Genomic DNA, 144,179 nt, shown 5'->3' with positions numbered 1-144,179 from the left:
GCCCCTGGTTTAGGATAGAAGCACCATATAAAACCTTTACGAAGCATTTCTAGTGCTCAGAGCCCTCTCTTCCCGCCCACTCTTCTGTGCTAGCTCGGATGAACTCATGTCACCCACCTTCAGAGACTCCATCACCCATATTAGCATTCAAATCCCAGGAGGGGAAAATAAAACAATCCTGAGCTGCAGGAGAAAAAAGATGGTAAGGAGCTGAAGGCTATAACTGGCTGGTAATGAGACAAGTTCAATTGTAGCAGGCTCCTGGAAAGCTCATCAAGAACAATCTCTCACATGGTTTCAGAAAATATGCAACAGGAAATTACAGCCTGAAGGCACTGTGTTCACTAGCAATTCCCTACCAAGAAAGGGAGAGAGACAACAAACCAAAATAATTGAATAAGACTCTTTGAGCTTCATATGCAAGCTCTGCACTTGCCAAGGGAAGCAGGCAAGCAGCCAAAAGGGACACGATATATCACTAATTATAAAATATAGGAGAGAAATAGCCTGCTTGTTGGAGAAACAATTCATGTAAAGCTTTCTCTGTAACTTCTAGTGCAGATGCTGTTAACATTGGCAGCATTCAGTAAAAGCACATTTTCCACAATGTAACTCTGGAGTGAGGCATTTGGTAATGTACCTGTGACAGAAGGACAGGGGGAAAAAACCCCTCCCATTGTTCCTAAACTGGCACAGCTTTTGTATTGACACTTCTAAGAGACAGCCTGTGCACGAAGAATGCAAGATACTGTAAGCTATTTGTTTCTTGAAAAAAACATGTGGGATAGAGAGCTGTATGCAGTGATTTGCCACAGTCATGAGGCACATGAACCCCTTCTCGGCAACATCCCACTAATAGCCACCACACTATTGCAGGGGATTTCTTCTCTGCTTTGCAGAAAGCCTAAGTAAATGTGAAGGGATGAAGAAAAGTGGAGGCAGCAGGAGAGGGGAAGCCCTCTACATCCCTTGTGTGGCCAGGCAGGACATGACCTCTTCTTAGATGGCAGAAAGCACTACGGATCCAGAGGGCACATGGCCAAGCTCCTCTGAAGCAGACTTCCAGCCCCAGTTCCCCCTGGAACTGTGGCCACAGATCTCCTCTTCTGTCTTCTTCCACTCCCAACACCCTTACAGACACCAGTCAGTACAGTCACAGGCATCCAGCACCTTCTCTCTGTGACCAAGACCAGTGAGGATATTTAACTACTGTACTACGAAACAACATTCACAACTGTATCAGCCAGGACACTTTCATAAATGCAAGCTTTGCAGATCATAAAATTCCTCGTTATTGCTTTGTTTTCTAGAGCCGATGTTTAATATGAACTTTGGATGTATGTGTGGATAGAGCAGCAGCCCCAAAGCTGCAGAGTTCGAGGCAGCTCCTGGTGTAAACACTGGGCTTGCCAGAACAGAACAGCATAGAATATAAATCACAGAATCACAGAATGTTAGGGACTGGAAAGGACCATTAAAGATCATATAGTCCAATCCCCCTGCCGGAGCAGGAACACCTAGATGAGGTTACACAGGAAGGTGTCCAGGCGGGTTTGAAAGTCTCCAGAGAAGGAGACTCCACAACCTCCCTGGGCAGCCTGTTCCAGTGCTCTGGCACCCTCACTGAGAAGAAGTTTCATCTCATATTTAAATGTAACCTCCTGTGTTCCAGTTTATACCCATTGCCCCTTGTCCTATCATTGGTTGTCACCGAGAAGAGCCTGGCTCCATCCTCGTAAACACTCACCCTTTATATATTTATAAACATTAATGAGGTCACCCCTCAGTCTCCTCTTCTCCAAACTAAAGAGCCTCAGCTCTCTCAGCCTTTCCTCATAAGGGAGATGCTCCACTCCATCAGTCATCTTTGTTGCTCTGCACTGGACTCTCTCAAGCAGTTCTCTGTCCTTCTTGAACCACTCGTTCCCATCACTTTACCTCACTTTGTACAGGCTCAGCTAAAAACCTTCCAAATTACATTTGCAGATGAATTAATGCAGCAAAAAGAATGCAAACCCAGCCCGTGTTTATTCTGCTCACCTCTGGGATAATTTTTTTTAATACATTCAATAACCAAGCCGCGGGATTAAGGACATTTAAAATTACTCTTAGAGCCAAAGCTAAAGGGGCACAGACGTCAGGGCATGGCAGAGCCCGGGGGTCGGTGGGCGCACGGAGGTCGGTGCCGGCTGCGGGCGGGAAACGCGGAGCGACGCTGCCACCTGCCGCCCGCTGCCGCCGCTGGGCCCGGGCTGGCGGGCATCGGCGTCCCGGGGAACTGCCGGCCCTCCGCGGGGATTTCCAGGGCACCCTCGGGAAGGGCAAAGCCTGCGCAAGGTTGGCATTCAAGGCCAAAGGTTTTGGCAGGCGACCAGCAAATAAAGAAAAAAAAAAGAAAAACATGAAGCTGGGAGGAGTGGCTGACACGCCAGAAGGCTGTGCTGCCATCCAGTGAGACCTGGACAGGCTGGAGAGTTGGGTGGGGAAAAAATTAATGAAATAGAACCAGGGCAAGTGTAGAGTCTGACATCTGGGCAGGAACAACCCCAGGTTCCAGTACAAGTTGGGGAATGACCTGTTAGAGAGCAGTGTAGGGGAAAGGGACCTGGGGGTCCTGGTGGACAGCAGGATGACCATGAGCCAGCACTGTGCCCTTGTGGCCAGGAAGGCCAATGGCATCCTGGGGTGAATTAGAAGGGGGGTGGTTAGTAGGTCAAGAGAGGTTCTCCTTCCCCTCTACTCTGCCCTGGTGAGACCACATCTGGAATATTGTGTCCAGTTCTGGGCCACTCAGTTCACGAAGAGCAGGGAACTGCTGGAGAGAGTCCAGCGCAGAGCCATGAAGATGATTAAGGGAGTGGAGCATCTCCCTTATGAGGAAAGGCTGAGGGAGCTGGGGCTCTTTAGCTTGGAGAAGAGGAGACTGAGGGGTGACCGCATTAATGTTTATAAATATATAAAGGGTGAGTGTCACGAGGATGGAGCCAGGCTCTTCTCGGTGACAAACAATGATAAGACAAGGGGCAATGAGTATAAACGGGAACACAGGAGGTTCCATTTAAATATGAGATGAAACCTTCACAGTGAGGGTGCCAGAGCACTGGAACAGGCTGCCCAAGGATGTTGTGGAGTCTCCTTCCCTGGAGATATTCAAAACCCGCCTGGACGCCTTCCTGTGTAACCTCATCTAGGTGTTCCTGCTCTGGTGGGGGGATTGGACTAGATGATCTTTCATGGTCCCTTCCAATCCCTAACATGCTGTGATTCTGTGAAGTCTCTGATGAAACCTCTGGGATGAAGCAGAAGTGGCGGAAAGACCCCAAGGAAAACTTGTCAGAGACCCCGCGTGTGTGACAGCAGAACAATCACCACTGTTTCTTCTCCTTCTAGCGCACACCACATTAGCCATATTTTACAGCTGTGCCTGCCTTAAGGGAGAGAGGGGATATTTAATGTCTTGGCATTTGTTGTTTTGAGCCTGCAATATCCTGCCCCTGGGCTTTACAGGCTCCATGATCCTTGCAGCAGGAGTATCAGGTGTGGGACCAAAGACTGGGTTTCCCAAATGCTCCACCTCTCCCCGCAGCTACCCTGCTAACTTGGCACTGAAGTGTGAGGAAGAAAGGGGAGACCACGGCCCTACAGAGACAACTGAGGGCAAAGGGTTATTCATTATTATCTCCAAAACAATGGTCACCCAGCTAGACTTCCCTCCTGACACATCAGTGAGCACCCTAGGCTTGACGGATAGGGAAGAAGTTGTTCTGAAAGCTCACAGCCTTTTGCCCTATGAACCCTGATTATGAATTGTGATGACCTCTGAGCACAGCTTTGCCCAGGTAGGCTGACCCCAGCCATTGCAGATTAGCAGGCTCTGCATCCTGGCCATGTTTTAATGGACTCTTGCTCTCCACAGGCCTCTTTACAGCTTTTCCTAGGTTGCTGTCATAAATAAGGTCTCAGATTCTAGTCTATGTGTTGTCCATACAACCTGTGTCTGCCTTTTCTGTGTTATATCTCTTTACAGTTCACCTGATATAACTGAAAGCCAACTGTATTTCATTGCATCGGTGACAAGATTCTTGCAATCCTGTGTCTTGCTCAGTATCCTCCTGGAGAGGAGAGACACAGGGATTAATTTTTGAGCAAAAAGGGATAACTTAAAACTTCTTGTTCGAGGATGTGCAGAACCCTGACAGCACTGCTCACGAAAGTCAACCAGCTCAGAAAATGAACCTTGTCAGGTAGATTTACAGTGGCTGCTACCTTGTGCAAGAGTAAACTCATCTGGAAGACCCTACTCTCTGTGAAGGAGCAGAGGAGCTAGGGGGAGGAGTGCAGCAAAGAGGGGGTCACTCAGTCCCTAGACCACTGTTTTGGGCACACAGGAGCACAGGGATGGCTCTCCTTCCAGACAGGTGGCCAGGGCACCCATTGCCAGAGCATGTCTCCCGAAATGGGGAAGGGGAAGCTAAACCCAGGCACTGCTGGAGACTCTCAGGCCCTCCTTGGCTTTCAGCATTTATTCACAAAGGGCTTCCTTAGCAGCTTGAAGCAGCAGATTATTTTCTGGCTTGTAACTCGCTTCGTGCTGGTCGTATAGGAAAGCCCAAGCCTAGTGTAACTCCTCTTCTGTGTTCCTGCCACAATAAATGGCCACAGTCTGGTGTGCAGAGCTCAGGAGAGCAGCAATTAAGCCATGATATCCCCCAGAGTGCTAAAGAGAGAGCTGAAAAACACTAAAACTCAGTCCCACCATCTCCTTCTGCTATGGTTTGGGAAAGGTTGTACAAGGATGCAACAGCTCACTGTGAGCCAGAGGACAGGTTTTTTTGGTCTTTAGGTTAAAGTAGACAGAAATGATGATGTACTTTTCAAATTTTACTTTCCTACCATGTAATAACTGAAAGCAGCTTACCCCTGACTTTTTCCTGTCTTCTCTTTAGAAATGCAGTTTTCTGAGGCTTCTAGTGTCAGGTTCAAGGAGGGAGGTGGCTTTGGCTCACTGGATTTCTTTGTGCCATCTCAAGTCCCTTTTCCACCCTGCTTGGGGTCAAACAGCCTCCAGTTGCTGTCTTACACACAGTCCTTTCATCACAAAGCCTCTGGAGAAGATGTGGCACTGCCATGTACCACGACCACAAGGCCAGCAGCATTGGTGTTTGTAGTCAACAGATCAGGAGGGTCTGTGGCTTTGCTCACTTCACCTGTATTCTGGGCTTTCTTATATAGATCGAAACAACCATCACACACAGGGGCAAACTAAATGCCAGTGAGCACTTTGCTTTCTTAAGCTGTTACCTCAGTTGAAGTCATACCTGGCTGTTTTGCAGCTGGCTGCTTGGACATTACAGGAACTTAAGAAAACAGATGCTGAAAAAACAGCTCAAATTAGCATTAAAATGAGTCACGTGTTAAAGTGTCTTTAAATACTGAATTAGAGAGAGAAAAGAAAAAAAGACTATCAAAGTCAGAGATAAGCACAAAAGCTAAAAACATTATTAGGGCATGTGTGACACTGCAAAAGCTTGCATGTCAGCAGTCCACCAGCCTAACATGACTCCTCTGCAGGCCACCCAATCAAGTCAACCACTTCATTGGAGACAAATCCTCTAAGTTAAAGCAGGAGACAAATAGAGTGGCTGAGCTGCCCAGAAGCGAAGCATTTCCATGTACAGCTTGCAAGACTTCTTTGTCGCCCACGGATTTCTTCTTATTATTGTTCATATGATGTGGCTTTCTCTCTGATCTGTGGTTTTCTAACAGTTCTTCTACCAGTTCTCAATGTCATCTTCCACTTTTTGGAGGACTTATTGCCTAGGTTTTGTCCTTTGGGGAAGATGGAGCGAAGCTGGTAAATTAAAATCTGTTCATGCAGGTTTCCCTTTTTAGAACTTTTAAAAATTCTTCCCTAAATGCTTTGTTATTATTTAACCCAGAAGACTGGAAATGAAGCCTAAGACCAGCTAGAATTCCTCACCTTCCTCCTCCTGCAAAAAGACCTTAGAAACCATCTGCAGGCCTCTCAAGATTCTTCTCTGGTATCAGAGCTGTCAGATCAGCCTTTTCTTTATTACCAGGGCAAATGTGACTTCTTTGTATACAACCCTGGCTGAGAAAGCTCTTAAACATCTTGTTCTGCTCTAACATGACTCAAAATAACCTTTCTTTGCCACCTCCAAACTCCACAGCTCTCCAAGATGTGCTGGAGAGTGGAGCAATACACCTACACAGTCTTTTAATAAAGATGGTTGGTAAGTCAGGTTTCAGTGTACATTTCCCAAAAATCATATGGCTTCTGAGTCACATCAGCAGCATTTCCCTTCTCTTTGCATTTGGACTCCTACACACACTGTGGTTCACTACGCAGCCAGAGTTCATTTGCAGAAGGCATCAACATCATGATCTTGGGTCATGAAACATTAAATTAACAGGGTTTTTTTCATTGTTACAATCATACTTACCTGCATGGACTCTCTGTGGAGTGCCTGAAGTGTGCATTGGGTCTATCTGAGTGTCTTTGTACTTCTTCCACATCTCATTACTTCTAATGCTCCCTCAAAATGCTGTCTAAAAAGCTGTGGAAGTTCACTTTGCCACTATCATTTTAAACAAAGATAACCACTAGCATTTTTGTGTGTTCTCAGGTGTTTCTGAGATTAAGAAGAACTAAGTTGCAGCAGAGAAAAAAGTCTGACTTAACTCGAGTAGGATATATACAGTTTTACATCAAACACTCAACTTATTATAGGGCCAATAGCAGCAATGTCATAATGAAAAAATACGAGTATTTTAATACCATTGATTCATTTAACATCAGCTTTTACCTTTCTATTGGTTGCAGCAAGCCTGTGTTGCTTTTTATTTTTATTTTTATTTTAATTCTTGGGGATGATAATGCGCTGCACATGAAACATCAGCCTGTTTGGAGATGTAACATTTGCCAGCTGAGGGTTGAAGAGACAAAGGTCCTGAGGCTGCAGTTGCTGGAACACACACGTCTGAGTGCGGGTTGAGTGGATTGTCTTTACCAAGAACATGTCAACTGAGAGAGGGAGCAGCAGAAACAAAACGAGATACAAAGGAGTTCAACAGAAAAAGAGAAAACGCCTCTTCAGCTCCAGCTTTGAGTGTTACCTCAATCTTTATATAAAGGGATGATGTATGATCTGCTGTATGATTTATCATTTCTTCGAAGATCTTTCTTTCCTGGGCTAGAATGCTCCATGTTGCAAAAGTAATAACGTCATATGTTAACGCCCTGGAAATAAAATTTGAAGATTATTCTACAAAGACTCGGGTAACAGCAAAGGCTTGAGTAATTAATATTAAAAATATTTAATTTTCAGATGTTCATTATATGTGTTAAATTCTTGGTTGCAGCAAATAGATTGTAATGTACGGCATCACAGTGACATATAATCAAGCCATAACAGTGCAGTTTATTACAACTGTGTAAACAAAAGGAAGTATTTCTGTAATGGCACCCTTCATGAACCAAATTCTGGCATACAGAATCTCAGCAGAAGACAAAATAAACATTTACAAACAAAGAAAACCCCAAATTAAAGCACAGTATAGGAACTCGGCCAAAATGGCCCAATCCACATTTCATAAGAGAAAACAAGTGTCATCAGAATTTTTGCTTGCTTGCTTTTAAGGAAATTTAGTCAGAAATTTTCAGGGCATCAGTCCAGCATGTGAAGTATTTTTATTGTTATTGAATGATATGAACAAAGAGTAACCATCTCTGAATTATGACCATGTGAATAACTACCCCTGTGACATTATTAAGGGAGACAAAAGATTACTTGGGAATGTCATTGGCTGCATAATATAACACCTGCAGAAGAAATGAAAAAGGAAATGAAAAAGAGTTATTGAGAAGTAAAATCTAACGTGCTCCAACAAAGAAACCTTTTTCTTTTGCTTAAGTCTCTAAGAGAAAAAGTAGTTATCTTGCTTTCCTGTAACAGAAGTAAACATTTTGATTATGCAATAATGTACATAATGTAAACTGTAACATGGGTTTGAACTTGAAACAGCACTCGTCTCAAATAGCTTTTAAATATTAGCACCTAAACTGTAACAGTGGGATTTAAACAATTTTAGTAGCTCTTGGGTCATGCATTAGTTATGGCTTGCTTGACGGATACAATTTTGCCAGAAACGTTTTAGTGTTCCATGAGATGCTTTTAATAAAACCACATTAGGTCTGAATGCCACTACATTCTACATGTGCCCCTTTCATATGGGAAGTTTTGCATATGGTCCATATGGAGAGAGAAGGCCTCACAGTAGCAGGAGGTATAGATAGAGCATAGAAATCTACAGTTATTAAAAAATACTGGAAAACTGGCAGTACATGATATAATTACAAGCTGGTATCTTCAGTTTACAGAAAGCTATAAATTTGCTTGTCTAAAAATAGACATCCAACATGTGCTTACTCACATGCTGACACAGAGTTCATGCAAACTATAAAAAAAACACCTTATACATTTTACCCTTCAGAAATGCTGCATATGCTTCATCCTCAAATAAACTGAAACTCCCTCAGAAACAACAGGGACCTAATGTGCAGACCAACTCAAGCAACATGTAATTGCTCCGTCTATAATGACAAGTGAACCATAGCATCAAACAAGAAATTTCATTGAATCGTACTTCATTTCAAACACTGTTAAGTCCAAATCCAGGTTCACTTGTCATTAAACAATAAGACTACCTTTCGTAAAAAAAAAAAAAAGTTATTTTCTTGGAGGAAGGACATTTTCTTCATAATAGCCTGGATTTACTACATTTCCAGCTGGATCATATCTAGCCACCACAAACGTTGAGCCATCACTAGCAGATGCTTTTCCAACTCCCATCTTTTTTGTGTTCTTCCAAACCATTGCTGTGAAGTGACCTGAAGAGAGAGAAACGTACGCATTCATCTTAGGTACTAAACCTATGACATGCCCTTTAATATGTTGAGGGGCTGAAAGAAAACAATACAAAACTGCTTATTTCTACAACAGGTGAACAAGCTAAGGACATGAAAAGTAAACTACATCTGGCATTTTGTCTTGAAAAAGTCTTATCTGATCTGGTTCCACCCTACTATTCCTAGCTCCATGTCCTATATCCAGATAAGAATACCTACGAAGAGAATCAGGAAAGAAGTAGTTTTACGAATATCTGATATGAAATTTGACAAAGGAGTCATGCTCTTCACTCCCTCCAGTGTGAACAGCAGTTCTGACAGAGATGATTGTTCATTTGCTTTGACCATCTCATACTCCCCCATGCGCCTGCATATACAACTATTCAAAATAACACTGTGGCTTCTTCTGCCTAGTTGCAATAGTCACCCCTGCACTGTGCTGCTCCATCAGTTGTGCTCTCTATGCACAGACAGACCCCAGGGGAGAAAAACATTATTTTCTTCATCTGAAACCAGTTTGGGTATATCTGTTGCTTGAGCACTATTCAAGGAATAATGTTCCTTCAACACCAGATTGTCAATATGCAGTCAATGGACTCTGATCTTCAAATTATATCTGAAGTGATCTCTGTGATTGGAGTGATATAACCTGGTAGAAGACCCATGTCAATGTAGACAACAATATAGTACATTTAGTAAGACACCTATATGATTCCAATGTAGTATTTTCTACAAATGAATTTCCCTTAAAAATAAGCCACCTTTTAAAAATTTTGGAGCCAGAAGAAAAATACAATACTAAAAAGCCCTCACAAATTTTACTTACTTCCTCATTTCTTAGTTTTCTTTTATCCTTTTGTGAGTTTTTTACATAAAACTTTGAGGAAATTCTGGTATTTTTTCTAATTTTTTTTTTAACAAATAAAGGTAGTTTTTTGAAAAATACCAAAATGAGTTGGCTAGCCAATTTCTTAAAATAAAAAGTTGTGTTACTGAAGAAACAGTGCCCAGTCTCAACTCACCTGTCCCAGAAGAAAACCCTGGGTTTTGAAAGCTGTAATTTTTTATTTCACTGTACCATCTGTCAGCTACATCCTTCCCTGAAAGACAAAAGAAAGCTGCTGTGGAATCATGACATAAACACAGAAGTGTAGGTCACTCACAGCCTGGCCAGCAAGCTCTTCTGTTAGCAGCTGACAAGGACTTCTAGGAACATGGAGAAACAGTCTCACCTGGAAGGACAGAGATGATGAAGAGCACTGTACTATCACCAACAGATCAAGAAACAGGACCATCCACCAATTCTTGTCTGCGGTTAAAACTTTACAAGGTTGAAGTTAGAAAAACCTTCGGACAAGAGAGATCTGTGTGGTGCAGCATTTGGATCAAGATGGGGCAGAAATCCCTTTAGTCCTCAAAGAAACCATCTGGCAATTTAACACGTGGAGTTTGTTCTATATTTTTTTTCTGCCCACCTTCTGTAACTTTCATCCTGGAAGGCAGTGAAGACACATCACCCTCATCTTGGATGACTGTGCCTGTCATTATGCTTCTACATATGGCTTTCACCAGCTCCTCCCCCTTGGAATGTGTTTGAAAAGACTTAGGTGAGCCTTGCCAGATTTTCTGAGGGCACAGGGACCTTTTCTACAGAGAGGCCTCTCACCTGTGGATGCAGGTGTGTGAAGATATCCCCTTACAGCTGCAAGCAAACCAAAGAAAAATGACACTTCCGACATCCTCTAGTTTTCTGTGTTCTCATCAGCATGTGGCACTTTACATTTCTGAGTGCATTTATTTTTAGTAGATCTTACTTAGCGCTTGAGCAATTGTCAATGTCCACTTAGAGGCACTCTAACTCAGGGTACTACAGTCAGACACCTCAAACATATGTGTCTTGGCCCTGCCTGTCCTTCCATCCAGCACCAGCTCATCTCAGCAAAGGCTTTCACTGACCACAGCTTTGTGAGGACGATGACCATGGCCAGTGCTGTTAGCACTACATGTCTGTGGGTCTCTAAGGCTGACGTTTGCCAAATACATATTTAATTGAACAATTAAGGAACCCCATAGAAAGGAGCAGATTCTGCAGTGGACCTGGTGGAGCAGACAGCACAGGGGGCAGGAGCTCAGATCAGAACTTGCAGATGCTATGCACTCAAAAGCCAAATGTTGCTTCTTTTCCACTAGTAGCTGTTCGGAAATTCTTGTGTCAAACATTGCTCGGGGCGGGGGGAAGAACGCAGATTTTTCCCTGAGCTAATCAATAATGAAATTTCTGCTTAGCATTCCAGGACGTATAACACAAGGCCAGTTGATTTCATAGCAAGCTGCCAGTGCTGCCAAGCCTACCGTCATGAAGAACGCTGGTCCCTGATGGAGTGCTGGCTGCAGAACAGAAATGACTCATGTTTTGCTGTTTTGCAGAAAAAAGTCTTGGACTCGCACTGTTTTAGAAGTCAGACACTGCACCGTTAGCTTCTTGAAACTTTGGTTGCTTATGAGTGCAGTCAGCTAAAAGGACAGTGGTGGTAGCCTGGCAAGCTGCCCTGTCAGAGTTGTCACTGAAAAGGAAATATTGAAGGAAATGCCATCTCTTGAGAGGCTGGTTAACTGAAAGTACTGTGAACTGATCTATGCCACACTGCTTGTTAGGAATGGTGCTCTCTTAGTAGAGTCAATTTACATTTTTTACATAAAACCACAGCAAAACCTCTCTTGCTTCCCAAAGTAAATGTTTCAGGAGTAACAATAGGTTCCTTCCTTCCCTGCTCTCCTCGTGCCAAACAACAAATCCTGTAGACCTGTTTTACCACTGAAGTGAAAAACTTCATTTGTTACTCACTCAAAAGCTAAAATGAAGACTGAAAAAAGTGCAAAGAGCAACCTTCATTCAATACAAGGGGAAAAGAAAAAGCACATAGTTTAAAAAAAAAAAGGAAAACCTAACCAGATCATCCCATCCTACCCTAGACTTCAATGCTATGAAGGATTTAGATGTGTTTGTGGCAAGCTGGGTAGAACAGAAATGCGGAATGTGACTGCAGACATGTCAGATATTACAAAGCACGTGTATTTTATGTGTCCAAGCGCTTAAGTAACCATACTGTGTAAGTAGCATTTTTACAGATGTAGGACTGCACTCCCACTGCTACCAGCACTTCATTCCCTCAATAAATCAGTGTGACATAGCATAAAGAGTAGCTCAAGACAATGTTAACCCCACTCAGCTTACCGTAGCTCTAAGAAGTGAACCTAGGCTCCATGTGACAAGAACTTAAAATCTCCATGGTGGAAACACTGCAAGGCACATGGAAGTTTTGACAAACACAGTATCTCTTGATATTTTTAAAATTTATTTGAAGAATATAATCATGTGAAAATTTGATAACTCTCTAACTCAAGGGAAATGGCAATGCTACCGGGTAAGAATGCTTCAGTCCTGTTCATGAAAGACAATGAGCAGAGCTGTGTAGCACAATCTGATGTGTTAATTCACAGCCTTCGTGGATGAGAGTTTGGAACTTATTGCAGCCAGGCAGTGAAAGCCTAGAAACTGATAGACAAGCTCTGTTTATTCATGTTCAGGATCGGGTTATCATTATATGGTATTGGTGTCATCCTCCTTGAATTAAAAGAGTCATTGCATCATAGGCTGCGAGAAATTAGTCACCTTCTCTTTTGCCAGGAACAAATCAGTGTTTAAAGGACTGGGCAACTTTTAGACACACTCTGTCTTAAAATCATGTTGAAGTGGCCTGGAAGTGAACAGAATGAATTGCATCTGTCAAATGCCACAGGAGTCAAGGGTGGTCCTATGTATGAGTCATTACCACATGAGAAGACAGGTAGGTACCTGGTGATCAAATGTGCTCTGTTTCCTCTGAAATACTTTTCTTCTGATTCCTTGCCCCTTGGAGAGCAGTAGACAATGCAGTGGTGGGACACAAACCCAACCAGTGTTGAAAGCGACAGCTGATACATGGGGGACTGAGGAAAATCCCTGTTCTGAGCCCACTGATCCCTAGGCCTGCAGAAAATGAACTGAGAACAGCACAGGGGTCATCAGAGCACCAAGGCAATGTGCTTCAGCAGCAACTTGCATCCTCAAACTTGCTGGTTCAGAGAACTGACCAGTTTTTTCCATGTAAAATAATTACAGAATAAGTGATGCAGTTATATTTAGTGTCTGTTTCCCTTGCATTTCTATGTTTAATTGAAAACAGCTCCCATGCCCCCCAAAGCCCCCAGAACAGGGTTTGCTTGCTGTTGAAAGTGTATTTCAGTCAGATAGAAAGAACACAGAAATCTCACTCCCACCCCTTATTCCCGACTATGGCAGAAATTACCATTTACTTCTATCAAAAAGCCTGCAGATCTGTCCTACAGTCAGGGTTGCAGCTTCTCTTCTGTAGTACACTAATTGGTTCTGCAAGTGGAGCTGTGTTTTTTTAAAAATATCCTTCCTGTTTGCATTGCTGTAAACCACATTCACGGTTTCAACACTTTCTCTATGGAAATAGTTTGACTCCACCCTTTTCCTAGTGATAGCTGACTGATGACCTGCTCGGTTAGACTTACTAGACGTTCATTTTGGAAGAGGCCGAACTTCACACTGAGTTTCGCCAGTACCACAACTCTCTGTACGCATCTACATTGCACAAAAACTTGATGCAACAATCCTTGAATTAGTGCCCAAGTATAGTTCTGCCCAAGACTAGGCTCAGAATCACCATAGTGATTTTATTTTATTTACCCAAGCTATGACCTAGTAGCATGGCCACAATTACTGTGCTTCAAGCTGCCTCATGTGGTCCAAGGATTGACCATAGGATGTCAGTCCAAACATAGGACTAACAGAGCTGGTGTGAAGTTCTTCTGCTGATACCACTCTCTGAAATGCAGAGATAAAAGGGGCTGCTGCATGTAAACTGGTGTCAGTACTTTTGTCTGACCATGCCCTGCATCTGATCAGCTGTCCTGTTGTCTTACTACATTTCATTTCTAATTGTTCTCCTGGGTGAGGAGCTCTATTCTGTATGGATGTGTGGGGGAGTTTAAGTGCCAACAACTGTGATCTAACCAAGGGCTGCAGGGACCTGGGTGCCTGCAGAGCCAACAACTGGAGCACTAGCACAGGTGCAAGTGTGTGAGCAACAGAATCATAAAACAGTTTAGGTTGGAAGGGACCTCCAAAGGTCATCTAGTCCAATCCCCTGCCATGAGCAGGGACATCTGCAACTAGATCAGGTTGCTCAGAGCCCCATCCAGCCCGGCCTTGAATGTTTCCAGACATGGGGCATCAACCACCTCTCTGGGCAACCTGTGCCAGTGTTTCATCACCCCCATTGTAAAAAATTTCTTCCTCATGTCTAGCCTGAACTTCTGCTCATTAGTTTAAAACCATTATCCCTTTTCCTGTTGTAACACACTCTTCTAAAAAGTGCAGGCTGGATTAGAAAGAGTCACTACAGGAATGTAGGGCTGACACAGGGAGAAGGAGGCATCCTGGCTGATGGCCAGAGAGCTGAGTGCACAAGAGACTCTGTACCAGCAACCGGAGTGCAAATGCAGCCTCAGGGGTTTGTATGTTCAGGTGCCAGCAGACACTGGGATCCACAGGCAGCTACTGGGCAGACTGAGTGTCTGAGCCCAGCTGCTGCAAGGATGCACACTGGAATTTTATTTCCATTACTGAAATACATATATATAAGTATATATATTTGATGTTATGAAAATATAAATTTTATACAGATATCTTAAAACCCTTTACTGGAAAAATATATTTTTCTATTATTTTATTCATATATATTCCACATTCCAATAATGGAATATATATGAATATTCACTTCATTGTGATCAGCTAGAAAGGGGAACAGGATAAGGGCACTGATGCTGTTCATGTGAATGCTGACTGCCTCGGCCTGGGCTGATCTGTGTGGCCACCTGCATATATATGCATGTACATGTTGTACATGTGTATTTGTGTGTGCACATCTGAGAATATACTCTCAGCCTCACTACTAGAAGGCACAAAGCTGTGGCCGCCCTATTACTGTATTCAGCTCCCTCTTCTAACACTTAATTTCTCTAGTCTTTGTCTTAGTGTTTCTCTTCGCACCAGAGAGTGCTTAAATCCTCAAGTAATCCCACTGAGTAAGTTGCTAAAAACATTCTAATAAAATCATACAGGACATATTCCTGTGCAAGGATGGATAGCATATCTACTTAAAAGCAAGGTACCCTAAACCTCAGAATTCTCCTCGAATGTTTTTCTAGCTTTTGTTATCACAGACTTCCTTCCAGCACTCTGAGGGGAAAAAAATGTAGAGGTAGGTTTAAATTTACCTCAGAAATAAATTAGCTACCTAGATTGAAGTAATACTAATGTTTTTATGAAATATCTACCTAGCCTGAAATAATACTAATAGTTTTAGGAAGTAATCCTCTACTTCCAGCATTCCTCATGCAGGTCATTATTTTATTTTACTTTATTTTGTTTAACAGTACTGTGTAAGCCTGATGTCAGACAGCAAGAGATGCATCAAGGCAAGCTCTCAGTCAGAGCATGGTCCTGCAGGGCTGGGGTAGAGGGTGTCTGTGCCGCTTTGCCTGCTAGTCCTGATCTATCTATACACAGACCCAGGTTCCCCTAATAACATATGACAACATACATGATAACGTACAGTGAGTTTCTCTTACGAACTCTCTAGAGTTCATTAGTTGCGGTGTTTTCACAGGTGACATGGCATGTTCTTCACAACCATACCAGTCATCCCAAACAGAATTTAGTCATCCAGTGCTTGCCTTCAGCCTCTTGAGAGATGAGGAATGAGACGAGGCATCCTGAGAAGCCTGACAAACTGCAGCTGCCAAGGCACGCTGCGGTCTCTCGCATTAGCAGCTCGCTTATTTGAACACAGACAAAGAGAAATCTGCCGTGGAGCAGTTCCTGCAGGACTGGAGGGAGGAAACAGCTGTCAACTATTTCTTGGATTACAGGGAGAAACGTATTTCCAGTGACAGCTTTAGGCTGTGTAACTCCAAAATGCTGAATACAATTCAAGGTATTCTTGTACCAGGAAAGGGGTCAAACTAGAAGGGTCTTATAGTTGAAAGCTTAAATCTTATCTGAAACAATAAATGCGTCTTCTGGCATTATTACAGAATTCAGTAAGAGCCAAAATAAACAACTCTATTCTCTCTAAGAAAGTGATGCTGAGTATGCTAGAGGTTTATTGAGTTTTGCTTTATCTAGGAAAGAAACCAGAAGACACTGTCTGCCTTTGTTAAGCCCTTGAATGGATGCCTTAATACAAATTTCAACCTGAATGAGCAGGGTACAAATTAACTAACTATATAAGAAAAAAAGAATGAACTAGCTCCACAGAGATAAAGACGAAGCCAAGACAAGAGAATAACTTTCTTTGAGGAACTAGTTTTCTCATTCTGGTACTTTGAATGATCCTGCTAAACAGCAAATGTAGAAGTGTTTTACAGAACAAAAGAGGATGTAGCTTAATTTTCTCAGCAAGACATTCAATCCTGTGCATAAGAAAATAGTAACAAAATTGCTCAAAACTGGCACGTTATGTATGGAAAGAGTGCATTGAAGAAAACAGATGGGATCCAGAAAAAGACAAGCATTATACAATTTATGGAAGGATCCGTGCGTTTTGTTTCCAGCCCTCTAAATGGGAATTCTATGACTTTAACCTCAGGGGAAGGAGCACAGGCTATTAACACAAGCAAGAAGGAAGAAATAAGCTCAGTCAGTGAGTCATAGCCACTACACAAACTTTGCCATACATCTGTGTTTTCCCATGCTGCTCTGAACTCTTGCCTCAGAGTCTTGCAATGGACAGAATGCCAAATATGAGTAGATCAAATTGTATTTTTCCACCCTAGGTTTCTTTTTCACCATGAAAAAGAACCCATTAGGGACTAGAGTTGGCACTTGCAGAGGAACTGAACAGTGTCTCTGGGTCTAAAACTCTCTTACTGAGAGGCCTCCAGCCTGCAGAAATGAGCTTCTGTCTCCCCAAGGCTGTGCTGGAAATTCCAGGGGTAGATGGGAATAAAGCAAGCAAGTGGTCACTTTTAATATATCCCACCTGCTGTGTGAGCAGGCTGAGGCATGAGCCCTGCTCACGGGAGGAGGCAGGAGGGAAGAGCCTGCTGAACATCGATCCAACTGAGGGCTCACCCCAGGCTGCCAGCTTGGCCAAAATTCAGGTCCTTGGGCATCCAAACCAAAGGCCGCCCATTACGTGTTACATTCATTATCAGAAAACATAGGAAGAGTATTTTTGTCTTCAGAAATGAAGGCATGGAAAAGGGCTCAAAGCCTGTTTTGCTGACAGAGCAGAAGAAACTAGATGTCTAACATAAGCTTCTGTCATGTTGGTTTCCCCTTGACTTTTTGCCTCCACAGTCAGGAACTGCTGTGTAGCATGCAATAGCTGTTTTTCCACCTTCCTCACCACAGCTGGCCTGTGGTCAGCCCCCTCCTTGGCTGGGACAAACTAAGGATAAAGGTGATGTAGAGGGCATGGACGGTTTCCCTCTTTCCTCTCCTGGACACCCAAGTAGCACTGAAGACATCTCCTCAGCTGGGACATATGGAGCAGCCAAGCTTCCCCTTCCTCCAAAGGCACATAACCCACAGTCCCTTACCCTCTCTGTACCTACATGTGCTCCATGCTCTCAGCACATGTAGGTGATGGCAAACAACCATCTTGTTCCCATGGAGCCTGTGGTGGACGCACTTTCAAAGCAGGGGAAATGCCAGTACTCTTGCAACCAGAGGCTCTGAGCCCAGAGTACACAAGAATGTACTTTATGTGGAGCACTGGGTGTAGTTCTGAGCGTCACAGTATAAAAATGATATAAAGCTACTAGAGACTGTCCAGAGGAAGACCACAAAGTTGGTGAAGTGTTTGGAGGGGAAGCCATATGAGGAGCAGCTAAAGTCCCTTGGTTTGTTCAGCCTGGAGAAGAGGAGACTGAGGGGAGACCTTATGGGGCTACAAGGGGAGGAGGAGGGGCAGGCGCTGAGCTCTTCCCTCTGGTGAACAACGACAGAACCCGAGGGAATATCAGGAAGATGTGCCAGGAGAGGTTTAGGTTGGACATTAGGAAAAGGTTCTTCCCCCAGAGGGTGGTGGAGCACTGGAACAGGCTCCCCAGGGAGGTGTCACGGCCCCAAGCCTGACAGTGTTCAAGAAGAGACTGGACAACACCCTCAGACACATGGTGTGAACTGTGGGGTCGTCACATGCAGGGACAGGAGTTGGACTCGATGATCCTTGTGGGTCCCTTCCAACTTGGGACATTCTAGGATTCTAAGACAAGCCACTTATCCAGTGTCTGTGAGACAAGAAGAGAATAAAACTTACCTGGTTGGTCGTAGGATGCCCACGCTAGGTTTTCTCCACATTTTCCATTAGCAGACTCAGAGCTGTGTTTGAGGACCCTTGTGGTAGCTAGTTCTTCTGCATACCTAGCAAAGGAATCCATACATCAAGTCACAGGCCACAGCAAGCAGAGAGGAGAAGGTGCAGGAGAAAGGAGGAGGAGATGCAAGCAAGGAATTGTGCTGGAAGATGACGGTTTAAGTAAAGTTCCTCAGCTGCAAAGCCCTGAAGCCAGGGATACTTCAAGCTTACATAAATCTAGGAGTTAGGTAAAGGGAAGGCCTAGAGGCCATTTTCTTTGTCTTTCACAAGCACCCGTGTCACTGTAGAGAAGGACCTAAACCAGGGCTGTCAAACTCATTTTCACCAGGGGCCACACCAGCATTGCAGTTGCCTTCAAACAGTCAAATGAAGAAGTAGTTACATTTACACAGTCCTAAAATTACATTCGGCCCTTTGAAGGCAACTGTGAGACTGATGTGGCCCCCACTGAAAATGAGTTTGACACACCTGGCCTAGAAGAAATCAAAGGGCAGATCTTTCCCCACTCTGTTCTGCCCAGCACCTGGACATCCACTGGCCATCCTCACCTGCAGCTGCTGGGGGAAAGGGAAGTACCCAGCAATTGCTACACGTGTCACCTCCCCACATTTCTAGGCCTCTCATGGAAGTAACTTAAATGTTCTTGATGAGATGGAAAAGAGACACAAGTGGGGATGGGATTAAAGCAAATGTAAAAAAACCCCCACATTTACAAATGAAACAAAGTCAAATCCAAAACAAGAGCAATGTGCCAGGTGACAGTAGAGAGGAGAAGGGGAACACACGGAGAATCTGAGGCAACAACTGTGTACACCAACAAAGGGATAAGCAGTTCTGTTTCTACAGAAGTTGACGGGTCTGAGAGCATGTGTTGTATTTTATCATCACAGGACAACAGGGTTAAGAAGAACATCATGTGTAAAAATAATTATTCCCTTTATTCAACATTGGAAAGGCTTCAGTACAGAGGCAATGAAACTGGAAAGACCATTTGTTATTTCTCACAGCACAAGAAATAAGAGGCAACACACGAAATCATCAGGCCACAGATTTAAAAGTCAAGTAAGACACCACTTTTTCCACACTGCAGCAGAAGTCATCACCAAAAGATGATGCAGACACCAAGACACATACAGGTTTGAAAAAGAGCTAGACAAATTTACTGGGCGGGCTGGGTGTGGGTAATCTTCAGGGTTTATTAAACAACAGCAACAAGAAAATGAGGATACAATCTACTGCTTAGGAAAAATATATTTTCCAGGAGAAATATGTAATTTTCAGAAGAAGACAATGGGGAAAAGAATCACCACATTTCTTTTGTCCTGCTACTCCTTCCACAATCATGAATTACTGGCATCTGCCAGAGACAGGAAATTTGTCCAGCTGAACATTTTGGCCCAAGCCAGTACTTCAGTCATGAGGTTCTCATTTCCTTCTATCATATTCCTCTCCCTCAAAAAAAAAAAAAAAAAAAAAAAGGGCAAAAACAAAACAAAAAACCCCAACCAACCAACCAAAAAACCAACAAAACAAAAAAAACCAACCAAACAAAACCTTGTCAGTTGTCAGTCTGCTAGATCCTCAACTAGAGGACTGACCTCATTAATGTTTATAAATATGTAAAGAGTGAGCATCACAAGGATGGAGCCAGGCTCTTCTCGGTGACAACCAATGGTAAGGCAAAGGGTAATGAGCTCAAACTGAAACACAAGAGGTTCCACTTACATTTGAGAAGAAACTTCTTCTCAGTGAGGGTGCCAGAGCACTGGAACAGGCTGCCCAGGGGGGTTGTGGAGTCTCCTTCTCTGGAGACATTCAAAACCCACCTGGACACATTCCTGTGTAACCTCATCTAGGTGTTCCTGCTCCGGCAGGGGGATTGGACTAGATGATCTTTTGAGGTCCCTTCCAATCCCTAACATTCTGTGATTCTGTGATCTGTAGTTGCTCCTTCATGCCCAATATCATTACAGTCCTCTAATTTTTCTCTTTGAGGATTCCCACAACCCAAGCAAGAGACAAGAATGGAACAAAGTACACATTGCACATGGACAAAGTTGTCAGGGATTTGAGACAAAGGGTGATTAATTCGCTCTAGCTCAGTCAGTTGAAAGCGGAGATTTGTGTCTGACATCATCACCCTATGCTTCATTACAGTCAGAGATAAACAGACACCTGCTGAGAGTGACTCATCTCATGCTAAGGCAGGGATCCAACAGTCAGTTCCTCTAACCTGTTGCAATTATTGGAACTGAAAAACAGTAGGAAACAGACCCTTTTCAACACAGATGTAGAAGCATGGAAAAGTACCCCGAGATACACCTGTCATACATCAACAAAGACCTCAGATATACCTAAAGAAAACGTGACGTTCTTTGAATTTAAGATTATGCAAAATCTGTCTTGTCAAATAAGAGATTTCTTATAATTCACATCTTTTATTCAGGTCAAACCATTTCTGGTTCTTGCTGTCAACCAGTTTCACCAGACTCTGAACATGTCTCTTAATTCTTACAAGTTAAGTTACAGACCACAACCAAAAAAAGGCTTCCTATTGTTATTCATCATAGTGGGGAAAGTCAGCTGAGACCAGAGAGGACTGTTAGGAATTCCAGAAGGACCTAAAAATACTCAGCAAGGGCTGAGTGATAAATGTGGAGCAATGCATATTTGACAGAATAATCTGAACTATTCATACAAGTTGACTTGTTCAAACCAGCTGTAGCACTTTGGAGACACAAGTGTTATAGACAAGTCAATGTAATTTCTTCCTCATTGTGAGGCACCATGTAACACAGAAACAAAACAAGCTTTTGAAGAACAGAAGGAAAACCCCAGAAGATTACAAAGGTATGTGGCTGAGTCACTGGCATTCCATCTCTCCATATCCAGTTACAATGATGTCTCAAGAAAAGAAAAAAAAAAGTTAAAATTAAATACAGAATCAGATTTTGCCTGATGCCAGAAGGCATGTCCACGCACCATGTGCATGGTGCATTGTACATCACAACATGCAGTGGAGATCTCTGGTCTGGGAGAGCAGGAGCTGAAGCATCCGTGTGGCAGCACAGCACCAAGCTGGGACAGTAAATCAGGTACTGGAAAGCCCACAGTCTTTCTGCCTCCCAGCCAGAGAGCACAGAGAAGTCCGCATGGTTATGGTAGAAAGCCTGACAGGAGATGAGATCTCACTTCTGCACTGATCAAACTGGCCACTATTTAGCTATTATGGAAAGACATTTATTTTCTGAACAGTTTAATCAGCATTTACTCCTTCGGGTATCTCGTCGTACTGTGAAGATCAGCCTGAAAAAAACTGAAGCTTTTCAAACCTACTTTGAAAAAGGTTGCTGTAAAGGGAAAGGAAATAATCTGCTTGTCATGTCTACAGCAAAGAGGACAAGCAGTAACAGACTCACATTTCTGTAGGGAAGACCTAAGTTAGACAGCAGGAAGATGGATCCACTGTACACTGAACATACAGCACTGGATAAGAGGTAAGATGTGTCCCTCCTGACAGACTAGAGAACGACACATACTGATTTTGCTTTTGAGCCAGGGAGATAGACAATTTGATCTGAAATTACTTCCCTCTGATGCCATAGATCTTAGACCACTCTTCAATTCCTACCATGAAAAAGGTTATTTTCTCCACTATTTCAGCAGCAGTGGATATTCTCCTGCAGATGAGAACCCATCACCTGACAGAGGTGGTAGTGAAGCATGTTTTAGACAACTACCCTCTGCATAGGATACACACCAGTGTAGACAGATACATCCCCTGTCTGGAAAAGGGCACAAGAAAGATTTACACAGTTGTGACCACAGAAGTGCCCATGTGAGCAGCTGGTGCTATGTGATGGAGAAAGACAGAATGACAAGAGTTGGGTAGGGAGACACAGAGTAGAGTCCCTCACTTTCCACCCAGTAAGTCTTCATTGAATATCAGCATGTCAAAAGGCAAATATTTTTTACAGTATGCACAGCCAAACCTAACAGAAAAAAGTGTCACAAATCTCTTCACAGAAAAGAAAGGACTGAACTCACTGTTGAGCTCCTCTGTTTAACTTCTTGCAGAGTTTTAGTGGGGGGACTCCGTGTTTCTTCCTGTAGTCATTGTGTGCTTTCAAAACTTCTTCAGCAAATTGTTTGGAAGCTGAAATCACATAAAAAAAATTGGAAAGGTCTGTCAAACACAGACATCAGTGAAGACAGAAAAAGCATATCCTGTAGTTAAGATGCTGGTGCAGGCTGGACAGAAGAACAGACACACACCACCCTCATGACCTGGGAGCAAGATGAAACAAACCATTAATGCTTTCTATCCAGGAACTAACTCTAAGAGGTACTCCCAGTGGGATGGTACAGACACACTAAAGGCTGTAGAAAAATGCAAACCGTATTCCCCATCCTCAACAGCAAGGTGATTTAAGGTTAATTTGGCTGCCTTTCATTTTAGGATTTCAGCATGTTGCATCACCATTGCAAAGTCTCAGAGTAAGCAACAAGAAGGACCTTTGAGGCAATGCACTAAAAATGCAAATTATTGTCTCCGTATGCAAGAATTTTCTGTAATTGTCAAGACACCCCCTGAAGAAAACAAAGATAGTAAAATGTTTAGAACTATGCAAATACTTTGAACCATGCACCATTCTTTTTATTCATTATATAGTACAAATTAATAGAAAAATAATTGTTAACAAACAGCAAGTGGTTAGGAAAGAAATGACTGCTGGGGATAATTCCTTCCCCTGTGCTAGAGTGTATTTGGTAAATATCTAAATTCCAAAGTTACTGCAAAGCTTTAAAAGAGCCCACGTTGTTACCCTGGTAAACTTCGTACTTTCAGCAGCGCAAGGCAGAGGACAAGCTACAAGTCACAGTGCAATTCACTTTGACAGCAATTTCATGTCACCTCCTTTTATGACTTTGCTGATTTTCGCCAAGCTTCAGAGGAAAAAAAAAAACCACAAACTTCTGTCATTGGTCACCCTGTGGAATTTGCTGCTATAAGAGAAATTTGGAGCCTGAAACAGGGTATTGGGACAGTTAGAGAGGTATGGATAGCATCTTCAAAACAGGACAGTTTTCACTTTATCTTCCTGAAGCTTTTGAAGAGGTTGAGACATCTTTGAGTATTTACCCTGCTTTCACTGTGACACAGGTTTCTACATTTATTAATGAGTCACCAGCTTCATTTCTGAATATCCTATTAGCACAACTATCACCATTTTCCTTGTAAGATACTTTGAAAGCCCAGATGTACCTCATGACTGGAAAGTGTTTCCTGTTATTACCTTAGATTTCTCAGCTTCCTCTCCCTACTTGATCCTAACAACTACAGTCAATCATTCTCTCCGTTATTAGTGCGTACACTATTCTGCTGTTTGCAATGATGCATTTTCCCACAGTACAGCTGTCAGTTTGCACACCTTGCTCTCATAATGACTTCCTAAGGTGACTACCCAACCCATGCTCACACTTTAGGCTGCTCTCAGAGTTCTCTCCAGTTTCCACAACAGCTCGAGGATAATATGGTAGCCTAAAGTAATCTCAATATCCAATGTAGACAGAAAGGCATTACTGTTTCTTGCAGTACCTTAAGCCTTTCAAACACAGTCCGAAGTTGGGCTGACCTTTTCCAGACTAAAGTGTCACTGTGGACATATATCTAATAAATTCTTCATCCACATGCTTTCAGCTTAGAGTTTTTGGTATCAAGTTGTTGGCATTAGACCATTAACAATTCAGCAACAGAAACCCTTTTTGGTGAAATGAGATCTGCCCACCACCATCCTCCTCCTTTTAGGTTTTCCTTCAGTTTTGTGTGTCACTGGTTGCACACCGTCAGACCAATAAGGCATTTCCATCTCTGGTGTTTAAGCAACACACACACTTTTGCCTGTCTCATCACTTATTACCATCACTCACAGCTCACCGATTCAATCAAGCCAGTGTCCTAAACCTCTCATCAGCTGCATGGCCTATTTGAAGGCATCTATCATAAGGTTACTGAGGAAAGCAGGGGTCTGTGCTTCAAGAATTTTAAGATAGCCTGCAGATCAAACAAAAGGAAATACTCAGCTTTGAAAGTTGCATCACATACTCCAGGCTGCACTTTTCTGCACAAGACCAGGTTGTGGCTGTTATCATCTAGACTTAGTATCTCATCCGCTTAGCATTAAATGGTAGATAAACAACCTGACTGGAAAGTGTGAAAGGGTCTATTCAAATAAATTGCCACCAATGACAATAGTAAACTAAAATTCTAAAAAAAGTTAAGTCAACTGAAATATAGGTTTTGTCAACTGTCAGTCTATCCATTATCAGAAGCACTGCATAATCCAGCTCTGTACTAACATTTTGCATTACAAAGACAAACAAGATGAGGACAAAACAGAGTTTCTTCTAGCCATGGCAGGCACTGTTCTGCTGTCCCTAGAGAACCTCCATCCTGCCTTTCCCTCAAAGGTGGCTGCTATAGAAACACTTATCTACTGTGACTCAAGCTCATGTGTCAACCTCCCTCTCTGCACAGCTTCCCCTGTGCATGCTGATGTGTGGAGAGGGACACCAAACTGCTAAATGTATTTCAGATTTGTTTTGGAGGATATGTTAAGTTTTTCCATTTTACCAATGTTCCATACACTAGGAAGCCAGAAGTGAGAGTTAACAGGACCTTTCAGGCTCCCACCCAAATGGGGAAAGCTTCCCAAACAGCTCTGGAGACGTACTTTTTTCCCTTCATGTACACTGCTTAAGCTACTAGGAAAAAGTATTTCCCGCTGCCAGGAAGTTAGGTTTGGTCATGAATCATTACACAGCTTAACAAGTAAAACAACTAAAGTTATTAGATACAGTTGCTTGCTTCTCATTATTCAATTATTTACCTCTGTTTTGGATTCTTCTGGAACATTGGCTAAGATAATTGCAGCACGAGACCATGAATTTCCAGGGTATGACGTGGTAAAGAAAACACCTTATAGGATTTTCCGTTTCACTGATCAACTTCGTGTGACCACACAAAACTAAGCAGAGGCATCTACATTGATTTTCCCCATCTTTTTCTGAGTACTCTGTTTCTCCATTCTCTTATTGTTTCTAAACAGTGCCAATCTACTCACTCCTTCTCAGGTGAAGAGCTCTTTATATATGAATCCTTCCCACTTCTTATCTGAACCCTGTCTTCTCCTGCTCTGTTCTTCCCTTAGTTTGGACATAAGAAGAGAAGCGAGTTATCTGAAGACATCTTCCACACCACTAGCTGCTCTGCACCACATTTGAAGCTGTCACTGGTCTTGCAGAGCTGCAAGATGATGTGGGGAAAAGGTAACAGTAAAATATTCCACGAAACACAAACATAAAACCTAACCACCCAATACCCACACAGGATAAATGCTGTGGGTAGCCCTCATGTCACCACTCGGGGTGCACAACATTATACCAGGCATGCGCTTGGCTAGCAAAAAAGGTATGCTTCTTTCTGGCTAAGTGAGTCACGAAAGAGCACAGCATCAATTTCTACAAGTACCATTGTCTTCTCAGTACTCTCTGTCCTACTGTTTATGGATTAATCTTCATTGGCAATTTAGTACTTTCTATACATGCTATTTTTTTCTGTTTAGCCTTTGGATAATTAACACATAATGCAGTCAACAACAAATGGACCTCATGGAGAATCTTACACAGAGAAGTGTACCATTATGTCTGTATCAATCCCTCTTTGAACACAGGCCTCAACTCTTCACCCAATGTGTACATTAGAGGTAAATGGAGATAATGACCCCACCTTTCTATTCTGCCTCAAAATAAAGAATTAGAAATGTCCTCATATAATATCTTGAGCAATGTATCTGAAGAAAGCTGCAAAATACACTTCAAAGGACCCACCCCTTTGGAAAGAGGTAAATGCAAAAGCCTGATACCAACAACCTTCACAATGTGACTCATATCACCCAGGATATTGCATGCTACTTTCACACTCTTTCCTCCCCAGAACACCGGGAGAAACATCAGTTATCCAGGCACAAAGTAGCCAAGTGCCAGAATACATGGAGAAGACACAAATGCAAAGTGGACAGAAAGCACATGAAAAGCTAACAATTTAAACACGAAGTATACCTCTGCTTTGATACTGAAATCCCTGCAGTCTCCCTTGACACTGCAGAATTACTCTATCCTACTGTGACAGCAACAATGGGGTATGGAATGAGAACAGAGCAAATACAACTTTTAATAAGCCCAACAGCTTAACAAAAAACGTCACTGGAGGCTTTAGGGGACTGCAAAGTAATTACATCTAAGCCCTTTGTTACTGTCCCAGACAGCTGAAGATGCCTCTACTTCCACAAACTCCTCCAAGTACATTAACAGACTGGAAACAAACAAAATTCCTGAGTACGAGCTATCTCAGCTTTTAATGATCACATTTTCATCTAGACTTTACTAAGAGACCTGACATATTTATTATTAATAATAATTAGTGATAATCTTTATTCTTACTTGAAATGTAATCATGTGGCAACTTGCCCTAGCTGAATCTTTTCCACTCTAAGAATAATGTTCCTTCAATGGAGAAGTGATAGATATTTAGTTGATGTCAGAAATATTAAGAGGACAATTATGCCTCTACTGCATTTTGTCTCAGGACTTTGGTTTAAAGTCACAAACACTCCAGGATGGTCTTATACTGGGTGGCCTCTGCAGTGCCACAAGGAGTGAATATTCCATGTTTCTTTCTCCATATATTTGACTACACTTTCTTTCTTCCCATTTGGGACAGTAACATCTTCAAAGACTGGCCCTTAATGCTATTCCCAAATATGTCCTTTGGAAGCATGGATCTGACACTCCAATTCATGCATCACTTCCAGCCATAAAATCTGACTTCCTTCAGTGCTAAACTCCCCTGTTCTCTCACAAAACTGGCTGATTGCTTGGAAACATACACAAGAAATGAAATCATCTATACATCCTGGAGGGAAGGAAAGAAAATTATACTATATTCAGAAAGCATTATATCCTGGGTGGAGTTTCTTAGATGTCTTTTACATCTCTCAACAAAGAGCTCAATATAGGGGCAACATCTCCATCTCATACAATAGGCATTTATGGGAGATATCATAATTGTTGGTAGACTATTTCCCTTCCAACCTGAATTATCCTATCACCCTACTAAAAGCTAGAAGAGAAAGTACAGCTTAAAGGCATGAAAGGAATTGGGGTTTATAATTAGACGTGAGTTTGAACGGGAATAGTTTCCTGGAACTTACTTGTGTTTATCGGACTGCTCAAAATAGTTTTCCTTTCAGCTCAGGAGATCCCTTTTCAGGGAAGACATTCTCTGATGTCCTTCAGCATTTAGTTTTGCCTGAACTGTTCTTACACACCTGCAAAAAGCTGGGATAAGCTTCAGGACAACAGTAAGATATCTGAGTTAATTGAATGTGATGGACAAACTCCACACTCGTTATCTGGGTCTCATCTACAGCAAACTGGCAACTTAATAACCTTGCATTACCTGTGCCATATGACGTAACTCACTATTTTTCCCCATTTGAGGCATATTGCCAGAGAATATGAAGCTGTCGGTGTAATAAAACGTTTCAATGACATTAGTCATGTCACTATTTGATTGCAAATCCTATTCTTGCTCTAATAGACAGTGCTGATTACTTCCTCACTTAAGGCCTTTTATAAACTGTTAGGCAATTGACTGCCCTGATTAAAAAGGAACACCTGGTAAACTGGAAACTGCACAGCTCTGAGAGGCAGCAGAGCCCTCTGTGATTTAAGCCTTTAAAAAATAAAAGCAACACTCATCAGCAGTCTTGAGCACTGACAGAAGCAAGTTCTCACTTTCATTGGAGGCAAGGGTTGGGGGAGAAGTCCTCTGCTTGCAGCCTCTCCTCCAAACATTCAGACCAACAAGCATGTCAATAAGGAGTCACTACCATGAAGTGGTCATCTGGCATAAGGCTGGAACGGATTGACCATCATATCTAGGGAAGTCAGTGTTGGCTTTGCACAAGAGACAATCAAAAGCATTCTTTTTATTACTATTCTGCCATGGAGAACAACTAAATATTGTAATCATGGCACACACCCACGCAGACAACCCTTGTAGGCAGTTACTGTGTAAGCTGTTAACCCTTTTAAAAAGGCTAAGGAGACCCTCTCATTAGTAAGGCCTTGTATTACTGAATCTAATTGCCACACAATATCCAGGGTAAATTCACTTCAAAATACAAAGCCACAAGTGAGCTGTGTGTGTCAGAACTGACCACACTATGTAGCAGGAGAAGATTAATCTTCTCCATTTCTTCTCCTCCTCCCTCCTCAACATATTTTCTTAGAGTTTCTAATTACAGTAATTTCTGAAGAAAATACAGTGCAATTGTATTCACTAAAGAATAAAACCAGAAATCACAACTTCCCTACTATCAAATCTAAGCTTCAGCCATTAGGTTGTGATTCCACCTTATAACGTCTGCAAGACAGCAGCATGATGCTACAATCTTCAGCAAGTACCCTGTTTCCCCAAAAATAAGACCTATCCTGAAAACAAGCCCCAGCATGACTTTTCAGGATTTTTGAGGATGCTTGAAATATAAGGCCTACTACAAAAATAAGCCCTAGTTACAGTTCATAAAAAGTCAATTTAAATAGTGTCCAGGCAACTATACGTGTAAAAAAGTAAAATTAATTGGCAATAGAATGCAGCAGGACAGATGTGACAAATGTGACAGAATGTGATGATACGACTATATTTGAATCAATGTTGATTTTTTTTTTTTTTTCAAGAATAAATGTAGATTGTTGTTCATGGAAAAATAAGACATCCCCTGAAAATAAGCCCTAACACATCTTTTGGAGCACAAATTCATATAAGACCCTGTCTTATTTTCAGAGAAACAGAATAATAACTCTTAAGTCTTCTGTGAGACACTTGCCTGTCTAACTTGAGCAATTTTTGCTGGTCACTTATTCATATTTTGGATCCTGCACATTCTTGTGCTCTGTGGATGGGCAGCAATAAAGACAACCTTGTTGGTAGCCGGTGCCAAGTTCATTTTGCATAGGACTGTTAGCTGTCTGGTGCCAACTTAAGTCTTTGCCAAGTGAAGAAATTTGCTAAGAAGAACCATCCCACTTCTCCTGGGATACTATCTGCCATTTGATACCTCTACCATTTATGTTCTATCATTGCTTGTGGTAACCATACCTGAACCAGTTTTTACCTCATTAGCTCAAACGCCCTCCCATCTTGATTTTCTGCCAAGGACATCCAGGCTAACTGGGGCAGTGATCAAAATATGTTTATTTATGCACTTCCCTGGGGCATGGAAATACAGCCATGCACATTTCTTCTGATCACTGAGGTGTAAACTCACCTATCCAGTACTTCAGACCAGGCAGGGAGACACAGGAAGCTTTCTTTGCCCATATTTATTATCAGTTACATAATCTCATTCTCATCCCCCTGCTAAACAGGTTAAACCTCAGTTTTCATACCTCAAAACTTTGATAAACATGGTCTTTATTTCATAGAATGGTTTGGGTTGGAAAGGACCTTCAAAGGTCATCTAGTCCAACCCCCTGCAATCAGCAGGGACATTTGCAACTAGATCAGGTTGCTCAGAGCCCCGTCTCCAGGGATGGGGCATCTACCACCTCCCTGGGCAACCTGGGCCAGTGTTTCATCACCCTCATAATAAAATATTTCTTCCTTATACCTCGTCTGAATTTAATATATTTAAAGAATCAAATAGGCATACTGCCCCCACGCTACCCCCTGGAAGGTAAAACTCCACCTAAACTACAAAATCTTTAAACCTCTTTATTTCAATGTTCTTTCTGCAGCTCCTGTTGGTTACTCACTGGCCCAGCGCTTGGGAGCCAAAGAATAAAAGAGACCGCAGTGTATACTTATACCTGGGGACTGCAGTTCCAAAGGGAAGCCCTTTGCATCTCTCCAGAAAGCCAGTGCCACACCTACAACATTGTCATGGACAACTCCTCCTGTGACCTGCCATAGGGGTAGTCCAGGGGAATATACTCCTCACAGTCATAAGTCCTCATATAGTGGAGCTGCAGAAGCTACAGGAGAACTATCAACGTATAAATATCAGGAAACACTTCCATTATTAGGGTGACCAACCACTGGCACAGGTTGCCCAGAGAGGTTGCGGAGTCTCTATCCTTGGAGATATTCCAAAGCCATCTGAACACAGTCCTGGGCAAACAGCTTAGGTGGCCCTGCTTAAGCAGAGGAGTTGGACCAATACTTCTGGAGGCCTCTTCCCACCTCAGCCTTTCTGTGATTCTAAGCTGAGAGATCTGTTTTAGTAATAGGTCTTCATAAGGGAAAATTCAACAACAGGTTACACCCTACCACAGTTCACCTCAAGTAACTTTTTGAGGATCACTTACTAAGTGCCCAACATGTTACAATGGCCCACAAAATTTACAAGTGTGACAAACAGGGCAAAATTAAGCACTTATTGAGTAACTTCTTCCTATCTCCCTGTCACAAACTATCATCAGAGCTGTCTCATGGAAAACAGTCACCCTGCCTCCCATATTTACATTTACAACAGGGTATGGAGACTTCAGCAACACATGCAACCCCATTTCAGCTTTGTGACACACAGGTGTCACAGAATCACAGAATGTTAGGGATTGGAAGGGACCTCCAAAGATCATGTAGTCCAATCCCCCTGCCAGAGCAGGAACACCTAGATGAGGCTACATAGGAATGTGTCCAGGCAGGTTTTGAATGTCTCCAGAGTAGGAGACTCCACAACCCCCCTGGGCAGCCTGTTCCAGTGTTCTGGAACCCTCACTGAGAAGAAGTTTCTTCTCATGTTTAAGTGGAACCTCTTGTGTTCCAGTTTCAACCCGTTACCCCTTGTCCTATCATTGGTTGTCACTGAAAAGAGCCTGGCTCCATCCTCGTGACACTCACCCTTTATGTATTTGTAAACATTAATGAGGTCACCCCTCAGTCTCCTCTTCTCCAAACTAAAGAGACCCAGCTCCCTCAGCCTTTCCTCATAAGGGAGATGCTCCACTCCCTTCATCATCTTTGTTGCCCTGTGCTGGACTCTCTCCAGCAGTTCCCTGTCCTTCTTGAACTGAGGCACAGCCTTTATGATCTGAGTTAGAAGATGGCTCCCAAACACCGCACCTGCAATGGTGGCATAGCAAGGCTCCAGAAGGACGGTTAACTTACCATTTCATGCAGCTCTGCAACAATCATGCTTAAAACTGAGACCAGGCGAAGCCCACATTACTTCTGTTCAAAGCCAAGATTTGCTCTGGTAACTCAGTTCAGTCAACTTTAAATTATACTAAAAATGTTTGTGCTGGCCTTAAATAGGCCCATATTGTCTTTCTCCACAACACCCCAGACTACTATGGTCTTCTCACACCCACTGGCCCAGGAGCCCAGTTCTGAACCCGAGCTGCTGGCCACTCATCTGGCCTCACCTCGCCCCCCCTCTGCAGGGCCACCCAGCCCAGCTCTGGCAGAGCTGCTGGTCAGACTTTCAAAGACTTTGCAGAACTTGCTCACATCTGCCTGTAAAAACATAACACAGATATGCTCCAGCTAATCTTTCGGAGAACAGCATGCCCTCAACCAAAATACTGATCTGAAATAGCCTTCCAGCCTGTTGAGATACGTGATGCACACAAAGCAGTTAGGATCAAGAGACTCATTTTCTCATACTTTTTGTTCTTGCACATAGTGCAGCATCTAAGGCAAATTCAAACCTAGACAAGATGGATACTATCACCTGCACTAATAGAAAACTAAGGGGTTTAATGTTTCCACTGAATTCCATTAAAAAGAGCTCTCTTCCTGCTTAATTTGGAGATTTGGTTTTTGTCTATTTTTTTGAGAAAGATTTCTTGGAAGGTTCAGAATGAAGAGCTGATGCTTTTTGATGTGCAGCTCTGCGTCATGGGAAACCTTAGTAGGTATCTCAGTTACTACAGACCACCACATTCCATCCTGTTCTTTGTGAACCCTGATACTTGTGTTGGCATTTATCTGCTTTGAGCATGAGACGCTAAGACTACTTATCTACTAATCAACAGGAGTAACTACTGTTGCACAGGATGGTCCCTGCATTCTATTCCTCTCTCCCACTGAAACCCCCATGGTTCAACAGACAGGTAAAAACTGGGCCCAGAACACTGCTTGCCAAAGACTGACGCCTTCCTGGCAGATTTTTCTCTATTTGCCATTTACTGAACTTGAACCAAGTAGTCAGTGCCTTCTGTAGGCAAAAACTGGAGAAGTGTGGAGGTTTTAACTGAATTAACTTGATTTTTGAAAGGCCCTTTTCCCACCACACCTCCATTTCAGTTCTGGTGTAAAGAGAAACAGCCAGAAACTTGTTTTAACAACAAGTTCTGCAAATACCCTGCTGTTACCAAACACGAATGCTCGGTTGCTAGCAGTTCAGACCCATTCATTTCCTCTCTCCCCACCGGTCCCGTAAAACCGGTCAACACGAAACACCTTGTCATTTTGGCAGCTTGTATCAGATTCCTCTAAAAGCAAACAGGTCACTTCTCCAGTATGCTTGTACTTTTTTGTTATGACCTGCTACAGCTGCCTCCTATCAAGATGCTAAAGTACAAGTTTGCACTTCAGATCAGCTGAAGCTGCAGTTCACTCTGTGAAAAACACACAACAGTCCTTCTAATTGTGCTGCAAAGGTGCATCACAAGGGTTAAAAACCAGCACATGCTTCTAAGGAAGATTAAAACCTGCATGGAAAACTGCACTGAGTTTAGTTCCTGTCTCTTTTCTTTTTGTCAAACCCCCTTCTCGGCCCTTATTTTTGTACTGACTCAACAAGCGGCACAGCGGGTAACTCCCAGCCTGTTTTCTGGAGTCCCACCCACATTTGCAGAAGGGGGGGGGGGAAAGGGGAAGAACATAAAAGAAAAGAAAAATAAAACCAAACGCTGTAAAAAGATAGCTGGTATTTACTGAGCATGCCCTTGTCTTTGTCTGATAGCGTCTGCACCCATCAGCCAGAAGAAACAAGGCGATTCCCTAGCCTGGCTTTTAGGGAGTGAGCGGGGCAAGCTCCCTTCCCCCGCCAGGCAGGGCTGGAGGAGAAGCGGAAGAAATGAAGACTTTTGGCAGTCTTTTTTCGCCCCTCATCCCAGCCTTTTTTGGAGACTCCCACACCGCAGCAGAACCACCTGCTCTCCAGAACGGAGAAGTGGAGGCAGCAGCCAGCTGCTTCCCCCAGCATCGCCCGCAGCTGCTGGCACGGAGGGAGGGAGGGAGAGATGGAGGGGGGGGATGGATATCCCCTCTGGGGCCAGGGCTGCCCGCAGGACCCCAGCTTCTGACCCGACACAGCTGTGAGGGGGTCAGGGACCACCCGACGGGGCAACCTGAGCAACAGCTCACCATCACCTCATTTCCTGCAGAAAATACTTACCCAGGTCTTCTAGCTTTGGGATCTGCAGGGAAGGGAGCCGGCACCACCTAATGCTAATCCTAATAATCCTAATGCTGCTCAAAAAGAGAAGACCAGGGGGAGGGAAGAAAGGGTCCCTGTGTTTGGCTTAGGTATTTGCAGGAGTTGTCACCATGGGAGGTGTTTGTCTGAACCTAATGAGGGAGTTTCAGTATGAATTTGGATTCAGCAGCCTGCAGTTTCCAAGGAAGAAAGCTGAGTCAGAGGTACCCGTGTCTTCCAATGCTCAGCTCTGTTTGACAAAGCAAAACCAATGCTCAGTCTCTAGCTCTGATACTTGCAAAGAACATCGCTTCAAATATAATCCAACAGCTAGTAACAACACATCATTAGAGAGCTTTTGTCAAAGAACTGAGATTTTCAACAGCAGGATTTCTTTGCCTGGGAATACTTGGGCCTCAAGATAGATTAACCAAAGATAGAAAGTTAAAGAAACTGAAGACATTTTTTCTAAAATAGTGGCCCCACTTTATATGAATTAGAGCATCCTTAAATTTATACTTGCATGTAATCTCCACCTTCATCTTTCTGATCCAGAACATGAGCAAGCGCTCTATTTGGAAGTCAGACAAATCCCAACCTGTTACATTTCCATACATCCTAGTACAGAGAAACCTGCCTCAAGAGTGTCCTCAAGAGTCCTACAGCAGGAACATGAGGTATTTTACACGAAACAGAGGAAGTGATACTCTTAAAAAATAGCTGCTCTCCCCTATTCAAAGGCAAACCACACTGAATGATCTCAGACAGGAATTTAAAGACTCCATTGCTCTGGAAAGGGCAGATGGGATTTAGTCAATAAACCAATTGTCAGGACAGGATCTCCATTTTATGATTCATCTAAAAATACCACACGCAGCTCAAAGACAGTAACTGGGATCCAGTTTACCATTGATTTGAAAAGCGTGACACAAGTGACAAAACATTTTTAACATGTACTTAGATCTCGAGCTCTATTTGTATAACTACTTAGGGATGCAAACAATACCCAAGCTTTGGCAAAAGCACTTTCTGGTCTGTCATTGCTCCTAAGAGTGGAACAACCAACTAATGTGCAGTAATAAATGTGCAGGAAATAACAAAGACGGTAATTGCCTTCTGGCTGTATTAGCAATTTGCAAACAGAGACAGTGCAGATAGTAAAACAAGAGGAGATTTTAATCCTTTTGGGGTTGGGAGGTGCACACTGGAATATCTCTACTGCTTTTTTCCAATTACCTTTGCTAATGTAATATACAGCCACTACACTTTTCTGGTATTTGTACTTTTTAATGCTATTAGCAAGGAAGTGCTGAATTTGATACTTTTAAGTGACTACAGTTATTTAAATTGTGGTAAGGTTATTTACTAAATCCCAGTCCACATGCAGCTTCCAGGACACAGGGCCAAAACCACACACTGGCAGCTATATGGTGCTTCTCCTGGACTGCGTTTCACACCAGTAAACCGTTTACAGTCACACTTGCAGACAGCTCTGATCTCATCTACAATGCTGACCTTTAAAAAATAAAAAGGCAAAAAGCTCAACACATCTGTGCTGAGGCCCCTTAAATCGTTGCCCACATGAGTATCTTCCTCAAGTTTCTCTGGAAGAGACCTATGGTTTTGAGTGAATTAAGTACCACGTTTTGCTGAGTCTGTCCCACACATGCTGTTTACCCACAGGACAAACAGACAATATGCTGCCAGGCTCTGATTTGTCACAGAAATAACATCCTAACCACAAGAACAAAAATAAACCATCCAGTTTTGCAGCCGTTTCAGCAGATCAGCACAGGTTTTCACTCAAACAGGACAAAGATGGACAGAGTCCCAGACATGAGCTCTCTCTTCATAAGGTCTCCAGTCCTTGGCAGCTTCGGAGGAGCCTCCTCCAGCCGAGACTGTCAGGGCAGGACACACAGACAGCTGGCAGCTGTGGGGAAAGGACCAACAACACAGCCAGCAGCAGGGAGAAGCTTCACAGATTTCTCCACAGCTGGGGAGAGGCTTAGGACCCCAGCAAGGCTGGCCTTGGTTAAACAGTAAACACATCTGAAATCTGAACCCTCCCAACAGGAAGGCTGAGGAAAGGCTTCCCCCCACTACCCTCTCAAAGCATCCTGCTGCCTATCTACAAGGCAGGTAAGTTTTGTCAGACAGCTAGACAAAAGATAATTTTAAAGCTATAAGGATTACAATTATTCCATACAGCAAAGCTACTGTAAGTTACAAAATGTAAGTTGTATATAAAATACAACTACTCGTGCCGGTTAGGGAGGGGGTACTGTTTTCATAGCTTTTTTAATCTAACCCTGTGTCAGGGAGAAAGCTCCTCCCAGGCTGTACCATGCACAAATGAAAGAAGCTTTCTCGGAGGAAACCCACTAACACTCCAGCAATGCTTTCCGAGCACAAAACCAGGCACGGACATTGTAAGAATACACAGCCAACTGCACGGAGGCATTTGCTCACCTGATTTTCCCATGATCAAGTGGTGGTGGTGTTTGTTTTATGTTGTTTTGGGGTTGTTTTTTTTTTCCAGATTTCACCTGATGCCTCCTCTTTTGATGCAGTTTCGCTGTTCAGTGCCGGAGACGAAGCGTTCGCAATTTCAGCCCAACTTCTTCAGTCGCCTGTGACCGCTGCTCGAGAAAACTCAGCAGCATGAACCCGTTACCGCCCCTTCTTCAGCGCTGGAGTCAGCCTGCCCACGCCTTATAAGGCATAGGGACACCGCGCTTTTTTTTCTTAAAAAGATCCCGTTTAGGGTCAGGAGCTATTTATCCACAGTAACCAAGCAGCTCCAAAACACCATATGGTTTTACATACCAATTAAGCTTAGTAATCGCGGCTGTTTTCTGATAAGAGGAGGCTGCGAAAATAAATTCTGCTGACAAATAATTCTGCTTCTGCAGCAGGCATGATCCGTGAGGTTAATTCATACAGCTAAAACTTGTTAAAGTTTTACCCAGTTACTGTATGTAAAGTTGAAACAGGCAAGTGATAAGACATATCAAAGTATAACTACATTTTATGTCTAAAATAAAAAACTTTCTGGATTGTTATGACATAATCTGTAGAAGTTCTTAGGAAAATGCAGTGTAAGATTTTGCAGGTTAAAGAGGAACTGTGCTGCTGGTGTATTTCTGTGAAACAAGCTGGATGGGCGTGTGCCTCGTTTAATCTGTACAGCCACACTGTACCACTGTTATCTTCACACTACATCAAAATACCTCAAGCTAATATGGCAAATATTAACTACTTCAACTACGCTGAACAAGGTGCTTTGATTTACCTTCAGAAGTGCTGCGTCTCTCCAAACAATAATTCAGTGACGTGCTTCCAACTTTCATCTTTTCATCATCACACAAAATCATCTGAGGTTAACGCTTCCCAATTTTTTTTTACAACGCCTTTCAAAATTTCGAGGTTCTGCTTGGTTTTGTGCCAAGACTGCTGGCTCAGCAGGTTTTAATGATTCTTTACCTACCGCTGGAGGCTGAGTTCCATTAAAATAACAGAAAACTCAGAAATAAAGTGGGTTTTTTTACTTTTCTTTTTCTTTTTAAACACGTAACAGCAGCAGATGGGGAAGACAACATCCCTTCACTGACACACTGCTCTTCCTGAGACTGCTTCACTGGCGAAGCTGAAACACCAGCCAGGGGGGTGTCACCATCTAATCATCGATGGGATCACTAAGAAGAGGGTCGGGGGAGATCGATCACCATCCGGCAGAGGAAACCGCAGGGTGTGAGATCACACTCACCCTCCCTTAGCTGGTCACAGGGCAGGCAGCAGAGCAGGAGGAAGAAGCCAAAGAAGGTGCGGAAGGAAATGCCCTCCTGCTCCCTCTGCCGTGAATGGCAGCAGTTAGCAGAGGATCAGGGTGGGGAGCTGGAGCTGGTACTATCAGAGCCCTTTATCTGGAGGCAAAAGCTGCTGTTTTGTTTGCTTGCAGGAGTGAACAAACCATGGGCCAGTCCTTGAACCCTCGCCTTTAAAAAATGCTCTGCTAAACTGGAAATACTGGGCTGTACTACTCCTAGGACACACATCAATGCTCAGCAGTACCCCGTGCCACCCTATGGCTGTGACAAGAAGGGAATTTACATTTGCGTGACTTGGACTCTCTAGTATTTGAAATGTTCATTTATATACTCACACGTGATTGTTGTATTTTGTACTGTTTGTGCTTTAGATCTTTATAACATCCAGCTGCATTACAAAATGACATCCCCTCAGGACTTGAACTGCTACTAAGAAAACAGCATCAAGATCTTCAAAAATGACCAGAGACACCTGCATGTGATTTTCACTGTGTAACTTGAGAAAGAGGTTTCTCTGATCTGGCAAAAGTCCAGTGTTACCTACAGGGGAAAAAAAATGGTGCTTTTTCTGATCAGAAAACAAGGAAATCAAAATTACTGCTCAGGCATGAAATGTGAAAAGTATCACTATGAAGTAAATGCAAGGACTCATCAGAGACTGGAAAGCAATGAAAGCTGAGATACACAAAAACAAAAAAGAAGGGGGGAGCTGGGCTTTTTTAGCATTTTATCATTACCTGCCAAAATTTCCACACTTATCAGATGGAAATTTGGAGGAAATATTTGCACTAATAATTAAGAATGTAATCAAGCCTTTGGAAATAATGAAAGCCATTAAATAGAAGCCAGTTTACAAACTGTAAATCATTAATATCTTTTAACCAGTTTCAGGTAGTATCAAACATGCTGACACCTGAGTGAAACAAATACAATTTCCCATTTGCCTGATCAGAGCACCCCCAAATGTGTGCTTGTTTAACTACTGCATGATTCCTTTACACAAAGAAAATACAAGGAGGACACTATTACCCAGGAGTAGGCACTGGAAACTATCTCATAGAGACAGAAACCCCCTGACACAATCAGATCTGAGTCCAGCATTCTGCCTCCTATATCAACAGCTACTAAACATTTATGGAAAAGATACAAAAATTATAATGTGGATTGACTCATGTTTAATTGTTCCATCTTTATGCTAAAATGGAAACAACAAAACCAGCTGGCTAGAAAAAGTAACGCTTAACTAGTAAAGACTGGTGTAATAAATATTATTTCTGGAAATCAGTTATTAGAGCACATAAGAAGGAAAAATGCAGTTTGAAAGGAAGCGCTTGAATTGGAACAATCAGGGAGTCAGAGATAATTCATCTGCAGCAGAGCTATTGCCTCTGCATTCTGAAAACCTGTGGCTAAAATTTTGGTGTCAAATTGGACACTAAGGGGTTTCTTTGCAAGTCAAACTACACATACAAAATGCTTGTGAGCAAAACTAAATATAACAAATCTGTTCTCTCCAGAGACTCTAAACAAGCAACCCTGAGGAGCAACAGCATTCATATGAATATTAATAAATCATATATGAATAACATCGTATATGTTGGCAAGAACCATGAGTGAACAATAAAATGATGCATCAGACTTTCAACAAAACTAGGAAACTGTATATCTGGTACAAGGAAATGGGGCCAAAATAAGGGTAGAGTATTTGAGAATAATACTTCTGTTTTGTTTTTGCCATGCTTTATTTGTGGTACCTCAACAGGTATTGCCATTTCACCCAAATTAATCAAAATTATACAGACTGTGTAGCAGGTCACAAAAAATTAACACAGTTGGAGATGTTAATTTTTTCTTGCAAGAGGAGATAGCCATAACTCAGAATCTGAAGAGAGTGAAAAGAACTGAACTGAAGACAGTAACAGTACAAAAGCAAAGCTATTCCTCTTTTGTCAGCACTGTACTGTTATCAGGTGGCCACATCCACAAAACCCTCACAGAAAACAGGAGACTGTCACCGTAGTCATTAACTTCTTCCTACACATTGCAAGATAAAAGTAGCATGTGATTAATCACCAACAACAGTCTCAAGGGCTGGATTCAAAGCAAAGGTTTTGGGGACACAAAGTGGGAATACTGTTGTCCAACAGAGAATGTGACATAGGCACTGCCTTTCTCTAGAGAGGTCCAGCATCCTCCCCGGCTGACATTCTTCAGGCTCAGTCCTTGACCATCTAAATGTCTCAGAGCACAAGCACACAAATCCCACCAGAGCAGGGCAGTGAAATACCCACCTCAGCCTCAACATTTTTCTCAAAATGGGCCAAACTACTGGGGTTCCATCTTCAGAAAAGACCCAGAGGAAAACCCTCAGCGTAGTTGTTCGCAAGGAGCTCCAAGTTGGAGCCTCCATAAGAAGTGTCACTTCCCACCTCTGCAGATGCTCAGGGTGCTTCCCCTGCACCCCGCCATGGAGAAAGACATGGAGCCTCTCTTGCTCCCTAAGAAACAAGTGCAAGCTCAGCCTCAGGGTACAGAGGATCTACTGTAAATGGGAGGAGGAGGGGGTACCCTGGAAGAACTTCTGGCACACAAAAATAAAGGATTTGAGGGTGTTCAGAAGGAAGAGGATTCCTGTCAGTGCTACCAAGTGTTACCTCTCTCCTCCAAGGCTGCAGTGGGCTGAACAGTACCTGGTGCATGGTATTGGGACATTTCACAGGCACTCTGCTTCAGCACAGTACCTCAGGCTGAGGTTAAGCACCATTTTTCCACGATCGCTGCTCTGTGACAATGACGAGAAAAGTCCATTGACAGCCCAGGTGAGCACAAATACAAAGAGGAGTCAGACGATCAGGCCAGCTGCTGACCTGGGGTTACATCCGTACATAAACACACGGACTCCGCAGCATCCGTGGTTTTGTGCATAACCCCACAATCTGCTACTTTTTATATCAGTTCCACATACGCAGTAACCTTTGTTTTAGCAAACCCATCATCCTACTAACTGGGAGCACCTCCTGCTTAACAGCCACATATTTAGCCATTACATTAAAATATCCTTGTATATGAACCACTTTATGAGTCAGAAGGTAAATTTGAGCAGTTACTCATGAATGAGATCACACAATTATGATAAGTCCTGAAAACATCAGTTTAAATATTCAGAAGAAGACATGAAAGCACATCTGATATTGGGAATAACTAGAGAAGAAACAAAGGCAGCAGCAGATGATGTGACTGTGGTACTGTTTAAACCTCTCTTTTGCTTGTGCCTTGAATTAAACAGGTAGTCCTGGTTTCTTGATCTCAAAAAAGATATAGCAGAAGAGGAAAAAGATCAGAGAAAGGCAACAAGGGTGTGGAAGCTTCGTACACAAGACAACAGGGCTTTGAGAAACCTGATCTAGTGAAAGGTGTCCCTGCCCATGGCAGGGGGGTTGGAACTGGATGATCTTTAAGGCGTCTTCCAACCCAAACCACTCTATGACTCTGTGATTCTTCAGCCAAGGGAAGAGATCATGGAAAGAGAAATTAGAGACGTTACTACAAGATGATGAGCAACCAGATGGCTAATGACTGTTGATTGTGTCCTCCAATACAAAAATTAGAGGATAGTAAAGGAAGCTTGCAGGAACAAGGTTAAAAAAAAAAAAAAAGGATGTGGGATGCAGCCGAGAAGGTTCTTTGGCAAGATTTTATTTTTGTGCACATTGCCTCTTGTCCTCCCAGCAGGTATTGCTGAGAAGCATCTCTCTCCATCTCCTTCACTCCCTCCCTTTAGGTATTTATTATGCACATTGATGAGATCCCCCCTGAGCCTGCTCTTCTCCAGGCTGAATAGTCCCAGCTCTCTCAGCCTCTCCTCAGTGGACAGATGCTCCAATTCTGTAATCACCCTTTTTGGCTCTGCACTGGGCTCACTCCAGTATGTTCCTATCTTTCTTCTCAGTAAAGTGAGATGCAAAAAGCATCAGTTACCTCAGCGTTTCTGTGTCCTGCATCACCAGGTCCCCACTGCATTCAGCCATGGGCCACATTTTCCCTGATCTTCCTTGTGCTGTTTAGATATTTGTAGAAGCCTTTCCTGTTGCCCTTCACATCCCTCACCAGATTCAAGTCCAGGTCAGCACTGGCTTTCCTAACCCTGTCCCTGCAAGATCAAACAGCAGCTCTATCATCCCGCTGGGTCACCTGCCCCTGCTTCCACCTCCTCTACACTTCTTTATTATGTCTGAGCTCAGTTAGAAGATCCATGGCTGTTCCTCAATATCACTCCTCCATCATCTCCTCTCTAGCAGCTTTCCTACCTGATCTTTACATCAGGCTTTTCCCTGCAAAATTCCCCTGAATGAAGTTCATTTCCATATTAGTGACTCATTCAATTCCTCAAATATGAACTCCAACACCATCACATCTGCGTTCATTACACAACTTTAGTTTGGTCTTCATACTCCTGAAGAGTGCTGTTCATCACCCTGGGGCTATGCCTGTCTTAGCAAGTAGTTCAGCACAGCAAGGGCAGATTTGTAAAGAGAAACCTGATGTTCATACTAAATGTTTCATTGAGTTTCATCTTAACCTAAGTCTAGCTCAAGGCCAGCAGCATGGAATGAATACCCAACAGCAGCTGTAGCATGTCAGCTGAACTCTCAGTGCAAGTCTCTGGCTAAAGTAGGTCAAAAAAAATCAATTTCACACTCAGACACAGTTCCACAGTGCAAACTAATGAGTGCCAGAATGCTAGCTGAGATGGGCACTGGGATATCACCTAGCCCTGCTTTCGCTGATCTCTTTCTATTGTTGATCCTGTGTCTTTCTCATATTTTCACCCAACTCATGTGGCAGAGTCTTGACTTATCTCACTGGTTCATGCAGTCAGTTTGCAAGAGCACTGCTCATCAACCTTGCTGGCTAACAACATCCTAAGGTTTTCCTTAGGCAAGATTTGTCTGGCATTACTGCTTTGTGTTTTCCTTCCTTTGACTACAGAAACAAGGAAAAGTCAAGTTAATAAATCCAGAAAACATGATTTTTGTTCAACGATATTGTTTAGTATTTTTCCCTCACTAAATAATTTTTCCCTTAACAGTCTTCCAATACACTGGATTTTAGATGCACCACTGCTGAAAACATTTCCAGCAATCACTGATACCAAGAACAAGACCACTGCTCATCCTTAGCAGTTGAACCATTGTGTTGGAGGTGATAAAACGTTGCTGGATGCAGGCATCTGAGCAGGACATGTAGCCCACAGACATCTCTGCAATGACAACGAGAAGGCTATTCCCAACACCTAATGTTTTGTTCTTCTTTCTCGCCACACTTCCAAACAAACTGCGAAGCCCACCCTATGGAGGAGAGGGCTAATCAAAGAAGTGTGAGCAAATAACACAATTGCATGTGTATATCAGGTCTATCGTGGATCTTCATTCATACCTCCCAGTTCAGGAATCTTGCCCTCATCTGTTCATACTGCTCAAAGCTCTGTCACCACAATTTTAGGCCTTAACATTTGCCCTGACTTATCTCCTGGCTATGCTATTTTCTGCCTCTTCCATTCCTGCACAAGGCTCTTGCCATTCCCTTTTTTTTTTTAAATGAATGAATCTGAACCAACTTTTCTGGCATTTTGTAGTTCTCTGCAAACCTTTTTTACTGACCCACGTTCAGAGAAACATTTCAGATGCTCCTGTCACACTTACTGCCAGCTCCCTGTTTTTAAGCCCTAGGATTGTGGGAATTTCAGCTATTGTTTTTGTTTGCTTGCTTGTTTTTAAAAGGTTGCTTTCTGGACCTCTTGCTTGTAAAGAAAATCCTGACAGTGTCACCTGTGAGAAACAGATGGCAACGTAGGCACCAAGCTATTCTAAAGAAACCTACAGTTTCTGAACAGTGGGAGATGATAACTCAGAGTGGAAACTCTTTTTTCGTTATTGATGCTCAGTGGGTTTTGTTGTTTTGTTTGTTTGTTTGGTGGTTTTTAATTATTTTTATTATTTTGGTTTTGTTTGTTTGTTTGTTTTTTCCTCTATGAATTCTGTCGCTTTGTCTCTTCCCTCAGAACCCTCTAACAGATTCCTTGCTAACATTCAGTTTGATTTCTTAGCTCTGTCGGCTCATTTATACACCTGTATTTTCAATATGCTTTTTTTAAAGACTAGTCAAGATCCTGTACAGATAGCACATTTGACTGAAAACATTATATGTTATGACTATTTATCTAATTTTAATGTCTTTTTTCTATTACTTAAAATAATAGTCCATCAAATAAGGTACATCCTATACTAAAGTTGACAAAAATGAAATGATGTTTTGAGTCTTTCATGTGGATTTTAGACAGGATAATTTGTTTTCTTCTCTTTCCCTTCTGTCTGATATAATTACAGAAGCATTATTTCAATTTTTCTTTTTCAAACTATGTATGTACAGGTGACTGCATTCTGTCTCACCAGTGTTGTTCAGTACTGCCCATGAGCAGCAGTACCTTATTTCCACTTTTTGTTCTTTCCAGGTTACTTAGCACTTCTAAGCCAGAACAGAACAGCATAGAATATAAATCACAGAATCCCATATTTACATTTACAACAGGGTATGGAGACTTCAGCAACACGTGCAACCCCATTTCAGCTTTGTCACACACAGGTGTCACAGAATCACAGAATGTCAGGAACTGGAAGGTACCTCAGAAGATCATATAGTCCAATCCCCCTGCTGGAGCAGGAACACCTAGATGAGGTTACACAGGAAGGCGTCCAGGAGGGTTTTGAATGTCTCCAGAGGAGACTCCACAACCTCCCTGGGCAGCCTGTTCCAGTGCCCTGGCACCCTCACTGAGAAGAAGTTTCTTTTCATATTTAAGTGGAACCTCTTATGTTCCAGTTTGTACCCATTACCCCTTGTCTTACTATTGGTTGTCACCGAGAAGAGCCTGGCTCCATCCTCGTGACACTCAACCTTTACATATTTGTAAACATTAATGCGGTCACCCCTTAGTCTCCTCTTCTCCAAACTAAAGAGCCCCAGCTCCCTCAGCCTTTCCTCATAAGCGAGGTGTTCCACTCCCTTAATCATCTTCGTTGCCCTGCACTGGACCCTCTCCAGCAGTTCCCTGTCCTTCTTGAACTGGGGGGCCCAGAACTGGACACAATATTCCAGATGTGGTCTCACCAGGGCAGAATAGAGGGACAGGAGAACCTCTCTTGACTTACTAACCACCCCCCTTCTAATACACCCCAGGATGCCATTGGCCTTCCTGGCCACAAGGGCACAGTGCTGGCTCATGGTCATCCTGCTGTCCACCAGGACCCCCAGGTCCCTTTCCCCTACACTGCTCTCTAACAGGTAATTCCCCAACTTATACTGGAACCTGGGGTTGTTCCTGCCCAGATGCAACCTCTACACTTGCCCTTGTTATATTTCATTAATTTTTTCCCTGCCCAACTCTCCAGCCTGTCCAGGTCTCACTGGATGGCAGCACAGCCTTCTGGCGTGTCAGCCACTCCTCCCAGCTTGGTGTCATCGGCAAACTTGCTGACAGTGCACTCTAGTCCCTCATCCAAATCATTGATGAATATATTGAATAGTACTGTTATCATCGCACATAACTTGAATATTACTTACACCGCTTTGCAAAATCATGAAAATTACCAGCAGTAAAAGTTTGTGAGTAGATAACTTCAAGCAACAAAGAAAATTCCCCAAGTCTCCGAGATCAGCCGGAGTCTGTGCCACCACTTTAGGCTGTACTACCACCCACCGGCTTAAAGCAGAACCAGCACAAGGGGTGGACAGGACAAAGCCTGACACAGTCACCCCGCCTCCTGCAAGGCTGTGGATCCCAACAGCTGAACACTCCTCACTCCTGAGGGATTTAGCTGCAGTGGCCAGAGAGATACAGATATTGCCAACCCCTGCTATGGAGACAGTGTCCTCTCTGACCATAGCTAAACCCAACAGGGATTTTGGCTTTTCAAGGCAGGGCTTCTGTGTGGGTATATGGGATTGTCTTGCTAGAGGGATTAAAATATTTTTTCTATGAAAACTGAGAGAGTTTTAAAGTGTCATCACTGAAAAATTTCCTTTTTTTTTTTCTTTTTTTTTGGTAAGGGAATCTGAAAATATTTACCATTTTCAAATGTAAAGTTCTCTTTGTTGATGTAGATGCAAGCTACCTTCCCCTTCCTTCTAATGCTGGAATGCACTCAGGATCACTCTCTACAGCTCAGGAACTTGGTATTTGGAAACAGTTCCTGTGCAGGACAGAATCCAAATGAAGCTTGCTACTAGTTTCTTAGTATTGCAGGTAAAACTACTTAACCTTGAAGGTTATTGTCTCTATAAATAATGAACTGCTGTGGATTTTGCAAACGTCAATTAATCCAGTGCATGTTTAAATCTTTAAACACAACTACTTATTTTATTTTGCCAGATAAATAATTTCGTCTGTTTCTTTTCATGCCGGTAATGCGCATCCTTCTGCAATATCCTCAGGCTTTATAGCACTTTCAGTAGTATTGCTCAAGAGCGGAACAAAATGTGTAGGTCCAAAAATAATGAAAAGCAAGCATCAGTCTTTACGTGCCCACTTCAGGCATAGTTTACCATATAACTAAATATTTAGGTAAGACAGATCACACGGATTTTTGTCCAGGAGCCCTGAAGAATGTGGACCTCTAACATTCAGACCATCCTGCATATTTTGTGAATAGAGCTTTTGTTATATGTATATACATACATCTTAGGTATCTTTTAGTAAGCTGCAGCATTAGTCTCAATTAGATACTTGACTAAAATGTATCATAACAATAAAAAACTTTTAGAATTAGCTCTGCTAGGATAACTTTAAAATTTTTACTTCATGTCATAGAAGAAAAGTCAGATTTGTGTGTAGACTCTTTTGTTGATATTCAGCATTGGCTTGTTTCATACACGTGATAATCTACTTTTAGAAGCTCAGCTCGTTAAACATAATATCTTGCTTTACATCAGTTCTATCTAAAGAGCTCTGTGTGTTAAAAGCAGGTAACTTAGCACTATTGTTACTGGTTTCATAGCTTGGAATCCAAGCAAGAGGAGAAAGAGAAACATCATACAGAGAAAAACAGAAGTACAGCTTGTTGGGCAGATGAATATCAGTATCAGTAGATTTTGACATTTAGATTTTATTTGCGGCTGGCAAAAATAACCATTAATATTGAACCTAATTCACAGTATTACTGGTTTTACACTAACATAAGGTAACAACAGCAGACAGGATAAAGGAATATTGTATGAGTCTTTACTGAGTATGAACACTTTTTATGCTGTTCCTGCTTGATGAGACTCACCATGGTCAAGGAGGCAACTGAGGCCATACAAATTCACCAAGAGCGCGTGTGGATCTTGTCAGTATTCTGAGAAAGCCTTTATTTTGTAACTTTTCTAGACTAGAGTTCACAGATAAACTCTGACATTGTTATTCTATATCATGTATTTTAAAAAGCCACAATTTATTGTCTGTACTTCTATAGCATTTCATTAATAAATCTTCCGTGTAATAAAAATATTTTGAAGCATTTACAACATAGAACTGTATTAGTTATAGGAATTCTATTATTTTTGTTTGTGATGTGCTTTGAAGACATATAACTTAAATTTTCCAGGCAGCTTTTCAACATAAATGCCCACACTTCAGAATACATTATTTTTTTTCTCTTATTAATATTTTATTATTTTTTAAAAATTATTTATTTATTATATTTTATTAATATGAAGAATAGTCAACTACGTAAGCTTGCTGAGATTATTATTAATATTTTAAATTATATAATCTGTTTAACAATAACTGCATTTCAGTCCCATTCAACAGAGGGCAAAGTTGCTATTTGAGCAGTTGATTCATTTAATTAGAGCGCTGTTCTGAAGTTACTTTAATATTGTTTTGTAATGTCAGTATTTGTGTGTTTAAGACCATTTGGCTGTAGACTTGTATTGTTATGCTAAATTATAGTTATGTCACTTCACTAGATTTCACTGAGGAGTGATAAGCCTTCAAGGATTATTTATGCAGAAACTGAAAGGCACCACAGTTTCACATTTTGCAAATGCAACAGTTGCTGCTGAGGAACATTTAATAGTGAAACATTTAGATACTGATGAAGACAAGGAGTGGGTGAGGGGGAGCCCTTCTTCAAAGTTAAATGCCTGTTCCTTTCTGCATGCTTGCATGCAATTATTTTTCCAGAATCTTTAGTTAAAATTCAGGTAAGTTTTACATTAGAACTGCTTCAGAAGCCTATTAATTTTGACTTTACAGTCTTCATTTTAATTTTTAGTAAATGTTGCTTCAGGTACTGTTCAGAAGCCAATCCCTGCTATTGTTAGGAGACAAGACCATATGGTTATCAAAGCTTTATCTATTACTGGCACATGTTGCCCAGAGAGGTGGTAGATGCCCCATCTCTGGAGACATTCCAGGCCAGGCTGGATGGGGCTCTGAGCAACCCGATCTAGTTGAAGATGTCCCTGCTGATTGCAGGGGGTTGGACTAGATGACCTTTGAAGGTCCTTCCAACCCAAACTATTCTATGATTCTGTGATCCTTGCTCTACAACCACATACCATTTTCTGTGCTTGCAATACAAAATCAGTAGACATGCTGTTGTTTCCCTAGCGCATTCCTCTGAAATCTGAATTTTGGATATTCATATTAAGTTGTATTAGCAATAAAACAGCAGTGGTAAAATTGTTGTTCAGAGGAATGCAACAAATCTGATGAATGCCCACTGGGTATTATATGAGGCTGTATGAAAAAAGATTCTCAGAAACGATGGTGCAGCTCAACACTGTCAGGTGAAAGCAAGACCACAACAGGGGTTGGATGGCCATTAGTTTATTGATAAAATACGCTGCAATCAGCACGGAGAGCACAGAGGCTTATGAGGGAAAAGTGGAGTTTAGTCAGGCATCTGACCGAGGCTCAGTCTAGGGACATCCCTGCCTCAACTTAGATGCTTTTTCTTTTTGACATCAGGTTTTATATATATATATATATATATATATATATATAATGCCACTTGGGTACACCTCAAACAGTACAATATTGCAATAATTAGAAGCTCAGGTCACTGTGACATGATGATCTTTGTTGTGACCTGGGACTAGATCAAGTGACTGAGCCATGTCCTTGACTCCGTGACAATCTCTCAAGTCCTCCCCTTGCAACTTGTACATCCAACGTGATGCGTTTCTCTGTACAAACTGCAGTGAGCGGGTTCCAAAACTCGGAGCAAATTATTTTATGCATAGTTTTTCTTTCACCTCAATCAGTACATTAGGAAAACAAACAAACAAAAAACCAAGACACCATCTTTGTGGTATAGCTATTTACATTGATATTCATGTGTTAAAATATTTATATATAAAAGTTCGCTTCCTATTATTGCCCTATTAAAAAAAAAATCTAAATGCAGAAGTATTTTTAAGTTCATTCCCCAATATAATCTGAAAATGTATACTGTGTTTTAGGAAGACCTTTGGAATAGTGTACACACACACAAAAAAAATTACCTGAAAATACTGCCTGAAGGAAGACAATGAGAATCACAATGGCAATATGCCATCAATAATGCTCAGAAATGCAGCTATTCTGAGGTTAGCATTTCTTTTGCTCACTTGGCTGTCTCTATTCTGGCTGATTCATATCAATCCCAAAGCAAAAATCATCAATAAGGTGCTTCATCAACACATGGAAAATAGTCTTCAGTCTTGAAGAGGACTGGAGGTTCATAGAGGGTCTGTTGTTGTCGTGAGGAAGACGATTTCTGCAAATTAGATAAGTTTATTTTTCACCTTCTTAAAAAAGCAAGTTTTAAAACAAAGCCTACAGAGCTAAAATGCATCATGAAAGTTTTAAAGGCATATCTCCTTAGTCAGGCGAACTTTTAATCACAGCTCAGATGGGTCTGGCATATTCTTAATGTTAGTGAAGAAAAGTAGCCTTCGACTTTTGCCATTCCAGCACCTGAACAGACACAGTCCTGGCAGGTGTATGACATGCCAACTTTGCAGAAGCCACACGGGTCATCTTCTCCAGCTGATGGTACTGTCATTGCAACCTTCATGCTTCCAAAGCCATGTACCTTCACCCTTCCTGCTCCAGCCTGCAGTCTCCCCAGCTGCTTCCTTTGAGTTAATCTCAGTCTATGTTCTCATTTGCTTAGTTTAAAAAGTCTTCATATGGAAACACACTCAGCAATGTTTATTTTGATAAGGAGCTTCTTAATCAAGGATATGCCAGAATATATGTACCATGACATGCTGTTAAAAATAATATGGTAGCAGACTGGAAAAGAGCTGTTAATGGTGTTTTTCAGGAAAAGTGTATGCACTTCTTTTAAATATTAACTGTGCACTGTTTTGCTGTACCAAATGGCTCATTTAAGGAGACAGCAACAAGGACCACAACTATCGTGTCAGCCTTCCTGCATGTAAATAACACTGCACTGCAACACAGGCTCAGTGTTTGTTTTCGATAGATGGTCTTAAACAGAAGGCTTGAACGTAAGATTTCATTCGTTCAAAATTCTTTTGGACTCATGAAATTATTTTGATGAACTACTTTGCAGAGTTCTTTAGGTATTTTTTTGCCTGTCTGGACTGAGGAAATTAAGTCTTCAAAAATAATAAAGTTAAAAGCATACCAAATATCATTACTATACTTGGAGTCCAGAATGCTTCTGCAGTACCAAAATGAGGCTATGATTAAGCGTACCTACAAAAAAGCTAAGTGGAGTTTTTCTAAAATTCAGTTGAGCTGTATACTTGTAATCCATATGAAATAAGTACATATTCTCCTGTTATATGCAAAAGTGCTGATTTATGATATTTAAATTATATTTGTCTTTACAATATTATTAATTTACCTGAAGTAAGTTTGTTTTGACATTCACATTGTAATGAAAAAAAATATAAACAAATATTAGATCCATAAATAGGGGATATTATCAATGTCCTCTGTATCAGGAATTTTGCCAAATGTAAAGTCAATCTTTGAAATCAACGTTCTGATTTTAAAAACTATTTCCTATTCTTCATTGCCCTATGAGAAAACACCTTGCAAGCAAGGGAAACTAAGGTCACAGGTATCCTGCAACTCATGACACTGATTTAAGAGGCACTATATCTGCCTATGCGCAAGAAGGGGATAATTTCAATCCGGTAAAGAAATCTGTAGGCAGACTCAGTACCCACAGTTGCCTAAGTACACATTTACAACTAGTTATTTTTGCAGCTGCTTAGCAGACATTTTTACCTTTTGAGAGAGTCTACATCCTTAGTGATAACAGAAGTCCTACAGTACAGTACTTTACCCTGCCTGGTATTCACAAGGGAAGAACTTGGGGCAAAATCTGAAAGTGAGATTACAAATACACAGCTTAAGAAATATGAAATATACCCTTTGTGTAAAGAAACACATCCATTTATACCGGAAGAACATTGAGAGGACTTGGCTAAAGTGAAATTGTAGCAGGAAAATGTGAACTACAACTATAGCAAAAATAATGATACCGATACAGCCTTCTTTTCTAAAGGGTTGATGTATCAAGTGAAATAATTAAGCATTAAGCACGAGGAGAAGTTTCTGCAGGCATTTTCATTCGGAAATGCTTGTGTTTAGTAGTGAAAATGGACATTTTACTATGCAATACCCAGTACCACTGCGGACCAGTGACCTGTGTTTTAGTTAATCAATTAATACCAGTAAGTTTTGAGGGTTGATTTTATTGCTATCCATACTCAAACCAAGGAACTACTGGACATACCAGGTTCAGCTTGCTGACGCTTTCCAAGACTTTCCACCTTATTAACTGTGGAAAAACTCCTAACCTGATAAAGTGTTTCATGCAACACTAAAAAAAAGCACTTTATTAGAACTTTCAACCTTTTCAATTGAAGGGTATAGTTCTGTGGTTGACAAATGTTTTTAGCAACAAAATGGAAAATACTGCTGAATATTCAAGACAACTTCTGCACTTGTTTGTTTTTGCAGTTGGCCCGTAAACAGCAGCTTTGTCATGTTTTTTGTGGTTTTTTTTTAAACAAAAAATGGCATCACTCTGAACTTCAACACCAAAGAAAATGACAGAATGAGAAGTTAACTGACTTAAAGAGTACACAGGAAATATTACAGCAACATAGAACAGGCTGCCTGAACTGAGGCTTACCAAGGCAATAAATATTCTTTTTTACAACTATTTTTCTCTGCTGCCCCATGTGTTTGCAATATGTAGAAACATGAATACTTCAACAGTCACGACCATCTTCCTCTCCCTCTCTGCAAACACACTTTACTTCAGCATTCTCACCAGTATGTAATACAGAAATGTTCACGATGAGTAAAGGAAAAAATAAAGAAATGAATCTGGCAGCAGACAAGATGAAGAATGAATGGTAAATGGTGAATTGGCAGGAGATGCCAAGAAGCATCAGGTGGTTCAGAAGACTCTCCTTTTTTTAACCAGAAGGTTATTTTTACAACTGGGGTATAGCACCAGTATTTCAGGCTAGGTATGGCAGCTCTTTGAAACATACTGGAGGGAGCACTTAAAGTCCTCTGTAATGAAACGGTCCACACGCAGGAATGAGGAAAGGCAGAGAAAACCGCACCTTTAGAAAGTTTAACAAGGTGCTTACAAGATTACTGAACTGCGTGGACTGTGTATAAATAGAACCTTTATTCTAAAAATGTCGTGCAGCGTTGCTTTCATTTCCTTTTTTTGGTAGCATTTCTGCTGTGATATTCTCAATGCAGCGTGATCCTTTAACACGCTTACTATTGTTTTAACCATCCTCTCTGGCAAGCAGAGGAACTGAGCTGGTCATATGATAACAGCAGCTTACTTACATTAAGGAAGGACGGTATGCTGATTGTGTGCAAGATTTTCTTGAATGTGTTTGGAAAAGCTCCAAGGTCTGTTTCTGCCTTTATGACCCGTTCTTCCAGTCCAGCTACGCTATTTCCAATCATCTTCACAAAAGCCTAGCGTGGAAAAAAAAAATAATCAACTTTTTCACTGACAAATTATTGCACATCAGTGGTGAAAGTTCCTACATGAGAAGGGGTCCAAAACTCCATGCTTTATTTTCCTTCCTCCTACAAGTCCATTTTATTGCTAAAAATTACTTGAGATACCTAAAAGGCTGAAAAAAACCCAGCTTAAATCTAATAAAATAATCAGCCTTCCTTTCCTATTTGCCTTCCAAATAACTCATGTAGACTTCTTAGAATTTAGACTTCTATCTGTCTTTCAACTAAAAGTGGGACTGAGGATCTGAATCACAGTTTTGAAGCTTTACCAGGGATCAATGGACCTCTCATTCCACTAGTCTCTGAATAGCTCCCAAGACAATAATTTTGAAAGATATTATAAAAAATAGTGGACTATTACTTCCCCAAAAAGATGGCTGCCTTGTTTTAGAGCAGTAAATTTAAAACTTTAAATATATATATATATATGTGTGTTTTAGAATGCCCATAGTCTCCAGAAATTCTGAATAAATTGTGTTATCTTCATTAACCATTAGGTATTGAACCCAGATTGGACACAGAGAGCAAAAACAGAAGGATTGCACTAGATGACCTTTAAAGGTCCCTTCCAACCCAAACTAATCTATAACTCTAGGAAAACAGACCTGAATCCACTCCATGTGCATGCACGTGCACAAGACATGCAATTACAGCATATCACCACTTCTTCCCCTTATTGAGAAACAGAATATATCTAGAAGATATCAAGTACATACCTCTAGTTTGTCAATCTTCCTGTATATATGTCTCATTTCTGTAGCTTTTGTGTAAATTTGAGGTAGACTTTCATTGACAACTTGGGAGGAATCAGTTCGAATCTAAAATGATTCAAAGAAATGATACAAAAGTCAATGAATAAAACAAAATGTTAAGCAGCAGATTCTACTCTGGAAACAAGAACTGTGCTCCAATTAATACATCAAAACTTATTTACTAGATTAGTAGTAGTATAAAAATACTAGACTAAAACTAATAAGCTAGACTTTTTGTACAGCTCAGTGATTTCAGGAAAACTTATTTTGCATAGACAAATATTTACCTCTACAGATATATTAAAAACAGGCTGCCTCAGCCTTATCAGAACTAAGAGATGGAACATTTCCCAAGACATGGTCAAGAATTGAATATATTAAACTAATATTAAACTTTTACTTAAATTTTACTATCTGTACATTACCTCAACCTTACCAAAAAAAAAAAGCCAGGCCACATTTTTTTTTGTAATCTGTTAAAAAAACATACAGTAAAGCTCCCCTTAGAATAGTGCAGGAGAACCACACATGTTATGCTTTCATAGTCGTATAACAGTGTCAGCTTTTAGAAACTTTCCATTCAGTTCCCATGTCTCTTCCCATGTGAGAGTGAAAACAAAACTGCCTTTCTAATGAAATGGTGAGAAACAGTCCCCTAAAGACAAATCTAGCTTTGGAGTTTTGGCAACTCTGATTAGATACTTTGATTATAAAACCTAGAGATTTTATTAAAACAGAAGCAAAATATTGTATTGTCCTTTTAAGTATCTAGCATTACGCCATTCGCAAAGTGATTTCATGTATGTAAAGGATAAATAATATACAAATGGGATCATGTAAATCTGCAGTTATATAGCTATACGGTCATATTTTGTTCCACCATGAAAGCTTAGTAGTTTTTATCCATGAGTTATCTAATTATCAAGTGTGTTTTCATGCTGGAACTTGTCTGCCTACACCAAAAGCCAATTCCCATCTCATGTTTTCAAATGAGACAGAGAATGTATTAAACAGCATTCCAACTTCAAAAAAACCCACACCTACGTGCAAGTTATACATACAATGTCCAGCATGCCCACGAATTCATCCACTCTGGTCAGCAAATCTTCTAGGTTCTTGTCTAAGCTTTCTATCTGCAAAACAGAAATAAAATCATAGAATCATTTCAGTTGGAAGAGACTCCCAGGATCATCGAGTCCAACCATAACCTAACTGCAGCACTAAACCATGTCCCTAAGAACCTCATCTAAACACCTTTTGAACACCTCCAGGGATGGTGACTCCACCACTCCCCTGGGCAGCCTGTTCCAATGCCTGACAACCCCTTCTCTGAAGAATTTTTTCCTAATATCCAATTTAAACCTCCCCTGGTGCAACTTCAGGCCATTTCCTCTTGTCCTATGACTTGATACTTGGGAGAAGTGACCAACCCCCTCCATGCTACAACCTCCTTTCAGGTAGTTGCAGACAGCGATCAGGTCTCCCCTCAGCCTCCTTTTCTCCAGGATAAACAGCCCCAGTTCCCCCAGCCGCTCCTCATCAGACTTGTGCTCCAGACCCTTCACCAGCTTCGTTGCCCTTCTCTGAACAATCTCCAGCACCTCAATGTCTTTCTTGCAGTGAGGGGCCCAAAACTGAACACAGGATTTGAGGTGCAGCCTCCCCAGTGCTGAGTACAGGACGATCACTTCTCTAGTCCTGCTGGCCACACTATTCCTGATACAAGCCAGGATGGTGTTGGCCTTTTTGGCCACCTGGGCACACTGCTGGCTCATGTTCAGTTGGCCGTCTCTTGAACACACACACACACACACACACACATATACATAAAACCTCTAAACAAACAAACACCCCCCTAGGCCCCGCCCCCTCCAAATAAAAACCAAAAAAAACCACCAAGCAAAACCCCCAAAACCAACAAAACCCACAGACTCTTCCAAACGAAGCTGAGCACAGACATCAGCCAGACTGACACCAGCCCAGCAGAAATCCCGCAGCTCTCCCACCTCCAGGCTGCGCTCAGACACACGGGTGCACCGGCACGAACCCGCAGCGCCGCCCGCCCCGACACCCCCTGCCCCGTCGCACCCGCCCCGCCGGGGCAGCCCCGCTCCCTGCGCCGCACACCCGCCGCCGGGGACGCGGACGGGGACGGGCCCGCCCTCGCTCCCTGTACCCGGGCAGCCCGGCAGGCGGAGGCCGCCCGTCCCCTCACCTCATCGCTGAAGAGGCTGCGGTCGGCGAGCAGGTAGGCGGAATAGGCGGCGGCGGTGGCGCTGAGCGACGCCTCCAAGGCGTCCTCATCCTCCGGCTCCCCGAGGCCGGAGGCGCTGCTGTGGCTGTGGGACACGTTCCCGCTGTCCGCGCCGCGACAGCCGCCCGGCAGGTCGGCCCCGCTCACCTCACCCGCGGCCGCCGCCATCCTGCCGCCGCCCCCCAGCGCAGCCGCACGGCAGCGGGGCGGGGCCGGCGCAGGCGCAGACTCCACAGCGGCGCGGGGAGCGGCCTGGCCCTGCGGCCGGTGCGGGCCCAGCGCACCGGGAGCGGGGAAGCGGCCGCGCCGGGAACGGCAGCACGAATCGGCGGTGTCCGTTCGAGCCTCAGGCTCCGCAGGAGCCGCTGCCTCTCACCGGCCCCCGAGCTGCCCCCATGGACGCGGCTCCCGCAGGGGGATTTATTCTCTACAGGGGGCTAATGGGCTCCCCCAGCCACCCGCGTTTAAAGCCCCGTTCGACAACTTAAATCTCAGACCCCAAAGGGCTCAGGCTCCTTTCTACACAGAGGTTTGGGCCGGTAATGGTCTGGATTGGTACAGGTGCAAGGTCTGCACTGGTATAGGTAAAAGCAATTACTGAAATGGTTATGTATTTGAGGAATCATCAAAACCAGGTATCTTGTTTCCACAAGGAAAGATGTGCTTGAGGACAGGGGGAAGGATATATAGCAGTAGAAGTAAGACAGTGCTCATCTTAAAAAGACAACTAGGATAAGATGACTTCAGTTATCAATATGGTGCATACAAAAATATAAGTTACTGTGTTTTGGTTTTCCTAGTTGATGCAAATGAGCACAAAATGTTTGCAAGCCTTATAAGTTCTTTTGCAAAACATCAGCTCTGAAGCTGATACATCAATACTTGGCTAATTCATCTTGGATACAATACTTGCACACCGGTGTGTGAGATGCAGCTTATGTTTCCTGCCTCCTGACATCTCAGGGGAGCTGGAAGAGTCTGTATATTTTGTATAGCACCCTTTATTTGGACAGTCACACGGAGCAGCCTCTGGGCACATGTGTGCACTAAGCCAGAGAACAGAACTGCCCCAAGGCCTCAAAGCCGTGAGGTTTGAAACAAACCATGCCATGAGGAACACAGCAAGGTTCTCAGTTCCCATGGGAATCCGTGTACCAGCACCCTGCAGCAAAAGCAGCACTGGGAAAAAACAACACGGAAAGAAACTTGGTATCACTAACAACCACCGGAGGAATCAAGGTCTGCACTGGTACAGGTAAAAGCAATTACTGAAATGGTTACGTATTTGAGGAATCATCAAAACCAGGTATCTTGTTTCCACGAGGAAAGATGTGCTTGAAGATAGGGGAAAGGATATATAGCAGTAGAAGTAAGACAGTGCACTTTTTATTGCAGACAGGTCACATTTTCATCAGTTAAATACGGTAAAGTGAGTAACTTCAGACAGACAAATCAATTGTTCATAAAAGTAGTCTTATTTAAGGTGTAACAAAGTTTTCCTGATAAGATGGTCTGATTGCCCGAAGCACCTCCAGCTATTAATTTTTTTACTGCACCAGTATTATATTTTTTTAAAAAAAGAAAACCTTTGGCAAAGTACAAACACAGTTTTAAGATGAACAAGATCAATGTTCTAGTCTTACTGTGCTGAGAAAGATAAGTACAGCTCTAACTGCTGTGATACCTAGAAGAGGTTTAATTAAAGTGAAAGAATTTTAAAACAAAACTTTAAAAGCAAATCTAAAAGAAATAAACTAAGTTCAATGTCCCAAATATATTTAACAATGAGCAGAAGACTGGTTGTTCCACAGGTATTCTAAATTAGTGACAATGAATTAGTCCAGGCATCCTTTGTCCAGCCATTACAGATTCCAAAATGGAATGTAAATTTTCCAAACCAAGACTTCTGAATTTTCATATCCATACAATATATTTAAGAAATGTCTATTCCACCATATAAAAAAATCTTTAATGTACTACAAAGTTAAAAACAAAAAGAAAATGACACAAGCTAAAAGTAGAAAAATACATTGTAAAACATTTATATTTTGTTCCTTACACTGATCCAGATGTAACAAAATACTTTAGATTAGACTGCTTTCATATATTCATGGCATTTTCAGAAGCAGACAGTTACAGACAGTTATCGACTCAGTCACTGGTTACCCACTAGTCAGCATCCAGTTAAGACGTCTGACCATGGCAAACATCCAGTTTACTTTAAAGTTTCTAGAAATCCTGTGCAGCCATTAAGCTTTATTACTAGAAGAGTCCAAAAATAACAGAACTATTCTAAGTTAGGTTTGACAGTCAGCATCCCTCCTCTGTACAGGAATCAGCCGATCTTTTGTGAGGGAAGACCTTGCAGATTTAGGTTGCCCCAAAGGTACAGCATGGACTTGTGTCAGCTCTGAGGTGAAGGGGACAGTCCTAGAACCCTCTTCCACTTTGGTTGCCTTCCTGCTTGCATCCCTAAAATTCACATGATCCATGATATTGAAAAAAACCAAATCAAAACAAAAAACAAACAAACAAAAAAACAAACCCCAGAGATGATAGGAAAAGACAATTTGAAAGAGAGGTATAATCTAATAAATATTTAAAAAGAATACATTTACACGTAATGGTGCTGAATGCAGTTTTAAGCCCTTATTGTTATGTTTTCTGTTCCTTGCTGCAGGCAGGCCTGTCTCTGACCAGGAGGTGGTGCTCATCTCACAGCAATAACAGCAACAGCCTCAAACAGCACCGCCTTGGGCTTTTAAAAATAGATATACACACAATTTAGAATCTGTATTGGGAGCATCTCCCTGACGTTGTTACCACCGGAGTAGGAAACCGCTACATTTATAGAGCTTGTCTGAATTAGACATAAGGTTGCAAATATGGTGTAAACAAGTTAGTGGAAGGTCTGTATGTAAGAGCAGAAGATCAGATGGCTATTAAGCAACACGCTCTTTAAACTGGTATTAGAAGAAAGCCAGATTCCACTTGAAATAGACGTGTCTGTTACTATTAAAACCTAATTCATATACGTGCATGTATAAATACATCCACCCATGCATTCAAACCCGAGTATGAAGCACTGCCATTGGTAGCCTATAAGACTGCTTAGATTTATACCAACTAAAACAAATCTGTATTCTCACTTTAGGGCTGGGACATAAACCAGGTTGTACACTCTGGCTTTCTCCTGACAAATTCTGCAGCGCGTTACAGTTTTATGTCTTAACTCCAGATGCCGTGTTTCCTAGAAAGCCAGGATTTTCTGCACCCGTGAGGTCTATGAGAATTTCAGCTCTCAGTTCTGTGCATAATATGTTGCAAGAGTCAATTGTCCCAATTGGCACTTAAGACTGAAAGGACAGTTGCAGGAATCACTACTAAAGTGTAATGACTGTCCCATCCTCCTCAATACCTCCTCTGGGGATAACCAGACTGTGTCGGGGATCAGTTTTTAAGGAACTGAGCAATTTGTGGATGTTGCCATTGCTTTCTCGGCCAGAGTTGTTGTTGAGCACCAGGTCCCTTTGCAGTCTGTGGCTGAGGCTGCTGCCATTGATTCGAGAGAGGCTACTGGAAGTAAGGCTGTGCAGTTTAGGAATGTGCTGTGGCTCCAGACCGCCCTCGATGACAATGTCAGCCTCTTCGTCACTCTCCATTTCATCAGGGTGGAAGTTCTGCAGCACATGAGAAGTAGGCAAGCTATGGTGACTAGCAGTGCTGTCTGTCGACTGGCCAGAGCTACCAGACATCCTACTGCTTCGAATAATATTGTTCCTCTGGTTTGCTGGCTTGACCGTGATAATAAGGTTATGGCTGTTGGCAATCATCATGTCTGTGACTTGGTCGAGAGTCTTTCCTGCTACTTCAATGCCATTAACTTCCAGAACTTCATCGTTCACAGCCAGCAAGCCTGTGCTCTCTGCTAAGCCTCCAGGAACCATACGAGAGATGAAGATACCAGGTACTTTCTCTAGTCCATGAGGAGTAACCCTTACGCTGGTGCCGTCACGAATGTAAAATCCTAAGGGTTTCTCACACCCATGTCGATACAGCCTCACTCTCCTGTGTGTTTCAGGAAGAATGTCCACATCGATTATGGAAGACACCGGCCTAAAATCATGAGGCATGCTGATGTTTATGTGAGGACGCCGGCGGAGGTTGTCATTGCGGAGTGTCACCAGGGCCTTCTTCTTCCTTGAGAGTGTGTTGGTCCCAAAATTACTGTAGTCCACTTCATCTGAAAGAGAAACAGTACCAGTGTATCAATAAACCAGAGAATAATTCCATCTACAGGTTATTTTCCTCTTAAATCTGGTTCAGTGAAGCCATGCTCCTAAAAATATGGAAAAAAATCAAATAGATTCTTCTGCTTACTCTAACCATTGTTCCATTTTATATCCATCAGCACCACATCCAGAATAAATTAGTTGTTTTCAATAATCACCCATATTTCTTCCGTATTTTGAGAGAAAAAGACTTCTGATTCTCAGCTCCTGTTATCTGTGCAGAATGCAATTACTTGAAGCTGCAGGACTAACATACAATCTTAGATATGAAACAGTATTTTCAGAGTTGAATTGTAATTTTACACATCTCAAGTGGGCAGACAGTATATACACATTCCTAACCCAAAAGTCTGAATCGGGAAGTATTTTAATATCCAATACGCAGCCTTAACTGATAGCAGACCTTAGGCACAAGCATGAAAGCAGGGTGTGAGAGAGTAGTTGGATATGTTTTCAGACTAGCCTTTTTCAGTAGGGAATCTGTGTTAATATGCATCTCTCACTACAGCACTTTTCTCTTTGGAGTATTTTACTTCATTTCAGCTGGATTGGACAGCAAAAGAAAGTGCGAAAAGCACCAAGTACCAAATAAGTTCTGTGTAAGCACACGGCCTGGTAGAAAGAGAAGCCAGGAGAAAGAAACAGCTCTGCTGCCTGAGTCCATGTGCTAAGGATCACAGAACAGACGTGGATTCAACGCACACAACTCCTGCCCTTGAAGGGAAGATCTATAGGGAATCAGCCTTTGTAGGGTCTACTGTTTAAGGAATTGTTTAACTATTTCTGTCTCTGTAGTGGTATTTCAAGGGCATGTGCAAAGTGATCAATTTTAAATCAGCCAAGTAATATGACAAGTTATTCCATATAAGCAGCTTATGGCCCTGGCTGGGAAATTATTTCACTGTGAGTTTAAGCATGCTCACACTTTTCAGATAAACGAACAGAGTTTCAGTTTATTCTACTGTAGAATACAAAACTACAATTATAGAACTGCCACTAAGAAACTTTTCACTTCGGCACGTTAAGCCTGCATAGCAATGTTTGAAAAAGTAAGACAATACCTCTACCTGATAAAGGCTGGGAAAAAAAAAAAAAAGTGTTAGTAAAAACAAGCTTATAATTACATTTTTATTTCTTGAAAGGTCTCATTTTCAAGTCAGCCTTCAAGGCACATTATTAGCAGACTTCAATTAAGTGACATTAAGTTACCAAACTCAATGGATGCTAAAAAAAGTGCTAAGCAGCAACTCGATCTAACTGAGCAGGGTGTTGGATTAGCTGGCCTCCAGAGGTCCCTTCCAGCCTAAATTATTCTGTGATCCTACATAGTCTGTTGGGCTAGAAAAAATAGTTTTAAGACTTCAAAAAGACTCCTGTAACCTAAGTACACTGGCTATAATAACACTGGGGATATCACAAGGCATCTAGAAGGCCATCCTGAAAAAAAAAGGTTCTGTGAAAGAAAGATATTTCTTGGACACGTAGGTGTCACACTCTCTTCTTGTCTCTCCTCCCAGGCTGCTCAGAGCTGTATCAACTGCAAGGCCCTAGTGTGTTACTTAGACTGGTGAGGCACAGGACTGGAAGTCCTTAAAAATCACCCAGACACAAGAAGCTCCCAGCTGGTTCCTGGGAATATATCCACAGTCAAGACAGTGTCTGTGTGGAGATGGCACCTTCTCAAGTCCACCTGGTGAGCAGAGTCAGTGCGGGGTCTACTCTTGAATGCGCAAACCATCTCCAGCAGCCAAAGCCAGGTGTTATTCCTTTTCTTTCATGAACAGGATCACCTTCATCTACATTCACCTAGACTAAGTTTTGACAGATGATTCTGAAGGCTGGCAACAAATAGTTTTCCTTGTAAAGACAAGAGATGTTTTTCATCACCACAGTCTCCAACACTGCACCTTACTCTCAAAATTGACTGATACATTTCCGTGACAGTGCTATGAAAACAACTTGAGAATTCAGATTTAGAATAGATCTTCTTTCTCAGTTGAAACATAAGCACTGTAGAATAGTAACACTGTTACTTAAAGTCCAAGGCTACCTCTAGCCCAAAATTTCAGTTTAAGATGGAAATTCAAATTAAGTGTGGGTTTGTGTGTTTAAAACTGTCTTTTAGTACTGGCAAACCAAACTCAGAATAAAAGCTGCATCCCTTTAAGACTCAGAAAATTAGACTAGTGAGTTCAGTTTATTGCACTGCATGTAGAGTGAACCACATGCCCTAGTTATCTGTCTGTTCCCTGATAGCACCCAGGTAACTGCACTCTCTCTCTGTGTCCTAGAATATTAATACTGAATGACTTTGTGGCAGACTTGCAAAAGCTTTACCAAATAGTTCACATGAGAAGATTTGTTGACAGCACTGTTTTGTTCCTGTTAAATTAACAACCACCCAGAGAGTGATATCTCACAACATTCAAGTTTGTGGTGATCAAGCAGTAATTTCACTGGTGATCAAGAGAAGTACAATGATCCTCCTGGCACACACAGGTGGGACATTTCTGAAGCATCTTCCGTTGGCTGAACCATCACCAGTGCAATGGCACAAAATAAGTGGTTGTTTTGTGCCTGTGACCTCCTCACCTGTGCTCAGCCCACTAATCTCTCTCCCCAGATGATTGCCAGCATTCCTAACCTCTGAGCAGCTTCAAAACAACCACCTCTTTCAATAATAGAAAGCCTAGCTTACCACAAAAATGCTATCTTTTCCCTCCAAACATGTACCAGACAGACACTGGGATTACAAGTTACATAGGCTACTTTCAGTGTTGGACTACTGACCATTTCTGGATTTAGTATTTCAGGGCTGGAACAGGTTAAAATGAAGTCCATGTCCTGATGATAACTGCATTTTTTTGTTTTTAGAACAGTGTCAGGCATTACTTTCCAACCCTGACCCTAAACAAGATTACACATGAGAAAGATGAATCCCAATTTTAACAGGTAAAACTGTTAAAACCTATTATAGGTTGGAGAAATGAGGGCTAATTTGGAGAGCTTCTACAAAAAATCAACTCTATTTTCTAGAAATTGTTGAAGTACAAAATACATGCTCCTTGACAATACAAGGATTATCACATAACTTGTATTCAAGATGACTGGCTCACTAGCAGTTACACTTGCTTGGGACTTCACCTTAAAAAAACCCCAACAAAATTAAAACCAAGCCCAGAATAAAATACATACACACACACACACACACACACACCCGCTATGCAGAGCCGCTACTCCTGCTGCAGGAATAAAGCAAAGTATCTCTACTGAAGTTTAACATCAGCTGTTGCTGTAGCAGCAAAAAGTCATAAATCCCCGGCATAATAATAATAAAAAATATTTTCCTTCCTCACAAAGGAACTGGGAGTAGTTGGCCAACATCACTCCCTTTTATCAACTATAGGGTGGCCAATCCCCATAGTGGTGTATTGCGTATTTCCAGTAATATACTGTTCAGTGGCACATGTCAGGACTCAAATGAAAACTGTATCATTGCATAATTTACAATGATACACTTTTCATGAAGGTCAGGAACTCATTCTTAGGTTTTGAGTTTCTTCACCATATAGGATTGCCAGCAGGAATGCCACTTTAGCTAATGGAACAGATACTGCTTGATTCCAGGTCTCAGTGAAAACCAGTATATACCATATGGAACCAGAGAGAGCTCGTTTTTCGTCTTTTTTTTTTTGCAATATCAAATTCTCCTTTTGCAGAACAAAAAGTCGACAGAACTCTGCATGCATATTGTCAGAAGTGTCATCAGGTGACATCTATTTTACAAGGTGTCATGCTTTTCTGTGTCTTGAATGAGGCTGAAGTGGTACGTTAACAGCTGGTGACAGGGAGAATTAGTCTCTTTAAGATGCTGAATGACCCCCATTTCTTAGAATGGGGCAGAATATGTGGAACATTTTCACGTACAAGATTCAGTGCTTTCGGACAAAGATGTATTATGAGCTGGATGGATAATCCTGGATAACCACTAAACTTTGGAAGACTTGGACCTGAATTTTACTTTTGCTCATAATTTGTTTTCTACTGAAAAGACTGGTCCTGTAAAAAGAGGTGACCAATAACATTTACCACAACCAAAGCTACAAAAAGAAAAAACACACCTCAAACCCCTCTGTAGGCACTGAATATTATTGAAATTCCTTTCCACAATAGCTTCAGTTTTCGATAGATTTTACAAAACATTTTGTTATCTGGAAATGTGTCACATAAAATCTTAAGTATTTCGCTGCATCCTTTCTGTTAATATGTGCTTTTTTTCTTTTTTATTTCTTTTTATTTTATTTTTTTTTTAAACAGTTGTCATTACCTACTTACTCATGAGGACCTTTCTTTTAGAGAAGATACATGCTACAGATCTCTTCATGCAGTGATATACCTGGGCTCACTTTCTTGACAACAGTGCTGCTGGTGATTCTTTTTTTTAACTGTTGGAACTACCTCCACTTGTCCAGCAACAGTAAAACCCATAAAAGGAGGTTTTCACTTCCAAGCATGGATATTTTACTATAATTTTTTAAAAAAGCCCACATATCTAGAAAGCTAGAGATTGTAACATCTTTGAGGTACTCTTCTAAAAACTGTGTAGTCTGTCTGTGACTTTATAAAATACATTATACCTTCCTGGTGGGCATCATGAATCCTGTCATTAAGTCACACAGTATGTAACAGCAGAGCACACTTAAAGGGCTATTTACAAGGGAAAGAAAACTGCTTAGAGCATCTGGTTGTAGCCAAAAGAGTATTGCATTTCTTTAATTTACATGAAACAAGAAATTATAGACCTTCTGAAAAAAAAACACCAGGAGCACCACTCCCACTGCTTGGACAGCTGCTTTTCATAGGAACTGCCTGCCAGATGAAATACCAAAGCTTAGCCAGATAAGATTGTATAAACAAGCTGAATTCCACAGAGAAGCAGACTGCCAGGCTCCTATAGAACAGTTCACTTCAGACTCTGCATTTTCAGTGTACATGCGCTCATGGCTTATTATTTCCTCTGGGAACTGTGGAACATTAGTTGACAGCTCTGGAAAGTACTTCAAAGACAAAATTACTTCCACTAGGGAGAGCAGCACTTCAGGCAGCTTGGGAAGGAGGCCAGTAAGTCATTAATAGTGAAGGGTAACCCCTCCATCCAATAGATCTCCATTACTGAGCATTCAAATTATCAGCAGTCATAAAAACTTTTCAAGGGAAAGTGTCATGTTGAACCCTTCTACCTTTCTGCGTCCCAGTTACAAAACACCTCCTCTGTTTGACACAAGTTGCATTCAGTGTCCGTTTCCTCAGAAAGATCAAAACCAGAAGCATTTGTGAAAGCAATCAGACAGCAAATAAGCTGGCAGTCTCTCATCTGTGACCTGTAAGACTGACGACATGCAAAGGGATTTAAGAGGAAACAGATACTAAGTGAACTATGGCTGGAGGGAGATCCAGTGCCAATATCACTCATCAAGGAGTATTTAATGGGGGGAAAAATAAGGTTATCAGAATGCTAACATTGCATTCTGCATGTTACAGGAATATTAAAAAAAAAAAAAAAAAAATGCAGCTATTGCTCCTGCCAGCAACCTCTGGGTGAACCAATCTGAAAAACACACAGTAGGCAAAGTAGATGTAGCTGTTATTCCATCGAAAGTCAAGTAATATATCCCACACATGCACAGACACACTCCTCTCTCCCTTCATATCACTGTGTCACAAGGAACTGGGCACAATATCATTTACATTTAGAAGACTACCTAAACATTATAGTTTATCTGTGGCCTTCGACGGGGCTTTTAAAGCACAAACAAGATCAAAAAGAACAAATTCAAATTAACGAGAGAGCACATTATCCTTGACATCCTTAATCTCGATCCTTTAGTTTCTAAAACAAAGCTTTCCAAACACTTGTTTGTAGACTGTAAAGTCAATAATGTATTTTGGGAAAAAAAGAAAAAAAAAATAAAAATCACCAAATAACTGCGCTAGAAAGAAAATTAAGAGCATCATCCTACTCTAGTCTAGCCCCTACTAAACTTCATAAACTGCAGTTTTGCAAAAGGCAAGAGTGATTGCCTTTCACTTCTATAGTGATTCAGTATTAAAAAATAAACTTACCTTCCTACTTAGGAAGTGTTCATTAGTAGATTAGGATTAAAACCCGAGGAACAGAAATGCGTCTGTCTACTCCCAACATGTTTATAAGCTTAAAATATCCTACCCTCTTTCAAGAAAGCGAACACTACTTAGTTCCTTGGTCTAGCGGGTCACAGCCAGCAAAACTGTAATTCCATTAGGCTCAAGCTCTCTTTATGGTGTCAGACATGCACAGGGAACATTTTCAGGCTGCTTGCCTTGAGGATGGGGAGAACCTCTTGAGGAATTCAGCCTGCGCTGCTGGTGTGGCCTCCTGCACTTCTCGCTGCTTGTCATTAGAGGCCACTGTTCCCTTACTGAACCTCTTCCCTTCTCAGCAGAAGGCCCTTTACTTTTGACTTGCTGCATGAAGCTGTTGCTCAGGCTGCAAGTTTGCCCCAAGAAACAAGTGAGGTCTTTGGAAGAGGGGTGCTACCAAATGCAAGCAAGCACCTAGGCCTGTACCTCTCAAAGCTACCCTCACCTTCGGAAACATCCAAACCCAGCTGCCCAAACAAGCCCAAAAGCCAGCTATAGCACTCCAGATTTTACAGGTGAAGTCATGGATCGTGTTTACTAGGACTGCATTGGACTGTCTTCCTGTAAGTTTAATGTGTGACTTCTACTCTAAAACATGACTCAAACAGCCCTTCTTCCCTTTGTTTCCTTGCACAAACCACATTATGCCAAGGTTACGTTATCACAGCATTAGAAATTGTCGGTTTTGAGCTTTGGCTTCGTTGGGTGATTATTTTTTTTTTTTTTAATGAGTTAATATTTCCCTTTTCCTGGAGGGGGTGGGAAGTTGGGGAAGTCATGTTTCTCTTGCATATCTCAGCCATCAACTATCATGTTCATCCTAATGTTTCAGGTACTGCTATGGAGGTTTTATTGGCGAGATGGTTTCCTAGGCTGACCACTGCTGAAGAGCAGACAACCAGCAGCAGTCATGGGTGGGTGATGCATACAGATAGTCATAGCATCACCTGTAAGCAGCTTTATTGCTGGCCAGAACCTGAGAAATGAAACCTCCTATCACCATGCCCCCAACAATTCGTAGCAGCCACCAAAAATTGTATTAACTCAGCTGATGGGGGGGCTATCAATCTTATTTAAAGATACCTAGGAAGGAAAAAATAAAATAAAATAAAATCTCCCTTCCCACCCCAATCCCAACAACCACCACTATCCAGCCTATAATTACCTGCAATCTCTTCAGCAAGTTATCATTATAAACTTCACAGTTTAAAGTTATTAAAAAGCAACCCTGTAATTATTTTATTTCACCCACTCCATTTTTGACCTGCAACACACACACAGTATCTCTTCTATTCACGCAAAACATCAGGCAATTGATGGGAGCACCTTCTGCTCCCCATACAGGTACTAAGGGAGTTCTCTTCTTTCCAAAAGAAAACGCGTACGTGCAATGCAAAGTGAAACAAAACAAAGCAAAATGAGAGATCTAACTATAAAACCTCTTACTATGCACTGCAGATACAGTAAAAATCTTATGAATGACAAAAAGGTGGTGGATTTTCTTGGGCATTCTGTATTAAATGCAACTCTTTCCCAGCTGGTAGTAGAAAAATAGTTACTTTTTTTGCACAAGGCTAAAGTTTGGAAGGTAAGAAAGATAAATATAGTGGACAGATTGAACCAAAGAGCAAATATGGGAAAACACCATTCAGTTTTTCACAGCTGCAGTATTTGAAAAAATCTCCACAAATAATGAAAAAACCCAGATGCACCTTAGGATCATTTTCATTCAGTATACAAATTTTATACTAAGAAACAAATTTTTTTAATTCATAGTTGTCTCAGAAGAAGCTGCAAAGAAAGCTTGGAAAGGCAGCACAAAGTAAAGCTAACTTATCTGTACTAGGCTATTCACATAGCCATACGTGAAAGGAGAAGGTTTTAAAGGACTGCAGTACTGAACCTGATCAGAACCATTATCCTATAGATCCCAATACTAAAACGAAGCCTTTTCCTCCTTTCAGAAGTAACTTCCTCAGCATCAAAGGCCATTTCAGGGCCCTGCTCAACAGCCAGCAGAGGTGAGCCACACCAGGAAGGCAGGACGTGTATTACCCAGCTAACACAGCCTGTAGCTCACCCAAGGGAAATTGAATCTAACCTTGTATTCATGCTCTCTCCTGATGCTTTCTGCTGCATAACCTCTGCTGGCTGCTCTTCTCCTCTCGAGTCCAGCGTGATCCTCCCTCCCCAGCCAAAAGCAAAACTGATCATAATCAAGAATTGTCTGTTGTCCCATGTTCAGGTAACTGCTAATCACATTTCTGTAGCATGCAAGTAGTTTTTCTACTTGGAAAACATATCCCAGAGCCGGGAGCACCAGGTATATGAGCATGAGGTATATCTGCAGACCTCCTTGATGACTGTGGCTGGGCTACCAAATTTGGTTGGCTTCATCCCCTGCATCTCCTTACGATTCTTTCCTACTTTCAAGAAAAATGCAGTGTTGCCAGGACATGCACGTTAAAAGACTGAGATTATCTCACAACCACAGCAGTGGCCACATTTGAATGTCGCAAGCATTAAATATGTGAGATACAAGGGTACTACCAAGACAGACTGTTTTTTGTTCTTAAGAAATTCTCCCATGCATTCTTTTGCTGAGTAACACCTTATTCATCCCAAACTAGTACAGACAGGCAAACTAGAAAGCACCTTTTCACTTGCATTTCTAAATTCCCAGTAAAAATAACTATAAAAAGAGAAATCCTCAAATTGTGAAGTTCATAGTTAATGAAGATTTACATCTTAAAGAAATAAATGGTAGTCTCTTCCACACTCTCTATTCTGGATTGTTCTAAAAGGTTGCTACCACAGCTTCTTAGAGAAAATTGTGTTTTACAAAGTTAAAATTCTTCTAGGATGCATTTTCTCTCTTCAAAAAAAGAGGATGCAATCATGTTTTTATAGCTTCACTGTTGTGGTGTGATAATACCACATACATCCTGGAATCGAGGGGGAGGGAGAGAAAAACATTTAGAGTGCTTTACAAAGCACTTTTCTGGTTCCCGCCTCCAAGCCAGCAGATTGTAAACAAAGTCCAGATTCTGCCTCTTATCACAGAATTTTAAAAGTTTCAAAACAAGTGTGGCATAAGAAACTAATTACAACACTTGTCTTTCAAGTCGCGATCTCTGGGAGTCTCCCAAATGTTGCTGGCTGGAGTCAGATGAGTCACCACAAGACAAAACGCCTCTCCTGGGCCAGCCCTGTGCAGGGCTCCCCACAGCTGCACCCTCTCTCCCCAGCCCCATGCAGCCACTGCCACAGACACCTTATGGCACTGGTGGGCTCTCCACTCCACCTGCATCCTCCTGGGTGCACCGGGATGCCCTCCCGGCTGGTGGGACAAGGGACCTGAAGGAGTCATAGGATCATAGAATCATTTTGGTGGGAAAAGACCCTCAAGATCACAGAGTCTAACTGCTAACCTAACACTGGTACTAAAGCATGTCCCTAACAACCTTGTCTATGTGTCTTTTAAACACCTCCAGGGATGGTGACTCAACCACTTCCCTGTGCAGCCTGCTCCAATGCCTGACAACCTTTTCCGTGAAGAATTTTTTCCTAATATCCAATGTGAACCTCCCCTGGTGCAACTTGAGGCCATTTCCTCTTGTCCTATCGCTTGCTACTTGGGAAAATAGACTGACACCCACCTCGCTACAACCTCCCTTCAGGTAGAATCCCACTCTGCATCCTGGTGGAACAGACACAGGCGGGACTGCTCCAGCGCAGATACATTCTCCAGTCCCCTGATCCTCAGGCTGCAGCAGGCCAGGGCAGGCAGGAGCAAGCCTGCAGCAGGGAGGAGAAGGAACAGCACCCAGTCATTGAAGAAGCGAGATGGAGCTGGTCATCCTCCACACCAAAAAGAGCATGGCCAGCACAGCCCTGTGCTTTAGGCCTGGGAATGACAGGATGGAAAAGGCGCGCTGAGAAGTAAAGCAAAAATGAGGGCCCCTTGGGTGGCAGAGGACAAGGGAGGACCAACTTCAAAGTGCTGCAGAAGAGTTTCAAACCCGTTTTATATAAATCTATTTAATGGTCTGGTTTTTAATGTGGAGGAGAAGCAAGGTCAAGATCCCAATCTAACTATTACAATTCAAAGAGCAACTTCCCCAAACTGCCCCTCTGGCACCCTTCAGAGGGCAAGGCTGCTCCTCTCACAAATGGAAATCAGTGCTCACTCTAGATTTAAAAAAAAAAGCCAGCCAGGCAGCCCTCTTTATTGATGAAGTTGTTTGCAGAGGGCAAAACAAAATTATTCCTGATTAAGCAAAATGACACAAGCAAATGCTACCTTTCTTGAGAAGTCAGTTGCTCCTGTGGAAGCCCAGCCCTCTGCCAGGCAGTGCAGAGGGGATCTACTCTCTGGAGAGGGGCTGGGAGGAATGCCCCGCTTGAGGAACAAAGTGCCAACCCCATCCCTAGTGCCAGGTACCCCCCAGCCCCTGGCTAAGGAATGTGTGGAAAAAAGGCACTCAGAGGGGATGCCTGTCTGGGATTTGCCCCATGCACATCCTCCCTGCAGAGCCAAGCACATGCCAGTCATCTCCACATCATAGGGAGAAGCTCCATAATATACCTTTTTCCCTTTTTTTTTTTTTTTTTATTCCCAGCATAACCGGACATTTAGAGAGTAAAACCGTATTGCACAAGTTCTCAACATGAAGTTTATCATTGTCCCTGTGGTCTTCACCCCTGCTGTGTGGCACGTTACCACGTGGTACCCATAATCTCTGCTGTGACAGCAGCATTTATCTGGGCTACAATGGCATGTTACCACCTCATTTCCTTAGCAGTCATAAAAGCATGAAGTAGGGTCAAAGCAATGTCCTCATCCCCTTTCCTCAAAACAGAAACGAAGCCTTGCCTAATGTACAACTATTACAGCTTATCCAGCTGAGAACAAAATAAATTTGTTACTTTTAATGTTAGACTAGAAATACCCTTTCCTGGCCATCACTAGAAAGCAAGAAGCACTTAACTCTCATCCCTCCTCAGTCGTTAAAAACTGCATGTTTTACTTAAAAGCAGCTTAAAGTATCATCACGATTCTGGCAGAAGGATCAACTGTTAGAATTATTGGCTAAGTGATTTCCCCAAAATTATTTTTATAATGTTGTATTTCTTTCTCCATCACTGGCAAAGGCTCTATGCCCAACTGAGTAGAAAAACTAATTAAAAGCTGCAGCCTGGGCAAACTTTGCATCTGAGGGGACTTTCCAACAGCTGCGGATATTATGCAGAACCTGTGTACTTGAGAGGTCCAGCCCTCAGATGACCACTAAGAGGACTGTGAAGCTTCTATTTTCCTAGACTATCAAGCACTGATCTGCAAGACTGAAAAAAACATGCAAGAAAAATGAACAGACAAACAAGTGAACGAAATAACACCAAACAACACCCCAAAATACACCACCAATGTTTACACTGCTTAAAAAAGCCCTCACTTCTTTCTTCAAACAATTTTTGACACACCGCATCATTATTTAAGTGTAGTAAACTAGCCGCTGGTGTACTTTTTCTTTAAAAAAGTGTTTCTTCATATGATCACATGATACAAACAAGGGAGTGGCAGACAGGAAGTGATTATTCAGAAATTAATGAATTAGATCAGGTTCCATGATATCAGAACAAAACATGACACATGGCAAGTGAAGCTGACATTTACTGGCTCAAATGTTAAGAAAACTCTATTTACTAAACACAATTCAGGGTTCATATAAGCATTTTGTCTCCTTAATGGACATCAGCGTTGGCAGCTGGGAGCATCGATATCCCTCCTGGGGAACACAAGTTACTCCACGTATTTCACCAGCAAAATTATAGCGAACATTGCAGTACAAACCTCCAGCTTCTACCCAAACAAGATTTTTGAATGGAAGCATAGCTCTGCCAGTAGCAGCAGCCAGTCTAAATGTGGACACTGCTCAAGTTCAGCCCTCATCTCTGCTACCAGTAATCTCCTGCCACTAGGAACAGAGCGGAGGTTCCTAGTGCCATGCTCAGGCATGCCCGGTATTCCTGCCACTGGGAATTCCCTTCATGATCTCAGTTTTCCTGTTACACAGCAGATAACACTGAGTCATCACCACACTTGCTTGTTAAGTGACATTGTTGTAGGGTAGGGGCAGACATATACCCAAAAGAACATAGAGTATTCACAGCCTGATCCCTGCTCTGAGTGAAGTTCTTGGACTACGCTGGGATGTGGCTTTTCCTGTGCCTGGGAAAACTAAGTTGTGGCCAAGCTACAGCTGTGCAACTCCTTAGTGTGCACTTACTGATTTACTACCATTATAAGTACCAGGAAAGTCACTTTAAAGAAACGCATCCCACACAAGACGGCTAATTACATAAAGCACTTTTCATCTGTGGATCCTGAAGTGCTAAAAATAAAAACCCACTATTCATGAGGGACTAAGCTCCCCTTAGAATGGTTAAGCTAAAAACCTGGAGAATACATCAGAGGTTATGCAAAGCCCAGCAGCTTTGAAGGAAGGAGGAGGGATTTGCGCGGTTCAAAGGCATGAAAGAATAGATGCAGCACGTTGGGACTTACTTTCATTACACAGCATAGCTTATTTCCAAGAAGGCTTTCAAGAGTGGCATCCTCCCAGTACAAAAGGCAAGCACTTGCTAAGCTGACTCGGACAAGCTTTGGAACAAGCTGCATCCCAGCCCAGAGACAGTGAACCGCTACCGGTAACCTCAGGTTATCACTTACTTTTTGCCTCTATTTGTGAGACCTTCGTCCACCTTCAGTCAGCCCCTCCTGGGCTACTACTATGAGCAGCCACTTCATGTCTTCACCCCCGTATGGAACAAGAATGAATTAAAAAAAACCCTCTGCTTTCTTTACACAAAAGCCCAGTGTTCCTTTTCCATGTCTTTCCTCACCTCACTCTTTAATTGCTAGACAGCATCAGGAATTGGCGAGATCTTTAATTAGAAGATCAGGCAGTATTACTAAATCTGTACTAAATTCCCACAACAGGAGCCAAATGATGACCAAGAATTTTTATTTGATGATGCATTCTATCTTCAGAAAAAAACTGTTCCCAGGACATGAAAAGTGAAGACTAGTAGTTATATGCAAGAAAAAGAGGTCAATGTGTTCAATGTGTCTTCTTGCTAAGATGCTCTTCAGGGAGATATGAACACTCAGCATTAAGCTGTGCTGTATTTTAATATGTACTCATTAACACAATAGCTAATGAAACAGCTTATTTAAAGTCTACTGTAAACTCCACACAGTTTTGCGGCTGCAATGTAGAGATCCACATTGAGAACCAATAAGTCTCAGGGTTAAAAAAAGAAGTTTGCATTGTGCTTATGTTAAGCCTGACAGACACGTTTAAAGGTGGCCAAGAACAGAAGCACAGAGCCTTTGTGTTGGATACAGCACTTGGAGGCATGGCATCAATATGGGCCACCTCCTGCAGAAACTGAAAAGATCCAAGCGCTTCCTCCCATGCTGAGGGACAGATAGAGCAGCAAGGAGACAGGTTATACAGGTTTCAAAGTTAATGACACCTGCCCTTGGCTTAGCAGCTAACACCACATTAATCCAGGGAGCTGCCGTGAGAAAAAAAAGATAAAATAGAGAGGCACAAAATTTTTTTATGTTCTCCTTTTCCTATCCAGATGGTATTTATCTACTCAGCTCCAGTTCCTCCTCTGGGTGGATGCAACTTAATATCCAGATCACTACGCTAAAACTCTACACAAGCCAGCTCATATTGCATTTGTCTGTACCAATTAATTTCACACAAGTCAAGCCTTTGGCCACTGCAAGTCAAATTACAGGTTAGTTGAAAGGTATCACCTCGAACTCTTAGTCTCCATCTTTTAATACACACATATAGTACTGAAAGTTTAAGAAAGAAAATGGGTAAAAAGAAAAAGGCTGTGTCTATGAATCACCTGCTTATCTGGACAACAGAGAAATCTGAAAAATCCTGATCCTAAGAGTACCTGAAGTATAGCAAAAGAGTAGTGAGGCATTCAAGACCAGACGGGCTTCACAGATACCGAAAAGCTAGTCAGTGGAAGGGAGAGTCGCATCTGTAACACCTGGAAAAGCACCACCGTCCTGTTTGGGTTTATGCCTCTCGTGTCAGATTAGTCAAAGGCCAACATAAAGTTAACATGCCAGATTTCGCATCACCTGCTTGCCCAAACAGCTGGGGAAACCATGTTAGCTGAGCTCTTCTCTTTTGCTTGCTTCAGATTTTGTGCTAATTAAGAAGTCTTGCTCTTGTGTTACGCAGCCCACAGGAAGCGAGGAGGAGATTCCCAGCTTCATAATCACGTTGGTCAATAGCTCCCAGCACTCTCACCACCTCTACACGCAGAGCCAGCGCTGCGCTGTCAGTGTGACAGGCTGTGGGAGGATGCTGCGTGGGAGACTCGTCACGTTGTGCAGAGTCAGCCCGGGTGCCTTCACAATAGGAGCTTTCTGCAGAAGCACAACTGAAAAACATCCCTAGAACTACAGGGCCGTCTGAGCAAACTTCCCAAACAGAGAGCCAGCCCCATAAAAATTCACTCAATAAACAAAATGCAGTTGCTAGCTTGCAAGTTTCTGGATATAGGATGCATCATCTTTCAGTTCACCCAACCCCTAACCTCACAAGTAAGTAAAAAATGTTACTATTGTCACCTCCAAGCTTAGACTTAAGAATTTCCATCTTGGAAGCACTACAAGAAGTGAGTCACTCTATATACCTTGGCAGTAATTTGCAAGCCAACAGGGAATATCCAGAAGGAAATAATGTCACCAATTGGTGAGGCAGCAGCTATGTTTACCAGCTTAAACAAGTTTGTGTCTCAGTACCTCTAGTTAAATACAGCCGAAAGGCAATCTCCAATTCACAATTTGTAAAACTTGCATTCCAGAGTCATTTACAACTTAATATGCCTGAAAATTAGAGATCTTTAAAAGTTATCCCAATTGCTGAAGAAAAACACTAGGTATTAGGATCACACAAAGTTCTGAGTTATTTTGAACACCGCTATTGCTCCTGCCTGATCTCTGCAAGGTCTCTAGCAGAGCAGCAGGTTTGGACACTGAAGATGCATTTGGCGGTGAGGCCAAAGCAGCTGCCCACTCCGGGCAGCAGGAGGAACGTGGGGAAGAGTTGGCCAAAGGGAACCGTCGCAAACAGGTGCCAGGCGCGGTGGCACAGGGCACCCATGGGGACAGTAACCAGAGACACTCAACACAGACAGGAACAGGGCAGGGAGCCGCCAGGCTGAGGCACTTCGACAGTCTGAGGAAGATTTAGCTGTCTGAAGCTAAGGCTGACTATCACCAAGAAAGTGCAAGGTGTGAACAAGCTAAAGTGAGTTAGAAGGAAAAGCAATCAAACACAAAATAATAATAGTTAAAATAAATAAAATAAAAATAAAAACAAAGAACAAAAAAACCCAAACCAAACCAAAAAACAACTAACAGAAACCTCACCCAAACCCATTCTGTACTGGTGAAACTAAGTTTTGAGGGAGATACCAATAAATGAGTCACTGAATAATTAAGAGGACTGCTTATGTGTCAAATTAAATGCTTGATACTGTACAAGATGACAATTACTCACTAGCTAAATCTGAGAATAAATGGAGGAATTAAGGGCTCTCAATACATCTGTTTACTACATAACCTCTAGCAATTTACATATTTGTTACATGTCTGATGAGCAGTGCTAAAAGTGCACAACAATGCAATTAAGGAACTCTTCCTTACTTCACTGCAAAGAGACTCCATGTGGCTCACTCACATTTTGAGCTAAAAGTTTACTTTTGAGGAGGATTAATGGAGATGCATCAGCTTCACCTTTGAAACCGATAATAAGGAGACCAGCACAGAGCCAGACTTATGGCATGGTAAAGCTAAGACAAATGTCAGACCTAAGGCTGCTGTAAGAATACCACAAAGCAGTCACTTGAGAGAAAGTATATTAATTGAGCAGGGTCCTTAAGCTGGTTTTCCTCTGTCTACTTCTAACAGCTCTATTATCCTCAGAGGATTTATTGTTTCCAGAGTATGCCAGCTGCCTTCATTACCAGAAGCACTGTATAAACAGTAAGAGCTTGGCATTTGCAAGGATCACAGACAACTGCATGTTTTTAAACAAGTGACTTGCAAAAAAAATGAGGATGCAAATCCCTTCCACTGTATTGATTCAGAAAGCAGGAGACATATCTTGTCACCTTCTTCCCATCTCAAGAAGTTCATCATCAGACAGTTTTTACACTGCACAAATATCCCTTCTAGCCTTTTTATTTGTGCATATTATTGCAAGTCTTTAAGATGCTTTCATTGAGGCCTCAAAGGAAGAAAGTACCTGTGAGCACATACTCTTCCCTTTTTGCCTCTGGAATTTATAGATGTCTTAAGTAGGCAACAAAATAAGGTAGAACAGTTTGATTAAGATGATTAATCATTAGATTTTATCTCCTTCACATGGAAGAGTCTTATGCCCTATCAGCTTCCAGTGGTTAAGAGGCAGAAGCAAAGGTGGCATGTTTTCAGCACAGCAACCCCAAAACCACAAAGTAAGTCTTGCAAGAGCCTCATTCTCTTTTAATAAAATACTAGGTCTCTGCTGCCCACTTGGTAGGGCACTTTAAACATCCTTACTTTCTAAGCAGACAGAAACTGTGTCTTTGCAAACACAAGGCATCATTAAGAGACCTGTGTTCATTTGTTCTCATGAGGAGACAGCTTTCTGAAATTTGCTTTAAAATTCCAATTTTTGAGGTATCAGTGCATAGGGCGGCACACAGAAAATGTCCCTAACTGGCATTTACAGTTATTGCAGATTTTACTAGTTGCTCATGCAGATATTACAGCTGTCAGCACACACATATCAACAACCACAATTATTTGCAGACTCTTCAAAAAAGCCTGCCCTTGTACAATAGTGTTCTCACTATACCCATTTCAAGATATCACTTGCATTACAATAGAGATAAATTAAGTGACCATCTTGCTAAAGCATTTACACTGGAACTAACTTGTAAAGCTTAAAAACCTTGTATAGGCAAAACATTTGCACAGTGAGTTCTCTTTAGATGATTAAGCTGCCACTGAAACCGGCTGAAACTCTGAACCACAATTCCTCTCACAGGGGGCTTTGCCAGCTTTGCTGCCTACTTCCCATTTTCACCAACTCAGCAGCAGCCACCACCACCTGATGAACCACTTCCAAATTCAACATCTGTATCAAACCTCACAGTTTAGGGGCAAAGTAAAGCAGCCAAACAGCAAGAAAGTTCACATTTCTTGCACAGTGGAGCACAATGATGTGGAATGAAGGAGATGTTCTTTTCTTTCTGTTAATTTACCCAAGATCAACACAGATAATTTCTCACAGGGAAGGACATGTTATTAAAAAAAAAATAAATTTTATATATATATATATATATATATATATATATATATATATATATATATATATATATAAAAGAAGAAAGAGCACTACCAAACTATCAGGCTTCTTTCCTCCTCCAACGTTTTTATATTCCCCTCTTCACATATCTAATGGAGCATGAAAGCTGTTGCCCTGTCCTATCCACTATGACTTTCTGTGCCAGCAGCAGCACAGCCAAGAGATTCTATCTCTAAAATTTACAGACTGTGTTATAATCTGTCAGCACCTCTGATGTCAAAAATATGCTGGATTGCACTCTTCAAAATAATTTCCACCAGAGGAAGTCATGCTGTCAGTGGGGTGGAGAAAATGAAGGAATTCCTGTTTACTGTTAGACTTGAAAACTTACTTGGGAGGGGTCTTTCAATGAAAAGCTAACACCTGAAATACCACACCAATTTGTGTCATTAACACATACGTTTATCCAGAAGACCAACCTAAAGTTTGTTCATGAAGAATCATTGCAGAAGGTGAGCAATGACTAATGTCAGAGGAATGGAACATGCAGGAAAACATTGCTCAATGCTTGTTTGGGATAGGAGGTGATAGCAGAGGAGAGACATGGTCCTGTCCTCTCAGAGGACACCTGTGCAGAAAGGTGTATGTTATGTCATGCTATTGCACTCCCAAATGCCACTGTCAGGGCTCAAACTGCTAAAAAGATTCTGATACCGAGCTGCCAGAAGCACATAGACTTCAGCTTACAAAAGCCACGAGCTGTCATTTTATTTTAGGGCATGCTTAATTTTGTGATGTTCTATGTTTTAGTCGTGCTGTATTAGTCTCACAGGTCCCCCGTCCTTCCAGTTAAATCATGAGCTGTTAGCTGGATGTTGGCTCACTCAGAGGTACCTTGGACTTGCAACGCAAACCTGACCACATACAAATGCAGGCAATGAGTCACTACAGTTTCCAAGTGTGAGAGTCAAATAACGTTGGCAAAGCTGGGACTGCCACTGCGAGGAGAACATACCTCACATCCTGCAGGATGCACGAGTGGCTTCCACATGCTCCAGCCAGTGCTGGAGCCAATTAATCTCTGTGGAGTGGGGAGAGGGGAAGCAGACACACTGTGGGTCCTCTCATGAGCACTCCCGCCCCCAAATAAAAGCCAGATTCCTACCCAATGTTGGGAGAGATGAACACACCTGCTCAGACCATCACCACGCCTCTCACAAGCAAGGGAAATGAGACCCTCGGAACAGTAACTGGCTCATTACAGAGCTGTTATACAAATACAGATTTCAATTCTGGTTATTCATGGATGGTAGACTCATACTGATAGCACAGCTCCGCCAAACCCACCCAACAGGCTCTGTTCAAACCCTCCAACACTGCCAGCTTCCCAGGGATATACCTGATCTTTGGTAACTAACTCCACCCTCCACTCCTGCAACCAGAGACTAGGTTGTCCAGGATGCTCCACACTGATAAGCAAACTCCTTTTGATTACTGCTGATTTTATTAATCCAAGCAGTACTTCAGCAGCTGGCTCCATGCAACACAGAAAGTTGAGGGGAAAAAAAAAAAAATAATGCACCAATAAAAACCAGGGCCATTGACAGGTGAACCACCTTGGAGAAGCAAATAATTTGCCACTTATTGGCCTAATTCACTCGGCTCCTGCAGCAACCCTTTCTATCTAGTCTCTCCTGACAGACATTTTCATAGTCTCCATTCACATTTTTGGTACATTGAGTCTTCATATTCTAAACACAAAACAGGTCGTTTTAAGCTTGTGGAAGAGAGAATACTTGCAGAGAAAGCACTGGTTTGTAAACAATCTTCCAAATTTTCCTATAAAAGAATGCATTATTTTTCATATATATATTATATATACATATTTTCATGTTCATATATACATATGAACATGCATTTCACAATATTCAGTCATGCCTTTTCATTTGCTTTGGCTCACTGCTGTCTGGAAGACAGCCACACTATATTGAACATCCCATAGTTTCCAAATCTAGGCAGAACATGCCTAAAGACAATCTGGACTTACTTCAAAAAGCCACTTTGCCTCGACTGAACTTTATTGGTGATTCTGCTTGCGAAGAGGCAACCTAAGAGAAGGGAAGGCCCACTTCAGCTTTATGTTCCACTTTGGTTGGCAAGAGCCTTTCAGCATGAAAGCTTTGCTTTTCTGTGCTTGATGGTGGAAAGGGAGCAGTATGGAAAACACACTTGAGAGGTAGTAGGAAAGCAGTACTGATACTGTCAAGTTCTGAAGAACGGCTAAAACCAGACATGTGAATTACGAGGTCACATCCAGCCTGTTGGTAGTTTTGCTGGAAGGACAGATTATACCCATGAGCAATTCCAGCATCCATCTCCATGCCTCCTGCTACAAGTTCAGATCTCCGACTGAAAACTTCAACTACCTGCTGTACTCAAGCTTGAATTTGGACAGACTTCTTGTCCATCCTTCCATCCAACTTTTGTGGCTACCTCAATCAGTCCCTGACTCTACCTTCCCATGCTGCAGCAGGCTGTGCCATGGCATGACCCTAGCTTGATCTCAGGATCGCTACAGCAAGCCAAACCCCCTGCAGTATCTTTCTCCAGTTAGGACAGTGGGTTTTGTGGCCAAGTAAAAGTGCCAAAAGTGCCTTGACAGCCTCTGAGCAATTGGGAAAAAGTCACTGCTGGTTCCTGCAGGTCACTGACCACAGCTTTTAGCCTCTTCCTGTGGGAGTCCAGAGGTCTGGGATTCATCAGGTTAGTGAAACAGCAGTAATGCTGCCCCACAGTTCCACAGAGCAATATTAACCAAACTTTTTTCATCTCAACCTCTTCTTGACTTTGGGATATCAAATGCATGAACTGGTTCTTCTTTTCAGTTTTCGTCGCTAAACAAGGAGAAGTTTCCAGGCCAAGTCAATTCAGCCAGCCCTCTCTCAAAATTACTGCCATAAAGTCCCCACCTCATTGTCTTTCTGCTCCCAAGATGGAAAAAAAAAAAAGTCATATAAGTATTCCAGGAGTATAGGATTATTTCATGCAGTTTATATGAAAGTTTGTAGCAGAAGGCTACCAATTCAGGATCAACAAGTCATAGCGCACATTGAAAATATTGGTCCTTAGAGGTAAATATTTCCTATATAGTCCTAGCTCAAAAGCCTGCTCCAAGTCTAATTTTGCCAACTTTGCTTTGGAAAGGATTCTTTTCAAATCAAGAGAGGCCTGTTAAATACATACAATAGCTCTATATCAACTATTTCTGTATGCCTTTACAGTAATCAGCAATATTATGGATGTTATCGCCTGACTATACAGACACCACCTCTAAAGCAGTTACTGAGGAAAGCAGGCAGGAAACAAAGTCATGTTTTTTGCTTTGGAGATAAGGGACTTAAGGATAAACACTTCAAGGATCATTAACAAAAATCCCAATGATAGTGAGCTAGTAATTGGCTGTCCATCTGTCCTGGCTTCAGAATACATCTTTGAAACTTCTCTACCAATCCCCAAGGAGACTCAGATCAAAAGGACAATGAAGAACCTCTGCCCTCATCAAGCTCCTCCTGGGAAAAGAACTGTACGTGTACACACACATGCTGGGGCACAGATAATGAAAAGCTCTGCAGAACACTCCCTGAAGCCAGGCCATGTGGCTAACATCAGAGGGATGGTAAACCCTGCATGAATATACCCGCACAGAAAAAGGACTTTAAAAGTGAAATTTCTGACCACTTGACATGTGCTGCTCCTACCACTACTGGCCAGCAACTTGCTCCAAAAGGATGACTGCTGTCTGTATGGCTGCTCAGAGACTCCTAGCATGAAAGGGAAGACAACCTGTGGATTTACCACTTGTGGATGTCATTCCCAAGTATCCAATTACCAGATACTGCACTAAATGGGGTAGATACTCCCAGTCCAATATGCAGAGAACTGACAGCAAGTTACTTCAGGAAGAGCAGAAGGGCCTGGAGAATGGACAGTGCCACAGCTTACTTTGACAATCTGATCAAATTTTTAAGTGACATCTTCTAAAGAGAAGAAAGGTTTGCATCTGACATCAAGTGAGATCTGGAGTGAGACCAGATAAAAGACAGGGTTGTTTGTCCTAGGAGGTTCTGACAGGAGCTTGAAGCAATGCTTATGTTCTGGCCAGCATCACTGATGGTGGCCAGCAGAGCCACAGTGATGTGCCAGCAGATGAAAGCAGTGTTAAGTGCTACTGTGGAGGGAGCAGAAAGCATCTGAGCATCTGCTGACCTCACTAAAACAGTGGCTACTGAAGTAAAAGAGAAGTGTTCCAAAAAAACAGAGGCAAGAACAGCTTGTTCTTCGGACTGTCAAGCTAACAGATATCCACTCAAAGAATCTGGATTTCACAGCAGCGGCGTACAAGGCAGTGGTCCAGTGTACACACAGAGAGCCAAAGGCTGTCATGGACACTCAGGCATAGAGATATTTAAAGCAGTATAGAGAGAAAAAAAAAAAAAAAAAAAAAAAAAGAGAAAGAATAAAAATGAGCAGGAACAGGAGAGAAAAAAAAGGGTTACTGCTGAGCTAGCTGATGACTATGTTATAAGGAGCACTGACTACCAAAAAGAAACATCACAGGAGAATAAAATCTGTATGGTCCTAGGAGGCTGGCCACAGGGGAGGACAAGAAAACAAGTGAGTCGGGCTTCAGATCATGAGTTAGAAAGAGCACTGTGGCCAGCACTAAAGGAAAGCTGAAATTCATTATTTGCTAGAGGAAGGAACTGAAACCATTGCTAAAAGCTGCAAGGACCTCAGTAAACAGAACTAAGTAAGTTTCCTCAGTCAGCTCACTTCAGTCTGAGATATGCTTTTCTTGATATAGACTCCAGGATGCAGATGAATAAAAAAGATCACAGTTCACATCATCTAGATCAGTGGTGTCAAATTCATTCTCACTGGGGCCACATCAGCCTTGTGGTTGCCTTCAAAGGGCCGAATGTAATTTTAGGACTGTATAAATTTAACTACTCCTACATTTATACAGTCCTAAAGTTACACTCGGCCCTTTGAAGGCAACCATGAGGCTGATGTGGCCCCCAGTGAAAATGAGTTTGACAACCCTGGTCGAGACACAAATTGCTCATGTATTTTTATCCTACTTTCTTTCACCCAAAGACAATATTTAGACAGAGAACCTCATTCAAACCTATTTGACAACAAAACCTTTTACTTTCTCCCCTAGAAAAAGGAAGATTTAGCTTTTATATTCAAATGATTTGTCAAGAACGCTAGTTTGCAAGGCATCTCTCTGTCTGCTGTGAGTAGAGTTATAGGATCACATCATCAGCTGCCACATATTGTTGTCACTCCACTGAAGCCAGTGAAGCTGCACCTTTATAAGCTTAATGGCTTAAACATCATAGTCTGATGTGCCATCAAGTTGCAGAAAAAATTATCTCTCAGAGATTTATCTATTGTCTATCAAGACAGCATACCCTGACTTTTGTTTGTTGTCGAGTCTTCAGTGTCTGAGCCCAGCCTTTTATGATCCTTTTGCTGCACTGTCATGCATCAAAGAAGTTGTAGGTCTTTCACTAAACCAAGTTTGAAATATAGCACTTGGATTCACCATGAAAATCCACTCATTTGGGCGCATGTCGTGAAGCTCAATGGATTTCACAATCCCAAGCCATCAGCTTCCTAAACAGCAGAGACAATTACTTCCAAGTAGCAGTTTCTTCAAGCTTCCCCACTCCATGAAGATAGTTTGCTTGAGGTAGCAAGGATGGCCAAAAATACTTCCCGCTTGAGACACTTTTCTTCTCACCTTTCAGCAAAGTAACTCAGCATCACAATGCTGCTGCTTGCAGCCGATCTGCAAGCCTTCAAAGGTAGCACCCACATCAACTGTTCAGAATTTAGCACCATCCACCCCTTGCAACCTTACAGTGTTTTACCCTTTGCAGAAGCAAGTGCTGAGATGTCCTCTCTGACCAATCTCCAGCACAATTTTGGCAGCAGTCCCGACAATAAAGATTTACTCCTGGCAACTCCCTGGGGTTCAGAGAACAGTGCTTTGTCAGCTCTTCAGCCTACAGGGATAGATCTACTGCATCATGTCTGGGTGACTTTTCCGTGAAGTCTAAGTATAACTTACAAAGGGGCAAGAGGTACACCAAGGTCAGTGCTGCTGAAAGATGCATTGCTTAAAACCAGCAAAAGACATGCCATCTCCAACCCAGAAACCCATTATGCAGAATAATTTTTGATCCTACACTAAAGCCATTTCATGTCTATTGCTCATGCTTCTCCTCTCACCCGCTTTAGTCATGGAGATGTACAGCTCCACTTCTACAGCAGAGCACAAAACCAGTATTAAAGGCAGAGGAGACAGAGGGTTGGACCAGCAGTCATGCTGCACCCAGCAGAGAATCCTTATTTCCTGCAAAGATGAGACCACAGGGAAAAATTTCTAAGGTGCACAGTAATGTTAGGTGTTGGGAGGAGTGTGGTGGGGGTGGTGGTAAAATATGATCTCATGCAGCTATCAAGAAAAACAGGAGGGAGAGGAAAGAAAGCACACCTGACAGACATGTTAAGAGATGTCTGAACAAGAACAGGGCTGGCCCAAACCACACTGCAGTCTTGGGAGCAGTGGAAGTAAAAGCAGTTCTGCAACTAAAGGCTTATCAATCGCTTGTGTGTGTGCTTTACTGAACACCTGAATAAAGTGATTTAAAAGACAGAAATCAAAGGATGACTCTAACAGACAGGAAGAGGAAAGCAGATATGGGCACAGGTGACAGCTTAGGGAGAGGTGTGAACACTATGATTGGGAAAAGCCAGGATGTACGAAATGCCCATATGCCAAACCACTGCCTGAAATTATTCTTATCTCCCTTTTGTTTAAATAACCAGTGCCACATTGCTGACTCGCTTCATATTCCCACTGACATCAGACTCTCCCAACCATCCTTCCTTCTTCAGGAGCGGCGAGTGCTAAGCTACAACCTATGAACCAAGCTGCTGCTGAAGGAAGGATACACTGAATCTTCGGTTGACTTACAAGTCATGCAACTCAGTCAAAAGAGAGTAATTCACAGGGCCATTCCGTGGACCAACAGAATGAGAAGCTGAACTATCACCATCAGTTTACTATACACGTTTGGTCTGCTTTGTCCACAACTCCAGCAATTCAGAAGAGGTGGTCAATGTCCTAGGGAAGAAAGTAAGCCAGCTAACACTAGGTTACAGACTTAATCCTGCGAAAAATGACACCGCCTTGCAAAAACATATTCTAGCCTAAGCTTGTTTAGGTAATTAAGACAGAAGATCTTCCACCCTACCTTTGCTATAAGGTATTCCAGTACAACTGTACCTGACGCTTAGCCTCAAAACATGCCCATTCAAGTCTGGATACTGGATTCAACCCACTTAAAAATTCTTCTGCATAATTTGAAAAACTGAGCATATAGTTCATTAACAGCTGGTTGATTAGCATTAATCAGCCATTTCACTCCTCTCCCACCATTCTTGTAGCCAGGGGCTGAAAGCATTCACTATAAAAGTCACTGAATATATAAAATTTTGTCACATGATAAACATGGTCATAACTCAAGATTCCCAACAGGCCTTTCCCAAATCAGCACTGCAAGACCAATACACCTCCTGCAGTGAGTGTCTGCCCAAGCCCACCCATGTTACTTCAAGAATACACACTCCAACTCTTCCATTTGGTAGAACTGCTCTATCCTCACCAGAGGAGGATTTCTGATGTGTTATAACTTCAACACCATGGCATAGAAGAACATATCGTTAAAAATGTAGCTATAACTGTATGTCAGTATTCAGTGCTGCAGAAGTTAAAGTATACAAGCTACTAAACTGATTTAGTCCTTGCTACAGTTAATTCCTGTTTGCATATATAACTCTCTAACAACTCTCCAGACAAGCACAGCACATCCAGAAGCAGCCTCTCTCCTACAGCTCCTCCCCAACTCAGAAGCAGCAGCACAAGTACGGCATAAGGCATTTGTAAGCTTTCAGGTTTGGAAGGAATTTCATTGAGTACACGTGTCCTGTCTCCCACTACCACACCCAATATCACAGGGTGGTCCCCTGAAACCAGTAAGATCCCTTTCTCTGGTTTGCATCCTAGGAGTCACCAACACTCCATTGATAGAGACCATCTGAACTGCAGCATGGGTATAGTTCAGGTCAGTTCATAGGAATTAATTCTTATGCCAAAACAAGCCTTCAGGTTGCTCACCTCCTTTCCCTTCCACAGTCTTACCCATTAGTGCTTCATATATTGTCATCTGCACAGCTCCTCTTTGCATGACTCTCTCATCAGAAGCAGTCACCTTTGGACTAGCACAGCCAGGCCTTTGCCATCTAACAAGCACCCAGTTTCTATCTTTCAGTCTCTGGGTGAGAACACCCTAAAGAACAGTTGATTTCAAGGCATCCGCCTGCCAGGGCTTGGACTGCAAAAAGATGCATTTCTGAGCTGCCACTCCATTATTTCACCTAGGACAAAGGCAGGAGTTTACAGGAACAGAATAAGAATGGGCATACTTGTTTTGACAAGTTGGGGCTTGAAAATATAAGTGGAGTGCAATGGCAATTAAAGAAAGTGTAATTCTCTGATTTTTACCAGCTCCATCCTCTCCCATCTTAGGCAATTTCAAATGTTGGGGGCAAGAGGAAGCAATATGCTCTTCTTTCTTCCACTCTCCTAAAAAACATTAATGTTTTCTGGCTACATTTAAAACTTCAAGCTTCACTTTCACAGAAGTTCACAGAAGACAATCAAGTCCTTTGTTTATTGCATTTGCTTATGTTGCCCTTTTCTTGGAGGGAGAAAACAAACAAACAAAAAACAACAAAAAACCAAAACAGGCTTTGGCATCTGTTCCTCTCCCCTTAGGTCCCCCAATATTCCCTGGCATACCAGACCAGATCATGAAAGATTCCAACAAACTCCTTGAGCAGTTTAAAGTATGTCAAATAAGCATCACCCAGTTTGCCCTCCCACACACCAAATAAAGCTATTCATTGTATAAGCACCACCTGCTGAAAAGAGTAGAGCTCACACAACTGACTTATTTTCATAAGACACCTCCAGCCATTCACTTTCCTGTGGATCTCCAGCAAGGATGGTCTTGCTGAGACTGCAGGCATGAGAAGAAGGAAAAAAAAAACCCAAACCAACAAAAAAAAACCCCACCAAACAAGCAAAAAAACCCTCAAAACAAACCAACAAAAAAACCACACACACAAACAAGTAACAGGCTTCACATCAGCAGGATGCACTGCTGCTTCTGCTACAGGTAGAAGGGAGAAGACATTTCACAACATCTCCCATTGACCTCCTCCACACCCCAACAACCACAGCCTTTCTAGTCTCAAGAAGCCCCTTACTTCACAGGACCAAAGGGACAAGAATTCAGCAGTTACACACAGTTGTGGTCCCGTGAGACTCCTGCAATGGTCAGTTTGAATCTTGCCAGCACAGACATATTTGTGAAGAAATTAAAACAGCTTGAGAAACCCACTGCGTGGCCACCTACGCATCTGTGGAAATCACAGCTTGGCTGAATGTGCCGAGGAAACCTACGTAAATGCTGGCAAGCAGGAACAGTGGCCAAAACCAGCAAACCAAAGTGGTATAAGCATCGGAGGGAAACCAGTGGTTAACACCTGCTGCTTCAAGTCCAAGCTGCAAGTGAATGAGGCTCCAGTGAACAGCTTTTCAAAGGCACATACAGGATTTAACCAAGGAAAGGAAACCATTTATTTTGTATGTTTCCAGCACAAAAACCTGTTCATTTCTGCTACACCAGACAGCAAAGGAGTTTCCAGTAAAGCCAGAAATAAGATAAAAACAACAAATTCTTCCCTCCTCATACATAGGACAGGGGAAAGTTGCTTTCCTAATTCAGCAGAGGCAGCTGCTGAAGGAAGGCAGAAGGAGCAGTATTGCCGAAATCAGCAACACAAACATCAGAACAGCTTCGGCATCTCATCCCCTGCCTGCTGGCAAAGCAGCTGCCCTTCTGCCAAGGCACAGGGGAAGGTGAGCCATCCTACAAGTAACTGAAGAGGTGAACACTGGGGATAGATTTCCTCGAAGAGTCTCATTAGCAGAGCAACTGAAGCCTAATCTCCTCCCTCTTTACTATAAAAACATACTCTTTATTAAACTCCACTTGTAAGTGATTTCAGAGAGACTGGGAGAAGGGCACACTTAATAACAGAACATGACTCAAAGGCTAGACCTGATTTTAAAAGACAATAAAGAGTGTGTTTTCATTTAAGAAACAAAACTTAGTCATGGTTTTAATAAAAATCCAACCCTTATTTATTTTGGAGGAGAAGGGAGATCAGTGTGCTGCTCCCCTTGCCTCCCCAATTTTGACTTCATCTCATTGCTCCTGGCAATGACAAAAAATTCAGCTCATCCCTAAGAGAGGTTTGCTCCTGAAGAGAGCGGGAAACCCAGGCACATGCTGGGTGTAGAGAGGAGATTCTTGCATTGATTCAAAGATTAATCTAACATTTTAATTTTAGACCAGAAGCAGCACAGCAAGATAGGGATTTTGTTTTTAAAGGGCAATTAGAGCCTTCCTCCTCCATGTGTTCTTTCTTTAGAAGAAATGTTTCTATTGTCTTGACATTTTGGAAAGGAAAAGCCCCACTGTGATTGTTTTACAGCAGTTATGAAATCCAGCAACCACACAATATGCAGCCCTAGGTTTGTGTTTTTGGTTCTCTTTTAGGTGCCCAGCCCTGGCTGTGCAGGCATGAAATCATTTGCCTGACAGTTCAGCTGCTGGTCAGTTATCTAAGAAGAAAATCACTGATGACTGCAAACCAAGATAAACACCCCTACATTCACAATGGCAGAACTTTGCAAAACAATATGCTCTTTAAAGAGAGCCCACACACTAATGACCCATTGCTTCTCCTCTACCTTAGTCACTGCCTCTACCATAGTCCTATCTTGGTAATCAGCCTATCAAAGCTCATTTTACTCCTGTGGAGAATATAAAAATATTTGGCTTAAAAGCACACACAGACTAAGAACAAGTTCCCTTGGAAAGCATGCTGCCAGATTTACAGTCTAAAAACACCAGGACAAACAATCATTACCCACTCTACTGAAATGGCGTTTGAAGAGCCATCTTTAAAGTGTTTTAACCTCATATTTTGAACACACTTGCCAGTACCAAATGAATCGCAGTCATGTTGTCTGCTAGCGAAGGTCAAGAGTTCTGCAACACATCGCTGAACGACTTTATCGGGCATGAGAAATGCAGAATTCTTCACATGTGCCAGCAGCCACCCCATAACACTTGCAGTGAAAACTGGCATATACCAAGTGAATAAACAAGGAAGATGAATTTTCTAGCCGTCGATGGCTCCCTGAGGATTTCTCAGATTCCTGAAAATCTTGCTGCTCATGAGGTGCTTGATTTTTATGCAGCAAGACTGCAACTTTATTTCAGAGTTTGAAGGAGAAAATTTTGGGCAGTCCCAGTCAAGACACACCAGGACAGAAGCCCACTGCACTTTTTAAGGCAGGATCCTTATTTATCCCATACAGCAGTCAGTAAAAACAAAACCAAGAATCCCCTGGATTTTACCCTCAGACTAGAAAAAAAAAAAATTAAGTATTTGATTCCAGATTTCCCACAGTGATTAACATGGTTTAAAAAAAGTTCCCTAGTCAGATGCAAGAGCTGTACTTATCCAATTGATTTCACACCATGACACAGACAGTAATACGCCTTCCTGCCAACAGCTGGCTCCTACTAATCCTTCCATTCAACCTGCTGAAACACGATTTTGCACCCAAGGCTACATGCAAAAGCATCTGGCTCAGGAGCAGAAAAAGAGATGCTGTTGAGCAGGACGAGCTCCACACCTTTCCTTCTGTCCCCACAAATGAACACAAACAATGTTCGATGCCAGATCCCACAAGCCCTGAGATGGAGGGGATAGCCAGGAAATGCTTCTTTATAAGTGGAGGTAGGAGCATTTGCTATAAATTAGGTACAGCCCAGTGCAGGTAGCCACAAGGTGGTAACGCAAAGCAGCCTTAATTTCAGATTAGATTAATTCTAAACCCAGAGATCCATAGTAAGTAAGCAGAAGAGAGCTCAGCAACAAAGTAGAAGAGACAACCATGTCCTGGGGTGCATCCAGCACAGCATTGCCAGCCAGGCGAGGGAGGTGATTGTCCTGCTCTGCTCTGCACTGGTGCAGCCTCACCTGGAGCACTGGGTGCAGTTCTGGTGCCACAGGATAAAAAGGATATAAAAGGATATAAAGCTACTAGAGAGTGTCCAGAGGAGGACCACGAAGTTGGTGAAGGGTTTGGAGAGGAAGCCGTATGAGGAGCAGCTAAAGTCACTGGGTTTGTTCAGCCTGGAGAAGAGAAGACTGAGGGGAGACCTCATGGGGCCACAGCTTCCTCACAAAGGGAGGAGAAGGGGCAGGCACTGAGCTCTTCTCTCTGGTGACCAATGACAGAACCAGAGGGAATAGCAGGAAGATGTGTCAGGAGAGGTTTAGGTTGGACATGAGGAAAAGGTTCTTCCCCCAGAGGGTGGTGGAGCACTGGAACAGGCTCCCCAGGGAGGTGTCACGGCCCCAAGCCTGACAGCGTTCAAGAAGAAACTGGACAATGCCCTCAGACACATGGTGTGAACTGTGGGGTTGTCACATGCAGGGACAGGAGTTGGACTCGATGATCCTTGTGGGTCCCTTCCAACCCAGAACATACCGTGATTCTATAAGTGAGAAGCACTAAGCAGTCAAGAGCCTGTTGTGAATTCCTTATACCTTATGACTGCTGACTTAGATATGAATATCAAGGAGGCGAACAGCAGCTTCCAACATAAGTGAACTCCAGCAGAGAGCATTTTAAGAAGTTAACAGAAACTGGGCTGGACAACAAAAAGTCTAAACCCAAGCAGGTTCAAGGCACTCCAGCCCTTTCCTGCTCTAACACGCCACGTTTAAATGGAATCAAGTTTTTATGCCTTGATCCAAGGAGGATTTCCTTTTCTAGGACAGAGTAGCATATTATTTCCTTCCCTCAAATAAAGGCAGCAGAAGTAGGTCTTCTGAACTTAACTTGATCAAGCAATGCCAGCATTGAGTGCTGGTCAAACAACAAGGGAGAAATAAAAAAAAAAGTACCATAATAGTTCACTCCAAGGCTACCTTTACGCTAAGACTCAGGAAATGGATGTCAGAAGTTTTATTATAACTAGAGGGGGAGCATTTTTCTTTAATAATCTGCACAACTAAAGTTACTCAGGTGTGTCTCCAGCAGACCTAGTCTCAGACACATTGCATAGTCAAAAGATGAAGTCATCATCAGGGCAAAAACCAGTCTAGCCACCAAAGACAGAGGCTTTTCTCCCACTCAGCTACTTCACAGCAAACATCTGATATCCCTGAACAAAGGAGAACATAGCCAACCACCACTGCAAGCAGCAGGCTCCTCAAGAAGAGGCGAGACAAGGACCACAAACTACATACACAGTAATGAAGATCCCTGCAAAAGACTGAGGTGCTGAGCTGTGTAACTGCATTACGTCACCGACACCTCCAAGGGTTTAAGGAACACTAACACAAGTCCGCCTCAGAGCTTCAAAACAGGACACGTTGCTCTCTCCTGTGTCAGAAGTGCATCCCAGCCACACAGACTCACAACAATTAATGGCTGGTTAATGGTCAGAATTGCTTCCCAAAACCAAATGCATAGCACAATGAGTTTACACGAGGCGTGTGCCATCGAGGACACGGCATCCGTAGTTCAGACTAGGTTTTACTTATTGACTATTCACCTCAGTCAATAATGCTCCATCCTCTCCCATCTTAGGCAACTTCAAATGTTTAGGGGAAGAGGAAGCCATATGTTGTTCTTTCTTCCATTCTCCTAAAAAAATGACTTGCAGCTTTGGGGTTTCAGTTTTAACAGTAAGCAGTAGTCATACAGATGGTGTCAGGAATTGCAGCGGTGAGATCGTAATCCAAGGACAACAGCATTGCACAAGTTTATTCACATTTTCCAGTCTGCCAGGCATTTGTTACTTGAGCCAAATGGTAGACTTGGACTTCAGAGGGTCAGAATAGCACACCTCTTTAGATCAAGCATGTTTGAAAGCAAAGTCACCAGACACATGGAGGGCAAAGGGTGAGGAGATCCACCTCCAAGAAAATAGCAGACCGCACCATGAGATCTCTATTATAGCAAATATCTAAACTGTGTTGTTTTGGAACAAAAATTACCAGTGGGATTTAGAAGATGACAGAGAAGCTAACGTGTTCTTCTCTCCATACACTTAGACACAGCTAAGAAATTTGCTCAGCCAGAAACTGGCTGCAGGTGAATTGTAGCACATACAGGACATACAACACCAATTCCTCCTGCACCTTGCCAACTTAACATAAGCAGCACCTACGAGGAAAGTGAGCACTTCACTTCTAGTGGGCCAAATCTTTCTCACCCTACCCTTTTATACCCTGTTCTAGAGAAAAGCACACCTCTTCTTCCCCCACTTTTTGTTTGAATTTCTCTTGTTCATCTTACTAACCATTTGAATCTGGGCAAAATACTCTAAAACTGAAAAAAACCAAACAAACAAAACATACACTTACGGCAAAAGTTACATGTACATTCCTAAATAGCTCTGTGGGAGCACACAGCAGCAGAGGAAGACTCCTACCATGTACCACTTGTACAGGAGTTTGATATGCAGGGGCTGGGAAAGCACCTCAAGAGACCATTTAACGCGATTCTCTACAGCAGGACAAAAATCAATTATCTTCCAGGAAGGGAGAGCCAGCAAGATGATGAGAAAAGGGCTCCTGGCAACTTTCAATGACAGTGTGAAAGGCTGTTATAAAAAATATCAATAAAACCCCCACCAAATCCACTGGAATGGAACACAGAAGCACCACCACACATCTCCACTGCCATGTGGGGGGTCTGCAGCCACAAAAGGATGAAATTCAGTGTGTCCTGCTATACCACCACACTAAAGCTAGCTCTGCATGACCAAGTAGTTTGGCCCACTTGAAGCAATACATAAGGCAATGATATAGAAGGTCCCAGACTAAAGGTTTACAAGGCTTCTACTTCAGACCAGGTATCCTGCCACAGACCAAACACCCAGAACATCATAAGTGGGGCAGGCTTTGGTAATGCAGCATCTGGTTTTGTTTTAGGTAGAAGGAACCCAGCTTGCACACCTTGACGCTGCTTTGCAATGCCAGCCACCACACAGGGCAGGAAGAGGGGCAGAAATTAGGAGGTTTACTTCAAAGTGCCCCCCTGATCCAAATCAAAACATGAAAAGCAGACATAGCTTTCTTCCAATGCCTTTAACCTACACCAGTGTCAGGCCTATTTTATCCTTCCTCAACTAATTTGTTTAATTTGGGGTGGGGGGGAACAGAAGGGAAGTTTCCTAAGCCTCTTTGCCTTCCCACTGCTCACACCTCTGGACCTTTCTTTACTGAGATGAAGGTTTAATGGCCAAAAAAGGACACAGCACATTAAATAGATGCTCTACCGGGGCCAAATTGCTTCTCAGGTGCCAGTTGTGCTAGTTCTATTGATGAATACACCTTGCTACATTTGTCATTGCAGCATGTTTTTCTGAGGTGTTTTCTAGTTTGCCATTGACCACACGGGACAAAACTATTGACTTAAAGAGCAGCTTTTACAGCTACATTTAAAGTGGCCTCCTCTACTTGCAGCATTGCTTATGAAGTGGCTCAGGGCTGGGAGTGGTGAGGGAGGAGGAAGATGCTGCAGGGAGATGTCCATGACTCAGGCTAGGTGCTGCTGGAACAGGATGGAATCAGTGGCTGGGAAGCAACAGCCAGGGCAAGGACACTGACACCGAGCGTCCAGATGAGATCCCTTACTCTGCCAACTCAGTTCCCCAGCTGAGGAACCTCCCCCCCAAAAAAGAGCACTACCACTGGCTTGCACCAGGCTTCTGGGATGCTGCTGTGCAGAGCTGTGGGACAAGAAAAGCTGCATGCTTTGCTAGGCTGCAGAGTCTGAAAGCACGATTTGGCCCTATACAATAAGCTCTCTTTAAAAGAGATTGTAACTTGTGGGAAGCTTTGGCAGAGAATATAAATTCCTCCCCCCCTTTTACATGCCTCTAAAAAGCTTCAAGCAATAGTCAAAACACTCCCAAGACTTTCAGTTGCTGTCTCAGCTTAATACAGGACCATATACTTTTTTCCCCTCCCACATGCATGTCCTCCTCAGTTTTCCAAAGATCCACCTTTGCCAGTACGAAGACAAGCATGGGTTACGCTTCTGGCAACTGAGGGAAAAGGCTGCACAAACCACACAGCGGATCTGCAGCAACTCCTCGCAGCACAAAAGAACGCTTGGGAAAGGAGAGAGGAAGGCACAAGGGGAACAGTGTGCTTTCCTCCACATTGAAGATACTGAGTGGGAGTGTTTTTGTTCATTTCAAGGGCAAAACCCAATAAATTCTTATTAGCATGCATACTATAATTCAAAGTCTTACAAGCCTCAGTGCAATAGCAATGTGAACAACATTGCCAAGCAAAGAACTGCTGTACTGTAGAAAACTAGGTATAAGTGGAAAAACGAATAAGTTTTCATCCTCTTCAGAAGCGGTTTTACCTCAACACACTGACATTTCATTTCCTTCATCGCCCCAGTCACTGATGCTCTTAAGGCTGATGGCAACTGCCTGTATCACTCTCCCCAGCTGCCTCAGGAAGCCATGGCCAGGGTAACCTGCTACGTGCAAAAGAGGGATTAAAATCAAGCTAGGAAAACACTGTGAATAACAAAGCCAAACCCCTGTGCTTTCAGGAGGGTTTGCTTGTCTGCCCTCAAACTGCAGCCTTCCTCAGTCCTGCTCCTCACAGAGCCACTCAGATTTCAGTGAGGCCACCTTTCCTTTTAGTCCCCATGGCTGTGAGTCACCATTGAAGGACTGAGGTTAGCCTCTGGAAACCACCGATTTTCTTCCTTCTGTAATGCTTGGTGATAGAGCCCATAGAAAGTTTCAAAGAAAAATCTGACCCCGGAGGGCATGCATTTGTTGGCTGTCTCCTAGCAACCCTTTTTGGTGCAGAGATACCTGTATTAACACTACTAAAAAACTGTTCACACTACATATCCTAGAAAAACTGAGGTGCAGTAGAGCAAGTACTTGCTTATAGTATAGTGAATACCTGGTGCTAGCCACACACTTTAATTCCCATCCTCCACTTCCTCTCCCTGAAAGAGGGAATAGCACAGGGGGAAAAAAAACAAAACAAAGGAAAACACACACCTAGTTCTGTTAGTTTACCCCAGTGCACCAAGGCCAAGGGCACTGCTCTCCTGTCAGTGGTGGACAGCTGCTCTTCCAGGCTGCTCTGGACACTGGGCATAGGAATCCAAGCTTGGCACTGTGCAAACCCAACTATGTGTCTTCTGGAGCAAAACCAGTTCATGTCCTGCCAACAGAGCACAGAGGCAGCCAAAACGCAACTGCCTGTACCAGTGTCCATGCAAGCCAGCCCTTAGATACTCAGTCTGCTTGTGTTTTCAGGTTGAAGTTTTTTTCCTGAGTAACTATGAAAACTAGACAACTTGCAGGAGCACCTCAGAAGTTGACCACAGGCTCTAGAAACCAGGGCTTTGTAAATAAAAATGTCCAGCATTGCCAAAGCTAAATAAAGCATCTGAAGTTTACCTAACCAGGAGTATGTTAACTACGACATACTTTTCTCAGAAATCACTGTTTTGTTCTTTGAAGTTACAAGCAACAGCATGCGCCACAGTGCTGTCTCCCCAGCCTGGATGAAAGATTTATCCTCTGCTACTTTAATTTTCTACTTCTTGAGTTTTTCCTTGAAAGTCTCCACCCCCAGTGCTGCATTCCCATCTATCCACCCCCAAGCACTTGGACTAAATTAAGGCAAAAATCAAAGCCAGCTGATTATTTATTAAACAAACAGGATACATTTTGCCTTTGGTAGAATCGAGCACTCCTGGTAGCTGTAGACTTTAAACTTTACTTTGGGGGGACTAGAGGGAAGGAAGGAAGGAAGCTGTGTTTCACTTTAGAAGAGCACACTGAGAAGCAGTTATTTTACTTAAAAGCCATCTGCCTGTAAAATGAAACTGTACACGCATCTAAGACTTAACAAGCTATAAACAAGCATCAATAGCAACACTCATATTTCAGTGATAATAGCCAGCTTTGATCACATTTCTTTAGACTACACTCCCCTTCAAACCATTTTCAACTCTCTCAACTCCTGTCAAACCCATCTCCCACATCTGCAAATTAAAGGAAGAACAGAAATTGCAATTAATGCAGGTGCAGGGAGGGAGGCTAGTCTGCTTTGTTTCTGTGCCAAAAGCTTTACCAGAATGCGGAGAAGTCCCTAGCAAACAGGGGACAGCAACACAGACAAATGAAAAAAAGCCTCAATTATGTACATGGAAAGGCATTCCTAAACTTTTCCAGAGAAATTCTGAATATTTTGTTTCCTGTGAGAAAATGAACATTTGCCTAGAAGTCTCCTAATCAGGAAACAGAGACATCAGGTATTTCTAGAATGCTAATGAATGTATAGAAAAGAGCAGGGATTATCTGCTGCCTGCCTCAGCTGACACTATTGACTCCCAGTATCTGAACTCCCTCTTGCTTTTATTCAAGTCACATTTTGCAGAAAAATCTTTTGCATGAAAACAAAACAATACATCAAGTCAGTTCCCAAATGGATACAGAGAGCAATATGTGGAGCTACAGGAAGACAAAGCTTAGAAGCCACTAGCATCAGGGATTGTTTTCTTCTTCTGGTTTGGGAAAAAAGAAAACATATCCAAGACAAGAATGTGCAATAAAATCAGATTAAGGAATGTTAGTCACTCCTGGCTTCCCCTCAAAACAGAAGTCAAAGACTTTCCGCCATTCATTCACAAGATGTCTAAACAATGAGTCCTGCTGAAAGAATAGAGAAAAAAAAATTAAAAGAGAGAAAAGTGAAAGGAGGCAAAGAAGGTTGCTCTTCTTAACCTATGAATCAGCTCCCAAAAGTTCTTTTCCTTCATTCGTGTGCTAGAAGCCAAAGCAATCCCTGCAGCATCAGCAGGCCCTGTGGTCAGGGCTGGGTCCCAGCCAGCCAAGAGTGCAAATACAGTATTAAATGCATTCATACTTTCCCACTGAGGCAAACCCTGAAAAGCCTAACCACCGCTCCATCCTCTGTGCTGCCTCTTTGCAGTTAAACCTCCTGATATTGCTCCTAAACAAAAATGTCTTGACTCTTCCATCCAGGTTTACATGAGGAAGAAGCTGAGGGTCACAGGCTGGAACAGCAGAGAAGAGCAGGCACATTGCTGCAAACGTGTCCACTCTTCTCATTTGGCTTCAGTACTCAGTGGCTTTGCCATTGCGATTTGGCATCCACTTACACAAACACCAGTGCGGTTCTCGGAGAAAGGATGGTTGTAATTGAAACCACCAAAAATAACCATTGGCATACAACACTTGTTATTTAGCACAGACCCCCTTCAGCAGTTTTCATGGTCACGATTCAGCACAGTGGCAACACTCCAAAATAAGGTCTCTTCCTCCATGTTCTGCAAAGGGACCATGGAACTGCACAGAGCAGTCTAAGAGAGGACCTCATGCCCCAGAAGCTTCACGAGTTTACCACCACACTGCATCCCAACCACAAGAGAAAATACAGACCAATGCAGCTGCAGACAGAATTTTGCTAAGACTTCACAAAGGCTCTCCAAGGGACCCCCTTCCCCAAAGCAAAATGGACCTGGGCTGCTATTCCCAGCAGCTGATGTGTCAAATAACTTCATTATGAAACACTTACTTAAGACTGGGGTTGTTATTTAAGAAGCCAGTATCTCACCTGCCTCACAAAGATAATGCAGGTACATGAGACAACACACCCAGAACATGTCTCATCTCTTCACTTACAGAAGTGATGTCCTCTGAAGCAGCTTTTCCGTGACTTTTTCACATGTCACACTAGTGAAGGAAATTTTACCCTACTTCTGCTGAGATAATAAAGCCAGACACATAACATCTCCCAGGAGCTGCAGAGGCTAGTGAATGTACAAAAGAAAAGCTGGGGTTTTTTTGTTCATTTGTTTTAATTAAGATAATTTCAACTGAAAATGCTTTATCTCAAAAAGGATCTGTCTGAAAAAGTTACTGAATGACTATATGAGCTGATGTTTCTCTCCAAATTTTGACATGCAGAGAACAGCATGGAGTAGCATATGCCCTAGACTTCTCATAAACATATCTCAATTTAAAAAGATTGTAAGCCACACCATTTCAAAATGGCTGAAATGAAAATCCCTTCCTTCCTATAAGTCTGTGCTTAAACTTCAGGTACAAGTTACCATATTTAGCATTTCTAGAGGGATGCAAACAGAGATGACCACGAGGAAGATGGCTGTGGTTGCAGACTTCCCTTTAAATACCTTCTTTTGAAACAGAAAAGCACATTATGCCTGAAGAAGTTGTTTACCAGGTGCCCATTTACACATCCATTGGGCAAGTGAGCTCCCACAGACATGAGGGTTTGTGTCCTGCACGGGTTGTGTCAGATCCTCTGAGTATCAGACACAACCACCCTCATATATGAGGACTCAATCTTCTAAACTCATTTGGAGGAACAATTCTGCTCCTTGGAGTCTTAATAGAGTTTGAATTGAATCTGGCACCTCAGCTTTGAATCTCATGGTCCTCCAAAGGTCCTGGGCTGCTGCCTTTTCAGACTGTTACTGGTCATTGCCCCCTTGGGAGGGCTAGGAAATCATGGTACAAATAATAAGCAGCAGAGCACAGCAGCTGTATCATGCTGGTGTATGGACAGATAATGAGAGAAAATGACAGAGAGGAAAGAACTTTTTTAAAAATGGTAGAACTATGCATCTGACAGTTTTTCTTTAATCAAAGTAAACCACTCAGAAATGTATATGTGTGTTCTGAGCAGACTGCTCATCATAACTATTTTAAAGCCATTAGCTGGCAACTATTTCCCAGCTGATTTAGGTGTCCAGTTGAAGGTGCACTAGACAACACACCCAAATTCTTTAGTTCTTTTCTCCCTCACTTTATAATTAAAAATAAGTGGCATGGGATCTAATTTTCTTAAAAACACTCGATGACTTTTTTCATCAAGAAAAGCTCATGAGGCCAGTGCAAAGGCTGTTCACCTAGCTCTTAGTGGGATCATAAAGAGCTATACATATAACTTGACCATCACAAAAGTAAAAAAATGAAAGCTTACCCACCTTCAACTGTTGAGAAAGCAGAATTATTGCAAAAGCTCACATGGCTTTATCATGGAAACAATTACATTATTCATGAGAGGCTAGCAGCAGTGACTGTGCCACCACACTGACAGATGCACACACACTTGTGTGAACTAGTAGCTTGGTAATCATCAACCTCCTGCTCTTGTTCTGAAAGAAACACCACTCAGAACAGTGAAAGGCTCTCCACAGAAGCAGTACAATGCAAGAAAATTCAGGGGCTGTGTTTCAGTAGCTCAGTTCTTCCACACCTTACAGCAGAACTTGTCTTATTGTACTGACATCCAAGCTGCCAAGAATTGATGTTGAGATTTAGATGAACATATCAAGTATAGATAAGTATTACATGCAGCTACTCTGTTTCTTCCAAGGGCCAATATTCTCAGTGCCATTGAGAGCTACTGTTTTTGCAAAGTGTTTTCAGGCCAACTGGCTGCAAACACTAAACGCTATAAATAGTTATATTGATTATTTGTTTTAAAATTATTTATGTTTTAACTACATTTTAAAAGTCTTGAGGCAAAAGATCTAGGAAGTGAGATTTTGCAGATAGAGTGTGTGAATTTGGAACCCAAGTCCTTTTTAAAATCAGTGAGATTTTGTCCTCTCCCTTCCCCCCGCCATTTCTTTCACCATCTTTCCTATAGATGTTTATGGTTTCCTGTGTGTTCTCTCTTCCTCTGCTTTTTGAATTGTACAAAAACTTTCTGTTTGTGAGTTGGTAAGTTCTGGAAGAAAACTCATCAATATGAAGATGGCAATCTCAGAACCATAAGATCCCCCTCTTGCAAGTTAGTGAAGCAGACAAGCGCACAGTTTCAAGTTGTGTGCCATGTGAGCCCAAAGAGGCACAGATTGCATCTGCACAGAGACAAGACTTCCCCTTCAATCCTGGCATCTGCGCTAGCGCTCTGCACCAAAGCACGCCGCTCCGGCTATTCACGCGTTGGATCGGCTTGCAAATCCCACCTGCATACACTGTAGCCAAGCACCACATTCAAGAGGAGAGGGATTCATCCACTGCATTGAATAACAAGCATTCCTGATTTATTTTAGGCTGCGTGAAAGCTAATAACATAAGCAAATATTATGTTTTCTTTGAAACAGTACAAACACTAAGAGTCAGGAACCACGTCTGAGCAAGACAGCAGGAAGCAAATCTGAGCAAGGGATTCCAGGGCTGCATGGCATGGAGCGCGAGCATGTCCTGCTCTGTAAGCCACGCCAGTCCACATGAGCTCACACAGTGCCATCACGTAAGAGAGATGTGAGGCTGTGCCAGAGTCTTTGTGCACCTCACAGGCACAGGACTGTAGCAAGCTGCCTTTACAAACCTTCGGACTTCAGCACAACCCCAGAAACACCTCTAGCAGAGCTCTCTCCTCAGCAAGGTTGCAACTTCTCCTTGTTATTTCTACATGCCAGCAAGTCTCCAGCCATACATGTTGCTGACACTGACTTGCCTTGTAGTGCCAGGAGGTCTTTAAGGCATAGAGAGCTGGTTTGCTGGAATTGCTCAGTTCATGCCAGTTGCAAAAGAGCCACCATGGGAGGGTACCATTTGGCAAGTGCTAGTAAGCAGCCTAGCTAACCAGCTTACACTAGCAGGGAAACAATTTCCTCTCATGGTTGCTGCTGATGCACATACAGAAGTTATCTTCTTCACGCCTCTCTCCTTCAGCTCTCTTGGGACATTCACATGAAACCAAAGTGTTCTGAGACAGAGACAATAACATTTCTGAAGACAGATGGAACTAGTGGATCTGATTTTCCAAGATAAGCACAACACACCCATAAACCAGACCAACAAGACTCAAGAGCATGCTACCCACACACTGTATGACACTCATCAGGGTAGAAAGGCATCCGCACCACAGTGCAGCTCCAATACTTCCTCGTGATGCAATATGGCTCTGGGAACTCAGGATGCAGCTGGTGAAAGGAAGGGTGTGGAACACAGCCACCTCTTACCAAATTAACTGGGACCAACTGAGGTACAGTGCTAGGAAAAAAAAAAAGAACAACAACAACAACAAAAAAAAAACCACCCAAAAAACAACAACAACAAAAACCAACCAAACAAAAAACAAAAAAAAAAAACCCAAAACAAAACAACAACAACAAACCCACAAAACAACAACAACCAAAAAACCCCACAAAAACAACAACAAAAAAATGCTTAGGGAAATATTCCTGTCCAGATTTACTCCAGGTATCCAGAGGTAAGACAAGTTAGTTCCAGGGATGCTCTCTACATGGTCTTGGGTCCAAGACTGGTGAAGCTCACTGTAAGACAGGCCTTTGTGTATATCTCCAACAACACCCTACCCTCTTGCTCGCCACCACTGTGCACTTCCCAGACCTGATGCAGATGACACGTACCCTCACTGAGGGTCATCTGAGCAGAGGAAGCCAAGTTTGTTGTAGCAAGCTGTTTCCTGTGATCTGCAACCCATGGGCTGGCTCCTGTGGCCAAGCTGCTTCTGGGAACGTTTCAGGGAGGGGAGATGGGTTTTGAGGTACTGCCAAGCCACTTCACCCACAGCAGCACATGTTAAATCACAGTGTATATCCAGTCTGCAGCTTCTCCCAGTGCTTCTTCTCTTGTCTCTGTCCCTTCTAGACGATATGGCATGCCTGAGATGAGCTTAAATACCTCCCCCTACCCCACCGTGCCCTGTAGTGCTCGTACAACAGAGACTGGCATACAGCAATGAATGATCTCCAACACAGAGCCTGTATTACAAATCCACAGGTACCACACTTCTTCATTAAGCTGTATGTCCCCTATAAGGGGACTGAAAAATTGTGCGTGTGGCAGGTGGAAGTGTGCTATGGTATGGTAGCCAAATACATCAAGGAGGGAGAAATTAAACCCTGCTTAAAGCAAAATACTTCACAGGCCAGTGCTCTTCCTGGGTGAAGGATGGGACCCTTCAGGGCAGCCTGCTGCTATTCAATCTCTCTCTTTCAGTGCAAGAAATGTTAACACACCAAACTCTAGACTGTGACAAGAGCTGCCAGGTAATGCTGTCACATAGCCTTTGAAGTCAGCCAAAAACACAGGGAGGGGGAAATTGCGCAACACTTTCACCAGCACCTTTGCATCCACAAGCAAAACGCAACAGACTCAAACAGAAGACTGAAGTTAAACAAAAAAGTTTCCTGTTTTTCATTGTCATTGCCCAGTGCAGGCACAGATACCTTGTAGAGGTCAGAAAGGCAGCAGTCACACAATTAACTGAAATCAACTAAAAAAAACCCCAAAAAACTAATCTGATCTGCCTCTGGGCTTGGCCTATTTACACAAGAAGAGGTGTTAGCTACATCTAGTGAAAATCATGACCAGAACTAGCATTTTCAGTCGCCCTCGCAAATGTAAAGCTCACTAGCAAATACAACAGTAGCACTGTCTGTCCCTCAATTATTGTCTGTCCAGAGGAAACCCTCGGGATACAACCTTTCAGGTACTAGAAGCTGATAAATGGAGACATCATGTGGTTACCCACATGGAAAACTCCCTCATGAGGCAACCTAATGGATGAAGCAGCAGCTTTTCACCCATAGCATAGGATCCAAGTTCAGTTTAACACTGGAAACAAGAACCTCACATTTTGTGAGACGTACAGGTAAAACCCATCATGAAGAGGTCATGCTTTAGAGGCAAATTCAGGCTCGAGGAGTGATCCTGTACCAGGATTTGATGCATAAACGTTAAGTTAGCTCCCTGTACGCTACTCTCCCCCCTCTCTAAGGCATAAGTTTTAAAAGTAACAAGCACATTGCACAAGTGTTCAGGGCACTTTTAAGTGACTGAGGAGTCACTCCTCCTGCTATTGATACAATTTGTCTCAGCAAAGAACTGCTCTGAAACAAAAATTTTTAAAACATCTTGTTGCATACTATACTTCAAATGTGCTCTACTTTTATTTTTCCTCTCTACAAAGGATTAGACATGCTAGAATTATGCAGCTTTAAGGAATGCAAGCTTAGGGAACTCTATTTTTTCTCGTTGCTAGCCGCAAAACCACTACCCCTGGACTTACTTACGAACTCTATTACAAAGCATTCATTTATTCATTCAGATCTTTTACAGTTTGGGGGGAATTCTTTCTGAAACATTATGGTTTTCTGGTTAGTACTGTGTTTCTTCCTGCCCTTTACTCACGCCAGCTGCACTTAAAACTGGACCTTAGTAAGTACACAAAAGCAAAAATGTAAAGATTACATTATTTTGTAAACAAGGTCACTGCATCTGCTGCATACATACTACTAAAATTGCCAAATTGCTTGGCAGAATGAAAACTAAGCAGCAGTAAAGCAGCTAATAGAGTGAACAAACCGGTTGCCATTGGCGTCTAAGTCGAGGTCATAACTGACAGACCTCCTCTTATCACACCTCGGTGGTATTCATGGATGAGGAAAGCAGCTTTAGGCCTTTTCAAATCCTCAGCTAGTAGCTCAGCATTAGAAGAAACAGTTGTGTTCACCTACAGCGGCTGCGGAGGCAGAAATGCCGTGTCGGAGCTCGCCGCTGCCAGCAGCTGGGTATCCTCAGAGTGCCCTCCACCAACTCTGCTGGATTCCAGCTCCCCAGCTTCCACAGACACCAGGAAGTACAAGACTCCTTATTCACATGTAAATACAAATTAAATAAACATTCTCTTTCAAAAATTTCACAATGTTTGTTTAGTTTTAAAAAAAATTCTCAACTCCTCCATTGTTTCTAATGCAAAGGGATAACCAGAGGAGAAAACAAATTGGTCTAAGACCCATGGTAACAGGCTGGTTTTCCTCACTAATTGCTGTTTCCGTATCTGCTGTGTCACTGCTGCTCCACCCCACAGGTGCCAACGTTCTTCCAAGCCTTCTTCTAGCCCTTGCAGTAAAACACGCACCAGTGTGCTTCTACCCAACACACACTCTCCTGCCCCACAAGCAACAGCCTTGCAGGGCAATTAAAAAACTAAGGCAAAGAATAAAAGCTGAGAGCTGAATGGAAGAAAAAGCAATAAATGAAAGACACAGAACAGGAAAAATAAAAGAAAATTAAGAGAGGGGAGGATATGAGTGGTGTAGAAGTTGTTCATATGAAGTTTTTAGGGGTCACTTAATGTCAGCATATGGCAGGGGACTGAAAAGCATGAACAGCAGTGTTCTAGGTTAATAGTTTCCTTAATATTCCCACAGGATTCTTTGCTAATCTAAACATAGCGCAGAGGAAAAAATAAGATCCAAGCAGATCATCATCAGGGGCAGGTTCAAGAATGAGTTCTTTCAGCCTTCCCCAGACTGCTTTCTCTCTTGGAGTGGAAAAATATCCAGAGTTCTTACGCAGTACTAATGCTGACACTCACATTTAAATTTGGAGCATACAATCCCAACAACACAGGGAGTCTGAAAACAAAAGAAGAGTTTTCAGTCACTTAGAAAAATATGGTTTGAGTTGAGTTATATTTGTCGAGTTATATTTGAGTTAATTTTTCAATGCCTACTACAAACAACTAGCAGAAACATCCTTCACTGCATGCTTGCCTTCAGTGTGAGAGTCTGATTTAGTTGTCATAAACCCTTTACTGTACTTAAGTAGTTTAGATTACTTCATACATTTAGCAGAAAGCCTATTCTTGAAGGCCTGAATCTTGAGTTTGTATTTGCATTACGCTATCTACCCTCCCTCACTACATGGAAGCTTACTTTGAGCTTTGTGAGGTCTCTTCAGGTAAAATCTGGTGTCAAAGAAGAGACTCTCAAGTGCAATTCTTTATTATCTGCATGTTGTACTTGTTTCCATCACTTACAGAAGGGAAATGACAGCTAAGCACAACAGGAAAAAACCTGAGCCATGAGCAGGAAACAGAATCTCTTGTTTTGACTACTAAGGTAAGGAAAGATAAATAGTGGAAAATTCCCTCATAGGGACCTTAACAGATGTGGATAATTCAACAATTCACCACTGTTTTTATACAGTCAAGCCACCTGTTAAGAGTAGCTTCACTATCTTACACAAAAAGAGTCAGATCAAGGAGGAAAACATGAATAGTTTTACTTGAGACTATATTTTAGCAGACTTAATTGGGGGGGTGTTCTTTGCTTTTCTAAGTACCATCAGAGCAGCAATCTGCAACTGTAGGACAATGAACAGGAGTTTGGAGGGAGAGAAGAGAGTGGTTATTTGCTTGTTTTTATGTGGGTTACCAGCTAAAGCAAAGCATGGAGTTGAGCAGAGGTTCCTATTAAAGGCTACAAGAGTGTCACTGTAAACAAGTCTCTTTCATCTAAATTCAGCAGAACATGTGGTGCTGGTACCAGCTTGATACAATTTTTAAGAAGCATCAACTGTTGAAGTCTGGTTTCTATTATTAATATATTTGATTATTTGTTTTTATTGTTAAGTTATTAAACTTTGAAACTGAAACCAAATCCCATGCACGTTTAACACAGAAGTGCAAAAAGCGTTTGTTGCCAATGACAGAACAACAGTGGTAGCATTTTTGCCAGGCTTCTGTTCCACATTTACTGTGTACTGCAACTATTAATATTTATGCAGCACATATTTCTACAACAGTTCTCACTACCATATATTGACCAGCTCTACAAAGCCCATCTATAGGCTATGCTGTTTCCAAACGCTTTCCTCTCCTTTTCACTGAAAATTCTTCCTTATCAGGTGTTCTGGCTGCAAGTAAAGTACTGGTGATGAAAATCAAATAGCCTTATACTCTACAAATGGAGTTTCCAACAGCCTCGTGTTAGCTCTGCTCAGCCACCAGGTATCACTAATGGTGCCAGCAACAAAATCCAAGGCTGCTTTGTGTTTATGTCTGACAAGACAGATAAAACATAATGTTTTTAAAGATGTTTAATAAAGTAGTTGAAAGATAACGATTACCCAGTCTCATCATTTGCACATGAAAGGTGGAGCGGAGAAGTTACAGTAATTTGTTGCCAGACTTCAGTGGAACAAACAGCTGCATTTTACTTATCTTCAGATATCAAAGGACTTGAGTGGGACAAAGATTACTTGGCTTGACAAGCATTCAAAGACCCCTCCAGCTCAAAAACAGAGATGTTTCTGAGGAAAATCATGAAAGGATTAAATTTAAGCCTAGCAGCAATTCCTATTACACCGGCATGAATTCTACCACCATCCCCTAATCTTGTCAAAGCTAAGACAAGATGCTTTGCCACCTTTTCAAGTACTGTGGTGTTGGACATTTGCAAAGGCCACAAGCAGACAAGTGTTTCCTCCTAAGAAGCAGAGGCTTCACAGCAGTGTTAAGACACTTTAAATCTGCTGTGCTCCTGCCCTTCCTGTGCTAGCTCCTCACTCAAATGACTAGTTTTCTGCCAAAGAGCTGGCTCAGAGATCAGCCACCCATACATGAGCAGATAAACTGACAACTTCAAGTTACCTTCTCTGCACCCTTTATTTTATTCCCTCAGTCTTATACAAGACCATTGTGAAAATCTGCACAGCTCAACCAAGACTAAGACCAGAAGCAGCCCAGTGTTCTCCCTCAACACATGCTGCAACCTGCTTTATTATTTAATGTATCAGATATCTTTAACAAGAACAGCAAAAAAAGTCACATCGTTCTTGTTTGGAAATAAATTTTGAGAAGGTGAAGTCGATGCTTGTGCTGTAAAATAAACAGGATGGTTACTGAAGAATCAAAAAGAAAATGTGAAAGACTTCAATTCTAACTTTTCCAACTGTGCCCACTCTAGAGGGCTGAGCAGACAGTTAAAGATTTTATGAAGCTGGAAATGGGTTTCATTTTAGTTGCTGCCTCAAAGCCAGTTTTTGTGTTTAACACACATGGTTATACAGCCAACCAGCACTCCTGGGGATTATCTGCTTAGAGTATGAAAGACAATAAAACAACCCACCATCAGTTTTTCTGTCAGACTTGGGCATGATTCCCATTAGCATATTTTTATTTTAAAACTCTGTGTGATTGCTATGATTTTATAACACAAGAAGGCTAAGCACAGATATTAGTACTTTGAGCAGAACAGAACTTTGCCAGGTAAATAACAAATTGCAGAGTTATGAACTACTTCTTAACATACTGAAATATGATGCATGGCACAGCAGTTTATATACATTAGCTGCTGCATGCAGTTGAGGAAAAACAGCATTTTCTAATCTTTAATTTAATGTAAATTAAAACAGGCCAAATCCAAAACCCAACCAGGTAAATGCACATTTTCCCTGTTGATTTTGGATCAACTTTAAGTGAGAAGTAATGGTAGGACAGCAGCTCTAAGCACTCAAGGAGAAAAGAAACAACTGGTGTTCAGTATTGGTTTACTGTTACAGTAATGGACTATTAAAATCCAACTACAAAAGATTAGATGCTTATAACAAGTTTTTGAAGGTAATACTTAATGGCTTTTTACTCACTATCAGTTTTCCAGACCCCAAAATGCAAGACAATACAGGTATCACAAGACAGCAGTCTTCTCCAGCTTCAGGCCACCTCAGTTAACAGCTGCAGTTCATTTGTGGCATTTACTAAATTATGGAAGGCCCTGTTCCAGTTAGCTGTAGAGTGTGGTTTAGGGTTATTTGCTGTTAGAATGTTTTTCCACTTCTTCAGGTTTTTTGCCTTTTACGTTCCTGCAAGAAGTGTGATATTTGACAAGGATATGTTGAAATATAGATTCAGCATCTGGCACTCCAGCATTTCACCTGTCTCCTACACTTACCATGAAACTATTTAAACATTGAGCAAGCTTTCAAATTAATTTTATTGAGGGAAAGATTGTGAATTTTATCTAGAATCTGCTTTAGGATTGACAAAGTGGCCCCACATTCATTAATTAAATTTTATGGAAGTTGCTTAGGAGCAACAGTAATACAACTGCTGATTCACAGGAGCAGCAGCTGTACTCACACAACAGCAACAAGCACAATCACAGTCCCTACTGACACCCTATGTCTTGTCAAGATTGTCTGAATATTTGAGTAAATTTTTTATTTCTCGAAACTCCAGCTCCTTCTCCTTGAGAATCATTCTGCTGAGGGACACATTTTCCATCAACATAACAGATTTACAGGAACAAAGCCACTTGCTGAAACTCAGGCAAAACAAACAGAGGCCCAAAACCTCAAACCACCATCAGGACACACCTCCAGTTGTGATGGGGACAAAATGAAAAGGCTTCCGAGAAGTATAGTTCATTTGACTGCAGTCTGTGGTCAAGACAAGGCCTGACAGGCTGCTCACCACATCTCTCATCTCCTTTACTACTTGAGCTGCAGCAGATTTTCTGTTACTGTCCATTACTATGGAAACCCTAAACAGTGGTAGGAAGTGAAGCTCAGGTCATCAGCAGCTTCCATCACTTCTCCCAGAATCAGAATCATTATTCTGGATTTACAGTGGTGTGCTCAGTTAGCATTAGAGCCAAATATCATTCCACTCCCTATGCTTGCTGTACTTCAGCATCTTGGTACTGGATATACCTCTTTTCCTTAGGGAAAAAAAAAAAAAAAGTGCTGCACAGAGTACTTACAAGGTTATCAGCATGTTCATTCTGCAACACTTCCCAAGTTTCTGAACTTCCCAGGTTAAACACACTGTAGCAGGTAACCCAAGCAAAAGACGATAGATCTTGAAATATCTGTTACCTGGTAGACCTCCACTTACATACTTATGCCCCAGTTGCAAAGTTCAAGGAGTCATTTCAGGCACATTTACAATGCAAAAGTCATTATAATTCTGCTATTTATTCCATTCTATTTAAGAGTCTCCAATACCCCCTGGCTTGAACACACACTCTGCCTCTGCAAGACAGGCATTAAAGCAAGATCTGATAACATCATTTCATTTAATTGTACAAGGAAAAATGTAATGCATTCACAGTATGTAATACCAACTCATTTCAGTTTTTCTGTTCTTTGTTTCTGCCTGAATTCATAGCTTACACTTAAACATTTTTGCAGTATTCAAAAGACTGTCTCAAGTGCTGTAGTTTAAATCAGACACAGAATAAATGAAGTCTTGAAAAAACAATGACAAACTGCATCATCAGCTAAGCCCCTCCTTTATGCAGGTCTTGGCTGCAGTACAAGAGTTCAGTTATTATGGAGCAACTCAAACACATCCATAATTCCTTGCATTGTTCTAAGGTCTCTGGGACATCCATTCCTTCCCCAGCAGCAGGCACCTTCCATAGAGTTCTGGATATGTCTGATATCAGTTAAAGCCAAGTGAGTAAATTCCTGGGCTCAAAGCATCAACCGATAAGTCACAACTGTGCTAATGAAGTCAAAAGAGCCACATCAGTTTACAACACAGGACACGACCCATACTGGCACCCTGGGAAAACAAGCCAAAGCAAAACCGATGTTTCTTTTTCTAGCCTGGTTCTCCAATTAGGATACATACTGTCAGCAGATGGATCACTATGAGCTATAAAACTTTGTCATAGCTGAGTTTACTCAAACATAACCTGAAAACGCCCCAGAGCCTTCAAGACTCCAAAAAGTATGAACAGTAATTGTTGCAAGCACACTGGGAATGGCAATTCAGGTCCTTAGTAAAAAGCCTGGCTAACAAGCATTGACATCTCCCGCCTGAGCAGCTAACTGCAATCCTGAAAAATCTAGGGCTCTGGAGACTTGAACAAAATGTAGGAAGCAGAATAAGGCATCCATCCAATACCTGGATACCAATCTGGCATGCGAGAGCCCAAACGGCATGCACAAGGCTTACCTCTAGGGACAAGCAAGGGATGTGCTTTCAAACTGAGAAAGTGCAAGACTAAGTTCAGATAAAAAACAACTAGGCAAACAAACAAACAAAAAGAATCAGACTAGCAAATTGTTGCTTGATTATAGTGCAAAAAGTTACCTGTTTTGCCACACTGGGAACAAATATTTAAGCTGTTTCAACATGACTGTATAATTCACTTGATGAGAGAAAGGATAACCCAGATATAAACTGGGAGAACAGATGACTAATCATGCAGTTGATAAACAGTTTGTTGTGACAGAAAAAGACCTGAACTTCAACTATCCAGTCTTTCCATGCCTGCACACTTTTGCTCAGTTCTCTCAAACCAAACCTACTCTACAACACTCAGAGAACAACCTTTGGCAGCCACCTCCCAGGACTTCTCCTACTGAAGGACAGTGATCCCTGACCCAAGAGGCTAGAGAGCCCATGCTCTGCAGTGTCCTTCAAAGTCACAGAAGAGGACTGACCTCATACTTGTATCCCTGTCAGCATCATTTCCTGACTCTGAAGTCAGAGTTCAGGGTATGAGCTGAAGCACTGCAGGCACACAAGATTCCCCTGGATGGCACAATGATTTCTTTGTGCTAGTCACCATGTTCTCTGGTGCAGGTCTCCAGCAGAAGGATCAGCATTGCTCCATCACCCCACTCTGAAGACAGGGAAAACTGCCGAGGTATGATGAAGCAAAAGAAGAAGAGACAAAAAAATATTTCAATAACTCCTCTTTAGAGTTGAGGGGAACGATTTCCAAAGGCTTCTTCTCAGAAAAGGAAATGCACATGATTGTTTAGGACTGTTCACAAGTATGAACCTCAAACATTAACCCCAGGAATCTCTTATTAAAGGTGTCATTAATCAAAGGGATGGGCCAGGATTTACTGTTCCTTTCAGCTTTATAGAAGGAGCGCACAAGAATGTGTGTTGGGAAGGCTTTCAAGCTTTGCCACATGTGAGGAGGCATGGGCCTGTCTTCCCTCTTGTATAAGCTTCCTTACTTGTCAGCAGGATTCTTTCCACTGTGCAACAGGTAATAGAAAAGCATTTTAAAATACTGAACTTTTCCATTAAGGTTACAAGTTATTAACCTCCACAACTAGTATACTTGTCCTACTGAAGAAGAGGGAGCATTTTTTTCTACCCACAGTCAACAGTTCTCTCTCATTTGCCTTTTTCTGTGGTCAGCATTTCAGTGGCAACCCCAAATCCCAACGCAAAGTCAGGGATACTCAGTGACTTCAGCAGTCTGCCCAAGCAGAGCCAGGACAGCTGCATTTGGAACAAGACTGATCCAGAGACACGAATAAACTCGAACTGATGCAGGCATGACAAAGTCATGAAAGCAATTTCTTATGACCTGACCCACCATCAACATTCACAAGCCCCAACAAGCATTACAGGAAGGTGACTTAATAGGAGGAGACTTAATAGGACTTGTCATCCACCTTCACCTTTTCTGCACAAGAAGGGAGAGCTAGCAACCAAAGTTCTCTCCCACAGATACTTCCACTCATCTGACAGACATACAAAGAAAATAAACTGCTCTAGACCCTTTTCTCCATTGCCTCCTTGAACACTTAGTTCCATGTAAAAGAAGCTGGCAGATAACGTTCTCTGAATGGCGAGGGCCACACAGCCCTGGATGTATCTGACAACACCAAATCGAACTACACACTGTACCAGCTCATACCAATGTACAGGTTGAAGCCTGCTCCTAAATCCTCATCAGTGCAAATGCCCCCACACAGCCGAGAGCCCAGACCAAAAAAAAGCTACATGACTGCTCAAAGTTTCAGATCAAGACTCTGCTATTGACAAGCCCTGTGCTATAAATCCCTACATGACTGAAAGAACTGTGGAGGTATGTTAACAGAGTGTTAGGTTCACCTGGCATTTAAGGAGCTCTGTGGCAAAGACACCCTGTTATAAAAACCAGTCTTCATCTGAGGCAACTGCCAAACATAGTCTTTAAGAAGGTGGTTTCAGATATCTGCAACAAGAGCTTGATGGCCATTTAAACCTGACATCATCCTGACATTTGGGAAATTCTGCCTTACATTTGCTTGATGATTCAAAACGGGAAAATTCAACACTCCTTAGAGTAAGGACAGAGAGTAGAATCATCATTTGTCTGTCTGCCAGGTCAGCATAGTCAAATAAGACCTAATTTGTGACAGAGGTTTGTTGGTTTTTTTTTTTTACCTACATATCTGTGCACATTCACACGCTATACAGGCATGAATCATTTGGGTATGACACTGACTTACCAAGATGGATAGATAAGATTTCTAAATGTGAAGTAGTAGTACAACACTAGGAACCCCTCCCTCCTCACGGTTCCCTCAAAAAAAATGGAGTGGTGCAGCTGACATGCTCAAGTGATGACACAGTATAAGCAGCACAAGGTACCTTCCCCTGGGAAAAGAAGTGGCTCATGGTGATTCTCAGCATGTTATCCTTCAAACACCTCACAGGTAACGATGCAGGCCCTCTGCCTGCCCTGAAGTCATGACATTCCTGCAAGTTGTAATGAAGTGCCTGAGAGGAGGAGCAAAAGGGCTCCTAGGTCCCTCTTACAGCATTTCAGCCGTTAAAAGGAGACCACAAATCCACTCTTCATCTTGCCCCAGCACACCTGAAGGCACCAAAATGAAATTGTACCTTACCTTGTCTTTGTATAAAAACCCTGAGCAGTGGATGAGCACTTGAAACAGCCTTGAAGAAGTTGTCATCATTGTTAATAGGGAGAAGGTCTCCATGCATGTCAGCATATCCAATCATCACTTCCAGGTTGGCTATATGATGAATGTGAAGAATTAGTTTGTAGAAGTCTTCAAACTTTCCTGGCTTGTAGCGATCCAGGGAGAACCTTCTGAACTCTGCCCCAAACTGCAAGAGAAAACAAAGAGAGCGTCTGCTGTCAAACATCAACACAGCCCAATGCTCCAGCTCGGCATTTGAACATAGTGTGCGTCACCTCTCTTTCTATGATCAATATAGTCACATATCGGTGCTTTCAAGTCTACAAATTACTTTTTAGGTCTTCACATTAGAATATAACCATGGCTACCAAGACACCACCCTAGCTGACAAGAAATATGCTGAAGAGGAAAGACCCATCACATCAGGAGAAATGCAGGAGCTGAATAAAGCAGCCCAATCTGCTCCCCATGTAACAACCAGTGCAACTGAGAAAAGGTGACAGGTGACAGTCATAGGTGACTGTGTTCCCAGAGGTCCAGAGGCACCCATTTGCTGACTTAACACACCCTCTAAAGAGGTGTGCTGGTTATTAGGGGCTCACATCAGGGATGTCACTGAGAGACTACCAAGCCTCATACAGTCAACTGACTGTTATCCATTGCTGTTGCTTCACACGGGCACCAGTGATACAGCCAGGAGCAGTCTGAGGAGTATCAAGAGGGACTACAGAGCCCTGGGAGCAGCCAAGAGGGAGTCTGGAGCACAGGTAGTTTTGTCATCAATCCTCCTGGTCAAAGGGAAGGGACTTGAAAGGGCCAGTCATATCTGGAGTATCAACAAATGGTTATGGGACTGGTGCCACAGCCAGGGGTTTGGCTGCATAGACCATGGGACTCGCCTTGAAAAACCTGGTCTACTGAGGGCTGATGGGGTCCATCTGTCAGAGAAGGAGAAGATCATCTTCAGTCATAGGCTTGCCAAGCTGATGAAGAGGGCTTTAAACTAAAGTTGCTGGGAGGCCAGGCAGAGGGAAGGAAGGGAACCTCAGTCCATCCCACTCCTACCAGTTTATTGCCAGTGGCAGCAACAGATGCCCAGAGCCTGGAGATGCATCACAGGTCAGCAGGAAAGCACCTGAAGAGCAGCACAAAGAAATTCCAGCCAGGAAGTCAGCTTCATCAGGAGCCCAACTCAAACACCTCTGTGCAAACACATGTAGCATGGGGAGTAAACAAGAAGAGTTAGAGACGTCCACATTCCTGCATGGCTGTTACTGGCATCATGGAGATGTGGCAGGATGGCTCCTGTGACTGAAGTGCTGGAATGGAAGGATATAGGCTCTTTAGGAGGGACAGGTAGGGAAAATGAAGTTGAGGGGGTCATCCTTTACATCAATGACCGACTGGAGTGCATGGATGAGGAGCTGACCAAGAGCTATGGGTCAGGATTAAAGGGAAGACAGAGAGAGTGACATTATAGTGTGGGTTTGCTACAGGCCATCCAACAAGGAAGATCAAGCAGACGAGGCACTCTATAAACAGACAGGAGCAGCCTTATGTCCACAAGCCCTGGTCCTCATGGGGGAAGGGATGCCATCCAGAAGGACCTTGACAGGCTTAAGAGGTGGGCCCATGCAAACCTCATGAAGTTCAACAAGGCCAAGTGCAAGGTCCTGCATCTGGGTCAGGGCAATTCCAAGCACAAATACAAGCTGAGTGGAGAATGGATTAAGAACAGACCTCAGGAGGAGGACTTCAGGGTGTTGGTTGACGAGAAGCTCAACATGACCCAGCAATGCACACCTGCAGGCCAGAAAGCCAACCATGTCCTGGGCTTCATCAAAAGAAGCGTGACCAGCAAGTTGAATGAGGCGAGTCTCCCCCTTCACTCTGCTCTGGTGAGGCCCCACCTGGAGTACTGTGTTCAGCTCTGGGGCACCAGACATAAGAAGAACATGGACCTGTTGGAGCAATTCCAGAGGAGGCCACAAAGATGATCAGAGGGCTGGAGAACATCTCTCATTAAGACAGGCTGAGAAAGTTGGGGTTGTTCAGCCCAAGGAAGAGAAGGCAACGGGGAGACCTTGTAGCCACCTTCCAGTACCTAAAGGGGGCCTACAGGAAGGGTGGAGAGAGACTTTTTACAAGGACATGTAGTGATAGGAGAAGGGGTAATGGCTTTAAACTGAAAGACAGTAGATTTACATTAGATATAAGGAAGAAATTATTCACCATGAGGGTTGTGAGGCACTGGAACAGGCTGCCCAGAGAAGCTGTGGATGCCCCATCCTTGGAAGCATTCAAGAACAGGCTGGATGAAGCTTTGAGCAACCTGGTCTAGTAGAAGACGTCCCTGCACATGGCAGGGGGGGTTGCCCTTTAAGGTCCCTTCCAATCCAAACCAATTCTATGATGATTCTAAGTGTGTCACCTTAATATTAAAAAAAATGCACTTTCTTTTAAGTTTTCATTAAATCCTCCAGAGGATAAATGCATTTGTAGGATTTAACTTCAAAGCTGCATCATTCATTATAATAATCTCAAGCATCTACAGAACCATTCTTCTCCAAAGCAGAAGTGTTCACTCTACTGCTTTAAAAAGAAGTTACTCAGCTATTCAAATAACCTTATAAAAATTCTTTGCATGTTTCCCATCAATACCACTGGGATTCCAACCACAAGACCTGTGAAGAAGTGTGGTATGTAAGCGCACAGCTTGTCATTAGGAAATACATTCACTCTACATGCCCCCTGAATTTCCTGGTACACATATAGAAGGAGGAAAATTCTTATTCTGAATTAGTTTTCATGGGTTTAATTTTTCTGTCACTCCACTGGTTTTTACTTTAAGTTTTACAGCCCAGTAAGTGGCTGTTTTAAAAAAAAGGAAAAAAAAGTGTGTGATTTGGTATAAGACAATTGAAGATGTTATAAATCCATTAAGTTACTTAAAGTAAGTCAAAATGATTGACGAAAAGATTTAAATGAACCTTATTTGCAATATTAGAAACCAAATATACTATTAAGAACTGGAGGAAAAAAATTAGATTCTCTAATCAAGGAAATGAAGAGTCAAAACCCAGGCTTCTGGTTAAGTAGATTAAATGATCTTTCTAGTATATTTAACTTCATAACTCAGATTTTGTAGTACTAGTAAACTACTGTTCATAAACTGAACCTTTAAATCATGGAAACTCATTCCTGAAAGCATGGAACCACATCCATAAATCCAAGAACAAAGGAGGCTCTGACTAGGATCTCATGGAAGTTCTCATTTGCAAAGCCAGTCAATACCAGAGCAAGAAACCAAAGATAAAAAAAAGAAAAAAAACAAAACAAACCAAACAAAAAACCCGAACAACTACCAATCAAACAAAGGGAGGAAAAAAAACCCAAAACACAACAACAGAACAGCTTGAGAATTTTTCGTAGACAAATTCTTCCTCAAAATGGAGAATGACATGCTTAGAAGTCCTCAGATGTTAACTTATACATGCAAGCCACTCTTTTGCTGAGACTAACAAAAGTATGAATCATCACCATAATCATCTTCAAGGAAAAAAAAAAAAAAAGGAAAGGAAACCAACCACCCTACTGGCTTTGGGTGCAATGACATTCACAAATTACTTCCATGGTTATGAAAATCCCACTCTTCAGCATCAAAGTCTAGTTGTGATCATCTGTAAGCTTGTTTGGTCAAATTATGCTGCTTGTTTGCAATATTAACTGCTAGTTCCTGTCCTGTTTGGATTTCAATTCAGAGTGCCCATCCAAATGCACAAGAACTGAACAAACCACAGCTGGTTCCAATGGAGGGAAAACAGTCCTCCTTTGTCCTCCATCCCCTGACCCTCTCCAGAAAAATCCAAGTGGCAACTTACTCCTATTGACACATTTCGAACTGGAAAAAAGCTTAAGTCTTTTTATTTGAAAAGTATCTTAAAGTTTTATTTTTCCTAGATTCAAACAAGAAGCAACCATCTTAAAGTGAAAAGTTTAACATCTACGTGATAAACAAACCAGGAAGGAACAAGATTTTTGTAGGCTTTCTTTAGGGCTGCATCTCCTGCTCCACACACCTGAACAGGAACACAGGTTTCTTCAGCCAAAACAGCACTGCACCAGGCCAGGGCACTTGGGTGCCAATCCCAGTAACCACTGGTTTACTGGACTGACAACTCGTTCAGGACCATTAGCACACAGGGTACTTGCAAGGAAGCAGACACTGTGGTCTCAGCCCAGCCAGTATGGCAACCACCCTACACAACTGCCCGGACATCTGCTGGGGGAGCCCATTGCTCCTGCTCTGCACAACAGAGGTGCCCTGGCACAAATGCTCCTGGTGCTGGGGCACGAAGGTCAGTAGGAAAGAGACATGGGAAAGGAGGGAGGAAAGAAGCAAGGATTGTTATTTACACCTTGGTGTGACCCACAGTTCAGCTTAAGCTGCCACATGAGAGGAGGACAAGTGAAAAGGCCAGGCCTCCCAGATGAACCCCCACAGGCTGTATCAGCAGAGTGTGAGGGGTGGGTAGCAACCCACATACGGGGATGAAACTGCAGACTTAGGGCACCGAGGTCTGATGTGAACACGGTATAGTCAAATGAACTCATTCACACATTCAGCCTCAGGAAAGCCCAAGAGACAATTTCCTTCACCCAGTAGCGGGACAATGATAAACAAAGGCCAGCAATTTTATTTATGCTTTTTGCATGGTGCAGTGCTTGAAGGCAAGAGAGCTGGAAGGCGATTCTGCAGAGCAGAAGAGAAGAGAAGAAAACCAGAGTCTCCTCAAGAGAAACTTAAGCAGATAATGCAGATAATGTTTTGTTGTTTAAATGTTAGTATTACTGTAGTAGTAGTTTAGCTGATTAACTCACCCTGTGCACATACACAGGCAGCAACCATTGTCAGCGGGTCTTTTCAGAAGAGGGGAAAAAAATGCTTCAGCAGTGACTGTTCATTCATCATCCCTAATGAGGCTGATAGGGAGTACTGCAGTAATAATAGCTTTTGCAGTACCACACAGCTTGGAGACTGGGTGCTCTGCATTGTATTCAGCCAGGATTTCAAGATAACATCCACAACGTATCCTCCAGAAACTACAAATTCCAAGGGCTTTGCACAGATAGCCAAGATGACTATCTGCTTTTCCAAGCTACAAAGTTCACCTTTAGTATATCGCTCCACAGAAAGAGACACATGGACTGGCGTCTGCCAGCAGAGTCTCTGCTGGAAGGATACTGTGATACACTGTTTGATAAACTAACAGTTTTAACAAGCAGATTAGTTTGTCATAATGAAGTAAATGATTCTGACCTATTTATCTAATACAAATACAGCATCTACTATTGCATAAGTCCTAGGACAGGATGATCCAAGGGAATTAAAAAATTTAGTCTGACAGACTAATTATGACTGAAAAAAAAATAGGAAAGACTGTACAGTTTGTTTCACAAAGAACAAGCTCTGTCCCAAGACCCTCTGAAGTATCAGCCATACTTGCTGTCTGCAGCTAGATGACAAAAAGCACCCTACGAAATGCTATACATCAAGCAGGAACCTTAAGCAAAAACAGATACCAAGAAAAACTGGCAAAAGAAAAAAAGTTTTCTGATAAAAGTTGTGCTAAGGAATTAGAAAGTCACAGCTAACTGACCAAAACTTGCACAGGCTGACAAAGAGCAATCAACTTTTTTTTTTTTTTTTTCTGCCTAGAGGGGAAGAAAGGTCAGAGGAGAGAACAGGATTTTGAGGTTTGTTTATTTGGAGGGCTGCTATTTTCTGAAATTAATTGGAAGAGTTATTTGCAAACAAAAGAGACCAACTTTTTTTTCTTTAAATTTTAAGTTTCCAAAAGTTTACCGAGTCAAAAATGAAGCCCTGTGTTTATGAGGTGCCATCCCTCTAGTTTATTGCTGGCTTTGAGTTCAGGCTATTGTAATAAGAAAACATCAAAGAGCAGCATTTAGCAATAAACATGAATTATGTTAGCCACCTACTTCTCCCATGAAGCCAATATCAGGAACAGAAAGAAAAACAAACACTTTCATCCTTGTATAGATTCTAGTTTCTGCTTACCTGCGAGATTTTAAAAATAGGGGAGACCTGATCAGGGCAGTCTTATCAGTGAGAGGAAGCAGAGGCCAAGAAAGAGGAGGAGGGAGGGCTGAAAGTAAATGGTTTTGTGCTGGCTGACTTCATATCTGGGACTTCAGAGCTCTGCTGTCACATTTGTGTTTGTGTTTCTCTGTTGCCTCTTCCTCCCCCAGCTCACTCAGCACTCTCTTGCTGTGCTCCCAGTCTCATAGCGGTTGTCACTAGTGACAAGATGCCACCAACCAAGCAGATGTTCTCTGCAACAAGTTCTCTCTTCTCCCCTTCAACCACCTGCCCCAAAGCACCTCTGCTTCATCTCAGTGATCAAGTTGATGGGAAATGTGGGATTTTGTATTCTGCTCAGTCCCCTACTTGCCTCTTGCTATTTCTTCCAAGAGAAAGTCACAAGAGCACGAGAGCCTCTTTTCTATTTGCCCTTCATAGGAACTCCATCACAGACAATTTCACTATCTTTCCCCCCCAACTTCTTCCTGATTGGCATCATACCATACTCCTACCCTTCACTCTTGTATTCTCTCCATTAATTCCCCCCCTAAAAATACAGCCGTGCTTTAATATCTTCAATTCTTAGAAGAGTTTCTCCCCCCAAAGAAACACAGCTGTTCCCCTGCTTTTCATGCTTCTTGGACAAAATGCTTCATGTTCCTGCTTTTCATTTGAAGAACAGTCTTTTGCAACCCCTCTAACCCTCTCCAACAGCTGGTGGGGCTCAGTTCATGGCAACACTTTTCTCTCTTCTTCATCTACTCAGAAGACAAATTCAGCTTCTTTCTCTGTCCCTGTCACTCTCAGATCAACTTCTGTTCATGAGCCATGCTTCCCATGCAATCTTTTACTGACCTCTTCAGATGCTCAGCTGCCAGCTCAAGGGTAACTGAATGCTGAGCTTACCATTCTCCCTGCTTCACCTACCTTCTTTCATTATTATTGGGCACAAGACCATTACACTGCCTTCCACCGCTTTAGCACAAATACAGCACAGGATGCATACATCCATGACATGTCACCATCAGCACGAGGGCAAAAGGAACACATTTGGCACCCTGCCCCCAGCAGGACAAAGGAGCGGTGGATCAGGAGGTCTGGACAACACTGCCAAGAGCAGACAAATCCATGAGCCCAGCTTCCTGCAGATAGGAAGCCCTGCACTAGTACAGGTCTGCAGCAAGAGCAAACCACTTTTTGAACATTCACTATGAGAGACATCTGCAGGGTTACCAGACACCTGTAGCCATTAAGGGCTCTGCCTGGTTGCAAACTTAAGACCCTTTCAGTTTCTACTAGAGGTTTCTCCATGAGCTCAGGGCCAACAACAGCTGCAGAGAAGTAATAATTTGATGTGCACACACACATGCACACACCTAGCCAGACCTGACAGGGGCCTGGGAACAGCTGTGCAGGGCGGAAGCAGGAGGGATGGCCCCAGGCTGGGTCGCCGTGGGGCTGGTGCACCACACCCTGCCCCAGACATTTCTGCCTCAATTAACTTCAGGAATTTCCAATGGGAACGGGACTACCTCTGTGCTGGGACATTTTGCCTTCACTTAGAGGGAGGGAATGTCTCCAAAGCTACATTTCATCTTTAACTTCTGGCCTGGATTGTAAAGGTAATTAGGGGCAGGCAATCAATCCTTGGAAGAGCATTTCTTGGTTGCTAAAAGCTCAGATTAAGTGCGTGCAAAGTCTCTCACAAAGGGAATGATAAAGCACTACTAAGAAAAGCACTATTAATTGCACCCCTGAAGAACTCCTTGGAGGTGGCTAGTCCTGCAGCCTGCCAGAGCCTCCACAGGTATTTTAACCTCACAAGGAAGACATTCCTTTCTGACTTGGCTGTAAACAACTTTCAAACTTTAAAGAACACCTCAGCAAATTAAAGGTTCATTGTTCAGAGTCCTTTAGGACTGTTTCAATGTGGCGAGACTAAAATTTACAAGATTACTCACATAAAATAGACTGGCTGAAGTTTTACGCAGATCTGGAATTCCCAAACTGCTAGGCTAAAAACAATTTCAAGAGTAAAACTGCTAACAATCAAGACACAATCAAGAACAGGAGAGTATGGAAGGTGCTGAAGTAGCAGCCTGAGCCTTCTGGTCAATGCAGTGTAGGGGATATTGATAGCCATCCAGTTAGCACAGCGAGCACCCAAGCCTGTAACAGCAGTATAATAATTTCAGGAACATAGTCAGATAAACTGCCATCTTTCAGTAACTACACTTTTTGGTTGGGTGAGTTTTTTTTGTTGTTATTACACAGGACCTAAGGCTATAACCCCAGCACCAGAGCATATCCTCCCCTCCATCCCATGCTCTGCGAAGGCAGGCAGCACAAAGCACATTTGCCAGCCTTCCCTATATCTCCTACAAGCATTATTGCTCACATAATGCCAGAGCACAGGTCAGAGAAGATAAGTTACACTGTGCTGGTGCTTATTGTAGCTGTCACTTCAACATAACTATCACAAAAATTACTTGTCTGTGCAACACCTTTTTGGCTGAAAAGTTTGGCCTCTCATCTGTGAAGGGGCAGCAGGTTTGCACAGGATCAGCTGTAGTAGCTCAGCTGCTGCATGGTAACTTGCTGTGGTCACTTTCTCTCAAGTTACCCAACCGTTTAAAGACAGTCTTAGATTTACTAGGTATGACCACTTCAGAAAGTCAACCTACTAAGAAAAGATTTCTAATAACAGAGGAACCAGGAGTTTAGTGCATGCTATTTAGCACACCAAAAAAAATACCTGTTGCCAGAACCTCAGCAAAAGGAAAACAGAAAGGAAAGGAACAGAGGTAAGATTTAAGAGATTAATGTTTGCAGTCTCTTTTTCTTGACACATTTTGCAACAATCCAGACCATCTCAAGTTGCTATTGCTGTGGCATACTGTCTTCATTTGAGAGGGGGAAGCACTGCGGTTTTCTGAGTCCGTGCCACATTTGGTTTGCATATAATTAAATATGTTTTGAAACTTAAAACCAGAAGTTAAATCAGCTGGTTACAGGGCTTTTCACTGCACTTAGTTTTATTTTAGGTATGACAAGTATGACCTTAACTTGGAAGAATCTAAAGTACTGCTTAAAAACTTAAAGCAGATAAAGTCTGTTTTAACATCCTGTAGGTTTTTAAAAAGTTATGCTTTTTGATCAATTTTGAAGTGTGCTACACATGGAAAACATTTCTTAAAACTTCAGAAGGCCTGTAAGGCTTCAGGCTTAGACCAAAATCAAAGTAGAAAATGCTGGAAAATACAATTTGTACACCTCTCTCATTTAGTTAACAGCAGAAAGAGAAGAACCAGACCTTTAAAATCTCTTTACAGGAGAACGGTAAAAGCAAGTTTTCTCTTACTGCTAGTTGCTACAGCTACAACACTGGCGGATGTTAAACTCTGTACCTTTCTAATACATAATGTGCATACGTATACCATAATACCTAAACAGTCATGCGTACTTAAAATACTGGTAAGGTGTCTGAGCAGTATCAGCAACTTTGGGAGGGGTAAGGGGGGGTGGGGAGTGGAACAGAGCATGTAAAAGGTTTAAAACAGCTATCTTAATGTAACAAGCACAAGTACACTCCTCCTGAGAAGCTGACACATGAGCAGGACAAACCACCCACAAGCTGTCTGGATATCACATCAATCTAGCAGCTGGGCAGGCCTGCTGAAGCCCAGACTTCTACACTTGTCCAGGACCAAAACAGATCATTTTATCTGCTAGTGACTTCATAAGAGCACAGCTGATCTTTTAAGACCATAACAGTATCCCGTCTATACTCTGGATACATCAAAGATGTTTTAAAATGTATTAAAAATCTATTTGCGGCATCCATCTGAACACCAGCATTTACTGGAACAAATTCAAAAGGGGATGGGAGAAGAGGAAAAAAATATGGTTATAGTCAAATGGATATATTTATCTTAGTGGGTTTGTTTATAGTAGCAGGATGTTAGTCACATTGTTAATTTGTAAATCAGTTTGTAATGTAAGAAAACATGACACTTAATAAGGCAGAAATGTCACAGTCAGCACCTGAGTCAGGTAGCTGCGTTTCTATAATCCTCAGCCACCATCAAAAGTTCCAGCAACAAAAAGGGTTGGGGTTTTTTGTGTGTGTGTGTTTTTGTTTGTTTGGGGGTTTTTGTTGTTTTTGCTTTAAAAGACTATTTTTCAAGGAACCACGAGTGCATTTACCTACTTTTGAAAACATGAAAATTAATTCTTACAGGTACATATAGCTTACAGGAAATAACATAGGAGTAGTAGAGAAATACTTTTCTGCTGCTTTTAAGCCAAAAACAAAACTGTCAGTTTCAAAGTGCAAAAAAACCCCACACTTTCACAAACAATTCAAAGGGCTACCTTTTAAATGCCTGAGGCAATCTTATACTTCTACTATTCTAGAATATCCAAGTGACTGTAAAAGAAATATACACTTGACCTGATAGCTACCCTCCCTCTTTGAAAAGCTATATGCTCAATTCAAGAAAAAAAAAATAATAAAAAAATCTCTTTTCACTCAGAGCAGGATGACAGAAGATTGGCTACATGGAGCTATAATTAAAGAGAAGTATCACCGTTAATAGAGGAATTTCTATTTTAAAAGTATTTCTTCTTCTGTACACTTACACTAATGGGGAAAGAGGCCTGAAACCTCTCTTGTAAAGCTTAGGAGAGAAAATGAAAAATAGGTTTGGGATCGCGTGGTCACAGGCAGGATGCTTAACAAAACAAACAGACAAAAAGCCCCACACATCGCATGCGCTGTGGCTGTTGGTAAAAGGGAGGAGAGAGAGAGAAAGTCATCTGGAAACCTTTTGCAGAGATAGAGGCAATTTCTTCAAAGGGGACAGATAATTCACTTGTCACCGGACGGGGGAAAAGAGTCACTGAGTACTAGACACATGAGAATACACAGTTGTTTTTGGCCAGCAAGATAATGTGTTTTCAGATACTGTCTAAAACGGCTGAAATATTAATCCTGAGCTATGCAGACAACACCTAGATAAGAACCAAGCTTCTAATGTATTCTATCATGAAAGATGGCAGAAGAGGGATAAGGTATAATTACAATTCTATTCATATTTTCCTACGATACGTGCCAATTTCTAAGCAGGTTTCTCTTTATTCTGCCACCTTTCTATCTAGCAATAAGCTTTTAAGTATTTTGATTATAAGGCCAGCTCCCAGGGGAGGACGCAGAGGAAGGGAGGAAGCACTGAGCCCAAAGGAAGAGGACTTCTTAAAGCAGATGACTATAGCGATTCCCATCACTGCCGCGTCTCAAAACAGAGGTGTGCTGATGCTGTCTTCTCCTTCTGCATTTGCTGCAGCGCAGTGATCCAAGAGGCTTCTGCAGCACCTTACAGATGCTCAGAGAAAAAATGAGCTGATGCACACCAAGAGGCTTTACACAGTGCCACAAAGCTCATCCTCCTGCAAAGACATGTAGCCAAAGAACACATCACTGCGAATGTTCCCCCCAGGTAGTCACAAGGCACTGAAATATCCACAGACACAAGCGTTGGAGGCTGAAGCATACTGCTGGTCCATGTTCCTAGTGGGGGTGATGGGTCAGGCTAGGTCCAGGGAAGGTCCAGGCTGGTTTAGATCAGCTGAAATCCAATCATCCCCAAAGCTCACACATCTACTGAACAAGGAAAGAATATCATGTGCAGGTTTTGACCCTTCAGCACAAGAAGGATGCTGAAAAGCTGGAGTGAGTTCAGACACCAAGAAGGACTCTACCAACACTCCTTCTTTCTCCTGCCCCACCCTTTTTTTTTAATAATCCTCTGGCCCACATCAGGAATCTTAAAACTTAAGGATACTTGGGGATTGCCAGTAAAGTGTCTTACCCAGTGTGGTACTGAGGATTTGACAAACTCTCCCCTTCCAATAATCAAGGGCACAAACCAATTTCCAACAACTTTATTTTGGAGAAAACAAAAGAAACTCAGGAAATACAGGAAAACGTTGGTCAGTTTTCACAGGAGCCACTTCTGAATCATGACTAATGCAGCACACCAGCTGGATGGTGGTTTATCCTTAAGGAAGGAACCACCTGGTTATCATAACAGAGGCAAGGCTATCAAAAACCCAATGGCTGCAGCCTATCACCCATTGGACTCCCCACAGCTATTTTTTTCCAGAGCTCCTTCACGCCCAACCCAATCTGCAGAGAAGGAGAAAAGCCATTTCACTTCGTTGTGTAAAAGCGGCACTCTGTCACACCCAGCTCCTTCGCTAAAAGGGATTCCACCTGCCCACGGCCTGCCTCGTCCCCAGCCTTTGAAAAGCCACCTGAGAATCCCTTGATCCCCGGCCAGCAGCATGCCCCGGCGCAGAGGCTGAGCTGCACCCACCTCCGCTCAACTGGCAGCCTGCGCTCTCAGGCGATAGCTGCAAAATCATGAGTTCTCAGACTCAACTTTCGAGTTCCCAGGCAGGTCCAGACAGGCCTCCTACTTACAAAACACAGGCAACTAAATGTTTAAAAGACTGACTGCATACGGCTACCAAAAGCAGCATTATTGAATCTTTTTGTTTCCCCAGTCTTAGATAGTTCACCCAATAAAAAATTTTTTAAAAAATTAAAAAAAGGTATTTTTAGATGATTGCAGCAGGACAACCCAGTGGTCCACAAGGACAAGACAAACAGCATCATAACCAGCCCTACAAGATTACCACGTTTTAACAAGAGGTATAAGGTCCCTTGCCAGGTATTACTGGCCAGAGCTTTTGACTGGATCTACTTCTAACCATTGAATGATAACCCTGTGAGAGGGAACCTATAAGCTTTACAAACAGAAGAAAACCATCTCTCAATGTTAGTACCACCCTCTGTTCACCAACAACCTGCAACAGCCTGCTACATAAACACTTTAGATGTTATTGTGCATAAGTCACCCTAACAGTATAACCCCACCAACACCAGGAAATTCAACAGCACGGCCTCCACCGACCCGACCCACGCTGCATGTTAATGGATCATCACTGGGTGTAGGCCGTCACCAGGATATTTTCTATTTAGCCTTTATTTTAAGGTTCCTTCCAATGCAGTACAGTTCTCTACAGTAACTTCTGGGACATCAGGAGTGAAAAACCTGAGTTCCAGAAGACTTCCAGTAAACCCCTCCCACCCGCAGAAGTTTATTTTTCATTCTCTCCAGAAGCTCATAGTCATTCGTACACTTACAACCACCGTACATCACCCTGTGCCTATGCAACTATGTAGGATTCACTTACAGGATTTCTGCAGCTTGTAAAGGAAGCTATGAGGTGTTCTTCACATGGTTGTTTTTTAATTGTTAATAGAACAAACTCAAACGATGGCAAATTTAATTAGAATAGAGAGAATGAACTTAGAAAGAAAAAAACAAGGTCAAGGTTTTAGTTTGAAGCTCATACAATGCACAGTGTTTAACTCAGTAACTAGAAAACAGGATCAGGATGGAGCATTTAGGGACCACAATTAGTGTTGTGCATGGGTTACAACTTAGAACCAGTGCAAACTGAACAAAAACTTCCCAGATATGGGAGCAGAGTGGAACTTTCCATGCCAGCGGAGACCCTTCAAGTGGTAACAGAAGGTTAGGAAATAAGGGCCTCAACCTACATCTCAGATGCCACATTTAGAAATGACTGGAGAGTCCCTTGGACATAAGGTAGTTCTCCCAGAGAAGGCATCCCACCATCCTCAGGTCTACGTGTTGCTCAAGGCTGTTTGATCTGAATGCAAACACTAACAGCAGAAAGGAGCAAAAATGGGGAGCATCAAGTGCAAAGCCCCAAAAACATTGTCTCCAATACCATCTAAACAGGAGATCAGGGCTGTGCACAATTCCAGGATGTGCTAATGTTACTCTGTACTCTTCTCAACCTATGCATTGCCTACACCTTTTCTGTTACATGTATATAAAACATGGGAGATTTCTCACTCTCCGTTTTGCTTAAATGCTCCTTATTTTTGCATACAGAGGTGGCAGGCAAGATTTAGATGTGCTGGTTCAACAAAGAGTGACCAGAACCTCTTTAAGACAGCTCAGCAAAACCAACCATAGACACAACCATATCATGTTAAGAAGCCGAGGTCCAGCATGCAGCTGTTTCTGCACAGCTCCTTTCCTAACAATACGAGCATGCAAAACCTGGCTGGCTTATGGCGGGTGCCGGCACCCCCAGGTAACACCTGGTAAAACAGACGCGGGTGGGTGAAGCTTCCCACAGGCCTGCCTCCGGCTTCTCCCACTCGAATCTCTAGCAGGATTTCGGCGCCACCAGCACCGGCCGGGGGGACCGGGCAGTTCTCCCTTCCAGCCCTCCGCTCCTCTTGCCCCACACCACGCCAGGAGACTCGACCCGCCACCCGGGAGCTGGCCGTAGCACCAGTACAGCGTGCTCCCGCGGCTGCGGGGGGCAGGAGCACCCGGGGGGCGGCACCGCCTCCCTCCGCGCTCCCACCGGCGTCCCCGGCCGGAGCCCCGGGCCTCCCGCCAGGCGACGCGACCGGCGCTTTCCGAGCTGCCCCAGAAAAGTTAGCGCCGAAGTCCCCGCGGCGAAACAAAAGATCGAGCGCGAGGCTCCCGGCGCCCGCCCGCTCCGGCCCCGTCGCCGCCCCGGGGGCGGGCGGGGAAGGGTCGCGCCGCCGCCGCCGCCACACGCCGGGCAGGGGCGGCTCGCCGGGGGCGAGGCTGGGAGCCGCGCCAGGAGCAGGGATCCCCGCCTCCCGCAGGCTGCCGCCAACCCGTCACCGCTCTCCGGGCTGCGGCTCAGGCACGGCTCCGGCACTACCGGGCGGGGAGGCGGCGGGGGACAGTGAGGGGTGCCGGGCGCGGGGGGGGCTCCATTCATTCTCGGGAGAGCCGCCGGGAGCGGGTCGGGCAGGGGCGCACCGGGCCGCCGCCGGTCGAGGCCGCGCCGCGCTCTCCTCACCTTACTCTTCACTTCCACCGCGCTGCACTCCAGATACCGCAGACTCTGAGATTTGTTGAAACTCCGGTTCATCTTCCCGGCCCCGCTGCCTTCACCCCCTCAGCCGCCGCCTCCCGCCCGCCGCGGGCCGCGCGCCCCCGGGACGCCCCCGCGAGCCGATCGCCCCGCGCGCGGCAGGCGGCACGCGGCGCCCCGCTAACCGCTCCGCCGCTCACGGGCACTTTGTCCCGGGCGCGCCAATGAGAGCGGCCGCTCCGCCGAGGCTCGCGCTCCGGCTCCCAGCAGCCGCGCGCCCGCGGCTCCCGGCGGGCGGGCGCCTGGGCCGACAGGCCACGCCCATGGGCACGCCCACCCTTGGGCCCGCCCCCGCCCGCCGGAGCCCCGCCCCTCGGCGGCCGCGGGGCTTCGGGTCCCACGCGTGTGCGCGGTACGGGGGCGGCTCGGAGACGCCCCGGCCGAGCTGCCGTGCCGCAGGAATTACTAGAGGAGTTGGCCCTGGTGCAATCCAGTCCGGTCGGTGCGGGACCGGCCGGCCCAGGGCAGGCGGCAGCCAGGGCTGGAGGAGCTACTCGGGCGCTGCTTTAAACCATTGCCCTGGAAGGCTGGTGGTGGTGCAGCTGCAAAATAAAATAGCTTTATACTGGGGTGGTGTTAGGCCTCTGGTGCTTCTTGGCAGGTGTGTGCACTTGCCTAGTTTTACAGTGGTCCCGCTGCCAAAGTCACTTAAGATACAGAAAGTACAGTAGAATCATAGAATAGTTTGGGTTAGAAAAGACCTTCAAAGCTCATCTAGTCCAACCCCCTGCCATGAGCAGGAACATCTTCAACTACGTCAGGTCGCTCAGAGCCCTGTCCAGCCTGGTCTTGAATGTCTCCAGGGATGGGGCATCTACCACCTGTCTGGGCAACCTGGGCCAGTGTTTCACCACCCTTACTGTAAAAAAATGTTTTCCTCACATCTAGCCTGAATCTCCCCTCTTTCTGTTTAAAACTGTTACCCCTTGTCCTATCACAACAGGCCCTGCTAAAAAGTCTGTCTCCATCTTCTAAGTACTGAAAAGCCACAATAACCTCCCCCAGAGCTTTCTCTTGTCCAGGATGAACAGTTCCAACTCTCTCAGCCTGTCTTCACAGGAGACGTGTTCCATCCTTCTGATCATCTTGGCGACCCTCCTCTGGAACCTCTCCAACAGGTCTGTGTCTTTCCTGTGCTGAGATCTCCAGAGCTGGATGCAGTACTCCAGGTGAGGTCTCAAAGTAGCTGCCAGATCATGATGTCCCCAAGACCCAACGTGCTCAGAGGTGCTTGCTATGTGCCACAGAGCACCACGTGAACTTTCCAGACAGCTCTGATTACTCGTAAAGAGCACTGGGATCTGGAAAGTGCTGCAAGTCATTAATTTGAGACCACAGACCATCAGCTTTGGGAGGAAAGTTTGCACTACTCCCTCCTTGGAATAAATCAGTGGACTGCTTCCCTCCGCTAGCAACTCTTAATAATTAGGTAGGTTATTCGTTTGAAAATCTCGAAGGAACTCATTTCTTTCCATCTTCTACCTTTATAGTTCTAACAGGCTTTTTCCCTTCAGTCAATTTCTTTTAGTCACTGAGAGTCTCTGACAATGGTATTTTTTCCTACACAGTCGTGATGTGAAGAAGCTGAGGACAAAGCGCAGACCTGTGAAACCAGTTTTCTACTGCCCAACATCTCTTAGGATTGTCTGCCCATCTAAAGAAGGAGCATAAAGTCCTGGCAGACACGATCACCCATTTCCCTTTCTCCAGACCCGCTGGGCGGGTGTCAATGGCAGTGGCGGGGAATAACCATGAATTTAGGGGCAAAAAAAGATGACTTGACTTTTTATGTGACTCCAAGTGGGAGGATCAAAGCATATGCCCCAGCTACAAACCAACTCCAGCTTACTGGAAAATGGACCTGAAATGAACCTTTGCATCATGTTCAGGGCTTGCACTGTTTTTGAGAGGCTTGCTGTAAATGAAACTGGAAAAATAAAGTATAGAGAGTTGAGAAAGGAAATGTTTGTATGAACTTGATCTTTCCCTCTTTTTATCTTAGCATGAGCAATGCAGCGGCTTTGCTTCCCTGCTGTGATGGGCTGAGGCCGAGCTGTGGAGATAGAGCATCCCTGGGGTGCTCAGGGGCTGAATATCCCTTTTGGGAAGTTTCCATTTAAAGACAGACCTTGAAATCCAACAGCTGGATCCATATGGCTTAGTGGTTCAATGTCTGGAGCAACAAGACCAGTTCACTGGAGTGAAGTTAATCAGTAGCTAAAGGACCAGTCTGGTCATGTAATCTCCAATGGGGGAAATACTGGTATTACTTGTGTCACCGGGAGCATTGGCAGGAACTTGAGGTGGGATATTATTCCAGCCCACCTGTCCTCCAGCTGACCCTTGGAAAGGGACCCTGCTGTTTGCTTTACCTCCTGGGTCATGAAAGAGCCATGGGAGTTCTCTTACCCATTGCAGGCACATGGTGACATGGTTGAATTCAGAATCACAGCCACAGAGAAGGAAAGATCTGTACTGATTTTTGTTTAAAATTTTTAGTTTGTTTATTTTTTTTCTCTAAGAAGAAATAGGTTCTCAACAGTTTGCAACTAATAAGCAATTTAATTTTAGCCTTAACTTTAAATTTGGTACTTCTTGTATTTGTGATGTTCATTTGAGAAGTACAGATTAAACTCATTTGTCTTTTTTGAATGTTATGCTTCCTTCAGGGAGTGCATATACTTCATTACCATCTCTTTTATATTAATAAAGAGTCTTCAAACTAATAATGCCTACCAAGCTATGCCTAACTGGAATGGGAATTCAATGAAAATGAACAAAAATTATGTATTTTTGGATGAGATAAATGCTGGTAAACCATGCTGGATTAGTAAAGAATAAATTTACATTTTTCAAAGCATAAGACAGGAGTTGATTTACCAGCAGGGCTAAGGGGACTTCCATGCTCCCTTCCCTATCAGCACCAGCCATTGAAGATCCTGTTCATATTTCTGCCACCACATGAATACACAATCCTCTTCTTCTCATCTACCCTGTCTTTGAAGCTAATAGGTGCACTGAGGACACAAATTACTGTATTTGGGGAGTGAAGCTAATTTTGTTTCCATTTCTTCCATCCTACAAGAATTTAGAAGTGGTAGATCACTGCCTCTCCTTTAATTTTTTTGTTTTTATTTGTCATAAGAAGAACTGCTTTTCTGATGTTCCATTCCTGGCCACTTTTTCAACCTTGCATTAAGCACTTATTTCAGTAAACAAGGTGAATGCAGTAATATGAATAAATATGCTCTTTATGCCTTCGAAGAGGCTATTGTTATCAAAAGTTATTTTCAAACAATGTCAACAAAATTTGGTTTCTGCTGCTTTTTCTCAGTTGATCTGTTTGCCTCTTTAAAAAACTATATTGGTAAACCTGAAAAAGATATTTATTTCAATTATTTTTGTTCAGGTTTTAATATATGTTGACATGATTTCAAGCATAACGATGAACACATTTTTAAAATAAAATGTTTTACTTACAATAAATCCAATTTGAGTTAAATATACATTATTTTGTAAATTAATATAAATAATTTTTAGCCACCCTGATCTGGGGAATGACCTGTTTCTGAATATCATTGGTTAGGCTAAAAATTGCATGGGTAGAGGGTCACAGTATGAAAAAGTAGCTGTATTCTTAAATCAGTACAAATAGAATCATAGAATCATAGGATCATTTCAGTTGGAAAAGGCCCTCAGGATCATCAAGTCCAACCATAACCTAACTCTAGCACTAAACCATGTCCCTAAGAACCTCGTCTAAACATCTTTTAAACCCCTCCAGGGATGGTGACTCCACCACTTCCCTGGGCAGCCTGTTCCAATGCCTGACAACCCTTTCTGTGAAGAATTTTTTCCTCATATCCAACATGAACCTTCCCTGGCACAACTTGAGGCCATTTCCTCTCATCCTATCACTTGCTACTTGGGAGAAGAGACCAACCCCCTCCATGCTACAAGCTCCTTTCAGGTAAATACAGTAATATTATATAAGTGTTTATGAAATAATATATTATATTACTTATTAATATTTAATAATTTATTAAAAGTGAATGGTTCGCAGTCAAGCTTCACTGCAATCCAGTTCAGTCCGTTTTTGTAAATTCACAGTTTTGGGGTTTTTTTTTGGTGGGTGTGGGGGTTTTTTTTATTATTTGTTTTGGGGTTTGGTTTTGTTTTTCTTTTTTTTTTCCCATTTCCAGATTACTTGCAGTTTTAACCCCTTTCCTCCAGAGAAGAGCTGAAGCACAATTAAGACAGTGTGAGAAAACTCCTTCTTCTCTTGCCTCTTCCCCCTATGCCCGCACTGTGCTGTAATGAGCAGTGGCTTCAGCTCCATGTACCAGCAGGAACTAAAACACCGCGTGTGCTCCCAGGCCATCCCAGCTCCAGGCTGCACCAGGCGCTGCAGCTCCTACCAGCTGTTTTCCTCCTCAAACTCGGTTGCAAAGATGGTTTTAATTTAGCTGCTTTTGCTCAGGCACCTTTCAAGGATTCTTTTTTTTCTCAATGCTTGCCAAGGGCACCGCATTCCGTTGACAATTTCTATAAATCTTCATCTGTTTTAGTAATCCATAGTTAGTTTACCCTGTTTCTGACCTGCAGAGCTTTTAAATCACGGCTTCTTCCCAGGTGCCCATCTCTCAGCCCTTGCTTGCAGCCTTGACCCCAGATGCATCCAGAGCACCCGGGCACATTTGCTCTCACCCAGCCATGTAGCCCCTTCCTGCGTGCAGCACTGTATCAAATACCCTCATTTCTTGCCCTAAACTGGGCAGGGATGCCACAACCCTGGGATCCTGACAGGCCATTAAAAAAAAAAATCAGATACTCCTGCTTTCAGAACTTTTTATTTATCAGATCAATGAAAGGTGCTGCAATGTGTGATTGACTCACACTCCTGCAATGCTCTTTTTCAGCATACAGGGGGCTTCTCTCTGACTGGCTGCATGCCTTATTAGTATTAACAAGTCGTCAGCATACTCTGAGAGGTGAAAAAATACCCCAGACTCACATACAAGGATTTATTTTTCTCCTTTCCCCCCCCTGTGCTGAATTTGCAAGAGTTATGAATAGTAAGTCCTAAGGGCTTGGGGGAGCTGCTGCAATGACAGGCTGGTTTTGATTTCTTGAAATGTAAACCAAAGTGAAGCATAGGACAAGGGAGAGAAGAGTGGGGATGACAACTATTGTTTTGCTTGTAGCGAGCAGCGTTCCTGCCACAGTGAGGATGGTTTCTACTTCATCAGCTGTGGAGGACAATGCCAGGGAACATTGGCTGCCCCAGTGAAGGAGCCTACCTAGAGGGGAGCAGGATGAATAATGCCACCAGCCACAGCAGTAATGGATGCTCCAGGACAGAAGACCAGCTGCTTCAGTGGTTTTCCATTGCCCCGTCCCTCATGGTGGTGAAATGTCTCCTTTTTCTTTCCTCTTAAGAGCTTTCGCCTTCAGGCCTTCAACAGATGCATGTGCATTTAATAGCAAAAAGAGCGAAGAGGGGCGGGTGTTTTTTGTCAAGGGGTGGGGAAATCCGATGCTTCTTTTCTACCAGATGGTGAAGTATCGAGGAAACCTCTTGCATGACTTCACTACAAAATACTTCGAGAAGAGAGACCAAAGCTGTAGCTGAGGGAACGGGACCTGCTGAGTTGCACTGCAGAGCTCATGAACAAGCAGGGAGCAAACAGGCGTTTGCTCTCGCAGCTCCCAGAATTTCTCCAGAGAACTGCTCCATGCTATTGACACCCTTTCTCTTTTTTGTTTCTGCAGAATTCTGCTCCCCTCCCCATCACTGGGCTTTGCCATCACTGCTTGGTGGCTGGCCGTGCCCCCAGAGGTCTCAGGATGGTGTTCATGACGGCTCTGCCCAAAAGCAAGTGGAAAAGTCACACTCACCTTCCCGCTTCAAACAGGCATGTATGCTCAAAAAGTCCAGACGTATCACAGTATCACAGTATCACAGTATCACAGTATGTTTGGGATTGGAAGGGACTTCAAAAGATCATCTAGTCCAATCCCCCTGCCGGAGCAGGAACACCTAGGTGAGGTCGCATAGGAACATGTCCAGGTGGGTTTTGAATGTCTCCAGAGAAGGAGACTCCACAACCCCCCTGGGCAGCCTGTTCCAGTGCTCTGGCACCCTCACTGAGAAGAAGTTTTTTCTCAAATTTAAGTGGAAAAAGACGTAGCACTGGGAGTGGGAACTTGGCCTCAAAAGGGTGCCAGGAGCACTGTATTTTAGAGCTCAGTTTTCTTCTGTTTTTGAAACAACACCGGGAAGGGAGCAGCATGAATGCTGTCGATGTGCCGCAGGGAGCAGGTAGAGCTCCCCAGACTGTCCGCACGCAGGTGCTCTGGCTTCAGCGAGTCAGATACGTGCTCTTGGTGACGTATTGACACATGTCAGCGTGCAAATAATTCAGGAACCAAAGCTGCTGGGATGCCACAATCCCAGCAGCCAAACTCTGAGCACCACCAGCAAGTGGGTTGTCAGACTGATTATTCTCTTTCCAAATTACACCGAAATTGGAGTTAAAAGTGACAGTGCTTTACAAGGATGGCGAAAGTGAGTTCACTTTGCAGAGTTGAGTTTGGGGGTGGGAGGAGGGAGGAGAGAAGATTGTGGTCCTTGTTCTGTCTTCAAAGTATGCTCTGGCTGTATCAATTGCCAGGATAAGTTATTTCCCACAAAAATATTCAAACTATATTTGTTCTGCCCATGTATTTGTTAAATTTTATTATTTTTTATCCCTTTCAATTGCTTCAATTCTTGGTTTTCCTTTCCTAACTCAGGAAAAAAATATGAAAAAGCAATATTAACTCCCAGATGTCATTAATTTCAGCAGAAGAATAGATCTTATCCTCCACAAGTTGTCCAGAATCAAGCCCTTCTCCTTCCATGTGGGGTAAAATTGTTGTTTACAATGTGATTTCTTGCCATGGAACATTGGAATCAACACAAAATTTATGTGTGGTAGCTCATAAAAATCACATAGAACAGCAAGATTTCAGCATCCACTGTGAGCTTTTATAGCTTGATAGTACGTTTAACAAAAACTACTTAAAAAAAAAAAAAGAATAGAAATTGAGAAAGCAGAGGTTTGGCAAAGAAGGTGATTTCGGTGGTTGGTAGTATGGGTTTGGGACATTCAATGGCTGTTCAAGAACCACTGAGGTAATTTTTAGAAAGCTCTTTAAGTCTCTAGATGAAAGCTGTTGTGCAGATAGCAGCTACTTACGATGTTAGAATGATGAATGGAAATACTTTTAGAATATAATTGATTTAAAGGCAGCACTGCTGATCACAGGCCTGGGAATGTCTGCCCAGTTCTCTTCCCTGGAGAGAAAGCTGTGCTTCACTTTGTCCATTTAATTGTTGGTCCTACATCTGCAATAAATTGAAGCATAATTGTAAGTTGGCAAGTGCAGGATACATCTTCTAAATAGTCCAGTACTATCAAATAATTTATGCAGTTGGCATTATCTTCCCAAGCACCTTTTGTGTGTGAAGCTATTGAAGCATGCACTATGACACTGCAGTAGTTCTTCTGCAGTAGCTACCAAATTTTCTAATGGAGTTAAGCTGACCACATCTTCCTTAAATTAATAAATTGAAAGAAAAGTAGTACTGTTAATTTTCAGAGTTAATGTCTATACAAGAAAGCTGCTATCATGAAGGTACAATCATGCCTTCCTTCTGCTTATGGCCCAACTGCTTATCCAACTCGCTTAGTGAACAGAGAAACCTGCCTGTGGCACCCGTCTGCAATTCTTAATCACAAATAGGGTTTAATCTCTTCTGTGTAACCATTTAACTCATATGAATGCCATTGGCGATCTTTATTAGCCCTGGCAGCTGAAGCATGGGGTTTGGTAGCAAAGTAGGAGAATATGACTTTTGCCTAGCCTAACTCAGTCCCTTGCCAAAAACACAGAGAGGTTTTTAGGCTGGCATGGGATGCAATTAACTGGAAGAAGCAACTAGAATCTTAATGAAAGTATAATTTATTAAGAACTTCCACTTTGGAAGTGACTAAAGGTCACTTTAAATAAATTAACTAAATACTCCTGACTTTCAGCTTTAAGCAATTTGTAAGGTACTGTGTCTAGCTATTAAGTTAAGCACTCTCAGAAGTAGTGGTTAGTGGTGTCACCTGCTAATAAGAGAAAAAAATAAGGAACTGTCTTAGCCATGTGAGTTGTACAACATACGATTCTTGACTATTTGCTTACTGACTTGAATCCCTAAAAAATGTAACACACTGCAGCTGAAAGCTTCTTAGCTGAAAAAAAAAAAAGGTCAGATGACTTTCTAAGTCTGCTCTTTGCAAGGCTGGAGTTTTTTTTGGCAGATCTGCTAGACCAGTGGCAGTGTTAAGATAAAGATAGATTCAAAGATGTAATTCCTGATTAATAGTAATAATTTTAAAAAAGATTAGAGGGAAAGGTCACATATATTCACATAGCAAAATCCATCCAATGTTTGCCAAACCCCTGCACATAGCTGTGCCAGGTTGAAATCACCTGATCTTGTCAGGATTACCGAAGAAAACTCCTGTATGGAAAGACATTGTGAAGCTCTTAATTGTCTGGGACTGGACATAATCTCTTGCTTACCCACCTGATTTGCAGAGAGATTTGCCAAGAAGCGGCTTACTACATTTGGGATGTCTTTCAACATGCCTTTGTGCCTTGCAAACACTAAAGTTTTAAATGGTTTGTGCACAATCAATCCTTTCCAGAGCTTCCAGCAAGGGCAAACAGTCTCATGTGAGGCTGGAAGGAGTCCTTCAAAGCAGCTGTTCAGAAATACATGAAGCATGAGGCACATTATATCTCTTCCCACAGGCTGAGGGCCAGATGTTCAGTGGGTGTAAAGCAGCAGAGCCTCAGTGTGACTTTTTTGGGAGGGCCACAGTGGTTCATATCAGCCAAGAATCTGGCCTTAAGTGTTTCAGCCAAGAGACTCCTCCTGACCTCTGCGGCTGAAGGACCCAGTTTTGTGATCTCTGGTCTAACCTCCATCCCACACTGACAACCTCCGTGAGGTGTGAAGGGATGAGAAGTGTTGAGGATTACTGGCTCAAGGTGCTGAAAGGAGGAATCTCTCAGAAGATTCCTGACACTCTTTCTTCAGGCCAATTTGCTGAAGTCATCACAGGTTTTCAGTTGTGGTGCATTTACATATTTTCCTGCCTGTGTTTCTGCTGCTAGCAATGTACGTAGGTTCTTTATCTGTGTTTTCTCCCAAAGCAAGTTCACTTTTGCACTCTCTTAACTTCAGGAAATGAGAATATTTCTATGCAAGGGTGATGTTTCTGTACCTTTTTTCGGTTCCTTCATAACTTGCGCCTTCCTGAAGCATGAACGAGGATTACTCGTGGGAGTATGGATTTCAGAATCAGGCCTTTTGGCCATTTTGATAGTGACATGGGAGGAAAAACTGTTTCCCAGAACCAAACAATTTTATTGCATTCCAGGATCATGTGTAAAACAGGGATCCATCTGTTCAACAGCATTGCCGTTAAGTATGGTTCTGCCTGTAGCTCACCAGTATAAGCGGTTAAACAAAGGAGCCTCAGTTTTCAATGACAAGGTTGTCTTCAAAATACAAGACACCAGTAAAAAGGGCTTCATAATAATTTGCACATTTGTCAATGTGTATTTTCTTAAATACTCTTTTGAGTGGTAAGGCCTCTGCAGAGTTATATAGTGCTACAGCAGTCACTCCTAAATTGAGCCTTCTCTGAGATCAGTTTTGCCAATTCCTCTAAATCTGCAATAATGAATAAATAATAAAAACATTAACCTCAAAACTGATGGATTAAAATTGGGCTGAAATAGACTTATTTTTCCTCTGACAGCTTGAAGAGTTTTGTACAAAGGGTGCTTGAATGCAGCACTCTAGGTTTAGGCCAGTTTATCACAGTGATTCTGCAATAAAATGATTATTAAATAAAAGAGAGACAATTTAACTTATGAGAGTCATCTAACTATGGGCTAGTGCCTGGGATTTTTATCATCACCATGAACATCAGCAAGTTTTGCTTAGCAAGTACAATGAAGGCCTTCTGGAATCTCTAGGTAAGGGTTTTATAGTTGCTTAATTCTGCAGATCTCAGTTTCTAAGGGTCTGCTTTGAGTAACCTTAAAATTTTTTTAATGATCTCTCCATCTGAATACTTGAGACTCTTCTAACATCTCTGGAAAGCCTAGATTTTCATTCTTGTGCTTTTCCTTTCAGAAACTGATGAGAAAGAATAAAATGCCATTTCAGGGGCTGCTTGCCTGTGGAAAGTGATCACTGGCTGGCTGGGAAGTCAGCCTTGCCAGTGCACGTGTTTTGCCTGCAGGCAGGCAGTGATGCCCACAAAGCCCCGTTTGCCCCAGCTGCCTTGTGTCCAGCCCTTTCCCTGCGGCTAGAGGAGCAAGGGGATATTTGTGTGGCTCTCCAAGGACCCAGCTTCTGGATAGTGGCAAGAAGGCTGGAAGGGAGATGTCTCCTGAGATAGGGTCTGAAGTTGTTTTTTCCTTTCCTATGAAGGTTCAGAGGCAGGGCAGGTTATCTAGGGAGCCTCATTCTACCGTTTCCTGCCTGAAGTTCTCCTGGGCACCTCATGTGTCCCAGCACAGCTCTGCAGCCATGCCAGCTCTTTCCTGCGTTTTTTCTATACACGTAGCTCTAGGATGGTTATCAGCTCTAGGATGGTTGTCTGGAGGTTGTCAGCAGCTTCCTTGATATCCTATGATGTCTGGGATCTACCACAATGAGTGGCCTGTAGGGCACAAGGGAGACGGGTCTGACTTTCCTTGGGTTCATCCATAGCTGTAAGCATCATGAGGGCCAAGTGATGGGCAACAACAGAGAGATACAACTCCTGGGCAATTAAGAGTCATCCTTCGCCTGATTAATGACTCATATAGGTATGGGTGCCTTTGGGAATGCATCTATGGCAAGGCCATGGCTGGCTCTCTGGTTTTTGAAAGGGGGCAGCCCAGGCTGGAGGTGCTTCCAGAGCACCGAGGTAGGGAGAAGTAATGAATGTTGAAACTCTTCATGATTTTCTTCACTGTAAGAAAACTTAGGATTTTGCAGGGGCAGGGTACAGGAACCATTAATTTTATCAGCAACAGGTCAAAATGTGTTGATCTTCTGGCAGGTAGGAAGGTACCTAGCAGCTGAAGAGGAGAGGCCAGGGGAGGGCTTGGGCTTCAGAACCAAGTAGCACATATAAACTGGTCCCTCAGCTTCTTCATTTGTAAATCAGAATGAAAAAAAGAATAGATGTATCTCTGCATCACAGGATGAGCATGAGGCTTAATTAACTTGTGTTTATGACACCCTGCCATAAAGGTGTTAAGATAATTAGAAACTTCATTCTTACATCTGTTCAGGCCTACTCCGGTGGGGCCACAACCCATGATTAAGATTTCTAGTAGATGTCACAATGCAAATGGTGACAACTAGTAAGCGGGAGTACAGTAACGAGGAGCACGAGCGTCACTTCTCCCTCTAAGAACAGGAACACTCAAGTCACTGCTGCTGTCCACACACTCTCATGTTGGGTAAGGTCCCTTTGAGGGACCTGACCCTGCACCTTGGTGACACTTGGCTCCATGTCCAGGGGGAAAGGGAATCTATACTGAAACGTGTTTTTTGTAATAAGCATCTAGCCTCTAAAAGCAGGCTAATCCGTTCCATGCCTTCTACCCTCACTGCAGGCAACTGCAGAGAGAGGCACTTGCCATTGGAAAGGGTGTTTTATTGATGCCGTTAAGGAGCGGAGTGACATCATTTGAATTTTTTGGAACAATGGCCTTTTTCCCACAACTGCCTTGGCTTCTGTTCCTGTTGCGCTGGCGCCACGCGACTGGCCGGGATCTGACGTTACTGGTGATGCTGGGTGCCAGGAGAAAAGCAGTCTCTGAGGAGTGGGTGATCGAGAGGAGTCAGAAAACGCTGACAGGCCCTGGTTAGTTTTTTTGTGTGTTACAGGGAGTGATGGCATTTGGTTTTGTCCTGCTCTGTATTTCAAACTTGTAATTTGTTAGGAAAATGCCTGCCTACAGAGCATGGATCCAGCTTATTGGTATTGAAGGTGCTGGAGGTAGAGACACACATGGACTGGAGGGAGCCAAACTCGAGTACTCCAGGCAAGGCCTGGAAGCTCATTGGACTGGAGTCAGGTACTGATGAGCTCAGGACACACTACAGGATGGAAATAAAACAGGATCCTATAAATAATTACTTCCCTCATCACTTTCTTTCCTCTCCAGAGCAGGTCAATTCTTTTCATTAAGGTGAATCTTGGTTCTCCTGCTCTTCCCCTGCTGCTTCCCTAAAGTTCTTCAGGTTCCTTTGTTTCATCTTATTCTTCCCTCTCAGCCCAGCCTGATGCTTCTTTCTTCTGGTGCAACTTGGAGATGTTTCCTATCAAGCCTGAGGTTCCTGCTGTTCATAGGAGTGAGTGATGGCCTTCCTACCCCGTTTGGGTGTCTGGACCCAGCATGACCTGCAGGAGGTAAGTGTGCCTAACCTGGGGAGGGTTTTCACAGGCTAAGGGTTTGGAAAAAATTAGATGCATGTCAGTGGTGATGCTAGATGTCTCCTACTCAACAAAACACTGTGCAAATATCTTCTATGTGAATACAATCTTTTTCTCAAATCCTGCTAACATTAGTAATTTTCAAATGAAAGATCACACAATTTACTTCTTTTAAGTATGGATAAGAGGTACATTCCCTAGCCTGTTCCTTGGCAGTGGTGGAGCTGTTTTGCCTGAGACAAACAATACAAAATAATCCCAGACAACCCCCTCCAAACCACAAAAATCCCGAACCAAAATCAACTCCCGACAAGACTAAACTAGCCTGAAGTAGGCACTCAGGGAAGATTTCAGCTCACCCACTTTTGGCTGTGCCATAAGAAAGAGAAGGCAGGATCTTGTGCCAGGAAACACCAAGCAACTTGAATGTGAGGCAGGCTGCCTGTCTTGCCCGCTGTGGCTGACCTGGACACTCAACACCCCATCTCGGCTGTGTTGGCTCGTGAAGCAGGTAGTCTCTATTAGGAATTCCTGCTGGCAAGCTCACACCTGAAAAGCAGCTCCAGCAACTTTTTTTTATTATTATTTTTTTTTTTAATGCAAAGCAGTATGAAGTATGTGAAGCAGTAAGGACTACATGAGGCCGCTTGGGTAATCATTGTGCAGAGACATAGTACCTGCTTTCTAAAACAACAGTCTCCTGGGACATTGATTCACTGCTAGTTGAAAAGATAAATTGACTCTTGGGTTTATTAGGAAATGAAGGCTAAAGCTTCAGCAATGCTATTATAGAAACCCACACTGAGCATCTCTCTTGAATACCTGGTGTGTGGTTCTCGTCCCGTCTCTCAAAGATGGCATAGCAGAATTTGAAAAAGTGCTGAAAGGGCCAACGAAGCTGGCTGGATGTGTGATACAGCTTCTCTACTGCAGAATATGACCTAAAGCTCCACAGTCTGGAAGGAAAGAGGACTGAGAGGAGAAACTGGAGAGGTTCTAAAATCATTAAGTGAATGAAAAAGGTAAATAAGGAGTAATTAATGACACTGTGTAATAACACAAGGATTAGAAAGCTTCAGGTAGAGTTATCAGATAGCAAGTTTAAAGCACAGAAGAGAAAGTATTTTTCTCCCATAGCACACCATTAAACAGTGGGATGCCGTAGAATCCTGCGAAGGCTAAAAGACTGGATTAGTTCAAAAACAATTCAACTCATGGAAGAAAGGCTATCAAGGCTAATAAACACAGAGCTTCAGATACATTCTTTGACTAGAAACCTCTGTGCTGCCAGCTGCTAGAAGCCAGAAGAGCACACCAGGAGAAGCAATACCATATGTTCGGTCTAGTCTTTGATTTTTTTTTCTGTTTGTTTGTTCTTTTTCTTTTAACTCCTAACCTTTCTCAGAAACTAAAGGCTGAGTGACATTACATATGTGGTTGTTCTTCTACTAACAGTGCAGCAACTGTGGAAATGCACCGTCTATCATTTGAGGCAACTGGGAAAGCAATGTGGCCAAGATGAGGTTCTCTGGGCTGGAAGTTCATGAACACAACACCAGCAGAGCTACATCAGGGATCAATTTTTACTGTTCATTTTCAACAGCAAATAACTGCTTGGAACACTAGTCCTTTCCAGCTAGGTTTGGTGGATTGTACTTTCTTAGAAAGTTTGCAGTCTATAAAATAGCCATAAGAATGACAAGTACAAAGTATGTTTTTGCTGAATGCTAGTCTTCTCTTTTCATAAAAAGTATGAAATTTGGAGTAATATGCAGCATATTTAAAGTTATATTATAAAGTTGCCTCAAAACCACTTCTTAAGGAAACGATAATTCTTTGGGAAAAGTGCCAGCTGAGAATTAATACTGATAAAATCCACATTTTTCTTCCTGCGGATTCTCATGGGAAATGTCTAGTTTGTTATTTCAAATTATTTTCAGAAAATTTGCTACCAGTTTTAAGTGTTTCAGAAAAAGATTAAGTGAGGGGGTAGGTGACAGCAATAAATACAAAACAAGAGTCGGGAACTCTATGTCACTGAGCTTGTCACGTATGGTTTGAATGCTCCTGAGAAGTTATCTTGTGATCTATTAGTTGCAGGAGTAAGTCTCCCAGTTCAAATTAACTTCAAGGTGGATGAGTTAAGAATGTTCCTGGAAAATAAAAGAGAGAAAAAAAAAATCTCCAAAGGTATCTTTTTTCCTTTTAATACACTGCCAACAGGAAGAGTTAGTTAACAGGGACTGGAAAGCCAGGACTTGGGCCTCAGACATAGTAGCAGGAAAGTTAAAACGTGAAATTCTGCCACTAATGAACCTAAGACAATTGGCAAGTCATTATCTCCTGACAGAGAAGCTGGAAAAGTGGTGTGAGGAAGAAGAGCTTGTGCTGCCTGCAGGACAATTTTGGCTACTAATGAACCTGTATGAATAAAAGAACATCAAATTCAGGCCAAGAGTCCTTCTCATTTGTTTATTTCTTCCTGTAGGAATTGGAAGCTGCTCAGTACACTGCTGTCTGAGGCCTTCAGATTTCATCCAGCACCATGCATCCTTCAAATAAAGGAGCTCAAATTTGTTGCCGATAGAAATGGGTAGCTTTAGACAATTCAGATCCCCCATGTTGTGCCTCCTCTGCTGCCCACCACTGCTTCATTGTGAGGTTGCTGATGATGCTGAAGTGATGCCTATGGCTGGGCACAGCTCCTTGCTTTTACCTCGGTGTTCCCCACAGTCATTCTTCTCCACATGGCAGCCTGGGCAATTTCAATCTACTTCCTTGTTTCCCCAGCTGGGGGTAACCTCATGACTTTGTGATACAAGTATGCTTCCTCCTAGAAAAGAAAGTCATATGGATTTTTTTTCCCTTTTCACTGACAATATGGATTCATAGCATCTTCCAGTTTAGGGCTAAGCTTTTCTGTTATTAGTAGCAGGTCTGTGTTGGCATTTTATTCATAACTGACTGCAATCTGTCATTCAGCTCTTTCATGTCTTCCTCAGCATCAGTGGTAGGACATCAGACTGGACTCAGATTTCAGACTGAGCTTTTGATACCAGCCCCCACACCATGATAAGGTTTTCCTCTGGCCTTTAAGAACACACCACCCCAAACTTCATCATCCCTTCTCCATCTACATTTATGCATCATCTTGTCATCGCCTGATACAAGATTTTCCTTGCATCAAGCCAGAGACCACTTACTTTCCAAATGCCCTCTGTTCATTTCACCAAGTCCTCGTAATTTCTGACTGTTTTTCCCATTTCTCTAGCTATTATGGGCAGCCTGGTATAAAGCATTCCCAGTTCTATTTTTAAGAGGAAGGCAAAGTTCTTTTGTGGTTAATGTGTTGCCTTGGTTTAGCACTTTTACATTAACCTACATTTGGTCCACCATGGAGTGATGAACTGTCACTCCAGCTTCCCTAAATGTTACAAGATGGCTAGCCTGTATTGTCCAGTGGAAAGCAGTAGAGACAGTGAAGCCTGTCCTGGAATTAGGCTGGATTTTATATATAATAAGATTAAAGTTTTTACTGACCTTCGTCAGGCATTTCAGCATTGGTTCCATCCTTGACAGGGCAGAGAATGTACGCTTACACCCAAGAGATGCAACATTCAATATTCAGTGTGTAGGGGAATAGTGGATTCAGCTTTGCTTCCTGAAGCACAAGCTTGCATGGAACAGCTGTTTATTTCCTGTGATAAAGAGGGAAGAACTCCTCATTTCTCAGAGCTTTTGGAAAGAAAGAAGGTGGTGAGAGAGGGAAGAAATTATGGAGACAAAGTAGTCAGAAAAACTTGTTTCCCACCTAAATAAAACATGCATGCGTAGTACAGTTTTCCTAAAAGAACCTGATATTAAAAATGTTATCATTGCTGGACTATGGGAAAGGAAGCATTTTGCCTTCTCATCTCAGCTTGGTTTCAGCAGATAGGCAGAACTAAAACTGCCTTGCACAGCTCACCGAAGATGAATTTGCTTATCTTAAAACTGATGTTTTCCAACTGGATCTCAAATCCTGACCATATGAAGGCAGCTGAGTATGCAGTGAAGGAC

At 42.7% G+C, this 144,179-nt stretch overlaps 3 protein-coding genes across 3 annotated transcripts; all 3 read right to left on the bottom strand.

Annotated features, from left to right (window-relative positions):
• Positions 1-8,089: 8,089 nt before the first annotated feature.
• On the bottom strand, positions 8,090-22,611 carry GLIPR2 (GLI pathogenesis related 2; the record flags this gene model as incomplete). The annotated part of the gene is given in 5 exon segments (XM_080339978.1): positions 8,090-8,911; positions 9,952-10,029; positions 18,328-18,431; positions 22,435-22,562; positions 22,564-22,611. Coding segments are annotated over 5 exon segments (519 nt in total). The 3' UTR covers positions 8,090-8,750.
• A 24,238-nt stretch (positions 22,612-46,849) lies between these two features.
• Positions 46,850-55,975, bottom strand: BLOC1S4 (biogenesis of lysosomal organelles complex 1 subunit 4). Its single transcript, XM_080338722.1, has 5 exons — positions 55,743-55,975; positions 54,589-54,660; positions 53,492-53,593; positions 52,593-52,727; positions 46,850-49,509 (listed from the first exon to the last, which is right to left on the bottom strand). The coding sequence occupies exons 1-5, from the start codon at positions 55,947-55,949 to the stop codon at positions 49,411-49,413; spliced, it is 615 nt and encodes a 204-aa protein (XP_080194848.1). The 5' UTR covers positions 55,950-55,975; the 3' UTR covers positions 46,850-49,410.
• A 3,141-nt stretch (positions 55,976-59,116) lies between these two features.
• Positions 59,117-127,569, bottom strand: PARD6G (par-6 family cell polarity regulator gamma; the record flags this gene model as incomplete). Its single annotated transcript, XM_080339527.1, has 3 exons — positions 59,117-60,024; positions 112,410-112,632; positions 127,498-127,569. The coding sequence occupies 3 exons, from the start codon at positions 127,567-127,569 to the stop codon at positions 59,165-59,167; spliced, it is 1,155 nt and encodes a 384-aa protein (XP_080195653.1). The 3' UTR covers positions 59,117-59,164.
• Positions 127,570-144,179: the final 16,610 nt, after the last annotated feature.

Source organism: Nesoenas mayeri (assembly GCF_963082525.1).
Source record: "Nesoenas mayeri genome assembly, chromosome: 2".
NCBI lineage: Eukaryota > Metazoa > Chordata > Aves > Columbiformes > Columbidae > Nesoenas > Nesoenas mayeri.
Note: the sequence above shows the minus strand (reverse complement) of the source record. Positions and strands in the feature narration are given on the sequence as shown.

Excerpts from the sequence above, each read along its gene's own strand:
- BLOC1S4 (XM_080338722.1), bottom strand. The coding sequence starts at position 55,949 with ATGGCGGCGGCCGCGGGTGAGGTGAGCGGGGCCGACCTGCCGGGCGGC. Across the intron at positions 54,661-55,742 it reads GCAGCCTCTTCAGCGATGAG|ATAGAAAGCTTAGACAAGAA; the intron begins GTGAGGGGACGG and ends TCTGTTTTGCAG. Across the intron at positions 53,594-54,588 it reads TCGTGGGCATGCTGGACATT|ATTCGAACTGATTCCTCCCA; the intron begins GTATGTATAACT and ends GAATCATTTTAG.